Genomic DNA, 144,179 nt, shown 5'->3' on the forward strand with positions numbered 1-144,179 from the left:
ACTCATGCCTCGCTCTATCGTTGCCAAAAATGTATTTTTTTTTTCTAACACTTGGCCATCTGGAGTTCCCATTTCTGTCACTTTCATTTCTAGCTAAGCCCTGACTATTTCAAAAATTTGAACGAAAACGGTGATGAAAACTGGGCGCGGTCCCCTTTTTAGTTCTATAGCATGATTCTGAGTGCCCACTTGTAAAGCTGTTATGGGCTAATATTGGGGTTTTTTCATTGGTACCCACTTGTAATGTCATCTGGACTGAGTAAGATTACTCGTTAAGAATATTTGGATCTGTTTAGAACACGATTTTTATTATTATTTTGACGTGCATATTTTAAGTAGGAATTATTCCTGGGAAGAGTATCGTTAATTTCTTATTGTAACTGTTGAGATATTTCTGATCATGTTATTTGAGCTTCTGTGTTATAATACATGCTAGTATATAAAAGCTTATTTAAAAATTAAGACCCCGCTCTCACAATCTCCGGCCGAAACTTCACTCCACCCTAATCATGAGCTACAATGAAGATATGCTTCTCTCAAGATGAAATCACATTAGTATGGTGGAATCGTAGTTACTGATATAGTGGAATACAAGATGTATAAGGTTTGTAGAGTTAGTCATTGGCGGAGTAGGTGGGATGAAAGCTACCCTGCTTCGTGGAAACGTATAAATGTTGGTTTAAGTTTTTATTACTACTTAGGAAGAGGATAGATTGGAAGACCTTGTTGAGCATCTAGATTGGGCCGTAAGGCCAGTCTCTATTTTTCTCATCCCTCTTATCACATATGAGAATAGAGTGACATTATACTTTCTTATCGTTGAGGCTTTCTACTATCCGCTGTTTCTAACAAAAATGTCATATCAGAATGTTGACGTTATGAGACGCAGCGACGGAGCCAATGATTGTTTATGTCTGGATACATGTTTCAGTGGGAAGAGCCAGATGAGACGTATAAAGGCTCTGACTGCGTCAGTCTCGCTGGTCGTCTTGGGCTGTGTTCTATTGCTCGTCCTGTGGGCCAATTTGCCAGCCGACATGTTGAGACAGCGACATCTGCCTTCCGTCGTCTACACTCGTCGGCCAAGCAGGTAAGTCATCTGGGAGAACATTTGGCCTATATGGTTACTAGCGTAAGCTAAGTGTTCAGTAGATACTACGATAATGACTAGTAGTTGAGTTGAAGAGGAATGGTTATACCTAAAAAGGGCAACCACAGAAGTTGGAAAGAAAAACATAGGTACAAAGAAGGTAACTGCAAAGAAACCATGGGTAACGGAAGAAATACTTCAGTTGACCGACGAAAGAAGGAAGTGCAAAAATGTTCAGGGGAATTCAGGGGCCGGTCAGTGTGGCCGTGCGGTTGTAGGCGCTTCAGTCTGGAACCGCGTGACCGCTACGGTCGCAGGTTCGAATTCTGCCTCGGCCATGGATGTGTGTGATGTCCTTAGGTTAGTTAGGTTTAAGTAGTTCTAAGTTCTAGGGAACTGATGACCACAGATGTTAAGTCCCATGGTGCTCAGAGCCATTTGAACCATTTGGAATTCAGGAATAGAGAAATACAAGTCGCTGAGAAATCAAATAAATAGGAAATGCAGGGAAGCTAAGACGAAGTGACTGCATAAAAAATGTGAAGAAATCGAAAAAGAAATGATTGTCGGAAGGACTGACTCAGCATATAGGAAAGGCAAAACAACTTTCGGTGAAATTATAAGCAAGGGTGGTAACATTAAGAGTGCAACGGGAATTCCACTGTTAAATGCAGAGGAGAGAGTCGATAGGTGGGAAGAGTACACTGAAGGCCCCTATCAGAGGAAAGATTTGCCTGTTATGATGGAAGAAGAAACAGGAGTCGATTTAGAAGAGATGCAGGATCCAGTATTAGAAGCAGAATTTAAGAGAGCTTTGGAGGATTTAAGATCAAATACGGCAGAAGGGATAGATAACATTCCATCAGAATTTCTAGAATCATTGGGGGAAATGGCAACAAAACGACTATTCAAGTTGGTGTGCAGAATGTATGAGTCTGGCGACGTAACATGTGACTTTCGGAAAAATATCATCCGCACAATTCCGAAGACTGCAAGAGCTGACACGTGTGAGAATTATCGCACAATTAGCTTAATAGATTATGCATCCAAGTTTCTCATGAGAATAATATACAGAAGAATGGGAAAAAAATAGAGAATGTGTTAGATGACGATCAGTTTGGTTTTAGAAAAGGTAAAGGCATCAGAGATGCAATTCTAACAGTGCAGTTGATAATGCAAGCGAGACTAAAGAAAAATCAAGACACGTTCATAGGATCTGTCGATCTGGAAAATGGCGTTCGACAATGTAAAATAGTGCAAGATGTTCGAAATTCTGATAAAAATAGGTGTAATCGATAGGGAGAGACGGGTAATCTACAATATGTACAAGAGCCAAGAGGGAATAATAAGAGTGGACGACCAAGAACGAAGTGCTCGGATTAAAAAGGGTGTAAGACAGGGATGTAGTCTATCGCCGCTAATGTTCAGTCTGTAAATAGAAGAAGCAATGATGGAAATAACACAAAGATTCAGGAGTACAATTAAAATTCAAGGCGAAGGTATATCAATGATTAGATTCGATGATGACATTGCTATCCTGAGTGAAAGTGAAGAAAAATTACATGATCTGATGAATGGAATGAACAGTCGAATGAGTGCAGAGTATGGCTTGAGAATAAATTGAAGAAAGACGGAAGTAATGAGAAGTAGCAAATATGAGAACAGCGAGAAACTTAACATCAGGATTGATGGTCACGAAGTAGACGGAGTTAAGGAATTCTACTATCTAGGCAGCAAAATAACCAATGACGGACGGAGCAAGGAACACATCAGAAGCAGACTAGCACTGGCAGAAAGGGCATTCCTGGCCAAGAGGAGTCTACTAGTATCAAACATAGGCCTTAATTTATTGGAAGAAATTTCTGAAAATATACGTTTGGAGCACAGTATTGCATGGTAGTGAAACATGGACTGTGGGAAACCGGAACAGAAGAGAATAAAAGCATTTGTGGTGTGGTGCTACAAACGAATGTTGAAAATTAGGTGGACTAATAAGGTAAAGAATGAGGAGGTTCTGTGTAGAGTTGGAAAGGAAAGGAATATGTGGAAAACACTGACAAGGAGAGGAATTCGTGGATGGTCGCATCGAACCAGTCAGAATACTGATGAGTCAAAAAAAAAAAAAAAAAAAAAAAAAAAAAAAAAAAAAAAAAAAAAAAAAAAAAGGTGGGGGTGATAGGAAAAAAAGTTTGAGTCGATATGGAAGACATAGGGGATCCAGCTTTGGCAAACCTGTGATTAAACGAGGGAGAAGGAATGGATAACATTCTTTAGAATTTCTAAATTCGTTTGGGGAATGGACAACCAAACGACTATACAGGTTGGTGTGTAGTACCTATGAGACTGAAATATATCCTCAGACTTTTGAAAAAAACATCATTCTCACAATCTGGAAGAAAGCAAGGGCAGATAAGTGCGAGAATTATCGAATAACGGTCTTAACAGCTCATGCAAAGCAGCCACCGACGAGAATAACGTGCAGAAGAATGGAAAAGAAAATTGAGGATCTATTAGATGGCGATGAGTTTGACTTTGGGGAACGTAAAGACAACAGAGAGGCTGTTCTGACTTGGCGGTTAATAATGAAAGCAAAACTTATGAAAATCCAAGATATCTTCATAGGGTTTGTCACTTAGAAAAAGTGATCGGCACTGTAAGACGGTGCAAGATGTTGGAAATTCTATGAAAAGTTAGAGGGAAAGACGGATAGTGTACAATATGTACAGGAGAAGAGAGAGAGCAATAAAAATGGAAGACGAAATGCTCGAATTAAAAAGTGCGTAAGACAGGGATGCAGTGTTTCTCCCCTACTGTTGAACCTGTACATCGAAGAAGCAACGAAGGTAATGGAAGATAGTTTTAGAAATGGGATTAAATTTCAAAGAAATGTGTATCAATGATGAGATGACGTATTACCCTCAATGAAAGAGAGGAAGAATTACAAGTAGTACTGAATGGAATGAACAATGTAATGAGGACAAAATACGGGCTGAGAGTAAACCAAATAAGGACGATAATTGTGAGGAATGGTAGAAAAGAGATTAGCTATAAACATAACTTCGAAACTGGTGACCACGAAGCAGTCGAATCAAAAGAATTCTGCTATTTTGGAAACAAAATAACATGTGACGTCCAAATCAAGGACGTCACAAGCAGATTGGAACAGGCAAACAGGTAATTCATTTCTAAAAATTGTCTTCTACTCTGAAACATAGGCCTTAATATCAGGAGGAAATTTCTGAAAACGTACATTTGGAGCACTGCATTGTATGGTAGTGAATCACAGGTCATTGTAAAACCGAAGAATAAGGGAATCGAAGGGTTTGAGATCTAGTGTTACGGTATGATGTTGAAAAGTAGATGGACTGAAAAGAAAGGGAATGAGAAGTTTTTGTAAGGAATCGGAAAAGTAAGGAAGGAGAAAGAACAGGTTGAGGGACATGTTTTGAGATATTAGGTAATAATTTCCATGGTGCCAGAGGGAGCTATAGAAGAAAAAAAAACTGGTAGAGGAAGACAGAAATTGGATACATCCAGAATTCGTGGCGGGCCGTGTCAAATCATTCAGAAGACTAATGTTAAAAAAAAAATAGAGAGAGAGACAGAGAGATAGAAAGAGCTGCTGCAGAGAGCTATTTTAAAAGAAATTTTGAACCTCGTTACATAATATTCCTTTTCTAATTACTAGTTTTCTTATCAGTATAGGTGGTTGGGTAATGACGTATTTACCCGTTTATGTTTGTGAAACGTGTCTAAGGTCGAAGAATAGTAATCTGTGTGAAATTGTTAAGACACATTCGACAATAGAGTGCGGTGGTTCCTGATTCTGAGGTAGCCAGTTCTAACTCTGCTGGTGGTACAAGTTTTCCCCATCAGTATTTGGCCGACAAGGGGAGGAAAGACAGTAGAGTGAAGTTACTAATCACCAAACTTCGCGCCAAAGTCCCGGATTAAATTCGAAACCTCTTCGCAATACATTGTGAAGTGAGGGCATGTGTTATTTTTGATGGTGATCTTTCTCTTCAGAAAGGGACAGTAAGCCCCTAGTAGAGTAGGCTATGCGCCTTCCTTGTCTTATGAAGTGAGGGCATGTGACACTGTTCAAAAAATGTTCAAATGTGTGTGAAATCTCATGGGACTTGACTACTAAGGTCATCAGTCCCTAAGGTTTCACACTACTTAACCTAAATTATCCTAAGGACAAACACATACATCCATGCCCGAGGGAGGACTCGAACCTCCGCCGGGATCAGCCGCACAGTCCATGACTGCGGTGTGACACTGTTGATGATCTGTCTTTCATATGGGGATGTTTAATTCAGCAGTCCTCCCCCACGGTGCTATTCAATAGGAGTAGGGTAAGTTCCAGAACGAGGTATCATCCTCTCCTTTCTCTCATCATCATGACACGACAGAATACACATGCCCATTACAGTCGCCTGCGCTCAACGGATACAACGACACAGCTATCCTAAAGGCCATTGTACACTGGGGAGGAACCCTTTCCGAGCTACCGTTCGAGGTCTTCAAACCAAAAAGACCATACGACACTTTTATTGTTTCCACATATCAGTTTACATCTGTACTCTGTAAACCACTGCGAAATGCATAGCAGCAGGGCTACTTCCCATTATACCTCACATTAGGGTGTCTTTCCGTTCTACTCGTGCTTGCAGGGCGGAAAAAATGATTGTTTAAATGTCTCTGCAGTCTCTACGCAGTCTTTATCCGCAATGCACCAAACCACTCTCGCTCAGGTTTGCGACTCTACAACGGCTCTCCGAACAATCACTGTGGTCGCGCGCTCTCGCTGCAAAATTAATGCAGTCGATATACCAGCGATACTAAACTTTGCTGATCACGCAGTGATCGCTGTGCTTTTTAAAATATCGAACGTAGGAGCGTAGAACTGGTCTTGAACCATTGGACTTCAACACGATTCCTATCGTTTGCATTATCCTCCATACTGCAGTCAGCGAACCATTCCGATAGGTCTTTGTTTGATTTAAGTGTAACTTACTTATTTCACGTTATAAACCTCAGGTCAGTGACTGTAGCTGCATCTGAAACAAGTAAATGTCATATAAGCATATTATTACAATACTTTATCAAAGGATCTTCCTGTAAGCATAGGTCTCAGCAGTGAGTGAGCAAGAGAAGGCACTTGTCCCTTCCTCCTGTTATCTGGAGTACACAGATTTTATCAATTACGGAATTCTCTTATACGTACAGAAGTGATTTCACGTGATTTCGCTAAGCATCACCTATAATACATACTACAACACAATTAAGGGGTTACTTTTTCGAATTCTCCCAGTGTGACGCAGAAGTTTGAAACTTTGCTCAAAGATGCCTACAGCCTGCCTCTGTGACGGTGCAAAAGTGTAGCCCCCTGCTACGTCACCCTCGGGCTCCACGATGCTTTTAACAGAAAGTTGTCCACACGTGCGAAAGAAACGCAAGAGCTCAGAAGTTAATGTGAGGTATAACGTGGGTTAATCATGTCACACTGGCAGCAAATTTCAAACGAATTCTACCCAACGCCACCGTGAACGTGTCACACGGTGGGAACGTTGTCACAGCCCCTCTTACTTCACGCCTTTCACGCCTTCTTTTAACGCCTCTGAGACGGAGGTCAGACCCACGACACCCAGCTTTTAAGTCACGTGATTTTTGCTGTTGTTGTGGGCGAGGAAAATATTTCAGATACACCACCGCTCAGAATCGACACGAAAAGGCCTCAGGATGTGACGTAAAGGTCGTCAAAGAAACTAGCCCTTCTCTTGGGTCGTTGGTTTCCACACATTTCGCGATCGAAAACGACAGTTCGCAATGGGATGAGTAACAGGACGACGTTCTCGACAACTGTTGACACTGACGATACTCCGCGGATGATCCAACCATAGATGAGCACAATATCGTTAATCGTTAATTACTAACGAAGTTAACTTTTAGAGCAACGGATTAACTTTTTAGTTAATTTAAAGTTAATGGACTGTTTAACTCCCGCTAACTTTTTTTGAGCCCTTTAATCGATAATTGGGTACCTCGTATTTATCATAAAAAGGACACTGTGCCGCCCACGGAATCGTATTCTGACAAGTTCGGATCATGTAGGTGTGTGAATCGAGTGCAAGAGAGAATAACTAGTTTGTTTGCAGAGTTTGCGTGAAGTACTACTTTTTGTTAGTGCAATGAGTGTGGGAACTAAATCATGGAATTGTATCTAGCTCTATAACTAATGAAAATCAGTGGCCGCACTTAAATGATTACGTAACTTTTGTATTCAGATCGGGAGAAGAAATACTTTTCGGTTGTAAACTGTACTTGACTAAAATATCAATTAGTGCTCACACATCCAGCCTTAACAATTTGAAGCAACACAAAGGAGAGGGCCGGCCACTGTGGCCCAGGGGTTCTTGGCACTTCAGTCCGGAACCGCGCTGCTGCTACGGTCGCAGGTTCGAATCCTGCCTCGGGCATGAATGTGTGTGATGTCCTTAAGTTAGTTAGTTTTAAGTAATTCTAAGTCTGGGGGCCTGATGACCTTAGATGTTAAGTCCCATAGTGCCCAGAGCCATTTGAATCATTTTGAACAAAGGAGAGGGAATGAATGGCGATGTGCATAGTTTGAAAAAACAGTGAAGGCAAGGTTCAGTCGAGGGACGCAAAAAAAAAGCAGAGCCAGTAGTAGTAATACGGTTAAAAGAATACAGGAGAGAAGCTCTGGAGAATCTCCTCGCATTGCAGTAATTGGCTGCGGTGTGTCTCAAGCTAGTGTAGACCAGTGCATGGTAAACGAGTTAACGATTAACTGTTACCTTCAACTTCCGATAAATCTTCTGTAAACGTTTAAGGGGGGTAGGACGTCAAACGGGCCGACTTGGAGCAGGAGAGGCATCACAGGACATTTTAATTTCCAGTGTCTGTAACTTTACAAATAAATTCATAAAGCTTTGTCAGCAACACCAGGAAGGATTCAGGATTCACACTCATTGCAGTAGAAGTTCGAAAACATAACAAAATAATTTTTTTTTACGTGCGGAATTTCATCATTTTTTCACTTACTAATGGCTGCATTTGTTGCTATATGTACACTTTTCTTCATAAGTTATAGAGATTCTTCTATGAATTTTGCACAGCATACATACCATACTCACAGGTGTATGAAACTCTAGAATCTATTTAATTTATGAAAAAACGAATGAACTGTTATATTTTAAACTTCATGTTTAGAAAAAACACAAATTTTAATTACCTCAATTTTTACCACAATTTTTAATAGATTTGGAAAATTCCAGGGTTTCATACACCTTTAAGTATGGTTTGTACGCTGTCCAAAATTCGTGGAATAATCTCTCTTACTTATGAAGAAAAGTGTACCTATAGCAACAAATACTGCCATTAGTAAGTGAAAAAATTATGAAATTTCACATGTAAAAAAAATCATTTCGTTATGTTTTCGAACTTCCACTCCTATGAGTGTGAATTCTGAATCCTTCCTGGTCAGGCTGACAAAGCTTTATGAATTTATTTGTAAAAGTATAGACAGTGGAAATTAAAATGTCCTGTGGTGCCTCTCCTGCTCCAAGTCGGCCCGTTTGACGTCCTACCCCCCTTAACGAAGTTAACTTTATTTTCAACGGATTAACGATTAGCGAAGTTATGTTTTTGATTAACGTTGCCCAGCTACGGATGCAATCCTTCAACCCCACTGAACGCGATTGCATCCCTTTGGAGTGTAGCCCGATCGCAATTTTTGTTCTGGTGCACATGATGGAACCACTAGGGACCATTCAAAATAACTCGACGAAATTTGAACTTGATACAAAGCAGCAAAGGGTGTTTATGATCTTACAGCACTCCTATTTCGCGCCATTCTGTGGCATGGTCAGGGGGAGTCTGACACTGACACACGCGCGAATAAAACTGCAGAGTCCTTCTACAATCCTCCAATTCGGCAACACCGCAGTGCCACCCACCCACCTTTGTTAGGCAATTGTAAGCGTAACTTTATAAGAGACAAGCCATTCAGTGATACAAGAGCACTGGTTTATAGGGAACCATTTCGGCACACGTTACATTTCGCATGTGGGTAGCAAATACTAGTGAAGTGACGTTGCACTACTGAGTTGTTTTGATTTGATGGACAAGCAAATCATTCCGCAGACGGCGGTCGCAGGGTTCAGTGTGTTTCTTCTCCATGTTATCATCACTTTTCTTCAGTGCACAGTAAAGAATCTGTGAATGACAACATGTCCCTTAAACTCTGGATTATCTCAGAACAGTGGACTTTAATGTTTCTTTTGTTTTACAGAAATATGGTACAGAGCATCTCTCTTCTGCTGATGTTAGCCAAGCCATTGCTTTATTTGGAGATGCCAGGTCAAAGCATTATATTGCAGACGTGTTACGCATGTCATAAAGTGTGGTGTGAAGGGTGCGGTAACGACATCAGCCACGCGGTCTAGGGCGCCTTGTCACGGTCCGTGCGGCTTCCCACCGTCGGAGGTTCGAGTCCTCCCTCGGGCATGGGTGTGTGTGTTGTCCATAGAGTAAGTTACTTTAAATTAGATTAAGTAGTGTGTAGACGTTGGGATCGATGACCTCAGCAGTTTGGTCCCATAAGGCCTTACTACAAATTTAACGACATCAGGAGACAGCCCTACCCGCATAACACCCAGGCTAAGACCCTCGCTGTTGCACTATAGTCTGGAAGGATCGCGCTATTGCGCAGCAGGCAACCTGGGTCCGACGAGCAACAGCACAGACTCTTAATCACTCACCATGCTGCGGCTCCTGACAGAGTGGTGTCAGCACAAACAGTTTGTGAACGGCTACGGGAAGGACACAGTGATCTGCACATCTCAATGAAGCTGCCCACCTTGACACATGCACATTGTATTGCCAGGTTGCGGTTTGAGAGACAGCACATGCAATAGAGTATAGTGTTGGCACCGAGTATTCTTCATGTTATGAATCACGTTCCTCTATGGAGGACCATAATGGCAGGCCCCGTGTTTGGTGCTATGATGGGGATGCGGGGAATCATCCAGTCGTCATTTCCACTGAGACTGCATTTTGGGGCAGGTCTGTCATTGTTTGAGGAGGCATCAGATTCAAAGTGAAAATTCCTCACCTCATGGCACCAACTCTAGCGCTGAACGCCCAGCCGCACCAGGATGAGATGGTGGAACATACATCATCCTGGAGGCTGCAGCATTTGGATTGTGCTTCACACTGATGCAGAATAGCACTTGGCATCGCAGGCCGGAGTGGCCGAGCGGTTCCAGGAGCTACAGTCTAGAACCGCGCTGCTGCTACGGTCGCAGGTTCGAATCCTGCCTCGGGCACGGATGTGTGTGATGTCCTTAGGTTGGTTAGGTTTCAGCAGTTATAAGTTCTAGGGGACTGATGACCTCAGAAGTTAAGTCCCATAGTGCTCAGAGCCATTTGAACCACTTGGCATCACATCGCCCAGACCGTCCAAATCGTTTGAAAGCTGTCGACATCTTCTTGATGGAATGGCCTACCAACAGCCCAGACTTAAGTCCAATTGAAAATGTGTGTGATTACATAGGTCAACGGCTAAGGAACATACATCGTCAGTCAGGAACAGCTGGGGAATTTGCCTCTGGACCAACATACCCCTGGACTATGTCAATTCCGTAATCTTCGGCTATCGACTCCGATGTCAGGCAGTTATTACTGCTAGAGGGGGCGTCATCTGTTACTGAATATTTATTGTGATCAATAAATGAATCATTGAAATCAAAATATGTATCTTTCTCTGCCGTCAAAATGATTTTCTTGTCTGTCCAAACAAAACAGCTGAGTGGCGCTACGTCATTGCACTAGCGTTTGCTGCCTACATGCGAAGTGTAATGTGTGTCGTCCCTATACACCAATGACTAGGTATCAATGAATGATTTTTATCTGTACAGGTACATTGAAAGCGATCAACGAAGGTGCGTGGGCGGAACTAAAGGTGTTACCAAACGAGGGCGTCGTACAGGGACCATTTACCGTTTTATTCTCGCATGTGTCAACGTCACGCCTCTTATGATGATGCCAAACGAGGGCAACAAACAGAAGGGCCGAAAAATTATAAACACCCTTTACTGTTTCGAATCAAATTCAGATTTCGTCGAATGGTTTTGAACAGTCCCAAGTGGTTCCATCCTGTGCACCAGTTCAAAAATTGCGATCGCGCTGCACTCCAAGCGAGTGTGATCACATTCAATGGGGTCGCGGGTCCACGATTTTCTCAGAGCAGTGTTGAAGGTTTGAATGGTTCGGGCAGTGTTAGCAGCGTCAAAGGTCGCCGTCCTGTCGCTCATCGCACTGCGAACTGTCGCTTTCGACCGCATAGTGCGTGGAAATCAACGCACCAAGGGAAGGGGTGGTTCCTTTGTCGCCTTTTATGCCGTCCTCTGAAGCCCTTATCTTCATGGCTATGTACAGTAATATGGTAATCTTATTGGGCGCAGACGGAAAGTTGACTATAGATTGGTAGAGACAAATGTAGACTGACCAATCGGAGATCTGTACACTCTTTATAATACCTCGCGCGTACATGTATCACTGCGCGAGTGTGATCCGCGAGGAGAAAAGGTTCTACGTTAGCAGCAATCTCATTGGCTGCGTTACATACACTCCTGGAAATGGAAAAAAGAACACATTGACACCGGTGTGTCAGACCCACCATACTTGCTCCGGACACTGCGAGAGGGCTGTACAAGCAATGATCACACGCACGGCACAGCGGACACACCAGGAACCGCGGTGTTGGCCGTCGAATGGCGCTAGCTGCGCAGCATTTGTGCACCGCCGCCGTCAGTGTCAGCCAGTTTGCCGTGGCATACGGAGCTCCATCGCAGTCTTTAACACTGGTAGCATGCCGCGACAGCGTGGACGTGAACCGTATGTGCAGTTGACGGACTTTGAGCGAGGGCGTATAGTGGGCATGCGGGAGGCCGGGTGGACGTACCGCCGAATTGCTCAACACGTTGGGCGTGAGGTCTCCACAGTACATCGATGTTGTCGCCAGTGGTCGGCGGAAGGTGCACGTGCCCGTCGACCTGGGACCGGACCGCAGCGACGCACGGATGCACGCCAAGACCGTAGGATCCTACGCAGTGCCGTAGGGGACCGCACCGCCACTTCCCAGCAAATTAGGGACACTGTTGCTCCTGGGGTATCGGCGAGGACCATTCGCAACCGTCTCCATGAAGCTGGGCTACGGTCCCGCACACCGTTAGGCCGTCTTCCGCTCACGCCCCAACATCGTGCAGCCCGCCTCCAGTGGTGTCGCGACAGGCGTGAATGGAGGGACGAATGGAGACGTGTCGTCTTCAGCGATGAGAGTCGCTTCTGCCTTGGTGCCAATGATGGTCGTATGCGTGTTTGGCGCCGTGCAGGTGAGCGCCACAATCAGGACTGCATACGACCGAGGCACACAGGCCCAACACCCGGCATCATGGTGTGGGGAGCGATCTCCTACACTGGCCCTACACCACTGGTGATCGTCGAGGGGACACTGAATAGTGCACGGTACATCCAAACCGTCATCGAACCCATCGTTCTACCATTCCTAGACCGGCAAGGGAACTTGCTGTTCCAACAGGACAATGCACGTCCGCATGTATCCCGTGCCACCCAACGTGCTCTAGAAGGTGTAAGTCAACTACGCTGGCCAGCAAGATCTCCGGATCTGTCCCCCATTGAGCATGTTTGGGACTGGATGAAGCGTCGTCTCACGCGGTCTGCACGTCCAGCACGAACGCTGGTCCAACTGAGGCGCCAGGTGGAAATGGCATGGCAAGCCGTTCCACAGGACTACATCCAGCATCTCTACGATCGTCTTCATGGGAGAATAGCAGCCTGCATTGCTGCGAAAGGTGGATATACACTGTACTAGTGCCGACATTGTGCATGCTCTGTTGCCTGTGTCTATGTGCCTGTGGTTCTGTCAGTGTGATCATGTGATGTATCTGACCCCAGGAATGTGTCAATAAAGTTTCCCCTTCCTGGGACAATGAATTCACGGTGTTCTTATTTCAATTTCCAGAAGTGTATTAATACGCGGATCGGCGGAAGCAGAATTTGGTCCGTCTATGGGCAGCGCCATCTCGTAGTGTGGAGACAGACGAGCGCTGCGCCTGCGCTGTTGTGCTTAGCGGGGCGCGCTCTAGTGGGAAAGTTGTGTACGCGCTGACTACTCGGAACTATGTACATAACATGACCCTTTCACTCTTTTGTGCAGTTAATTTTGGTCTTGTGACATGTAATCTCAAAACTAACCATCTCAATAATATCAAAATCTGTATTTTTAGAGTCTTAACCCCTCCAACTCTCCTGACATAACTAGAAAAATTACTTCTATTGAAGAAGCACAGAATTTAGAAACACGTATTGTGATTATGTTCCTACATATAGTAACAGGATATTATGACTAATTTATGAAATTGTAATAGTGATATTGCATTCATTGTGTATATCCCGCAGAAATTCGCAATCATTCGCAACAATATTCCAGCCAGCTTGTACACATTTACGAGTTACCAAAGGAGACCGAATGTGGTAACCGCAAGTCAGAGGAGGAGATTAATGTTTAACGTACCGTCGTTAGAGACGGAACACAATCTCGGATTAGGAGAGGATGGAGGAGGAAAGCGGCCGTGCCCTTTCGTAGGATCCATCCCGGCATTTGCCTGAAACGATTTAGAGAAATCACGGAAAACCTAATCAGGATCACCGTCCTCCCGAATGTTGATAACAACTGCGCTACACCGCTCGGTGCCCCCAATTCATGAAATCTCAACATACGCTATGTGATCAAAAGTATCCGGACACCCCCACAACATACGTTTTTCATATTAGGTGCATTATGCTGCCACCTACTGCCAGGCATCCGATATCAGCGACCTCAGTAGTACTTAGACACCGTGAGAGAGCAGAACTGGGCGCTCCGCGAAACTCACGGACTTCGAACGTGGTCAAGTAGTTGGGTGTCACTTGTGTCATATGTCTGTACGCGAGATTTCCACGCTCCTAAACATCCCTAGATCCACTGTTTCCGATGTGACAGTGAAGTGGAAACATGAAGGGACACGTACAGCACAAAAAAAGGGTGCAGGCTGACCTCGTCTGTTGACTGATAGAGACGGCCGACAGCTGAAGAGGATCGTAATGTGTAATAGGTAGACATCTATCCAGACCATCACACAGGAATTCCGAACTGTATCAGGATTCACTGCGAAAAAACTTGAATTTCATGGTCGAGCGGCTGCTCATAAGCCACACATCATGTCGGCAAATGCCCAAAGACTTCTCGCTTGGTGTAAGGAGCGTAAACATTGGAAGATTGAACAGTGGAAAACGTTATGCGGAGTAACGAATCATGGTACACAATGTGGCGATCCGATGGCAGATTGTCGGTATGGCGAATGCGCGGTTAACGTCGTCTGCCAGCGTGTGTAGTGCCAACAGTAAAACTCGGAGGCGGTGCTGTTATGGTGTGCTCGTGTTTTTCATGGATGAGTCTTGCACCCCTTGTTGTTTTGCGTGGCACTGTCACAGCACAGGGCTACACTGATGTTTTAAACACCTTCTTGCTTCTCAATGCTGAAGAGCAATTCGGGGATGGCGATTGCATCTTTCAACACGATCGAGCACCTGATCATAATACACTTCGTGTGGTGGAGAGGTTACACGACAATAATTTCCCTGTGATGGACTGGCCTGCACAGATCCTGACCTGAATCCTATGGAACACCTTTGGGATGTTTTGGAAAGGCGACTTCGTGCCAGGCCTCATCGACCGATATCGATAACTCTCCTCAGCGCAGCACTCCGTGAAGAACGGGCTGCCATTCCCCAAGAAATCTTCCAGCACCTGATTGTACGTATGCCTGCGAGAATGGAAGCTGTCATCAAGGCTAAGGGTGGGCCAACACCACATTGAATTCCAGCGTTACCGATGGAGGACGCCACGAACTTGTAAGTCATTTCTAGCCAAGTGTCCGGATACTTTTGATCATATAGTGTATATTAGCCTTTTGAGAGTGCCACATTTGCAGAACGTGTCTCTATGACATCGATTGACAATGAAAATGCTGAAAGACAGTTTGGCACTTCAGATTCTAAATAGGTAAATATACATTTTGCTTTAGAGTGCAAAGTAGCTGACCTTCACTTGTTAATTTTTGGGGTGGGCGGTATTTAACGTAACTACTAAAAGATATTGTTACTGAATCCTTCCTTTAAAATGCGCAGTAGGTTCGATGCTGGACCCTACTAAATTTTTAATACAGTGGGATTCACCAACGCCGGCCGTAGTGGCCGAGTGTTTCTAGGTGTAACAGTCTGGAACCGCGAGACCGCTACGGTCGCAGGTTCGAATCCTGCCTCGGGCATGGATCTGTGTGATGTCCTTAGGTTAGTTAGGTTTACGTAGTACTAAGTTCTAGGGGACTGATGACCTCAGAAGTTAAGTCCCATAGCGCTCAGAGCCATTTGAGCCATTTGATTCAGCAACATAAAAGAGAGTTTACGCTATTCATCCCATTATTGGACAGAAATACAAATATTAACTTATTTTAATTACATCAATTTTCTCCTTTAAATTAAGTAACTTTAAGCATTTCAGTACCATTTGTGTCTTGTCAGAACAATTGACTGACAGAGTTTTGTATCACAACATATTACGTACAGGCAGCCCCGATTGGTGAGTGTGTTGCTAGTGCACCTGCAACGTATTCATTCCTTTGGAACTTTCCATGGTAACTGTTCTACACTGCAGGCTGTAGCCATGATTCACTAACAGCACTGCCCAAGCAGGGTGTAATTCACAGCTCGAAAGTATTCGTTCCTTCTGTAATTATTGAAAAGGGACAGACTATCAAGTGCAGAGTTACACATACCAAACACATACATACATAAGTATGCAAAATTTAAATTTTTGTCTGGGACAATAGCCAAAAGCCTTCCCACCTGATAGGAGTAGGGGAAAATAGGTATTTACTTATCACTTGAGACATTGTCTATTATTTTCGTATTTAATAATTTAATATCGATTTTCGTTTATGTTCCAGAGAATATTTTTACTGTCTTACTTTTGGTCTTTCTTGTGCTCCAAAAGCTGTTCACGATGAGCTAAATACTTTTCCACACTACACCAGTTTACAATTTTACATAAAGCTAATTTGTAAAATCACATGCATATGCCTACACTGGTCTCTGGTGGCAGTACTGTCTACTAGGTCCCGACCTCGTGGTTAACAAACTGTTTCCCGCCAAAATCCTCCATTTTGGATAATGTTACTTGCATCATCAGCTGACATCATGACCGCCATCTTGGATTCGTCACAGAATGGATGACAGCGCCCTCTGGTGGTGGTACTGTGTACTGGGTCAGTTGGACTCTGGACCCTATGGCGACTATACTGGATGGTGATGCTGCCTCTAATTGTTTAACTAAATAGTGCATGCAAGCTAAAAACTTACATCCAGCATAGGCCGAGTTCTCTCCCCGCCATTTCCTAGGATAAGGTGGTGGTTGGATGACTTAGGTTAGTGAAGGTAGCCCAAGTGCCCTTTCTTTCCTGCCATTTTCTTAGGTTAGTAGAGATAGCCCGATTGATCTATCTTTCCTCCAAAATTCAGACTTCCTACCAATCTATAGGGTGAGGTGGCGGTTGGATGATTTAGGTCAGTGGAGGTTGCTCAAGTGCCCATTCTTTCTCACCATTTTCTTAGGTTGGTAGAGACATATTGACATATGATAGATTGACATATCTTCCCTCCAAAATTCAGACTTCTTGCCAATCCCTAGGAAGAGGTGATGGTCAGACGACTTAGGTTAGTGAAGGTAGCCCAATTGATCTATCTTCCCGCCATTTCTTAGGTTATTAGAGGTGTGTTGGATTGTCCTGATGGAATTTGAACTTGTTGGCATTTTCTGGGGGAGGGGAGGGGAAGGGTGTTAGGTCAGTGGAGGTAGCGCAATTGACCTATCTTCCTGCCAAAATTCAAACTTCCTGCCAAAATGAACCATCCTGAATGACGTCATTGCCGCCATCTTGGGTGACATAAGGTGCTGTTGCCATCTTGGATGATGTCATCGCCGCCATCTTGGATACATCAGGCAACTGTGGAGAGTTGGGTGGTATGAACATATCCCCACTACTTTTGGGAACTAAGAAAAGTGAACTGATGTTTCCTCTCAAGTTTTTGGTGACATCAGGATCCAATTATCGTTTTATCCCCACCCCTGATACAGAGTTTTTCTCAAACAATCTCACATACAGCTTCAATTTCTACCTCTGCGGATTTGAGTTCCTTGTCTACTACCACTAATACACCACCTTCATTTTCCATTTCCCTGTCTTTTCGATATATGCTTAATTTTTCCCCAAAAATCTCACTGTTGTCAGTTTCTGTTTCAACCAGTTTTCTGTACCTAGTATTATGTGAGCCCTGCTGCTTTTCATGAGCGCTTCAAACTCTGGCACTTTGTTGTGAATGCTTTGGCAGTTTACCATTAAGATTTTAATACTCTCACCTGTGGGAGGCGTTTCTTTCGATTTTACACCGATATTTCTAGGTTTCCTACTGCTCGTTATCTTGGTTGAATGTAGAGTCGCCTAGTTTAAAAAAAACCGCACCTTGCTCTCCACGCAGAATTAGTTATCTGTGTAGCAGCGAATGATGTATAGTTCACACCTGATCCATTTAGGGAGCCCTACAGTTCCCAATCCTATGACGCAAGTCCAGGAAGTCCCAGCCTAGGAAGTCTCTGGTTGAGTGCTTCCACTCCACTCAGAACCAAAGGGCCATGATCAGTTCTGCGGACAATGCTGCAAATTGTGAGCTTCGTTGAAACCCCTTTGCGTATGACGACCAAATCGCTGGTTTGGCGCAGTCCATCCACCATACCAGTGTCGATCAGTAGCTGGGAATGTGTAGCTCGCAGGCTGCCCATGTCTCATTGACTTGCTGGCGACAAGTCGGATCGTGCAGATGAAAAATATTCAAATTCCATGGCGCACGGCCGTGCCATACAGATTGGGGTGGAATGAGGACCACGCAGATGTTAAGTGCAATGGTGAGAAGAGGCCAGTGGCCAGCATATGGCCTCCTGTGTTGCAAATATAGACTCCCGTGGGACACGTATCTTGTCTAGACAGGTTGCACAATAACTGGTAAGAAGATATGGTCAGAACAGTCGCCATGTTGGACTTCCCAGGTATCGTGAAGCAGGAAGCCCTGCACCACTAAACGTAGTTCCTGGCAAGTAGTATAGTGTGGAACCTGATCTTTCAGGTGCAGAACGCAGTTAAAATCACCTCCTAGCAGGTAGTGTTCATATCGTCCTAAGAACAGGGGGTGATGTCCTTAGAATGAAGCTAAGGCCATCCATGTCGTTGGTCAATGGCCGATATTGCGTAGAAATTAATGAAGTATTTCCCCATGGCAGTGAGTGCCATGGCCCGAGCTGATGGAAGGAAGGCGACATGGGTGACAGGAATCCCTTCGTGGGTGTACATGGCCATTCCACAGCCATGGGATCACCTGCGGAGGTGCGGACGCTATAGCCATTGATATCTGGGAGACTGGCCAAGTGAACTTCCTGCAGGAGGGCGAAATCAAAATAACAAGACTTCCTGCATATGGCGAATTTTCCACCTTGAATGGATGTTGTAAGTGCTGATTGTTGCTATTTGACAGGCCTGGTGGCGGTCTGCTGGAGAATGATCCACTGTGACGTGGACGTCACAGTGGAACTTCATCCTGCTCGCCCCAAGGGGGTTCTGGGGAGAGTATGATTACTTGAGCGGCGCTGATGATGCTGAGTCCTGTAACGAGTCCTGCTCTTCGACATCCTCTTCATGCCATTCCGTGAAGGTAGGCATCAGTATATCGTCCATTTTGTCCTCTGAAGATTAAGTCGTAGTGCATGGTGTAATTTCGGCAGTGCTGTGCCTGTTAAATAATTAGCAGGGACGGGCGCAGACAGACAGTGGATGTCGCCACGCTCAGATCTTTTTCTTCGGCGATGGTGGTGTCGTGGGCGTCGTGCGGGTCGATGGCGGCCTCGTGTTCAGTCTGCAATGTCTCCTCTTGGCTGGAGACGGTTCGCCGCCTTCTCTTACGATGTTTCGGAGAACGTAGTTTCGTTACGCGACCTTTCACGTCCGAGGATGGAAGGGAGTCACATCTGTCTGCAAGAAGGCCACCGTAATGAAAATGAGCGGGTTGATCTCCATATTATTGGCGATGGTTGGATCAGCATCTGGCAGAGTCGGCACCATTGAAGCCGGGTCGACGACCAACCGAGGCAGTGGGCCGTGCGTAGGCGCCCTCTGTTGGGGTTTGCTCTGGCTCAGTGGTCGCTTCCGGGCGTCGTTGTGACGTGGCAGAAGAAAGGAGAACAATGGCATAGGTCACCAGTAGCACCGTAGTTTGCAAAGCCGGTGGTCCGTCGGTGGCTGGAAGTTGTGTAATTCTCCATTATAAGCATTCGGATCTAAGACTGCCTTCTTCGTCCCACCCGGAACAGGTCCGAGGCTGTCCATCATACATAGTTATTGTATGGCATCCGTCAATCTGTAGGTAGGATGGGACGTGGTTTTGGAGATCAGTGGTGAATTGTCAGGAGTCGTATGACATGTCCGAAATTGCGTCCATTTCTCCGCAGTATGGCCGTGGACTGTGCTGTATCGTCAGTGTTCGAAAGGCATTCTGAAAGTGCGTATCCTACGCATGTTTAAACCTGCGTAGTCGACGGTCACCGCACCAGGATTGCCGTCAGCATGACCTCTTTGGTCTCGAGCAGAATGCACACTGCGTCGTTAACGATTTTAACATACACCGCACTGTTCACAATCGACAAGTGTATTGCTATGATGTCGCTCGTCGGGATCTTGACTTCATCTGACAGAAAACGCTCCACTTCGAGTGCTCTGGATCGGGAATAGCAGTTGCAGAAATTAAGTCGGAGGGTAGATTTACGATAACAGCTCGCCCTGTGTTGTAGACGCTAATCCGGCACGTAAGCAACAGCCATCAGCATGTAAACAAGGCAAGCTTTTGCTCCGCACACAGAAACACCAGCGTCTCCGCTCTGTTGCCGTGCCAGAGACTGACTAGGTCCGAGCTATCTAAGTACTACTCACGACTCGGCCTCAGAGCTTTACTTCTGCCTGTTCTTCTCTATGTTGTTGTTGTTGTTGTTGTTGTGGTCTTCAGTCCTGAGACTGGTTTGATGCAACTCTCCATGCTAATCTATCCTCTGCAAGCTTCTTCATCTCCCAGTACTTACTGCAACCTACGTCCTTCTGAATCTGCTTAGTGTATTCATCTCTTGGTCTCCCTCTATGATTTTTACCCTCCACACTGCCCTCCAACGCTAAATTTGTGATCCCTTGATGCCTCAGAACATGTCCTACCAACCGGTCCCTTCTTCTGGTCAAGTTGTGCCACAAACTCCTCTTCTCCCCAAGTCTATTCAATACCTCCTCATTAGTTATGTGATCTAACCATCTAATCTTCAGCATCCTTCTGTAGCACCACATTTCGAAAGCTTCTATTCTCTTCTTGTCCAAACTATTTATCGTCCATGTTTCACTTCCATACATGGCTACACTCCATACAAATACTTTCAGAAATGACTTCCTGACACTTAAATCTATACTCGATGTTAACTAATTTCTCTTCTTCAGAAACGCTTTTCTTGCCATTGCCAGTCTACATTTTATATCCTCTCTACTTCGACCATCATCAGTTATTTTGCTCCTCTTCTCTACTACTTTCTAAGCTTTACAGAAGTTATCCTGAATACCTTGGAGGACTAGCATTTCTGAAAGCAATGATAGTGCAAAGAAATGGCTTAGCCACAAAAAAATGGTTCAAATGGCTCTGAGCACTATGGGACTAAACATCTGTGGCCATCAGTCCCCTAGAACTTAGAACTACTAAAAACCTAACTAACCTAAGAACATCACACACATCCATGCCAGAGGCAGGATTAGAACCTGCGACCGTAGCGGTCACGCGGTTCCAGACTGAAGCGCCTAGAACCGCACGGCCACACCGGCCGGCGCTTAGGCACAGCCTGGGGGATTGTTTCCACAATAGATTCTCACTCTGCAATGGAGCGTTCATTCTTAAAATTGCTTCATTACTTCTATGAAAACGCAAATTTCCTCCTTTGTAGATATGCTGGTCTAGTTGTTCTGTGTGCAGTGCACATAAATCAACATTTTAGTATCCATGAAAACGATACAAGAGAAAAGGCAAAGTTACATGTTTAGTTAGAAACTCTACAGTCTGTCCGTGATGACCATGCGATAGTCGACCGACCGCTATATCATCCTCAGTATTCATCATCGGATGCGGTACGGATGGGCATGGGATCATCCCACTACACTCCTAGCCGTAGTCGGCGATTCGACTTTGGAGCTGCTAACTCTCAATCAGGTAGCTCCTCAGTGGGCGTCACAACTCTGAGTAAAAAACAGTTCAGTCCTCCCACCAAGGAAAAGTTCCTGGAAGTGCAGGGAATCGAACACAAGTCGCCCGCATTAGAACCTGTCTCACTCACAAGATTTTTTTCTTTTTCTTTTTTTTTAGGAATCTGAGTCGTGGCAGGGTGGATAAGAGGGTGAGACAGGCAAGGGGCGAAACTCGAGGCCAGGCCCAGGCATTCCCCCCTGCCCCTCATTACAAGGGATTTGTCAAGAAAGGGACTAGATCAAGGTAAATGACAATAAGGACTTTTTATACACTACTGGAAATGGAAAAAAGAACACATTGACACCGGTGTGTCAGACCCACCATACTTGCTCCGGACACTGCGAGAGGGCTGTACAAACAATGATCACACGCACGGCACAGCGGACACACCAGGAACCGCGGTGTTGGCCGTCGAATGGCGCTAGCTGCGCAGCATTTGTGCACCGCCGCCGTCAGTGTCAGCCACTTTGCCGTGGCATACGGAGCTCCATCGCAGTCTTTAACACTGGTAGCATGCCGCGACAGCGTGGACGTGAACCGTATGTGCAGTTGACGGACTTTGAGCGAGGGCGTATAGTGGGCATGCGGGAGGCCGGGTGGACGTACCGCCGAATTGTTCAACACGTGGGGCGTGAGGTCTCCACAGTACATCGATGTTGTCGCCAGTGGTCGGCGGAAGGTGCACGTGCCCGTCGACCTGGGACCGGACCGCAGCGACGCACGGATGCACGCCAAGACCGTAGGATCCTACGCAGTGCCGTAGGGGACCGCACCGCCACTTCCCAGCAAATTAGGGACACAGTTGCTCCTGGGGTATCGGCGAGAACCATTCGCAACCGTCTCCATGAAGCTGGGCTACGGTCCCGCACACCGTTAGGCCGTCTTCCGCTCACGCCCCAACATCGTGCAGCCCGCCTCCAGTGGTGTCGCGACAGGCGTGAATGGAGGGACGAATGGAGACGTGTCGTCTTCAACGATGAGAGTCGCTTCTGCCTTGGTGCCAATGATGGTCGTATGCGTGTTTGGCGCCGTGCAGGTGAGCGCCACAATCAGGACTGCATACGACCGAGGCACACAGGGCCAACACCCGGCATCATGGTGTGGGGAGCGATCTCCTACACTGGCCGTTCACCACTGGTGATCGTCGAGGGGACACTGAATAGTGCACGGTACATCCAAACCGTCATCGAACCCATCGTTCTACCATTCCTAGACCGGCAAGGGAACTTGCTGTTGCAACAGGACAATGCACGTCCGCATGTATCCCGTGCCACCCAACGTGCTCTAGAAGGTGTACGTCAACTACCCTGGCCAGCAAGATCTCCGGATCTGTCCCCCATTGAGCATGTTTGGGACTGGATGAAGCGTCGTCTCACGCGGTCTGCACGTCCAGCACGAACGCTGGTCCAACTGAGGCGCCAGGTGGAAATGGCATGGCAAGCCGTTCCACAGGACTACATCCAGCATCTCTACGATCGTCTCCATGGGAGAATAGTAGCCTGCATTGCTGCGAAAGGTGGATATACACTGTACTAGTGCCGACATTGTGCATGCTCTGTTGCCTGTGTCTATGTGCCTGTGGTTCTGTCAGTGTGATCATGTGATGTATCTGACCCCAGGAATGTGTCAATAAAGTTTCCCCTTCCTGGGACAATGAATTCACGGTGTTCTTATTTCAATTTCCAGGAGTGTATTTTTTATTTGTATTTGTATTTTAATTTGTATTATTTGTGGGACAGCATATCAGGCCTTTCCTGGCGGGGTGGGGGAGGGGGGGAAGTGGGGGAGAGGGGGAGCTGTATGGGGGGACGCCCGTAACTTCATGGCAGACAAACGTAAGAACTAAAATTCAAACTGAGAAAAAAAGTCAGTCGACCATGCAATTCCCTTCACACATTCAAGTCGCCAGACTGGACATGTTGGTAATGTACACCATTTCAGAAATGATCGTTCACATGTCAATAATGTAGGAGGTTAGGTACTCCCAAACTAAGGGGACTGGATTGTGATCGCGCTGTGAAACTAGCTGGCAAAGGTCCGTGATATGTGGGTGAACATTCGAGCATACTGTGAGGTTCCAGTATATACCACCAAAAATCAAGTGTGGAGTTTGGGGGATCGCGGAAAAGGTAGGCGATCATGCCAACTTGCAATCGCGTAATAGCATGGTGCTTAACCGGGGGAAGGTGAGAAGTGTGTGCAAGGAGTTGCAGAAAGGGATGGACGATTGCTGGCGAGGTGCAGAGGTAGCGGGCCAATATACATAGTGTTAGGAACCAGACCTTATATTTCGTAGCGCACGTAAGGTGGTGCTTGTCAGTGTCCTTGCACGGGAAACTTGTGCAAATTGGCGATGCAGCCAGACTGATACGGTATAGTCACTGGTTGTAGGGAAACTAACCATTGACAATGTAGTACCAAAACGCCCTGATATCCCACAGAAGGAATGGAGCGTGGATAGTCTTCAACATTGTCGACCATTGGACGTCTGGGCATTGTGTTACCAACGTGTTTCGGAGGGGTGTGCATCGATGACAACTTACAAAAATCTGCATTGGGCGTGTTGTCAAAAATGTTCAAATGTCTGTGAATTCCCAAGGGACCAAATTGCTGAGGTCATCGGTCCCTAGACTTACACACTACTTAAATTAACTTATGCTAAGAACAGCACATACAGCCATGCCCAAGGGAAGACTCGAACCTCTGGCGGGAGGGGCTGCGCAATCCGTAACTCGCCACTTCAAACCGCGTGGCCATTCCACGCGGCGGGTGTGTTGTCGGAAGAGCATCATGTACAAAACTAAGTTCGATAAAATAGGTATGAATGTGAGACAGCACCAGAGCAATGTGCTCTATGATGCAATGTGCAATGCGATTGGCAGTTCAGGTGAGTCCGGCACAAGGATTACCAGGGTGCAATGAGTAAGGGATGTTAAAGGTTCCCACCAACGTCTCAATATTGTATGAACATATAATGCAGTGCCTCTGGCCCAAACATGGACAAGACCAAGACCATCTTTTGTAACACAGAGGGTAAGGGTCTCATATCTGATTTTGAAGACGGTGCCAGCGAAAACGAAGTAGAGCCCGCACAGGATGTGGTGGCCGATGCGCAGTGACAATTTTCTTCCAAAGAGCTGGGCGAGTTCATTCGTTTATCCGCCGATAAGTGTTTGCCTCTCTTCGGCCTTTTGGTGAAGACAGAATCGATGCGCATACCCTGTAGTCTGCCTCAGACGATATTACAGAAACTGTTCGGTAAAAAACATTTCATTTTTGCTTTACTTACAGCTTTATGTGTCAGGTTCATGATGATGTGCTAATCATTTCGTTAATGACCATAGTTATTGTGATGTTTACTTGGAAGTAAGACACTGCGCAAAATTCGGAAAAGTTCACAATGAAAAATAGATGGCCGCTATGATTTTGCGTTTGGTGCATGTTACATAATGTGTTGCTGTATATGATATTTAGCTAACATATTGAATTTTTCTTTAGACTTGGGTAGAGGTGTTTATCTGTCACTATTGTCGAGAAAATTGATCTGACGTTGCACATTCAATTGCGATCGCACCGAGCCAGCCTGAAAGCCAGAGTGAAATAACCTTAACATTCCTCGTATTTCATAAACGGTTTCAGGTACCGAAACAAGATTTTAACAAATGACAGCACGCAAAGAGGAGAGTATTTTGCCATATCGTTATTATGTAAAACTTCATTATCCACCGTAATATTCCACTAACTACAGACTTGTTCGATGAAAGAAGTAATTTTTGAAGGCCATTGACAGCTGGTGAAACAAGAAATAGTATAGGTTTTGGAACAACATCGGTGAAGATATTACATGTTTATTTTTGTACCTAGGATGTGTTTTATCACAAGCTGCTGACCTTACTTTTCCTCAGTTCCCCAATTACTAGACTTAATATACCACTGTTTCAGAATTCTCCCTTAATTGGGGCTGCACAGCATGTTAGTGAGGTGAGACTGTGTAAACTCCGCTGTGTTTTGGCGAAAGAAGCAAATTTTAACATGACAGCTCGAGAAATGTGTAGGTCTTATTCAAAATTCGTCTCTCATGACGCTATTCCGAATGTTACAAATGGCTAAGAAGCCAGGCGAAAATAAATCTCTGTATTTTCGGTGGAATTCTTTTTAGATATTAATGGACAGTGTCTTGAAAGGAGAATATAAGATGAACAACAACAAAAGCAAAACGAGGATAATGGAATGCAGTCAAATTAAATCGGGCGATGCTAAGGGAATTAGATTAGGAAATGAGACGCTTAAAGTAGAAAATGAGTTTTGCTATTTGGGGAGCAAAATAACTGATGATGGTCGAAGTAGAGAAGATATAAAATGTAGACTGACACTGGCAAGGAAAGCGTTTCTGAAGAAGAGAAATTTGTTAACATCGAATATAGTGTCGGACGTTCCATGCGGCTTTTCGCGGATGATGCTGTAGTATACAGAGAAATTGCAGCATTAGAAAATTGTAGCGAAATGCAGGAAGATCTGCAGCGGATTGGCACTTGGTGCAGGGAGTGGCAACTGACCCTTAACATAGACAAATGTAATGTATTGCGAATACATAGGAAGAAGGATCCTTTATTGTATGATTATATGATAGCGGAACAAACACTGGTAGCAGTTACTTCTATAAAATATCTGGGAGTATGCGGGCGGAACGATTTGAAGTGGAATGATCATATAAAATTAATTGTTGGTAAGGCGGGTGCCAGGTCGAGATTCATTGGGAGAGTCCTTAGAAAATGTAGTCCATCAACAAAGGAGGTGGCTTACAAAACACTCGTTCGACCTATACTTGAGTATTGCTCATCAGTGTGGCATCTGTACCAGGTCGGATTGACGGAGGAGATAGAGAATATCCCATGAAGAGCGGCGTGTTTCGTCACAGGGTTACTTGGTAAGCGTGATAGCGTTACGGAGATGTTTAGCAAACTCTAGTGGCAGACTATGCAAGAGAGGCGCTCTGCATCGCTGTGTAGCTTGCTGTCCAGGTTTCGGGAGGGTGCGAATCTGTATGAAGTATCGAATATATTGCTTCCCCCTACTTATACCTCCCGAGGAGATCACGAATGTAAAATTAGAGAGATTCGAGCGCGCACGAAGGCTTTCCGGCAGTCGTTCTTACCTCGAATCATACGCGACTGGAACAGAAAAGGGAGGTAATGACAGTGGCACGTAAAGTGCCCTCCCCCACACACCGTTGGGTGGCTTGCGGAGTATAAATGTAGATGTAGATTTAAGTGTCAGGAAGACGTTTCTGGAAGTATTTGTAGGGAGTGTAGCCATGTATGGAAGTGAAACATGGACAATAAATAGTTTGGTAAGAAGAGAATAGAAGTTTTCGAAATGTGGTGCTACAGAAGAATGCTGAAGATTAGATGGGTAGATCACATAACTAATGAGGCGGTATTGAACAGAATTGGGGAGAAGATGAGTTTGTGGCACAACTTGACTAGAAGAAGGGATCGGTTGGTAGGGCATGTTCTGAGGCATCAAGGGATCACCAATTCAGTATTGGAGGGCAGTGTGGAGGGTAAAAATCATAGAGGGAGACCAAGAGATGAATACACTAAGCAGATTCAGAAGGCTGTGGGTTGCAGTAGGTACTGGGAGATGAAGAAGCTTGCACAGGATAGAGTAGCATGGAGAGCTACATCAAACCAGTCTCAGGACTGAAAACAACAACAAAAACAACAACAACCAAAGCAGAGGTGACAGATCTTTTTGAATGGTCGCTTTACAAGTGTGGGCATGGAGGGGCCCCACTGAATATTTACCAAAAATGTGAGTGTTGGCTTCACTTTGGAGTAGCACTCCCCCTCCAGTGCTCGGCATTTCCCCTCTAACACCTGCCCGTAACCCTCATGACTGCTGCTCTCCTCATACATGTCTAGTCTTCTGCGCATGTACCAGCCACGGTATTGTGTGCGGACTCTACGCAAGGGCCTGTTGGAGTTGACATCGCAGTATCAATAGTAGAGGGAGTAATTGGGCAGCTTGGACCAATTTAGATGCCACTTATTTGTTGACATAATTCACTCTCTGTAGTGGGTTCAGGCTGTGCAGGAGGATGTGGTAAACATGGTAAGGGATCGACTGCAGCAACTGACGTTACGTTTTTGCCACAGTATGCTGGTTGGAACTGGTAAAGTCGATGCCCAGGTAATTGAGCATTGTCACTATGGGAAATGGGAGTGGTTCCTTGTCCTGGAGTCCACGTCAGATATTCATGATTATCGATTTGGCAATACTGATGTGGCAACCCACTGATTGTCCATAAGTTGGATCCATACTATGGCGTTGTGTATTTCGCAGGTGAGTGTGTGAGAATGAGGAGGTCGTCTGCATAGGCCCAGCAGTGGAATGTGTGGCCACACAATGTAAGTCCTGTAAGACGATGTAGGAAGCCTTTGATGAGAGGCTCAACGGTGATCGCGTTACAACATAGTGGACAAAGGGCATACCTGCCTGAACGAAAGCTGGACAGGGATCGGTCCAGCCAATTGTCCATTTACCAGGACTATGGATATTGCATTGCAAAGTAAGTGGCCAATGGCAGTTATGATTGTTGGTGGTGGTGGGTGGACCCCATGCATTCTGCCACTGAGAGGAGACAACAGTGGAGGACTCATTTGAAGGCACTACTGAAATCTATCGACACCAGTGCCGCAAGGAGGCTGCAGGACACGGCAAGCGCATTAAAAATCCTGATATTCATCCTTGGCTGTGCGAAGGGTGGCCCCAAGCCTAGCTATGTTTGTTCCCTAGAATATACTGCAGGTAACACCTCACACATGCGTGCTGCCAAGAGATGCACGTAGTTTTTATAATTCACATTTAGTAATGTGAGGAATGGAAGTGGGTGATGTGCATTCGCCCTGTTGGTTTGGGCACCAGTGTGTGAATGCCATTGACAAAGTCTGGTGTTAGGGGAAAGGAATGCCTCAACTACTCTTGGAACATCTCTGTCCAATGTAGAAGCATCATTGCGTTGAAGGTCCAATAAAATTCACTCGGAAGGCTGCTGGGGCCTAGGGAGTTGTTCTTCGCTCCTTTGATGATTTGTGGGTGACGTGCGGGCTCGTCCTCAACGTCGTCGGCCTATGCCTCCAAATGGGGGGACTATGCTGTATCTATATGGTCTTCTGTAAAGAGGGGAGGGACGTGTGACGACGGTCTTAGCTTAAGAACCGAGAGCAACCACGTTTGCTTAGTGTTCTCAGTGCTAAGAGAGAAGCAACACTGCGTGAAATAACCGCACAAACAAATGTGGGACTACGACGAATATATCCGTTAGGACAGTGCGGCGAAATTTGGCTTTAACAGGCTATGGTAGCAGACGACTGACGCGAGTGCATTTGCTAACAGCACGACATCGCCTGCAGCGCCTCTCCTAGGCTCGTGACCAAATTGGTTGGGCCCTAGACGACAGTAAAGCAAAAGTCTGGTCAGATGAGTACCATTTCCAGTTGGTAAGAGCTAACGGTAGGGTTCAAGTCATGGGACACCTCCTAATAGCGTGCCCTCCTTTTGCATGACATAGTGCAGCCACTCCGCGTGTCATTGACTCAAGAAGCCGTTGGGAGTACCGTGCAGAAATATTGAGCCGTTGTGCCTCTAAAGCCGTCCATAATTGCGGAAGTGTTGCTGGTGCTTGATTTAGTACACCAACTGACCTCTTGATTATGTCCCACAGATGTTCGACTGGTGGCCAAATCATTCGCTCGAACTGTACAGAATGTTCTTCAATCCAACCGGGAACAGTTGTCGTCTGGTGACTTGGCGCATTGTCATCCAGAAAAATTACATTTTTGTTTGAGAACATGAAGTCCATGAATGGCTGCAAATGGTCTCCACGTAGCCATACATAATCATTTCCAGTCAGTTCATTTTGACCAGAGAACCCAGTTCATTCCATTTAAACACAGTCCATTTCATTATGGAGACACCACCAGCTTGCACAGTGCTTTGTCAGCGATGTGAGTTCACGACTTCTCGGGCTTTGATCCAAGCTCGAACGCTACCGTCAGCTCTTACCAAGTGAAATCAGACCTCATCTGACCAGACCTCGATTTTCCAGTCGCCTAGGGTGGACAGAGAGTATAACACATATTAATAATAAAATTCTAGAATCTAGTAGAAAACGTGCAGATGAATTGTCGTGACCGTAGAAAATCAATCACGCTGCAAAGAGAAAACGTTCAACCAAAACCTCTGTGCAGGGACTTCTGCATGTACTACTTACAGACACGCAGACGGATAGAACATTCAAAGGACGTGTGATGCCGGAGGCCAACTGTCGCACTGGGGTAAACACCATGGGGAGTGAAGGTCTGGGCCTTCGATTACTCGACTTGGAACTCTGCCTACTAGTAGAAAGTCAACACGAACACGCAGAGACTGAATATTCCGGAAACAGAAAAATAAGTTGATACTTTATGAAACCCTGGATACAAGGCACTGTACGCGAGTCAGAAGGGCCTTCGAAAGCGTTTAAAAGGGTAGTAGTAACAGGCAGTCCGCATCAAGTAATCATCGACAGATATATTTTCATATTTAGTGGCGAACAAGGACGGTTGATCCTTGACTGAAGCAGTTAGTGCTCAGCATTCATTTGTTAGTAGGAACAAGTAGTTGTATATGTCTCTGGTGAATTAGGTCAGAGAGATGGTTGATTTAATACAAGACAGAAAGAGTGGCAGTAATTGCACTTGTCTCTGAGTTAAGCACTGAGGAGTGAAACCCAATGCTTATGGCCTGCTCCTCTCGAACAGCCAAGCTTAACATCCGCATCCGACAGACAGATCACTGTCACAGTTTCACATGGCTTCACTTCCTGAGACGCTTTGAAGAGATCTGGAATTTAACCAAGAGCTTCGGAACAAAGATTTGTGATCTGGAACTTTACACTACCACTTTTTCTCCTCTCGCCAGCTACATAACTGACTGTGAAAATTTTCCACCAGCAGAATATGAACCGAAAGAACTCCGATGCGAGCGCACCACACAAATATGTGTTAGTGAGCTCGGCTGCAGTAGTTGGTGATATGAAATTCACTAACATTTATTTGCAACAAATCGTATCTGTCGCAGAAGCCCATAGCTGACGACAGCAAAAGCGACCACCCGGCAGGTAGAAAGACGCACTGTTATTCCGCGTGGATAGTTGACCCGCGCGGGCGACGACTCGGCGGTGCGGACTCAGCGGGGACGGACACATGCTTTCCGCGCTGGAAGCTGAACGATCGCTTGCCTACTTCCCCGTTCCCTTACAGAGCATATATTCGTAGGATGTAAGTTATAATCCAAAACCCACTAAATAAGGCAAATAAGGCTGCAACTGAAAATGACGATATCCAATATGACGTCTTGCAAGTTCTGCTTTTGACGTAGAACGTTATCTTGCTTCTGATTGGTCACGTTCTTCTCCACGAAACTGAAACCTGACTTGTATAATTCATTCTTTCATTCATACAATGAAGGCAAGATTCAGCACAACCAGGACCACCTCCAAAGAAGTCCAACGTAGCCTCGGACGAAACGTCAGGGATTGAGAGTTCCATGGACCACGGCCATACAACCCGGAAAAATTCTCAGCAGCTCAATGTTTTATTCTTAGGAATGCAATGGAACGTGAAATTCCACAGTGTAACGTCACAAAATTCGACCAGATCCTCGTCCAGGGGCGCTTTCACACCATGAGTGGAGACAGTTTTAGCCATAGCCAAAGGGTTTGTTTCCGGGATGTATTTTTCCCTCTGCAGCGGAGTGTGCTCTGATTTGACACTTGCTGACAGAATAAAACTGCGATCTAGGCTGGAACTCGAACCCAGAACCTTATCTTATCCAGTCGTAACGTATCTGGAAAGGAGAACTTCTATGAAGTAGGGAAAAAGTGCTGACAGGAGCAAAGTTGTGAGGACGAGTCGTGTCTGGTTAGCTCGGCCAGTAAAAGCATGCAAGATTCCAGGTTCGAGGCCCAATCCAGAACACAATTCGAATTTGCCACGAAGTTTCAAAACAGCGCACATTCCACTGCAGAGCGAAAGATTCAGCCTAAATGCGAGAACCTTTCCAGGAATGCAGGCTTTCTCGGCGAGGCTCGATGATGATGTCTTTTTGGGTTATCAAGCGAGTCAAGGCGTCATTCTGCGGTAACCTTTCGACAAGTCTCCTGCTCGTCATCTTCAGGCTAAGCGTCCGGTTCATGTCCAGTTCGTGTCTTTCCTACGCCTCTTTTGTAATGGCTGGGCCAGTCGCACGCATAGGGAAGGGGTGTCGCAGACGGTGGTGGAGAGAAATCGCTGCCAGACTCAACGGTGTATTTAGCAGCGCCTCTTACAACATGTGAGAAGCGTTCGGCCAAACGAACGAATCTGCAGTGGCATAGCGCAACCTCGACGAATGTCTTACGTTTGAATTTGAACAGAGGCGATGTGCCAGACGGACGGACTCTTAGGACTCGATTGTCAAAGAGGCAGTGGTCCCCCTCATCACCGTGTGTGACATCTCTTCCGAAGGTGCGCGACTGGCCCAGCCGTTGCACACGAGGCAGAAGAGTCTGTGGTCCAGAGTCTACAAAAAAAAAAAAAAAACGAACTGCACATGAACCTGACGCTTCATCTGAAGATGATAAGTAGGGAACTTGTCGAAACGTTGCCCCAGAACGACGCCTTGACTCGGCCGATAACCAGGAAGGGTCTTTCTCCGGCACGCTGAGGCAGCAGCAGTTGAGGCTAGTGATAGCACGCCGCTTGTGCTGCAGGCCGTGGTTCTTATCCGGCGGCTGGGAGTGGCCACAGCCCGGTGACGGCACGGCTCCACGCCGTGTCTGGCCTGGGGAGGCGCCTGCCACCTCCGACCGCATCGTCGAGCAGCTCATGTTCTCGCCGCTGCGCCGCCGCCCTCGCCGCAAGGTGCATCCGTCTCTTCACTCGTAGCCGGTAACCTCTGCCTCACGTGGCGCAATGCATGCAGTGCTTGCAAAGGAAGCATACACCTATCGGATCACCTATTTAGCTATGTCGCACGATAATAGTAAGCTAGTCACACAATCTTAATTATTACCTCCAAAAATACACTACTGGCCATTAAAATTGCTACACCACGAAGATGATGTGCTACAGACGCGAAATTTAACCGACGGGAAGAAGATGCTGTGATATGCAAATGATTAGCTTTTCAGAGCATTCACACAAGGTTGGCGCCGGTGGCGACACCTACAACGTGCTGACATGAGGAAAGTTTCCAGCCGATTTCCCATACACAAACAGCAACTGACTGGCGTTGCCTGGTGAAACGTTGTTGTGATGCCTCGTGTAAGGAGGAGAAATATATACCATCACGTTTCCAACTTTGATAAAGCTCCGATTGTAGCCTATCGCGACAGCGGTTTATCGTATCGCGACATTGCTGCTCGCGTTGGTCGAGATCCAATGACTGTTAGCAGAATATGGAATCGGTGGGTTCAGGAGGGTAAAACGGAACGCCGTGCTGGATCCCAACGGCCTCGTATCACTAGAAGTCGAGATGACAGGCATCTTATCCGCATGACTGTAACGGATCGTGCAGCTACGTCTCGATCCCTGAGTCAACAGATGGGGACGTTTGCAAAACAACAACCTTTTGCACGAACATTTCGACAACGTTTGCAACAGAATGCACTATCAGCTCGGAGACCATGGCTGAGGTTACCCTTGACGCTGCGTCACAGACAGGAGCGCCTGCGATGGTGTACTCAACGTCGAACCTGGGTGCACGAATGGCAAAACGTCATTTTTTCGGATGAATCCAGGTTCTGTTTACAGCATCATCATGGTCGCATCCGTTTCTGGCGACATCGCGGTGAACGCACATTGGAGGCGTGTATTCGTCATCGACATACTGGCGTATCACCCGGCGTGATGGTATGGGGTGCCATTGGTTACACGTCTCGCTCATCTCTTGTTCGCATTGACGGCACTTTGAACAGTGGATGTTACATTTCAGATGTATTATGACCCGTGGCTCTACCCTTCATTGGATCCCTGGGAAACCCTACATTTCAGCAGGATAATGCACGACCGCATGTTGCAGGTCCTGTACGGGCCTTTCTGGATACAGAAAATGTTCGACTGCTGCCGTGGCCAGCACATGCTCCAGATCTCTCACCAATTGAAAACGTCTGGTCAATAGTGGCCGAGCAACTGGCTCGTCACAATACGCCAGTCGCTACTCTTGATGAACTGTAGTATCGTGTTGAAGCTGCATGGGCAGCTGTACCTGTACACGCCATCCAAGCTCTGTTTGACTCAATGCCCAGGCGTATCAAGGCCGTTATTACGGCTAGAGGTAGTTGTTCTGGGTACTGATTTCTCAGGATCTATGCACCCAAATTGCATGAAAATGTAATCACATGTCAGCTCTAGTATAATATATTTGCCCAATGAATACTCTTTTATCATCAGCATTTCATCTTGGTGTAACAATTTTAATGGCCAGTAGTGTGGTAAGCTAGTCATACAGTCTTAATTATTACCTCCAAGAATATAAAGTTACGTAATTAACCTCTTGTGTGTTTGCAGGTACAAGGGACGTTCAATAAGTAATGAAACACTTTTTTCTGAAACCAAGCCATATTTTTCCGCACTCTTTTGGCTACAAAACCTTATTTTTCAACACGTTTTGTGTTCAATGTGTCAACTTTACGTTACCTTATTGGGAGAGGCTGTATGCCCGAATGGTATCACTCCACCCGTTGACGTCGAAGTAAACGTCTCGCCGCATCTCTAACCTCTCCCTCATCGACGTACTGCTTCCCGCGGAGTCCATCCTTCATTGGGCCAAGCAATTAGGAGCTGGAAGCTTCGAGGTCCAGGCTGTAGGGTGGATGAGGAAGAACAGTCCAGCGAAGTTCGTGAGCTCGTCTCGGATGCTCAGACTTGTGTGAGACCTTGCGTTGTCATGGAGAAGAAGTTCGTCTGTATTTTTGTGGCGACGAACACCCTGAAATATTTTCTTCGATTTCTCGAGGCTAGTACAGTACACTTCAGAGTAATAATAATCATGTCGTGTGACGAGGGCCTCCCGTCTGGTAGACCGCTCGCCGGGTGCAAGTCTTTCGATTTGATGCCATGTCGGCGACTTGCGCGTCGATGGGGATGAAATGATGATTAGGGCAACTCAATACCCAGTCCCTGAGCGGAGGAAATCTCCGACCCAGCCGGGAATCGAACCTGGGCCCTTAGGATTGACAGTCTGTTGCGCTGACCACTCAGCTACCGGGGGCGGACACTTCAGAGTAGATCGTTGCACTATGAGGGAGGACGAAAACGAAATAATCACTTCACAGTCCCAGAAAACTGCCGTCCTTTCTTTACCAACTGAGGGTGCGGCTTTGGATCTTTTCTTCGGATGCTGTGGTTTCACTACATGGAGTACCGTTTTGTTTCAGGTTCCAAGTGATGATCCCATATTTCATCGCCTGTGACGATGTTCGACAAAAAATTTTCAAATCAGCCCCGTAACGCTCAAGCAATTCCACACAGATGGTCCTTCGTTGCTGTTTATCGCCTTCCATTAAGTGGCGAGGAACCCAGCTGCCACACACCTTTGATTACCTCAACTGGCGGACAAGCGTGTCAGCACAGCCGACAGAGACGTCCAGTTGAATAGTGAAGTACTTGGATTGTGATTCGTCGATCACCTCTGTTGAGAGCGTCCGCACGTTCCAACACTGTGTGCGGCCGGCGGGCACGCGGGACTTCGGACAGTTGCGCGCGACTTCTTTGTTGCAATGGTGACAGACACCTCGTCCAACGACTCAACATGGTTTTGTTTATTGCTAGGTCTCAGTAGACATTCTGCAAGCGCCGATGAATATCTGCGATGGTCTGGGTTTCCACCAAAAGAAACTCAGTGACAGCTCTCTGCTTGAAACGCACCTTCGTTACAGGTCCCATTTTGAAGATTACGTATAGTGCTTTCACCTATGGGAACAACATGAAAGTATAGGAGCTGAAACAGGAATATTCCAGAACGTCTCACGAAAAATTCCGAATTTCTTACCCGAGAAAAAAATCTGTTGCTTTACTTATTGCACGTCCCTGGTACATACGGAAGGTAGTCATACAGTCTTAATTACCTCGAAAAATATGAAGTTACGTAATTAATTTTTGTGCGTTTGCAGGTACATGTCTGCAGTTCTGGTACAAATTGAAACCCCTGCGTTACAGTAATATACACCAAATAAACAAAAACAGTCCGAACGGGGCTTGCAGGATCAACGGTATCGACCGGCCGCCGTTTCATCCTCAGCCTTTAGGTGTCACCGGATGCAGATATGGAGGGGCATGTGGTCAGCACAGCGCTCTCCGACATGTTGTCAGCTTTCGTGACCGGTGCCGCTACTTCTCAATCAAGTAGCTCCTCAATTGGCCTCTCAAGCGCTGAGTGCACCCCGCTTGCCAACAGCACTCGGCAAACCCGGACGCTGGCCCACCAAGTGTTAGGCAAGCCCGACACCGCTTAACTTCGATCTGACGGGAACCAGTGTTACCACTGCGACCATGCCGCAGCCGAAACAAAACGACGCAGCCCATTTATAAAGTGGGTTATCGTGCTGTAGTTCGTTTTCAGCATTTGAAGGAGAAAAACGCTACAACAATCCTTGGTGAGTTGGTGATAGTGTACGTCAACAATGCATAAACGTATGACACAATGTTTAGGCGGCATGGACGCTTCCGATGTGGGGAAACAGGTCTGAAAGAGGAAGAATGGAGTGGCAGACTTTTCTCTCTTTGAAGAACCTGGAATAATAAGAGACGTGGAGATCCTGGCGCTCCAAGCCCGCCGTATCGCGATCGAGGCGATAGTGCAAAAACTGATAATCAGTCATGGATCCGTTTTCAAAATCTGCATCATGTTCCGCAAGTCACCTAACGATATGTGGGGAAGGGTACTTCTGGTACCACTTACAGATTTCCCCCCCCTCCCCCTCACCACCACCACCACGTTCCACTCGCGAATGGCGCGTGGGAAGAATGGCAGTAGTTAAGCCTCTGTATTACCCCTATTTTCTCGAATTTTCTCTTCGTGGTCATTTCGCGAGATGTGTGTGGTGGGAAGTAATATTTTGCCCGACTCTTCATGGGAAGCGCTCTCTTCAAATTTCAAAAGTTAACCACTTCGCGGTGCACAACGCCTCTCTTGTAGCGCCTGCCACTAGAGTTTGTTGACCATCCCTGTAGCGCTCTCGCACGAACTAAACCATCTTGTGACGAAACCCGCCGCTCTTCTTTGGATCTTTTCTATCTCGTCTATCAGTCCTACCTTGTTGTAATCAAGAATCGGTCGGACAAGCACCTTGTAAGCCACTTCCCTCAGGGATGAGTTACATTTCCTTAAGATTCTTCATATGAATCTGGTGATTCCACTTAAGGTGGCTCTGGATAGTTAGTCCTAGATTTTATACGGTAGATACTGTTTCAAGCAGTTTGTCATCAACACCGCAGTTGTACAGTAGTGGATTTATTTCCCTTTGTATCACAATGTACTACATTTATTTACATTCAGGGACAACTTCCAGAGCCTACACCATTCGGCAATCCTCAGAAGGTCATTCTGCAAATCGATTCTGTCTTCTGGCGTTGCTAGTTGCAGCCGGCCGAAGTGGCCGAGCTGTTCTAGGCGCTTCAGTCTGGAACCGCGCGACCGCTACGGTCGCAGGTTCGAATCCTGCCTAGGGATGTAATTAGGTTAGTTAGGTTTAAGTAGTTCTAAGTCTAGGGGACTGATGATCTCAGATGTTAAGTCCCATAGTGCTTAGAGCCATTTGAACCATTTTTTTGCTAGTTGCAAATTATCATCCGCGTACAGTCTTAAAGAGCTTCCGAGACTTTCTACTAGATCATTTATATACACAGAAAACAGTCACTGTGCTATTACACTTCCTTAGGTTACTCGGGGAATAGCTTTTACATCTGACGATTTTGTCTCGTCATTAGGGGCATGTTGAGTTCTTTCCGTAACGAAATCTTGAATCAAGTCGCAAATCTGGTGCGATACTCGGTAAGCTCGTTTTCTTTTTTTTGTACTAAACTGAAGTGTAGGAGATGTCGAATGCCTTCCTGAAGTCAATCAACACGACATCAACTTGATCGCCGTTGTCTTTGGCGCTACAGACTTCATGGAGGAACGGAGCGAGCTGAGTTTCACAGATCTGTGTTTGCAAAACCATGTTGATTTTCATGGAGGAGATTTTCGTTCTTCAAAAACGTGATAATATACGAGCACAAAACTTATTACATAATTCTACAACAGACTATAATTATGTACACTTTCCCTCGACCCTTCTTTGAAACGGTGATGACTTGTGCTTCTTTCCACTCGCTAGAAACCCTTTGTTGCTGCAGCAATGTACGATAAACTGCTGCTAGTCTTGCATGACATTTCAACATGACAAAGTTCGCCGCCCTCTGCGGTCCACGACTGCTCGAACCTATTAAAATACCCGCACTGCCGAGATGTCACTGGAAATGTTGCAGCTGTGTCAGACGAATCCAGATGACTTCTTTAGCTGCCGAATCACCATGGACGAATGACGAGTTATCAACATTACCCCGAAACAAAGGAGCAGAGCAAGCAATGGATGCATGTGGATTCACGACGGGCGGAAGAGGCGTAACCACCATCGTAGAGCAAGATGATGCTGAGTGTGGTTTTAAGACTACCATGGTGTGGTGGTTATAGAATATGTTCCTAAGAGGCGAATTGTCAAAGGAGGAAACTACCGAAATGTCCTGACGATTGTACAGGAGGCTGTCAAGACGGTGCATAGCACCATAGCGGGAAACTGTCCGATGTGGGAGTTCCCATACTGTGCAGGACACAGTCATATACGTTGTCGCTTTTGGCTATCGTATTTTGCCTCACACCCCCGCCCCCTCCTTCCCCCGCCATACTTTCCTGACCTGGCACCCAGCGACTACTTCCTCATTCCTCATGTCAAGAAACCATTGTATCGCAGGCGCATCCAGAATGTCGCAGAATTGTTTTTCGAGGTGGAACGTTTCCTGAACAGTCAAAATACAGAATTTTACAAACGAGGTCTCCTATATGTCATTCATCGTTGGGGAAAACGTGTTGCAGTGCAGGGTGCGTATGTAGATAACAGATGACACCGTGGTAGCAGCTTGATTTTATTCGAGGAGACAATTATAACTTTATGACAAGTCCTCGTACTTTCATTTTGACTTTAACAAATATTGCTCTAATGAGCTCCTCAACATTGTCCAGAAATCAGATTAAAAGTATTATGAGCCAGTTAAGCTGTACGGTGAATGTTAAAAATGTCCCAAGGCTGCAAGAGCGCCAGCCGTTGAACACAGCGTTAGCTTAGCCAGTCATAAATCTCCTGCTGCTAGGCTGTTCGATTGCTTCTCGTATGGTATTCAACAGGGTCGCAAAACTTTAAATTTTGATTTTTCGAAAACACTAGGGCAACTTTTGCTACACTTAACTATGTAGCACAGTCACGCAAATGATGAACGGAGTCACTAAACAATTGGGTGTATGCTTCCTTTGTTAGAATTTCTCGTAGTAATTGTGGAAGAATTTGCTTGTAACGTAATGCTGTATGAGTGATTTTGATTTCACCCAGCAGATACCAAAATTTATTTATAAGCGTTCCTTTATTATAAATTCATGTTCAGTGCAACCATTCATTTCATTTCACAATGTGGAAAAGCCCTGCTACAATGACTACACCCACGTACGTTTCGCACTTTGTTCTTCTAGATACACTCACATCTATAACTCTGCAGGATTGCACCATTCGGTGGGAATTATTTATTAAGATGTCAAAAGTTATGGAATAGCGATATGCACATATACAGATGGCGGTAACATCACGCACACAAGGTATAAAAGGGCAGTGTATTGGCAGAGCTGTCGTTTCTAACCAGGTGAATCATTTGAACAGGTTTCATATGTGATTATGGCCGTATGACGGGAATAAACAGGCTTAGAACATGAAATGGTTGCCACAGCTAGGCAAATGGAATATTCTATTTCGAAAATCGTTAGGGAATTCAGTATTCCGCAATCTATAGTGTCAAGAGTGTGCCGAGAATACCAAATTTCAGGCATTGTCTCTTACCACGGACATCGCAGTGTCCGATGGCCTTCACTTAACGACCGAGAGTAGCGGGGTTTGCATACAGTTGTCAGTGCTAGCAGACGAGCAACTCTGCGTGAAATAACCGCGGAAATCAATGTGGGACGTACGACGAACGTATCCTTTTCGAGAGTGCCGCGAAATCTGTCATTAATGGGCTGCGGCAGCAGGCGACCGACGCGAGTGTCTTTGATAACTGGCACAATATCGCCTGCAGCGCCTCTCCTGGGCCCGTGAACATATCTGTTGGACATTAGACGACTGGAAAAGCTTGCCCTGGTCAGATGAGCCCCGATTTCAGTTGTTAAGAACTGATGGTAGGTTTCGAGTATGGCTCAGACTCCACGAAGCCATGACCTCAGTTCTGAAAAAGGCACTGCGCAAGCTGGTGGTGGCTCTGCAATGTTGTGGGTCCTGCTTACAAAGAATGGACTGGATCATGTGGTCCAACTGAGTCGATCATTGACTGGAAATGATTATGTTCGGCTACTTGGAGAACATTTGAAGCCATTCGCGGACTTCATGTTCCCAAACAATGGTGGACTTTTTATAGATGGTAATGCGCCGTGTCACCGGACCACAGTTGTAAAAGATTAGTTTGAAGAACATTCTGGACAATTCGAGCGAGTAATTTGGCACCCAGCTCGCCCTACATGAATCCCATCGAACTTGTCTGAGCCATAATCGAGAGATCAGTTCATGCACAAATCCTGCACCGGCAACACTTTCGCAGTTATGGACTGCTATAGAGGCAGAATGGCTGAGTGTTTCTGCAGGGAAATTCCAACGACTTTTTGCGTCCATGCCGTGTCGAGTTGTTGCCCTACACCGGGCAAAAGGAAGTCCGACACAGTATTAAGAGATATCCCATAACTTTTGCCACCTCAGCGTACGTCGCAATATTTGACTGTGCGGTAATTTCTAAGACTGATTGCCTATCGAAGTCGCGGGGTCCGAATGATACATATAGAACACGCGATTGTAAATCGATCATGCGACTCTGGTGGCGGGCGTTATGAGTATGTTTACAGTGGTCACTACAGCAACGACAAAAGAAGAGCGTTACAAAAATACTCATTAATTTGTTACAGGCGGCACTTAAATTTAAGTATTTGGCTCTCAGTGATAAATTTTCGTGCAATCATATGGCCTTGCTGGAATCCTAACTGACATTTTCGGTAATTCTCTGAAAAGCGCTTTCCCAACTCCAACTCAGATTTACAAAAGAAAATATGAGTTTATGCTGGTTATGTAGACGATATAATTATTGCCTTTGACGACTGACCAAGAATTAGAACAGTTGTTCAGCACGTTCAGTAGTGTCCATGAGAAAATATGCTTCACAAAAGACATTCAGAATGAAAACGCGGAATTAAACTTCGTCGATCTTAAAATATGTATAGTAAATAACAACCTCAGCTTTAATGTTTTCCGCATGGCAACTTATTCGTAAAATTTTATCCTAGATAATTCTTCTTATCCACGATTACGGAAATCAGCATTTTTTCATTCCGGTATCAATCGTGCCATATCGACGCCCCTGTCTCCTAGTAACCTACAAAATGAAATCAGTGTAATAAAATGCATTGCTGCAAATAATGGTTATAAGCAAGATGTAACAGATCGTATCCTCAGTAACAAAACTACCAAAACATTTTCAACAAGGTAACAAATTCGCTTACAATAAAGAGGACAATAATAAATTAATTTCCATCCAGTTTCTAGGCAACGTGTTGTACGGGATTGAAGCCTTTTGGTAAATACACTCCTGGAAATTGAAATAAGAACACCGTGAATTCATTGTCCCAGGAAGGGGAAACTTTATTGACACATTCCTGGGGTCAGATACATCACATGATCACACTGACAGAACCACAGGCACATAGACACAGGCAACAGAGCATGCACAATGTCGGCACTAGTACAGTGTATATCCACCTTTCGCTGCAATGCAGGCTGCTATTCTCCCATGGAGACGATCGTAGAGATGCTGGATGTAGTCCTGTGGAACGGCTTGCCATGCCATTTCCACCTGGCGCCTCAGTTGGACCAGCGTTCGTGCTGGACGTGCAGACCGCGTGAGACGACGCTTCATCCAGTCCCAAACATGCTCAATGGGGGACAGATCCGGAGATCTTGCTGGCCAGGGTAGTTGACTTACACCTTCTAGAGCACGTTGGGTGGCACGGGATACATGCGGACGTGCATTGTCCTGTTGGAACAGCAAGTTCCCTTGCCGGTCTAGGAATGGTAGAACGATGGGTTCGATGACGGTTTGGATGTACCGTGCACTATTCAGTGTCCCCTCGACGATCATCAGTGGTGTACGGCCAGTGTAGGAGATCGCTCCCCACACCATGATGCCGGGTGTTGGCCCTGTGTGCCTCGGTCGTATGCAGTCCTGATTGTGGCGCTCACCTGCACGGCGCCAAACACGCATACGACCATCATTGGCACCAAGGCAGAAGCGACTCTCATCGCTGAAGACGACACGTCTCCATTCGTCCCTCCATTCACGCCTGTCGCGACACCACTGGAGGCGGGCTGCACGATGTTGGGGCGTGAGCGGAAGACGGCCTAACGGTGTGCGGGACCGTAGCCCAGCTTCATGGAGACGGTTGCGAATGGTCCTCGCCGATACCCCAGGAGCAACAGTGTCCCTAATTTGCTGGGAAGTGGCGGTGCGGTCCCCTACGGCACTGCGTAGGATCCTACGGTCTTGGGGTGTATCCGTGCGTCGCTGCGGTCCGGTCCCAGGTCGACGGGCACATGCACCTTCCGCCGACCACTGGCGACAACATCGATGTACTGTGGAGACCTCACGCCCCACGTGTTGAGCAATTCGGCGGTACGTCCACCCGGCCTCCCGCATGCCCACGATATGCCCTCGCTCAAAGTCCGTCAACTGCACATACGGTTCACGTCCACGCTGTCGCGGCATGCTACCAGTGTTAAAGACTGCGATGGAGCTCCGTATGCCACGGCAAACTGGCTGACACTGACGGCGGCGGTGCACAAATGCTGCGCAGCTAGCGCCATTCGACGGCCAACACCGCGGTTCCTGGTGTGTCCGCTGTGCCATGCGTGTGATCATTGCTTGTACAGCCCTCTCGCAGTGTCCGGAGCAAGTATGGTGGGTCTGACACACCGGTGTCAATGTGTTCTTTTTTCCATTTCCAGGAGTGTAAATATAAATGGAAGGTAACTTTTTCTATTAATAGTAGCCTAAATATACATCTTGTGTATATTGTCAAAAATGCTGTGGATCATTTCTCAAATTCTGTTACGAGTATTCACAAAATGATCTGCAATGATTTTCCCAGTTACTGTATCGGACAAAGTGGTAGAACAATCAAGATGTGGTATAAAGAATATCTATTGGGAAACAAAGGTAGTAATCTACTGAATTCCACATTTATTTATTTATTGCTTGTCATACTCAAGGGATTTAGAGGATACCGTAATCTTACGCAAAGAAGTAAAAGGGCGTAGATTAGATTTATGGAGAAGAGCTTGAAATTTTCAGACACTTAAAGAAAAACTATGGCTACATTTTAAACGAACAGTTTCAACTTGCATGTAGATATTTCTGGGGAGGCTTTAAGCTTCCACTTCTGGCCTAGCAGCCAAGCTGACTGGTCGGTACTGGCCTTGGCGTAGTATTTCTTTTCTTCAAAAATTCTGTTCAGTAAGAATACGTCTCTTGTTATTTACAATTTGCTTTGTCATCCACGCTTGGTTGCTGTTGAACAGTTTAGTAATGCACCCGCTTTTTATTTTTTTAGTGTGTTTTTATTCTACCGACAAGATCGTGAGTTTTTGTTTAGTGAGGCCTCGTCCATTTTTTCTGGTTATTTTATAACACCCCCTCCTCGTACTGTTCTTATAACATGCCCTATTAGTGCGACCACTCCCATTAGCATGATACTTTTATGGTTGCGTATTCACACACAAGTGCTTCTCGTGCGGTTTATACATTTTGTATGTTTATACATTTTTTATGTTTACCAGAGTCTGTAGGCTTCTTATAAGGCATATAATTTGAGTGATACTCTTTCCTTCTCCACTTGCTCTGTTCAACTATTTGGTTAATATGTTAATTCTGTTAAAATACGTGGTAGTGAAATTACACACGTTGCTCATGCAGCTACGCGCAGGAGCACCACCTATCAGAGGTAACTCAAACTCAAGGATAGTGCCTTCACTCTTGTACCAGTCGGCGCATGCCACTGGCTCTGAACGTGACATATTGACGTTCTATGGGATCTGATGCCACGTTTTATATTTGTCATTTTTATACAAATCTTTCAGGTGGCATACTATATATTGTTGTATTCTGCGTCGGATATGAGATATTTTCAAATAACTGAAAGTTTTAATATAAAACCCTAAAGTAAACGGCTACTACATTTTTGTATAATATATTTACATGGTGATTAAGTTGATGACATTACTAGGCGGAGTCAACGACTCCCACTTTGACTATAGATAATGTGACTTTACGTGAATATGCTTCTCTAAAATTCTTTTGTAAAATTTTCTGTAATTTTGTTCGTTGTAATGTTACTATCTCTGTTCCATACACAATGTCGTAATCTTGTTAATAGTTTCTACATCTTCTGAAGAAGACGGTTTTAAAAACCGTCCAAACCACTTTCAAGGTCTAATAAACCTGTATTTTGCAACTGGTTGGCTGTCATATATAATGCTTTGAAATTTCTTGTAGGTACTTGAAGGTTACGGCTTCCAGCATGGTGTGTGGAGTTTTGAGGTATCAAGTCCCCCTTGCCCCCTCCCCCCCTCCCCCCCCCCCCCATACCCCCCGCCGTGTACAGTATGGGTGTGCTGTTGGACAATCGCCAAACTGTGATGTGGACATGAAAGAAGTAGAAATGCTGTGCGTCTCGAAGACAGCAGATTTTTTTTTTTTTTAATGACGAGAATATTGCGAAAGGCAGATTAATAGTTCAATAGAGCAATGATCAAGTAAGCCTCGCTGCTGCACCTTTGATTGTACATTGATTACTTTCCTTTCGCTGTCACACATTCTCCTTCCCAAGTTGGAGAACTGGCTATTTTTACCGAAAAGTCGTATTTTGAAGAGATGAATCAAACAACTGCATTGGTTTTAAGAACTGACACTATCTTTACTGCAAAGTCGTATTTCGAAGAGACGAGACAGATAATTCCATTTGAGTTTAAAAACTGACACTCACTACTGTGGAACGTCACGTTCCAAAAGGTATATGTTGATCTTTATAAGAAGGAGACCTTTTAGAATTTTTTCTTCTGGCGGGGTAACGGATAAGAAATCAAATATCTGGTTGTCTAGCAGACAACCCCTAACAGTCTTGCCATCAGACAACAATATCAACACTGCCCGCTTCCTCCGCTGAAGTCGTGTGCCCATTCTTTTCTGTACGTGGTTGACACACCGTAACGTTTCTGGTATCTTATCACTGTAAGATCTGCTATCAACAAAAGAGTTGAATGAACTAGAGTCACCATCTCCGACGAACTGCAAATTGCGGACACCTTGTTGTTGTAGACAGCGATGAGAATGTTTACGGCTGACGTAGTTTCCATTCTTCCAGTGGAATCCACATAGTTCTCGGTGCTCTCTGCTTCGTGCTGCATCTTTTTTCCTGCATCTGACTTACAAATTTTACTGCATCCTTGACAACGCTTGAATATATAATTTCTACATCTGGGACCTTACCTGTATCAACACTTGTGGCAGCTGTAGAGGAGTTCAAAGACTGATGGCCCCTCTTCTGCCAGGTACCATCAAATGCAGTTGTTATGTTGTAGCGTCTCGCCGTCTCTATTTTCCTCAACTGCCTCTGGTGTTGCAGTTTTCAGATTCTTCTTCTATGTTTTTACATTGTCTAGTAAAATGTCTCTATGCTTTCATACATTTGTAGTGGGGCGTGGGAGACATATTTTACTACATTAATATTTCTCCAGTAGTAGACCATTTCCCAAAGCACCTCAGTCCATAAAATATCTTAGCTTGACTCAAATAGTTTATTAACTTTACAATTATCTGAGATAAAAATTGATTCTGGATTTTACAATTTTCACATGAAACTGTCAGACTACAACCTAATCCTTTACATTTTAGAAGCATCTGCGGCGATATTTATTCTTCCCTGCCCCCCTACACACACAAATTTACTGAACACGGACCACCCGGCCGCTGTGGAAGAGCGGTTGTAGGCGCTTCAGTCCGGAACCGCGCTGCTGTTACGGTCGCAGGTTCGAATCCTGCTTCGGGCATGGATGTGTGTGATGTTCTTAGGTTAGTTAGGCTTAAGTAGTTCTAAGTCCAGGGAACTGTTGACCTCAGATGTTAAGTCCCATAGAGCTCAGAGCCATATCTGAACACGGACTTGAGAATACTCAAATCTATAATGATATTAATGTCTTTATTACTCGCATTTCTCTTATTTCAATGCAGTTCATCACATTTATTTCTGGAGGAGGAGCTTGAAGGTGTAGCAGTGGATGGAGCTGAGGTTCTGGGTGAACGTTCATTCCTGACCTCACTCGCATCACTTGAAGCGCCAAATTAAGTTCTGTAGTACCGATTTCCTTTGTTTTTTGCTTTCTTGAACATTTCTTTTGCTCTTGTTGTGATCAAATGTAATAATTAATACACAAGATCAATAGAAGACCAACAAAACAACACAAAGAATGAAGTACTTAAACACGTTATACTAAGAATATGGCATGCACAAATCACTTATGCAGCAAGGTCTCCACTAGAAATTAAGTCGAACCACTGCGTTCTAGACCTTGTGGTTAGATATTACATATACTTTTTAATAAATGAAATGAAATCCTAAAAACGTCCGATGCATCTATTTAAGCTAAACTGAATGTACTTCCAGTCAGCCAAATTTAATAAATCGTACACATCAAATTAATTAGGAAATTCAAAGTACGAGGGCAGTTCAATAAGTAATGCAACACATTTTTTTTCTGAAGCAGGGGTTGTTTTATTCAGCATTGAAATACACCAGGTTATTCCCCAATCTTTAAGCTACACAACACTATTTTTCAACGTAATCTCCATTCAATGCTACGGCCTTACGCCACCTTGAAATGAGGGCCTGTATGCCTGCACGGTACCATTCCACTGGTCGATGTCGGAGCCAACGTCGTACTGCATCAATAACTTCTTCATCATTCGCGTAGTGCCTCCCACGGATTGCGCCCTTCATTGGGCCAAACATACGGAAATTCGACGGTGCGAGATCGGGCCTGTAGGGTGCATGAGGAAGAACAGTCCACTGAAGTTTTGTGAGCTCCTCTCGGGTGCGAAGACTTGTGTGAGGTCTTGCGTTGTCATGAAGAAGGAGAAGTTCGTTCAGATTTTTGTGCCTACGAACACGCTGAAGTCGTTTCTTCAATTTCTGAAGAGTAGCACAATACACTTCAGAGTTGATCGTTTGACCATGGGGAAGGACATCGAACAGAATAACCCCTTCAGCGTCCCAGAAGACTGTAACCATGACTTTACCAGCTGAGGGTATGGCTTTGAACTTTTTCTTGGTAGGGGAGTGGGTGTGGCGCCAATCCATTGATTGCTGTTTTGTTTCAGGTTCGAAGTGATGAACCCATGTTTCATCGCCTGTAACAATCTTTGACAAGAAATTGTCACCCTCAGCCACATGACGAGCAAGCAATTCCGCACAGATGGTTCTCCTTTGCTCTTTATGGTGTTCGGTTCGACAACGAGGGACCCAGCGGGAACAAACCTTTGAATATCCCAACTGGTGAACAATTGTGACAGCACTACCAACAGAGATGTCAAGTTGAGCACTGAGTTGTTTGATGGTGATCCGTCGATCATCTCGAACGAGTGTGTTCGCACGCTCCGCCATTGCAGGAGTCACAGCTGTGCACGGCCGGCCCGCACGCGGGAGATCAGACAGTCTTGCTTGACCTTGCGGCGATGATGACACACGCTTTGCCCAACGACTCACCGTGCTTTTGTCCACTGCCAGATCACCGTAGACATTCTGCAAGCGCCTATGAATATCTGAGATGCCCTGGTTTTCCGCCAAAAGAAACTCGATCACTGCCCGTTGTTTGCAACGCACATCCGTTACAGACGCCATTTTAACAGTTCTGTACAGCGCTGCCACCTGTCGGAAGTCAATGAAACTATACGAGTCGAAGCGGGAATGTTTGAAAATATTCCACAAGAAATTTCCGGTTTTTTCAACCAAAATTGGCAGAGAAAAAAAATGTGTTGCATTACTTATTGAACTGCCCTCGTATGTTTCTGCATTAAAAAAAAATTTTCAACAAAATGACCATTACACTCCCCTCATACGCCTACATTTACAACGGTACTCCGAGATCCACCTTACGACGCGTGGCAGAGGGTACCCCATATCACTATTGGTTATTTCCTTCCCTGTACCACTCGCAAATAGAACGAAGGAAAAATGGCTATCTATACGTCTCCATGGTCCTTACGCGCAATGTATTTTCGAGGCTACGGATTTGTTCTGCAGTCATCTTCAAATGCTGGTTCTCTAAATTTTGTAAGTAGTGTTCCCCGGAAAGAACGTCGCCTTCCATACAAGGATTCTCATTTGAAGTCCCAAAGCATCTCCATATAACTTGCAACTTGTTCGAAGCTACCAGTAACAAATCTAGCCGCCCGTCTCTGCATTGCTCCGATGTCTCCGCATTGCTCCGATGTCTCCCTTTAGCCGGCCGAAGTGGCCGTGCGGTTAAAGGCGCTGCAGTCTGGAACCGCAAGACCGCTACGGTCGCAGGTTCGAATCCTGCCTCGGGCATGGACGTTTGTGATGTCCTTAGGTTAGTTAGGTTTAACTAGTTCTAAGTTCTAGGGGACTAATGACCTCAGCAGTTGAGTCCCATAGTGCTCAGAGCCATTTGTCTCCCTTTACTCTGACCTGATATGGATCAAAAACACTCGGGCAGTACTCTAGAATAGGTCGTACTAGCGTCGTATATGCAGTCTCCATTACAGATGAATCGCATTTTTCTAGAATTCTTTCAATGAACCGAGGTCTGCCATTCGCCTTTCCTACCACAGTCCTCACATGCTCATTCCATTTCATATGACTTTGCAACGTCAGACCCAGATATTTGAACGACGTGACTGTGTCAAGCAGGACGCTACTAATACTGTATCCGGACATTACGGATCTGGTCTTCTTACTCACTCGCATTAACTTACATTTTTTTTACATTTATTCTGTCATTCATCACAGCAACTCGAAATTTTGTCTAGGTCATCTTTTATCCTCCTACAGTCACTCAACTTCGACTCCTTACTGTGCACCACGGCATATCAGCAAACAATTGTAGATTGCTGCCCACGCTGTCCGACAAATCATTTATGTACATAGACGGTAATAGCGGTTCTGTCTCATTTCCCTGGGGCACTCGTGAAGATGCCCATGTCTCTGATGAACAAATGATCCAAATGGCTCTAAGCACTATGGGACTTAACATCTGAGGTCATCAGTCCCCTAGACTTACAACTACTTAAACCTAACTAACCTAAGGACATCACACACATCCATACCCGAGGCAGGATTCGAACCTGCGACCGTAACAGCAGCGCGGTTCCGGACTGAAGCGCCTACAACCGCTTGGCCACAACGGCCGGCTCTGATGAACACACGCCCTCGAGGGCAACATACTGGGTTCTACAACTTAAGAGGTCTACTAGCCGCTCAGATATCTGTGAACCTCTTCCATACGCTCGTACCTTCTTTAACTACCTGCGATGGAACACAGTGTCAAATGCTTTCCGGAAATATAGTAATACGAATTCTGCCTGTTGCACTACAACCATAACTCGCAGTACATCATGTGAGAAAATGGCAGCAGAGTGTCGCACGAGTAATGCTTTCTAAGATTCTCGGTCTCAAGAAAATATATTAAATTCGAACTGAGAATATGTTCAAGAATTCTGCAGCAAAATGAAGTTAGGGGTATTGATCTGTAATTTTGTGAGTCCGTTCTTTTGTCCTTCTTATATACAGGAGTCACCTGCGCTTTTTTCCAGTAGCTTGGGACTTTGCTCTGGGCGAGAGATTTGCGATAAATGCTCCTAAAAATGGTTCAAATGGCTCTGAGCACTATGGGACTAAACAGCTGAGGTCATCAGTCCCCTAGACTAACTAACCTAATGAAATCACACACATCCATGCCCGAGGCAGGATTCGAACCTGCGATCGTAGCGGTCGCATGGTTCCAGACTGAAGCGCCTAGAACTGCTCGGCCACTGCGGACGGCAAATCACCTAGATAAGGGCGAGTACCGTAGAGTACTCTTTGGGAAACCGCATTGGGATTGTGGTTGTGGTGGTAAGTTCCTACGGGACCAAACTGCTGAGGTCATCGGTTCCTAGGCTTACACACTACTTAATCTAACTTACGCTAAGGACAACACAAACACCTGTGCCCGAGGGACTACTCGAACCTCCGACGGGGGGAAGCCGCGTGAGTCGTGGCAAGACGCCTCAGACCGCATTTGGATTCCATCTGGATTTACTTGTTTTCAACTCCTGTACTTGTTTCCCTACGCCACTATAGCCTTGATGTTAACCGCTCATAACGACAACCATAACTGTGCTCCGAGATAGTAGTGAAGTCATCTGAAGTTCTGGTGGACGTTGCCGATGACAGTTAACCATTCTCGCATTGGATTAAATTTCAGGCCTACAGTTAACCTACCATAACGAAAACATTAAATGTGTGCCACGTTGTGTTCGGTCTGAAGTCCTAGGATAACGTCCACGACGGCGAGAAACCATTTGTGCAATGGATTAAATTACATGTGTAGAGTTAAGCAGTCCTAACAACAACGACAACAACTTTTCCCCCAGGTTGTGGTGTACAATGGCTTGGCGTCCTGGGGGGACGTCCCTGCCGGCGAGGAGCCGTTCGCCCACTGCCCCGTCAGCGAGTGCTCGCTTAGCGATCGACGGCTCGAGGCCTGGGACGCCGACGCCATCATCTTCAGGGATTTCATCCCGCGCACGCCATTCCCGCGCCGCCCCGAGCAGATATGGATACTTTACATGCTGGAGCCTCCCGCCTACAGCAAGAGATTTAGGTGATGTTCACACTTTCTTCATGCCCTTAAGCACTTGTACTTCAGATGTAAATGAAAAACATAATATTGTGTATGTTGTACAGTATCAGTTTGTTTCGTCAAACGGTTACCAAACCATCATCAGACTTTAACTGTCTGTCGTCGTCCACGGACAACACTGAAAAAGATGTGACACATCGAGAGAGAAGTACAAACACAAAGTAAAAGTAATCTTCGACAGTGCTGTGGTAATGCAATTAAAAACATTAAAGTTATACAGTGAATACACTGATGAGCCAAAACATTATGACCACCTGCTTAATAGTTTGTTTGTCCGTCTTTGGAACGAAATACATCACTGATTCTGCGTATCAGGGATCCGACAGTTTGGTTTGTAGAGGTAAGTGGCAATAGATATGTACAAACAGATTATGTAATTCTCGTAAATAATAAACCACGCCGTCTACAGGCCACAAGTGGCCCATCGGGACCATCCGACCGCCGTGTCATCCACAGAGGAGTCCGCAGCTCGTGGTCGTGCGGTAGCGTTCTCGCTTCCCGCACCCGGGTTCCCGGGTTCGATTCCCGACGAGGTCAGGGATTTTCTCTGCCTCGTGATGACTGGGTGTTGTGTGATGTCCTTAGGTTAGTTAGGTTTAAGTAGTTCTAAGTTCTAGGGGACTGATGACCATAGATGTTAAGTCCCATGGTGCTCAGAGCCATCCTCAGAGGAGGATGCGGATTGGAGGGGCGTTGGGTCAGCACACCGCTCTCCCGGTCGTTATGATGATAGTCTTGACCGAAGCCGCTACTATTCGGTCGCGTAGCTCCTCAAACGGCATCACGATGCTGAGTGCACCCCGAAAAATGGCAACAGCGCATGGCGGCCTGGATGGAAACCCATCCAAAAGCCGACCACCCCCGACAGCGCTCACAGGATCCACTGCGGCAAGGCCGTTGCCTCTCGTAAATAATGGGTTGCTGATTTGCATAAGCTGTGATGGCGCCCATAGTGACCCGAATGTATTCCATAGGATTTACATCGTGTGAATGTGGTCGTCGAGACATCAACGTGAGTTCATTATTTAGGTTTTCTTATTGGTAACGCCACGTAGCGCTCTGTATGGAAATCACTGGCTGTGCTGTGTGCAGTCTGTGGCTAGTTTGCATTGTTGTCTACCATTGTAGTGTTGCACAGCTGGATGTTAACAGCGCGTAGCATTCCACAGTTGGAGGTGAGCCGCCAGCAGTGGTGGATGTGGGGAGAGAGATGGCGGAGTTTTGAAATTTGTAAGACTGGATGTCATGAACTGCTATATATATTATGACTATTAAGGTAAATACATCATTTGTTCTCTATCAAAATCTTTCATTTGCTAACTATGCCTATCAGTAGTTAGTGCCTTCAGTAGTTTGAATCTTTTATTTAGCTGGCAGTAGTGGCGCTCGCTGTATTGCAGTAGTGCGAGTAACGAAGACTTTTGGTGAGGTAAGTGATTTGTGAAAGGTATAGGTTAATGTTAGTCAGGGCCATTCTTTTGTAGAGATATTTGAAAGATTGCGTTGCGCTAAAAAAATATTGTGTGTCAGTTTAAGCACAGTCTTGTACAATTTTTCTAAGGGGACGTTTTGTATGTCGACCCTTGGCCGAGGATACCTCACTGGAATCTTCTGATCTTTTCTTGTAGTTTGTGTAATTAGTGTAGCTATTGTTTATTGCCAGCGCGTAATTGTAGAGAGAATCTCCTTTGTAGTTGCAGTCTTTCATTGTTGTTGTGGCATGCATGTAGATTTGCACCAAGTATTTCGCAGCTATTTTCAGTGCTATGTTAATGTGTTCTCTTATTTTTGCTCTTCAAATTGTGCTTTTCTGTGTTATTGTGTGAAATATTGTGACAATAATGGCGTGTGAAAAACGTAACACTAGGCTCCAAAGTAAACTGAGAAATAATAGTGACGACGAGCGTAGCTTATTAGCACCACTGTGTAATGAATTAACAGACATTCAAAGTACTAATTTCGTAATTGTGCATAGGGAAATGGAGTGGGCTGCAAATAATGGTGTTGACAGTGAAACAATTAGTGAACAGGGAAGCATTATCGATCGATCGGTCGGCAACAGCTCGCCTCAGGATTCCGAAATGACAGGACACAATCTTGCAAATACTGTAGATTCAGGTTTTGCGTCCTCACCGTTTTCTCAAATAAATCAAGACACATTTTCTGCTTTTCAAAATGCGAATATTGCCGTTTCAAATGCACTGCCGAATAGCACTGAGGAACAAGTTTCAGACACCAGTGCATTGTTATTACAGTTAATGCAACAAATGGGACAAAGGCTACAAAAGTTAGACACAATGGAACAAAATCTTCAAAAGTTAGACACAACGCTTGAACAAAATCAAAAACAAATGGGACAAAATCTTCAAAAGTTAGACACAATGGAACAAAATCTTCAAAAGTTAGACACAATGGAACAACACCAGAGACAAACACAGCAACAGCTAGACGCAGTGGAACAAAATCTTCACACCACACTTGAACAAACACGTGAAGATTTAACTACTGAGTTACATAAAATCGAATCGAAATGTCAAAAAGTCTGTAACGACGTAAAAACACAAATTTGTGAGCATTTCCAACCTATTTTTTCGCGTCATGAAAATGCATTACAGAATCACGAAGCAGCCATAAAAGAACTGCAAACTATTGTTCATGAAAATCACGACACCTTGCAAGCTAAAATTGACTCAGTTGCATCTACCGATTCGGTTACGCAACTTGCAAAAACTCAGGAAAACTTAAAGGACACAGTAGATACGATTTCAACACAAATGGACACTCTGAAACTTGGTTCAGAAAAACACAGGGAGGAAATAATTTCACTAACGGATAAAGTAGCCAAACTTTCAGATCAGTTCACTAACTTATCTACAAAGGTAGATGATGATCTGAATGACACAAGACCTGTAGCCTTCACGGACACTGAAGAGTATGAACAAATTAGAAAATTCAAACAAAATCAAAATCAAATCAATACACAGTACAAAAGAGAAATCCTGGAAGTACAAGATCAGTTGGCACAAGTAATACAAGAATTACATATTTAAGAGGACACTCACACTCCAGTACGGGAAGAGGGACATAGAAATACGGAACAACCACAAAATAATAACACAGGACACTTCGGAAATTATGAAAGAAATTGGCAAGGCACATTGGATTTTGAGATGGAACCAACGAAACGAAGTAACAATGAGCGATGTGCGACTCGCCGACACGATGTTTTTGACTATAAGCTGTTCATTACTACGCGTAAATTCAAAACATTTAAGAATTCTGATAACGACATTCATCCACAAGCATGGCTTCATCAATTCTCTCATTGTTTTCCTCCCAACTGGTCATTGGAGCACAGGTTTGAATTTATGTGTGGCTATTTAGAGAATGAACCAGCTGTAAGAATGCGATCGGTGATTCACAATTGCCACAGTGAAGGAGAATTTTATCATGCCTTCCTCTCAATATATTGGTCTCAAGCCACACAAGACCGAGTAAAACATAGCACCATAATGATGAAACATTTCGAATAATCTGAATTTTCCAGTGTTGTGAAATATTTTGAAGACATGTTGCAAAAGAATCAGTACCTTTCAAACCCATACAGCCCCTCAGAACTCATCCACATTTGCTTAATCAAATTACCTGAACATTTACGACATATTATTTTGGCAGGACGTTGCAAAGACGACATTGAAGCTTTTCAGGGACTCTTACAAGAATTAGAAATTGACACTGACAATCGCGGAACGCGAAAATAGCAACACAACAATTACAGGTCACATCCGTCGCAATTCCGCATGAAAGAAATAATAACTGGACACGACAAGGCTATTCTCACAACACAAATCGTGACCAAAACAGACACCACCCGTATGACACCCGTTGGCAGAATAATAGTAACAAAGAAAGATCGCACTTCTGTAGTAATGAATATTACAGAGATAACCGTAGAAACAGACAATATGTGAACCAAAACAATTATTATCAGGGGAGACAGAATAACTTCAGACGCAACAGTTCAGCGCACAATTACGATTCAGGGAGAAATTCTCCACCACGTGACCAACAAGAAATTAATTACAGAAATTACCGACATGACGACAGACGATATAATCGTAACGACAGACCTGAATTTCATCAGAACTGGCGAGATTCAAACAGGGTAGGGCCTTCTCGTCAAGGTGAATTTGTAGAAGTTAGATCTCCTAATCCCAATAACGACGCGCGCCAACAAAGAGACAGACAATGACTCGCACCGCAGGCAGCCACGTGCGCCGGCTGGCTCAGAGAAAAATAACGTAGACACTAACCTTGAGGAAAATTTTAGCATTCCTCACCGTCGTATACAACGTGATAATTGCGTTGAAATTGAAACTCTGCGTACTGGGAAGGGTAAAGGATTACACCACATTTCACATGTAAAACCGTTTATTGAAAGATAATCTGCTTTTTAACTTTGTCTTTGCCTAAAACTTTTCACTTCACGTTACTAGTATGCTTTGTCAGACTTAGAAACTGTTAACATGCAACAATGTTTGAAGTTAAATATCCAGTCAAGAACCAAGAGAACTTATTTAAACAGAAATTACGAATGCATTGTTATAGTGAACAGACGACAGAGTATTGTTATTTGTACATTCTTGCTTGTTAGTTGCACGACCAGGTAACAACTATAAGGGTCACATACTTAGAACATATACCGGCACTGTTAATGAGATTTTAATGCAAGATTTTGGTTTACTTATAAAGACATTCTTTATTTGAAGTACTTTTTGTGGGATTAAAGATGACTTAGCACTTGGTTTCTTTGACAGCTACACGATTATAACATGATGCTACTAATGTGTGACACAGTTTACATTGTTACTTTTGTGGTGTATCTGTTTTATATCTGCACAGTTTTTCTGTATTATTCTGGAAAGTAAAACATGTTTTAGTAGTAACTTTTGTGGTATAGCTACAATGAGACAGCCTTTTTCGTAGCACAACAATACGTTACATTATAGTACTTTCTTGATCACGGTAAGGTACGTAATAACTACGATATCTATATGCAAAGCATTTCACTTTTGGTTATCGTGAGGTAAGTACATTGACTTCTGCAGAACTTAGCTTTTGGAGGACGATAACTATGACACTTCCACAGAGATTATCATACAACAAGACGCACAGTTTAGAGCTACAGTACACGTATTTGAGTGATTAATTTTGTACTTAAAACATTTATTTTTAAAGATTTTTGAATTACAAAGAAAGTTTTCCGTGATACATTTCATTCCATTTCTGTATTCTGTAACACCTGAGGGTTTAATTACATTAATCCTCAAAGGGTACACGCTTACTTTGTGTACCATGTGTGTGGCAAGCACAAGGAGCCCTAGCTAATATGGCATTTGCTTATACAACTTTACACATCGGTACCATATTCCTCTAATACAGAATTACACAGCTATATGATTATTTAACAGAGAAACAAACTTTCTTTTACTACGTCAGTGACAAATATTTACGCAATTACACAGTTGGATAACTTCATACTTGTGAAATTGTGTTTTGTCTGTACTCAGTAACTGTTCATATTTTTTCGGAACCATTGTGATACTATGAGAGCTTTGAATTATGTATTTGGTATGGGATCATGATTTTAAAGTACGTTTGAGGTAGATGACACTATTGAAATGAGCAGAGAATTTTTTTTAGGTTTTGAAATTATTGGAGGAAACTACATCAATTTTGAAAATTGACTGAGATGTTATGATATTATTACGACGACGATGTGTATTATGCTGTTGAGGTATGTTTATGATCAATAAGATGATGCTACCGTATATGAGGAATTTGATTATGCTATGTATTTCTTATGATGAAATATTGAAGAAGTCTCGACGAATATGTATATGTATAATAAGGAAAGGAATAATGAGTAGTGGTTAGGGACTCTGATTTGTGGAAAAGAATGTTGAAAACCAAGAATCGTATTTTAAGAATTATGAAATGTGTGTACGTGGGTGAATGTATTACAATGCTGTCGAAAATTTTTTGGACACTGTTATATTTATAGGATTTTGTTTCTACACATTTGTAATGCAAATTCTCGACCTGTGAAATTTTTATATGAGACTGCCACTGTAGCAGAAACTGCTGCCGTAAATATTTCGGTAAGAAAGGTAAGTGGCCTTGACGTAATGCGTTTTGGGCGCCGAGCTGAGAGATAGTTGTCTGACAAAAGAAAGCCATTAGGTGGAGAAAAAAAGAGGCCATTATCCTCACTATTGACATTCCTTTGTAGAAAGCATCGCAAATATGACACGCTCATTACTTGGAAAGATACTTACATCTGCACACCTGATTATGACAAGCGTCTTTCTACGAGAGTTGAGAGAATTTCTACTAACTTTTGAAATGTCACACGACTATTGAATGATATTTTTATGCTTTGCTTTAGATAGTTGCTTATTTCATTTGATATCTTGTTTCCAGCTGTGTTACAGCATTGGTTTTATAAAATAAAATTAAATGCGTTTGCTAATATGAAAACTTTCTGTCAACAGATCTATTAAATAATAATTTTATGATCCACATTCTTCGAAAATGAAGCACTTGGAAAGGAAAGAACAATAAGAAGGGATTAATAACAGTTACTGCATACATAATTTTCTTTTTAACTACTTGCTAATTTTTTTGGTAGAATAACTTCTTGTGGTGCACCACTTTAATTACATAGACATTAAGATGTGAATATACATTTCCCTTATCTGCATTGTTGCCTTTAGTTATTCTGCTTGTGGGTTTGTCATGTTTAGATATAAGCTATTACATTTGCTGCTGCTGTTGGCCAAGCATAGTGCTACTAAATTTCACTTTGTATTACTCTGTTAAGCCAGTTTTACTACTGATTTATTTTTCTTGTTGCTGTACATTGGCTCATATTCGTTGTAATGTTGCATTTGGTCTGCTAATTTAGATATACTGCTGCTTGCTTTGCCAATTTGCATTTTTTTGTCATTGCTGTTTGTGTTAATTGTTTTGTGCTGTTGCATTGCCTCGTCCCTTAGTTTAGCATCTGAGCTCAGTAGATTTAAGTTAGCTTAAGAGAGGGTAGACTATGTAAGAAACTAACTATGATGAATTGGAAGAAATACATTGAGAAGCTATAAGAAAATGGTTTGGCCAAAAAAGTTGTGTACAGTGGAGAAAAACTATTTTTGAAAGAGGATGTGAACAGAATACAGAAAGCAAGCTTAGATAGGACTTTTTGAGAATAATGATGAACGAAGGGAGATCTCCATGCAAAATACTGCAGTAAAACAAACCCTGTCCTTTCCTTTTGTCTTATCCCTCTATGTGTTTATGTACCCTTGTGTATTTGTCTTTTTCCTGTCTTTATGTAATTAGCTAATAAGATTTCTCATCATCATCATCATCATCATCATCAGCATTTAAGACTGATTATGCCTTTCAGCGTTCAGTCTGGAGCATAGCCCCCCTTATACAGTTCCTCCATGATCCCCTATTCAGTGCTAACATTGGTGCCTCTTCTGATGTTAAACCTATTACTTCAAAATCATTCTTAACCAAATCCAGGTACCTTCTCCTCGGTCTGCCCCGACTCCTCCTAACCTCTACTGCTGAATCCATGAGTCTCTTGGGTAACCTTGCTTCTCCCATGCGTGTAACATGACCCCACCATCTAAGCCTGTTCGCCCTGACTGCTACATCTATAGAGTTCATTCCCAGTTTTTCTTTGATTTCCTCATTGTGGACACCGTCCTGCCATTGTTCCCATCTACTAGTAGCCGCAATCATCCTAGCTACTTTCATATCCGTAACCTCAACCTTGTTGATAAGGTAACCTGAATCCATCCAGCTTTCGCTCCCATACAACAAAGTTGGTCGAAAGATTGAATGGTGCACAGATAACTTAGTCTTGGTACTGACTTCCTTCTTGCAGAAGAGAGTAGACCGTAGCTGAGCGCTCACTGCATTAGCTTTGCTACACCTCGCTTCCAGTTCTTTCACTATGTTGCCATCCTGTGAGAATATGCATCCTAAGTACTTGAAACCGTCCACCTGTTCTAACTTTGATCCTCCTATTTGGCACTCAATCCGCGTATATTTCTTTCTCACTGACATTACTTTCGTTTTGGAGATGCTAATCTTCATACCATAGTCCTTACATTTCTGATCTAGCTCTGAAATATTACTTTGCAAACTTTGAATCGAATCTGCCATCACAAATAAGTCATCCGCATATGCAAGACTGCTTATTTTGTGTTCACATATCTTAATCTCACCCAGCCAGTCTATTGTTTTCAACATATGATCCATAAATAATATGAACAAGAGGGGAGACAGGTTGCAGCCTTGTCTTACCCCTGAAACTACTCTGAACCATGAACTCAATTTACCGTCAACTCTAACTGCTGCCTGACTATCCATGTAAAGACCTTTAATTGCTTGCAAAAGTTTGCCTCCTATTCCATAATCTTGTAGAACAGACAATAACTTCCTCCTAGGAATCCGGTCATATGCCTTTGCTAGATCTATAAAGCATAGATACAATTCCCTGTTCCACTCATAACACTTCTCCATTGTTTGCCGTAAGCTAAAGATCTGGTCCTGACAACCTCTAAGAGGCCTAAACCCACACTGATTTTCATCCAGTTGGTCCTCAACTAATACTCGCACTTTCCTTTCAACAATACCTGAGAAGATTTTACCCACAACGCTGATTAAAGAGATACCTCTGTAGTTGTTACAATCTTTTCTGTTTCCATGTTTAAAGATTGGTGTGATTACTGCTTTTGTCCAGTCTGATGGAACCTGTCCCGACTCCCAGGCCATTTCAATTATCCTGTGTAGCCATTTAAGACCTGACATTCCACTGTATTTGATGAGTTCTGACTTAATTTCATCCACCCCAGCCGCTTTATTGCACTGCAATCTATTGACCAGTTTTTCCACTTCCTCAAATGTGATCCTATTTCCATCATCATTCCTATCCCATTCTACCTCGAAATCTGAAACATTACTGATCGCATTTTCACCTACATTGAGCAACTCTTCAAAATATTCCCTCCATCTGCCCAAGGCATCCACAGGATTCACCAGCAGTTTTCCTGACCTGTCCAAAATACTTGTCATTTCCTTCTTACCTCCCTTTCGAAGACTGCTAATTACACTCCAGAATGGTTTTCCAGCAGCTTGACCCATAGTCTCCAACCTGTTTCCAAAGTCTTACCACGATTTCTTCTTGGATGCTGCAATTATTTGTTTGGCTTTGTTTTTTTCTTCAACATAATTTTCTCTGTCTACCTGGCTTCTGGTTTGTAGCCATTTTTGATACGCCTTCTTTTTCCTTTTACAGGCTGCCTTGACTGTATCATTCCACCAAGCTGTTTGCTTCATCCTACTTTTACACACTACTGTTCCAAGACATTCTTTAGCCACTTCTAGTACTGTGTCCCTGTACCTTGTCCATTCCTTTTCCAATGACTGTAATTGACTACATTCAACTAACTGGTACCTTTCTGAGATCGCTGTTATGTACTTGTGCCTGATCTCCCTATCCTGAAGTTTCTCCACTCTTATCCTCCTACATATGGACCTGACCTCCTGCACTTTCGGCCTCACAGTCACAATTTCACTGCAGATTAAATAATGATCAGTGTCATCAGTGAATCCCCTGAATACAAGTGTGTCTCTCACAGCCTTCCTGAATTCCTGATCTGTTATTATATAGTCAATGACAGATCTGGTTCCCCTGCCTTCCCAAGTATACCGGTGAATGTTCTTATGTTTAAAAAAGGAGTTTGTGATTACTAAGCCCGTACTGGAACAGAAATCCAAGAGTTGTTTCCCGTTCCTGTTGGCCTCCGTATCCTCTCCAAATTTACCCATAACCTTTTCATACCCTTCCGTTCGATTTCCAATCCTGGCGTTAAAATCACCCATGAGCAGAACACTGTCCTTGTCCTTTACTCTAACAACTACATCACTGAGTGCCTCATAAAAACTATCCATCTTATCTTGATCTGTCCCTTCACAATGCGAATATACTGACACAATCCTAATTTTCTTGCTAGACACTGTCAAATCTATCCACATCAGTCGTTCGTTTACATACCTTACTGCAACTACGCTGGGTTCCATTTCTTTCCTGATGTAAAGCCCTACACCCCATTGTGCTATTCCTGCTTTGACTCCTGACAGCTAGAACTTGTATTCTCCCACTACCTCTTCTTTCTCACCCCTTACCCGAATGTCACTAACAGCTAAAACGTCCAGCCCATCTTACTTGCAGCCTCTGCCAGTTCTACCTTCTTCCCAGAGTAGCCCCCATTGATATTAATAGCTCCCCATCTCATTACCATTTGTTTGCCAAGCCGTATCTTAGGAGTCCCTGGTTTGTCAGTTAGAGGTGGGACTCCGTCACCTCCAAAGGTCCGAGGCATTTTGCTCTGATTGTTGCCAGCATCATATTTAAAGTACCAGGGAAGCAGGTTGCTAGCCTTACTTGCCCCGAGTCCCATTGGGTTTTACCCCTAATGGCTGAGGGATTAACCTGTGGATTTGGTAGTCTTTGCCGTATGAGCACAAAGGTGACCATGACTCAGAATATGTCCGAGATGCCAAGCCTTATTCCAAAGTAACTGGTATCCCGACTGTCGGGCCCACTTACTTGGCCACTCATACGTTGCCCATGGTTCATGAACTAGGACATGACTACAGGAACCCACACCATGAACCACAATAAGATTTATGTTGTAGAATTTTTATAATACTCAGCTACATTCACTATGATGAGGAATACCGTTATCTTCAAATATAATTTGCATTAATAGTATGTTATTTACTTTGTAAAGATGTTTAGACATTATTTATTCAGTTTTGTTTTTATGCTCACATGTGAAGTTGATGTTTCGAAAGTGATTCTGACCTTTTATGTATTTACATATGTCATAATTCCTGTAACACTGATTTATATGTTATTTCGATTCTTTTGTAAGGCCTTTATTACTACAAATGTTATCTGAATTTTTATGTTTTTTAATGATGTTTTCTGTACTTTGTAATTGTATTCTCCTGTTATAAAATTGTAACTGACACCAGTTCATCAAATTAAGTAACTTGTAAGCATACATTTCACTGCACACATTTCTGTTTATCATAGTATATGCACAATATGTGAGAAGTTGGGACTGTTAGTGTTTCCACGTGTGTTAATAATTCAGCAAGGGACTGGATAACAGCATTGCTGGTTCTAAGGACAATTCCAAAACTTTGTGAGTGCACAAGTGGTGGTTATGGGCTTGCTATATTGTCCGCAAGACCCTTCGATGGTGATTGTGCACCTGCACAGTCGCAGCAGATGGCTGCTGGCCATCTCTACAAGGACTACAGTGGGTCTACACCTTTGATGATCCATCAATGCCATTATATCTACAAGGACTACAGTGGGTCTGCACCTTTGGTGGCCCACCAATACCATACTCTCTACCAAGACTATAGTGGGTCTGCTCTGTGATGACCTACCTACCAATATTCTTCAAAATGTCGAATGACTCTGCTGTGGGTTTCCTCTGTTGTGGCCCATTACCTGTCTGCATGTCGAGAGTCAGCACTGTCTTTCCGTTGGAAGGACAACACTACTTCTTCAAGACTGCATGGAAATCCACTACTTCCATGTGCATTTTCTTTTACTGCTCAGACTTTGAGAAAAACACTGCAATTTTACTGTGATGAATGATCAGGACTGTCTTTATGGACTGTGAGAAAATTTTAGCTTTTGACCAACATTGTATCAATAAGTGTGTGCATTTGGTTTCTTTGTTATTGTAATTTTGAAAAATTTTTAACAAATATGTATTGGCCAGTGCCCAAAACAATTTGTAAAATTTTTTGTGGGGAGCATGAGGGCTGTTTAGGTTTTCTTATTGGTAACGCCACGTAGCGCTCTGTATGGAAATCGCTGGCTATGCTGTGTGCAGTCTGTGGCTAGTTTGCATTGTTGTCTGCCATTGTAGTGTTGTGCAGCTGGATGTTAACAGCGCGTAGCGTTCCGTAGTTGGAGGTGAGCCGCCAGCAGTGGTGGATGTGGGGAGAGAGATGGCGGAGTTTTGAAATTTGTAAGACTGGATGTCATGAACTGCTGTACATATTATGACTATTAAGGTAAATACATCATTTATTCTCTATCAAAATCTTTCATTTGCTAACTATGCCTATCAGTAGTCAGTGCCTTCAGTAGTTTGAATCTTTTATTTAGCTGGCAGTAGTGGCGCTCGCTGTATTGCAGTAGTGCGAGTAACGAAGGTTTTTGGTGAGGTAAGTGATTTGTGAAAGGTATAGGTTAATGTTAGTCAGGGCCATTCTTTTGCAGAGATTTTTGAAAGTCACATTGCGTTGCGCTAAAAAAATATTGTGTGTCAGTTTAAGCACAGTCTTGTATAATTGATCAAAGCGGATGTTTCAATTATAATGCTCCTCAATGCACTGTAGCACGGTTCTGGCTCCGCTACACAGAAATTGTACTGCTGAATGATCACATGGCCTTCGGGGAAGACATCAATCATGAAGGGATGCAAATGGTTCGCAGCTGTCAGCGTGTCTTCGACGGCTACCAAAGGTCCCAGAAGAATCTCCCTCATAGCTTAATACTGCCCCCACCAGTCTGCGTCCGTAGCGTGCTGCACGTTTCGAGCCGCCGTTCACTTCGATGACGGCGTTTGTGGACACGACCATCGACCTAGTGTAGCATAAATGTGATTCACCCGAAGAGCCGACACACTTGCATTGATCGACGGTCGAATCCCGATGGTCCACGTCCACAGCAATCGTAATTGACGATGTCGTTGGGTAAATATATTATACTAGAACTGACATGTGATTACATTTTCACGCAATTTGGGTCCATAGATCCCGGGAAATCAGTACCCAGAACAACCACCTCTGGCCATAATAACGGCCTTCATACGCCTGGGCATTGAGTCAAACACAGCTTGGATGGCGTGTACAGGAACAGCTGCCCATGCAGCTTCAACACGATACCACAGTTCATCAAGAGTAATGACTGGCGTATTATGACGAGCCAGTTGCTCGGCCACCAGTAACCAGACGTTTTCAATTGGTGAGAGATCTGAATAATGTGCTGGCCAGGGCAGCAGTCAAACATTTTCTGTATCCAGAAAGACCCATACAGGACCTGCGACATGCGGTTGTGCATTATCCTGCTGAAATGTAGGGTTTCGCAGGGATCGAATGAAGGGTAGGGCCACAGGCTGTACGGATGGTCTGCCGTGGAGCTCCATGTTCAACAATGTACCATGAACGGTGTGCTCCAAAACACTTTGGCCTACACCAAGATTGTGCTCTTTCGGCAGAGAGCCACAGAATCTATCCTACTTTACAAAGCAGGCAAATCCCGAATCCCTCGTTCTGTGAAACTCGCTGACGTCCAGCCATTTAGCTCCTAGTGGTAGTTACACTGTCTTTCTTCCTCTTTCAGTACATGGTTACGACAGTAGCACGTGGACATTCGACCAGCTTTGACGTTTTCGAGATCGTCGTTCACAGGCTCCGCTAATAATAATCTGCCCTTTGTCAAACTTGCTTATCCCAATGGATTTCCCTATTTGTAGTCCATATCTGCCCTGGGCTAATCCCCGTCCATGTCTGCTCCAATTACATACTTTTGTTTCCGCATTACGTGCCCGCAACGTCAGCAGGCGGCAGGGCAGTGGTCGTAGCGTTTTGGTTTATCAGTGTGCATATAAAGGGAACAAACCAGTAGTAGTTAACGCTAAACTCGAAAAACAAGTGCCTATAGACCAATTTAAATTACATTAACTAACTCCATAAAATAAAATTAGTAAGTAACAAGACTGCTGAAGAATGGCTGGAGGAGTTATTACACGTGAAATATTTTGAGTGGTATTAGATTAACAATCGCATTAAAATAAAATTAGTACGTGACAAGACTACTGAAGACTACTTGAAGAGGTATTACAGATCTAGTATGTCTTCAGGCTGTTACCTCTTCAAGCTATTTTTTCAGCACTCTTGTCATGTACTAATTTGATTTTATTGAGATTGTTGTTTTAATTTAAACTGTGAAATAGGCACTGATTTTGTAAGTTTAGAGTTAATGTTATTCTGATTTGTTCTCTTTATATATATTTATTGTTTAACATCTTTTATTGCGTTACTACTACACTGTCATAGATGACATTTACGCTGGGTTCGTAGCTTACTCTCGATGTGGGACTTCTGTTTGAATGTTTTGCTTTTTGTTTATAATTATAAAACTGTTCTACCAAGAAGTGACAGAAGGATTAGTTAATTTTGCTTTAGTTACAACACTGATTGTAAATCCATTAAACTAACAAAAAAATGTTTTGGGCGCATTTTGGTATCTAACATGACAATTTAAACTTGTTGGTTCATTATATGCAATGCATCAACTGTTGATATAAACACATGCAGCAAATATTTTGTCACCCCCAGGAGACATGAAGCTACCACCATGTAACGCCGCCTCTAGTCTTGAGAATGGAGTCAGCTCGGTGAAGAAGAGAGTCTACAGATTTCTTCAGATATTCCTTAAACAACTGGAGCTTGATGATTAGATCCCATAGAGGTGCCAGCTAGCGGGGGTGTTCGTTGTTACATTACATGCAGTGTTCAAAATTATCCCAGACATTTTCTATTCAGTTGAGATCGAGTGATGTGCGAGGGTTATTCGAAAAGTAAGATCCGGTTTCTTATAATACATAAACTATCAAAGACTTTTTTTCAAAAAATTCTTTTTGTTTAATACTTTTCATGTTTCCATATTTTTTTCAAAAATTTGTCACAACGTTCTTCACGTCGTCATCTGCTGCGAAGCGCTTGCCACCAAGAAACTCCTTTAGGTAGTGGACCAAGTGAAAATCACTGGGCGCCGAGATCTAATCAAATTTTGGGTGTGGATGGCAGAATCGGGTCTGGCATTGTCAAGCAGCAACAAAACCCCAGACGTTAAAAGGGCACATCGCTTATTCAGTATTGCATGTCGAAATTTGTTCAATGTAGCGCAGTAAGCGATTGCGGTTATTAGTGTGCCTTGCTGCGTAAGCTCAACTAACAAGACATGGTTGCCTAAAGCTTGCGTATTGAGATTGTTTGCTTGGTCTTCACTTTGACTGGTGACACCAATCAACTGAATGACGTTAAGGGTGCGTTTATGCTGCTACCTCGCTCCTCGCTGGTATCAGACGGCATTGATGAATTAAGCTCACTGCGTCTTACCAGCCCATTTAACTTGAACCATCGCTGCTCGCTCTGCTGCTCATTACGATCCTCGCCATGTGATGATGTCTAGCTGGTTTGTGTTCCGTGCTGCGACCACTGCTCTATGTCTTCCAACTTGACCCATGACTGGCTGCTTCAAGGTCACTCCAGCAGTGCCGCGTTTGGTGCTGTTAGCACTCTGTTCGATATCTGAACAGTTGCAGGATAATTATTCCTGGCGGACAACGTGCAATGAGGTTGTAGAATAAATGAACAATGCTCCATGCTAACAGCGAGCTGTGATTTGCCAGCAGGAAGCAGCGAGGTACCTGCAGAAAGGATGCTGTGTAAGCGTACCCTTAGACTGTGGGAGTCATGTGAGAAACCCACGTCTAGTCCCCTCTGATGTTTTCTAAAAATTGATCACCTTCTTTATGATATCAATCCAAAAAACCAAGAGCACAATCAATTTTTGTTTCTCAGTAAGCAGCCTCGGAAACCAAAGTGTACACAATTTTCTAAACTGCGACTTTTCAGAGACAATTTTATCCAAAGTTGATCTACCACATTCGGAAATTCCAACTCTAAAGGTGAAATTGTGAATCGCCAGTCTTTACCAGTCTTTTTGTCTTTGCCATTGACCAAATCTTCTAAAATCACTGATGGTCGGTCTTGATACTACTGTTACTCTTCGCTTTGGAGCCATACACCTCACTTGTTTGTCGGTTAATTTGCAACGTTCTTTACCGACAAAAAACGAATCACTGACCGGATTTCACAGTCGGTAGGTTGATCAATTGTTTTAAACTTTCTGAGTAAAACTTTAAACAGCACACCGCCATAATACCAATGCAAATCTCGTCGTTTGATGAGCAAGGCATGCCGGGAGTTGTGCGCGTGCGCGTTTTATTGATCGCGCAACATTCGACTAATCATGGCGATTCGAACATTACTTCCGGAATAACCATCGTAGTACGTCGACATGCAATAGGGCGCTTGAGTGCACCTTTGGGACATCTGTTTTTGTTTTGGAAGAAGTTATTTTGCACAGTGGTCACAGCTTCACAGCTGTAGAAGAAAGGCTATACTACTGGGCAATTTTAGAGTTGTTTAGTCTTTTGAAGACGTGCAATATTAATCGTAGCTGTGAGAAACGATGTTTTGAGAGAGACCCGATAGCAAATGTTCACTGTATGCAAATCACTTCACAATATTCCCTCGGAAATTGATTATCATGGACCGGCGTTCACTGGCAATAGCAATCCCCTGCCAGGTTGAAACTGATTGTCATTGACAAGATGAGACACCAGTTTCTGGTTTTTGTCAATTACGATCTTTTTACGAGCACTGTTCTTAGGCCGTGTTACATGGCTGTGATTAGCACACCATTTCTTGTGGGCGCGGTGGACAGTCCATGTTGACAGAACTACAGATCCGGCAACTTCATTGGCGATCTAGTCAGGGGCACGTCGAAACACGATAGCTCCTTTGTCATTCTGTCACGTCTCAAAATCGACTCATGTCCCTTCGTGAAGTCCAGATAACTGACTGGCACACACGTAACACTTGACTGGCACGACTTACATCGGCGATGGAGGGTAACGTGACTGACTGACTCCAACTTTACACCAACTACAATGAACCAGAGCCCAGTATGTCATTTTAACGCTTAACATGTTAAGTCTTAAGTCATCAACAATGGTTTGCCAGGCTGAAGTCTTCTGCAGACCTTACCCATTTTTTTAAATTTCTTAACATAATAACTTAGGAAATAAAGTTTTTGGGATGACTAAAAGTGCATTTAAATTAAATAAGCGTTATTAACATCAAGTATCACGTTCATTTTAACTATTCAGTGTTTGACCCAACTCTATACAAGGGACGTAGGTGACCACTGCTACCCAGTCTGAGAATAGGAATGTTCTTGAAAGAAATGTTCTGCCTTTTTTATTCTCAAAATTTCTGTCATAGTAACCTTCATCGCAAAAATTTTGTAGTTAAGGCAGCTGTAACAAAATTGTGGTCACACCTCTTCGAGACACAAACAGTGTTTCCATCAAGTCACATACTAAGCAGTTTCGCAAATTTTTCTCTCGCCAACTCCCTGGAAGCTTCCCATTGGAGAATTGAGTGTTCAACAAATATGACATCTTCACCTCTGCAGCTGCCCAGACCTCGATTCCATATTTTGCTGGATTTGATTTCTTGTAGTGTTACACTGGGCACGAGCCCCGAAATGCGACAGGTTGCTCATTTACTTAAATTTCTTCAATTGGTCGGAAAATCATTTTCCAATGCCCTACAAACTGATTCCAAAAGTTATGTATAACTACAAATTCATCCTTTCTTTTTGTAGAGCACGTGTTATCTTACCATTAAACCTAATAAACTGAAGGATATGCGCAAACTGATTCCGTGCCACAGTAGCTGCAAAAACTCGTCTGTTATCGAGTTTCAGAAATTGAATCATAAAAATTACTCTTTGGGATCCTTGGAGGACGCCGCTTGGTATGTTAGGGGGTAAGGGAGTGACTAATATTTCGTTTGGTGAACTTATTAAGTGGGTGTCCGCCTCAATAGCTGAACGGTAGGCGCGTTGGAATGCCACACACGGGGGCCCGGATTCGATTCCCGACTGGGGTGGGAGATTTTCTCCCCTCAGGGACTGGGTGTCGTGCTGTCCTCATCATCGTTTTATCCGCACTGTCGACGCGCAAATCGCCCAATGTGGCGTCGCACTCAATAAGACTTGCACTTGGCGGCCGAACTTACCGCCTGGGAACTGCCGTGCACTGCCGCCATTTTTCCATTATGTGGGTGGGACAGGTAGACCTAAGGTGAGCGCCAAAGAGAAGAAAGACAGTAAGAGAAAAGACAGGAAAATTACGTGGATCCTGTCGAGCTAAAGGAGCACTTTGTGTTGCAGCCGCCATGACGTCATCAACTGGACGGCGACGTATCGTCGCGACAGCGACCTGGTGACGCCGTACGAGAAATGGGTGTACTACGGTGACGCAGAGGGCGCAGCGTACAGGGGCCGACAGCCGCCTAACGTCGCTGCGAACAAGACACGGAAGGTCGCCTGGTTCGTCTCCAACTGCGCCACAGTCAATGATAGGATGGGGTATGCCAAGGAGCTGCAGAAGCACATTCAGGTCCGATCTTATTTCCTCTCTGTAATCATATCGCTAATCCAACTTATCTTAATATTTTAGTTTTGTGGATACACGATTAATAGAAAATAAGTAAGTCTAGACTTTCACTCTTCCTATGTCCTAGGGATTTTTCTGGAACTCTAAGTGAAGTAAGTGGCATGTACTGTAGTAGTATTAGTATGATAGTTCTGGACCAAATAGAACATTTTTTGAAACTTTCTTGATATGAAACAAAGATTTTAGTTATGCTGATTCCCCTATTCAAAAACTTGCTTACATCGACAAACCAAATTTTCATTTATTTAAAAAATAAAAATGTAATAAATTTTTTCTTTATAAATAAGCCCTCCAAGAACATGTTTATCCATATCCACAAATCATAATTTCATTTATTTAAAAAATAAAGCTGTAATAAATTTTTCTCTTAATAAATAAGCTCTGTCAAACCTCGTCTATCTGTATCCTCAATTGAAATTTTTATTAAGAACTCAAAGGTGGTTTTCAGCTATAAATGTTTCAATATATTAAAAAAGTTAAATTTTTTCTATTAAATGAAAGTGAAACAAAATGTACTCCAAAGCTGAGCTATTTGAAAACATAGAGGATTAATTTAAAGAAATACTTGGATTAGCTTATGCTGATTTAGAAAATTATTGTGAAGAAAAAGGTTATTCAAATCTAACTAGACAAGATCTTGGGGAATTTATGGATTATTTTAATATGAAACAAATGAGGAAGAAAGAACTAAGATGTATATAAAAGAATTTCAAACAATTTGTAAAACAAAAAAATAAAAAAATTATTCTAAAGTTCACAAAGAAAAATTAATTGCTCTTATTCTAAATCCTGTTGAGAATATTAATAATAATAATAATAACTAACTGAAAAAATTTAAATGAATTTCATGAAACATGTAAAACAAAAAATTTAAGAAAGTATTCCCAACTTAACAAACATCAATTAATCGATCTTGTCAAAAATCTGAGGACAATGTTAATATTAATGATAAAGAATTTAATAAAAAATCTTTAAAATAAATTCATCAAATCTGTAAAACAAAAAATTTAAAAAAGTATCCTAGGCTTAGTAAAAACAATTAATCGATCTTATAAATAGATCTGAGGGTAATAGGAATAATATCGATAATATGAATTTTTTCAAAATCCTCTAGCGGCTAACTATCAAGAAATTATACAAAAAATATCAGAATATTTACCTGGTTTCAATTTTATAAATGATGAAGATTTTTAAAATCACCTAAACAAATTAACAGGAAAGCTTCTGCTTGTAGATCAAGAACAATAACTACCGAAATTAATAATGTCATTAATATTGTGGAACCACAAATTTTTTTAACCAAATTAAAGAAGAAATCGCCTAAGAATATTTTAATACAATAAACAGTGGTCACAGTTAATATGAAATTTTATTGTTATTTTAAAAAGACGAAACATAACAATTTAATTTTAAAACAAGTAATAAAGTTTCATTAGAACAACTGACTTAGAAGAATATTATCAAAAATTGACAAATGAACAATTAACTGCAATGTAAGAAATGCAAAGAAAAAAACCTGGTTGTTCTTTGTTTTATAAAAAATTGTTTGGAATTAAATGTTAATGGACGCAATTCAATTCTGGATTCTTCTTATATCGATTTACCAAAGAAATTAAAGATAAAAAGCTAATTACTGTAAAAAACACAGATCAAAAATGTTTCCTTTATTCAGTAAAATCAGCTGTATATCTAAGAAATGATCACATTCAAAGAGTTAAAAATTATAAAAATATTGTATTAAAATTAGATGAACTTCTAGAAAAAGAAAAAATAATATTCCTGTTCTATCAGCAGATATTTCAAAATTTGAAAATCAGTCAAATATTTCAATTAATATTTAGGCTTATGATGGAAAATTGATAATATGTCCTCTTTACCACACAAAAAATAAACAATAAAGACATTAATTTTCATTTAATTCTAAATAAAAATAACTGATATTATTTATTCTGATCAACTAGTTCTCAAACAAGCAAACACAATGGAAAAATTTAATCTAGTGATAGAGGCTTGAGATATATATATTGTCAAGAAAAGTTGTACAATGATGAAAACGATTGCAAAGAACACAAGGAAATAAAAATAGATATGCCTGCAGAAGATGAAATACTTAAATTTAAAAATTATAATAATTAGTTAAAAGTACCTTTTGCAATTTATGCAGATTTCAAATGTCCTTCAAAAGATGATAAAATTGGCAACAAAACCCTGAAAAATCTTATATTAATAAATAACAGAAACATTTACCAATTTCATTTAGTTATTATGTTAAATTTTCTAACAATGATTATAAAAAGCCTGTAACATTTACTGGTAAAGGTGTAGCAAAAAAATTCGTTGGAATGTTAAAACATAGAGAATTTGCTGAAATATATAAGCAAAATATTCCAAAGGTAATGACAAATGAGCATAAAATAAACTTTATAAATTCAAAAACTATATTTGTGAATAGAAATTTACTAAAGGAGAAAAAAGTAAAAGTTCATTGTCATTTAACAGGAAAATATCGAGGAGCAGCGCATGAAGATTGTTATTTTAAGTATCAAAATCCTTATTTTATTCCAATTTATATTCATAATTTAGCAAATAACGACGTTCATTTGCTTAATGAAGAATCAGCAATAGATTATAAAGATACTTATTCTATTAGAAATAATGAACAAGAGGTTGCAAATGTATTAACATTAAGCTTTTTGGATAAATTTAATTTCATGGCTTCAAATATTCATTTTTTTAACCTTACGAAAGAACAATTTAGAAAAACAGAAAAATATTTTAAAGGTGAACAAGTAGATGGAACAATTAAAAAAGTAATTTATCTTTACAAACATACGAAATCTGAAGAAGAATTGCAAGAAACACAATTATCTAAAAACGAATGTTTTTATTTGAGACTTAATAAAGAAAATGGTTTTGACAAAGATTATAAATGTGTAAAAACAGTTTGGAAAAAATTCGATATTTATAGTTTAGATGAACATAATAACTGTAATGATTAATTTCAGCAAATTTTCTGAAAATTTTAGAGATCCTTGTATTAAATCTTATACCAAACATTTATTTTGGGATTATTTGTTCAGCATAAAAAAACTGAATGAAATTTATTAAATGATTAACGTATGATTTTGTTTCATGGGAAAGGAATTTGAAGCAGAATTTCCCAAAGTATTAAAAGATTGTAATAGATATCCAGTTTTCCAACTAAGAATGTTATCATACTACTTGGAGACTTCAATACTCAGTTGCAGAAAGAGAGAAAGTTCAGAAACATCAGAAACATAATTGGGAACTATCCAGCTCACAACAGGACTAATTGGAATGGCGAACGACAAGTCGAAATTTGTAAGATCTTTGGCCTGATCATGGAATCAACGGCATTTAAACGTCTTCCAACAGAAAATATGGGTATCTCGCAATCCATTACTAGTTGAGTTTAAGCTTGACCAAGTTGTGATATCAAGACATGCAGAGAAGGAAATTCAAAATGTCAAAGTCCTCAGGGTCGAAAATTTAGACTCAGATTATTTTCTATCCAAAATAAAAATAAAAATTCTACCAATAGCCCATCAGACTAAAAACACTACCTGTATTGCGAACTACGATGAGTGAAACTTAGAACTAGTAAATATTTTAAGGTGAGCTTGAATCAGAAGAACTATCAAGGTTTGGAACAGTTGAAATTTACACTGATTGACAGTACAAAGGAAACAATTCGCCTGGAGAAGAGGAAGAAACATGCATGGCGGTAGGTAGAAGGAAATAAAGCAAGTGTCAAAAAGGATGGGTTGATTGGTGCTCTCATAAAACACCAGGAAATCTAAAGAAATTCAAGAAGTAAGGAAAACCACTGCTACAACTTTCAGGAATCTCAAGAGGATATATTTTGCAAGAATATGTAAATCAAAGAGAAGAAGACTTCTGGAAGAACAACATATGAAATTTCTATAGAACAGTTAAGACCAACTTCAGTAGATATGTTACTCCAAACGCCAGCTGTAAGAATAGAGGAGGAAAGACCATGTATGGAAACATGGAAAACAGTCAGATTTTGGAGGAATACGTTGAAGACCTCCTGAATTGTGAAACGCCATGAAGAGACATTCAGTTACAATGAGAAAGAACCAAACCCAACTTGGAACCACCAAATATAGAAGAGGTAAAGAACATTACAAGAACCCTGGAAAATAATGAAGCACCTGGGGAAGACGGGATCAACGCAGAACTATGCAAACAAGAATGTGATCATAGAACTAACACAAATTATATGAAAAATCTGGGAAGAAGAGCAGCTTCCAGAAGGTTGGACATCGGCACTAATACATCTTATACACAAGAAAGGTGATGAGATTGAACCTGGGAACTACAGCGGAATTTCTTTAATACCTGTGACCTATAAGGTATTCTTGAAAGCGCTGCTAAATAGAGTGGAAGAACAACTAAATCCACAAATGGACGAGTACCAAGGAGGCTTCAGGAAGGAGAGATCGGGCTTAGAAGAGATCCTGAATCTAAAACTGATAATCGCTTATCAAAAACAGAGGAGCAAAAAGTTTGTTCTTACATTCATAGACTTCAAGAAAGCCTATGATTCTGTAAACAAACACACACAGTTCCAAATTTTAGGGGAGATTAGTTTGTATGGAATATCCAGTGAACTGGTTAAACAGACCCTAAGCAACACAACATCCAAGGTCAAGTTAAGAGGAAAGCTGTCGGAGGCCTTCAAGATTAAAACTGGGGTGATACAGGAAGACAGACTCTCCCCTTTGCTGTTAACTGTGTCCTTGATAAAGTGATCAGAGAGTGGCAACAAGGAATGAAAGGACTGGGTGGAATGCAACTGGGGTGTAAGAATAAAGTAGTGCAGGTAGATTATGTAGCATTCGCAGATGACACTGTGATCTTGTCCAAATCACTAGCAGAGGCAGTTAACCAAACCACAGAACTGCAGAGACAGGTAGCTAAAGCAGACCTACAGATCTCTATTGAGAAGACAGAATATATGACAAATATCATGACAGCTCCTAGATGGATGTCAATAGAAGGAGGTAAAATTTCAGAAGGTGGAGTGATTCAAATACCTTGGATAATATATAGACATTAGACTGGCCGAAAAAGAAGCAATGGGAGCATGAATGAACAAAATGAACTTAGCATATAAACTATCAGTATTTACAATAAGAAGAATATTTTGATGAATGCTAAATTGAAAAAATACGAAACTATAACACGCCCTCAAGCTTTATATGCAGCAGAAACTCTCAACTTAGCAAGAACCAGAGTGATCAAGAGGCTAGAAACGATAGAATGCAAGATTCTCAGTAGAATATTACGACCTCCAAGATCAGAAGATGGTCAATTTAGAAACCGAGCCAACCAGGAATGGTACACCAAGATAGAAGAAATTTCTGACAACATAAAGAAAAGAAGGAGTGTGTTCTTTGGACACATCCTCAGTTTGGATCTATTGTTGATTGAGTATTTTCAATTTTTGATTGAAAACTGTGGTTTTTGATTGAAAACTGTGGTTTTTGATTGAAAATCTTCAAATTATGAAACAAGTTCACTATAAATTTTTGCTTCTAATATCTCAATATCTTTTATTTTTTCTAAATCGGTATTGAGTTTAGCATGTAACACATTCCCAAAAATATTCATTTATTAGATTTAAAATTTCATTAAACGTATGAGTCATATATCATAGTTTTAAAATAAATAAAAAGCAAATGACTGCAAATAAATTCGTTAAACTTTTGTATCCTTTCAGTGTTAGAATATAAACCATTTCCCCTTCATAATTTAGTAGTTTTTTGGAATATTTCCTCCAATATGAATCAAAAACCAATTTCGTATTTTTATTCTTATAATAACAAATCCAGAGAGTACCAACATGATCAGATGTATCTAAATTCATTATTTCACATTCTAAATTTTTGATTTATGAGCAAAATCATCAATCATAAAAATGCCACAAAAACATTTAATTTTCAGTTGTTAACTAATACTTCTGTGTCAAAATTAGATAAAGTATTAGTAAAATTTTAAGTATTTCTTTGAATTTTTTCTACATCGAATTGATTTATACCCATTGCTAAATTATGTCTTTTTTGTTCTAATTCTTTATTGGCTTTTGTCTTGATTATAACTGCATTCCAGTTGCTGCAGATCCACCAGCAAGTGAACCAATAGTGGCTCAATATGGTAATGTAATCAATAGTAATGTTAAAAAAATCCACCTTCATGTGTTGTTCCTTTTTACTTCATTAAATATTCAATAATTTTTCAAAAAGTAATAACAAATACAATATCCAAATTTCCTCAAGTTTTTTATCTTTTTTGTTTTTTATACAACTGTTAAAAATGCATCAATACTGTACAGTTGTTCATTATTCAATTTAACTTTAATTCATTTTGGTTTTATTTTCCCAATTTGATGTTTAGTGTTATTAATACTAAAGTTTTTCAGTTACATTGATCAAAAATTAAGAAAGAATTTTTTATAATACTATCCATTTTCATCAACATTTCTTCCAAGGCCTAATTTCCACTTTCCATAGATTATTCTTCTAACTGGAGTTGGTATTAATTTTTCACCAACTGAAGCATCTCAAACATACATTCTTCCTTTTGCAACTAACTGAATTTTCTTAACAGCTTTATGTCTTTTTGCAATTCTTTATTATGTCTATAAATATCATTTCCTTACATTTTTGATCTAATGGATTTATTCCCTTATCTTCAAGTGCTAATCTTTCATTTACTTTAGTCCCAGAGCCACACCAATTGCAGCTCAAGTATACACATTTCAAATGGTAAATTACTAATTTCTTCGTTAACTAAACCTTTTCCATATTCACTTTCCCACAATGTATGTGATAATTATTCAAAATTACAATAAAATATGTAATTCCATTTACATTGTTAATTATAAAATCATTAAATTTAATACCAAACATTTTCATTATTTTAAGTTTTCATTATGATAATTTTTATTTTCAGCTAATTCTTCTCTATGGATTACTGTTAATGTATCTATTAACCAATCAACATCATTCATGAAATATATTCAATTGGTTTTTCTGAATATTTTTTTTACTAACCTTTCATCAACATTTTGAATGAATCATTAAGTATCTTCATATTATTTTTCACCAATTTTTAATTTATCACCATTGAAGTCAAGTGGATATTTTCTAATATATTTAAAATTACCAACAGGTCTTAATACAAAAATACTAGGCTCACTATGATTGATAAGTTTTAAAATTCTTTCACTTATATTTATATTTTCAGCATCTTTCTCTTTTGATTTTTTCTATTCTTAAATTCTTCATATTTATTCAGTAAATCATGTATTTCCGATTCATTTAATGTATAGTATATTTTATCACTATCATACTGTTGAATTGTTAGAATATTGTTAATTCTTCTAAATAATGTCGTTTATAAGGAATCATTTGTTTTCAGCTTCTATATTTTCTTCAGTAGCTTTCAAAACTGTATCGCCTAAACCTTCAATTCCTTCTTTAATTGTTGTGTCATTATCTGGTTGATATCCTTTTTAAAATTTTTCATAATCTGTTCTCATTTCTTTTCATTCTTTAAACTCTTAATTTAATTGTTCTTTTACTTTTGTATACCATTTACCTTCTGAACAACTTGTGGGCCACATTTTGAAAAGATTTTGTAAGATTAAAAAGACAATAAAAATTTCTTTATTTTACACTCATCATTTACATTGAACATTTCAATGTTCAAAACTTTTATGTTTAACTTTCATGTTCATCGTTTTTATATGCAATGTTTTTATGTATAACATTTATCTTAAACGTTTTTATGTTTAACATTTTCATGTTTAATGTGTAATGTTTAAAAAAATCTTAATATATTCTCTATATATAGTATCATTAATTTTTCTTTTCATATCTACTGTTATAAAACCAAATTCATCTTTAATCCATCATTTAGTTTGAAAATTTTTAAAATCGTCTATTTTTAAATCCCCCTCAAAAAATTCATGATAAAAATGATGTAAGTTTGTGTCACCTTGACTGAAAACGTTTAAAAATTAAGATTATCTCTAACTAATTGTTTTGGTATATTTGAATAAGTCGAAGGCAAGTAAAAACAATCTGTTCCTTTATGTCTGCCTCTAGCAAAATATTCTCTAACTATATATTGATTTTCAAGAATGAAATCAATAAAACCTGCAACTGAATTTTTTCACAGTCCTCTAACAGAACAATTTCATCATTATTTTCAATAAAAGTAGCAATTTTTCATTAATTTTGTCTTCAATCTTTTCACACCTTCTTATAGATTCTTGATATTTTGATTGATCTAAACTTTTAGAATACATGTACAACAGATTAATTTTTTCAATTTTAACCTTCTTGGAGCTAGACTATAATTATCAATGATTAATATTGATTTCCACAACCACTTGGTCCTATTACTGAACACTGAATAGAATTTCATAAATGTTTACCATGTATATTTGTTAATTTTTTATTTTTGCTTTCCAATCTGTTATTTATTTCGACAATTTTATTAATAGAAATGAGTAGATTATTTCAACTGAATGATAATTAATCTGTTCCAATAAAAGAAACTTATAAAAATGTTTCAATGTTTTTATTCAACTTCTTTATAAGGCACTAGTACTTCTGGAAGAAAGGGTACCACTCACAAATAGGTAGGGTCTATGGTATATTTAATCCTCTCATGGTTAAAATTTGTTTGCCTTGTAAATATATATAAAAACAAAATGTCAAAAACTATCTATCTTTGAATAAATAAATCATTTTCACTAGTAAAAAGTTTATGCTGATCGATTTTCAAAACATGTGAAGTGCGACACATGTGTACCTCAAATCTAACTAGATTCATGTTTCCATGTGTACCTAGGAATTTCAGACGTAATTTATTAACTTTAGAACGATTTTTCACTATGAAAATTATGGATAAAGTGTAACAATCAGTACCATAATACATTTACTCTCCTGACAATGAGAAACATAAAATATCGCACAAAAGTTTTCAACATAACACTTGAAGACAGCTTTGATGTACCACACAGTAATGTTTTCTTCTTGGGTAACACAAGATGTATAGAATATAATTGATGAAAGTAGAAAATATAGAAATGCAGTAAATGAAGCAGGCAAAAAGGAATCCAAATGTCTCAAAAATGAGATTGAAAGAAAGTGCAAAATGTCTAAGCAGGGATGGCTAGAGGACAAATGTAAGGATGTAGAGGCTTATCCCACTAGGGGTAAGATAGAAACCGCATACAGGAAAATTAAAGAGACCTTTGGAGAAAAGAGAACCACTTGCATGAATATCAAGAGCTCAGATGGAAACCCAATTCTAAGGAAAGAAGGGAAAGCAGAAAGGTGGAAGGAGTATATAGAAGCGTTTGACAGAGTACTGAAACACCCAAGTCGAAACAAGGCCCCAGAAGTAGACAACATTCCATTAGACCTACTGACAGCCTTGGGAGAGCTCCTCCTGACAAACCTCTACCATCTGGTAAGCAAGATGTATGAGACAGACAAAATACCCTCAGACTTCAAGAAGAATATAATAATTCCAATGCCAAAGAAAGCAGGTGTTGAAAGATGTGAAAATTACTGAACTATCAGTTTAATAGGTCATGGCTGCAAAATGCTAACGCGAATTCTTTACAGATGACTGGAAAAACTGGTAGAAGCGACGTTGGGGAAGATCAGTTTGTATTCCTTAGAAATATTGGAACATGTGAGGCAATACTGACCCTACAACGTATCTTAGAAGATAGATCAAGGAAAGTCAAGCCTACATTTCTATCATTTGTAGACTTAGAGAAAGCTTTTGACAATTATGACTGGAATACTCTCAAATTCTGAAGATGGCAGGGGTAAAATACAGGGAGCGAAAGGCTATTTACAATCTGTACAGAAACCAGATGGCAGTTATAAGAGTCGAGGGAAATATAAGGCAAGCGGTGGTTGGGAAGGGAGTGAGACAGGGTTGTAGCCTCTCCCTGATGTTATTCAATCTGTATATTGAGCAAGCAGTAAAGGAAACAAAAGAAAAATTCGGAGTAGGTATTAAAATCCATGGAGAAGAAATAAAAACTTTGAATTTCGCCGATGACATTGTAATTCTGTCAGAGACAACAAAGGACTTGGAAGAGCAGTTGAACGGAATGGACAGTGTTTTGAAAGGAAGATATAAGATGAACATCAACAAAAGCAAAACGAGGGTAATGGAATGTAGTCGATTTAAATCGGGTGATGCTGAGGGAATTAGAGTAGAAAATGAGACACTTAAAGTAGTAAAGGACTTTTGCTATTTGGGGAGCAAAATAACTGATGACGGCCGAAGTAGGAAGGATATAAAATGTAGACTGGCAATGGCAAGGAAAGCGTTTCTGAAAAAGAGAAATTTGTTAACATCGAGTATAGATTTAAGTGTTAGGATGTCGTTCCTGAAAGTATTTGTACGAAGTGTAGCCATGTATGGAAGTGAAACATGGACAATAAATACGAGGGGCGTTCAGAAAGTAAGCTCCGATCGGTCGCGAAATGGAAACGACTATGAAAATCCGATAAAGCTTTGCACAGATGTGTTGGGTAGTGTCTCTAGTATAACCCCAGTTAGCATCACGTCGCTCTTCTCATTTCTGAGCTCGCAGTGAGTGCGTAAAGATGTCTAGAAAATAGTGTCTGCCGCCAAGTACGAGGGCCTGGTGAGAAATTTCGCCTGAAGCTATGCAGCTAACATTACATAACTGTCGTGCTGTTTCGTCTTCACGACAATTCTCAGCCGCATTCTGCAGGGGCAATGAAGATGCTCCTGCATCGTTTTCAAATGGAAATGTTAGATTACCCACAATACAGTCCGCAATTGTCTCCCCCTGAGTTTCATCTCTGGTAACATGAACCGCTGTCTTTGAAGACAACATTTTGACACAGACAACGAGGTGTAGGCCAGCGTGGAGAATTGGCAGAAAGCACTGGCGGCTGCCTTCTATGATGAGGCTATTGAAAAGTTGGTACAACGCTATGACAAAAGTCTAAGTCAGAACGGCGACTACGTAGAGAAGTAGCTGAAAGGTGTAGCTAATTGTTACAAGTAAAACATTTCTGATGTTCACTGTGGTTTCAATTTGGCAATCAATCGGAGCTTACTTTCTGAACAGGCCTCGTAGTTTGGAAAAGAAGAGAATAGAAGCTTTCGAAATGTGGTGCTAGAGAAGAATGCTGAAGATTAGATGGGTAGATCACATAACTAATGAGGAGGTATTGAACAGAATTGAGGAGAAGAGGAGTTTGTGACACAACTTGACTAGAAGAAGGGATCAGTTGGTAGGACATGTTCTGATGCATCAAGGGATCACCAATTTAGTATTGGACGGCAGCCTGGAGGGTAAAAATCGTAGAGGGAGACCAAGAGATGAATACACTGAGCAGATTCAAAAAGATGTAGGTTGCAGTAAGTACTGGTAGATGAAGAAGCTTGCACAGGATAGAGTAGCATGGGGAGCTGCACCAAACCAGTCTCAGGACTGAAGACTACAGCAACAATGGACTCAACAAGTGTTTCGAAGTACCCCATAGAAATATTGATCCATGCTGTCTCTATAGCCGTCCATAACTGCGAAAGTGTTTCCGGTGCAGGATGTGGAGCACGAACTCTCAATTATGTTCCATGAATGTTGGATGGGATTCATGTCGGGCGATCTGGGTGTCCAGATCACTCATCACTCACCTGAACTGTCCAGATCGTTCTTCAGACCAATCGCTAAAATAGTGGCCCAGTAACATGGCGCATTGTCATCCATGAACATTCCATCTTTGCTTAGGAACATGAAGTACATGAATGGCTGCAAATGGCCTGCAAACAGCGAAACATAACCATTTCCAATTAATGATCGTTATAATTGGACAAGAAGACCCAGTACATTCCATGTAAACACAGCCCACACCACTATGGGGCTACCACCAAGTTACACAGTGTCTTGTTCACAACTTGTGCCCATTGCTTTGTGGGGTGTGCACCACGCTCGAAACCTACCATCAGCTCTTACTAACATAAATCGGGACTCATTTGACTAGGTCCCAGTTTTTCAGTCGTCTAAGGTACAAGCAATATGGCCACGAACTGAGAAGAGACGCTGCTGACTATGTGGTGCTGTTAGCAAAGGCACTCGTGTAAGTCGTTTGCTGCGTTAGCCCTTTAACGCCAGATTTTGCTGCACTGTGCTAACGGATAAGTTAGTTGGTCCCACATTGATTTGTGCAGTTACTTCACGCAGTGTTGCTACGCAAACGCTGCTGCTCTCGGCCGTTAAGTGATGGCCGTCGGTCACTTCGTTGTACGTGGTGAGTGGTAATGCCTGAAATGTGGTATTCTCGGCACACTCTTGACACTGTAGATCTCGGAATATTGAATTTTCTAAGATTTCCGAAATGGAATGTCCATTATATCTAGGTCCAACTACTACTCCGCGTTCGAAGTGTGTTAATTCCCGCCGTGCGGCCTTAATCACGTCGGAAACCTTTTCATTTGAAATACCTAAGTACAAATGACAGATTCGCCAATGGAATGTTCTTTTATCCCTTGTGTACGCATTATTACCGCCGTTTATATATATATGCATATATATATTTTTTTCTCCAAGTTTCGAAAGCACCTGACCACATGTTAGCATTAGACAGATGTGAGATACAGATGTCCTAACGCTCACAACTGCATATTGCTTTTGTGGTAACCTTTGTAGTATCGACCACGACAGGGTTAAGCTATCCAGACACTAGGTTTCAATGTAAGAAATAAATTTTCAGGTCGACATATACGGGATGTGTGGTAAGCTGGAGTGTCCGAGGGAGGACCCCAGGTGCCCCGAGATGGTGGACAGGGACTACAAGTTCTACCTGTCGTTCGAGAACTGCAACTGCCGCGACTACATCACGGAGAAGCTGTTCGTGAACGGGCTGTCGCGGCAGGTGCTGCCCGTGGCGCTGGGCGCGCGACCGGCGGACTACGCGCTGAGCGCGCCGCGCGGCTCCTACCTGCTGGCCGAGCTCTTCGGATCCCCGGAGGAGCTGGCCCGCTACCTCCACTTCCTGGACGCCCACGACGACCAGTACAACGCCTACTTCGCATGGAAGGGCACCGGCGAGTTCATCAACACGCACTTCTTCTGCCGGCTGTGTGCGCTCCTGCACGACGAATACCCCACCAAGTGGTACCCCGACATAAACGAGTGGTGGGACGGGCCCGGCACCTGCGCCGAAAGCCTCTGGACGGACGGCTGAAGTGAGACAGGAATAAAGTTCTGATTATCATCCCGAAAAAATGAAATTACTTAACTAATTTTTTTTTCGTTTCCAGGTACATCTCTGCAACATCTGTACATGTTGAAATCCCTGCACCACGGAAGTACCGTCGTGTGACGCTAGAGGACGCAAAACAACATGATGAAGTGTCGTATCGTGCGGTAATTCGTTTCCTGGATCAACGGAAATGTTGCAGATTTTTCAGGCCAATTCAGACGATGCCTTTAGGTGCTCGTGCAGGCCTGACACAGCCGCAGCATTTCCGCTGTTGCAGAAGACGATTTACCGCACGATATGACACTTTTATAACTTTGTCGTGTTATTTTGCAAGCTCTAGTATCACATGTGTTGCTTCTGTCGCCCGGTGATTTTACTGTGTAGTACGACTGCCGACATGCACCTTCGAAAACGTATAAAAATTAATTTAGTAACTTTATTTTTTCGAGGGGGTAATTAGACTTGATTTCGTAATGTTGTGTCGTACTGTTTGTGGATGGTTATTGTGAAACTTTCCCTCGAACTGCTGTTACCTACTGTTAAAAAATGGTGAAAAATGCATTTCACGATTCTATAGCTATTCTTGAGATGATGTAAAAACCTCCTCCTCATTAACTGATGTACTCAACGTATATCCTCACACTGAGAAAATAAGTTTTTATACTGTGCCGTGTTCTAACAGAAACAATGTATGTACCATAAATCAGTATTTTGCAATATCACTATTCATTTTAATATAAGTCGTGATAAATCTACACAAAAGTATTTTCTTCTTATTTACACCTGCCGCCGTTACTGCTGAAGTCATGAGTGATTTGCATTTGTAAAATGAGAGCACTGGACATAAAATAATCACTCCTAGGAAACTTGTAATACACTCTAAGACAATAAAAAAACAACAACGGCGCACTACGAAGGAATTATCCGAATGGGGCGAAAATCGGTAGATGTGGTTTAAACGTGCAAACAAGCAAATTATTAAAAAATTTCAGACCAGTTGGACGATTCAATCACGACAAAGTGCATCACAAAGTGAGCAAATCAATGACGCGTAGATCGACTTCTGTCCCTTATGCAATAAGTTACTGGGTTTCGCACTGATTGATAGAACTGTTCTATGTCCTCCTGAGGGATATGGCACCACATTCCGTGCAAGTGGCGCGTTAGATCGTCAGAATTCCGAGATGATTGAAGTGCCCTGCCCATAATGCTCCAAACGTTCTCAACTGGGAGGAGATATGGCAACCATGCTGGCCAAAGTGCGGTTTGGCAAGCACGAAGCCAAGCAGTGTAAACTCTCGCTGTATGCGTGCGGGCATTATCTCGCTGAAATATGAGTCCAGGATGGATTGCCGTGGAGGACATGAAACCGGCGACGTATCGCTGTGCTATTAGGATGCCCCGTATAACAACCAAAGGGGTTCTACTATGGAAAGAAATGGAACCCCAGATCAACACTCCCGGTTGCTAGGCCGTACAGCGGGTGACTGTCAGATTGGTATCTCACCGCCGCGCCGCTCGAGGCGTCTCGCTGGTCATCGGGGTTCAGTTCGAAGGGCGACTCATCACTGAAGAAAATTATGCTCCAGTCAGTGAGACTCCAGGCTTGCGTAAGGGACAGAGGTAGATCGCTTCATTACTGAGTAGCTCCATTTGTCAAGATCTTTATCTAGAATGACCCATCCAGTTTCTCCGAAATCGTAATCATTTGTTTGTCTCTACATGTACGTCACGTCTACCGACTTCCGTCCCATTCCGATAATTCTTTTGCGGTTCTTCGTTTATTTTTTATTTTTTAAAATTTGACGCTTATAAACAACATAGTAAGTTACAATAAATGACACTTCTCACCTTAAAAATGTGCTGGGATTAACAAACACGATGGATTTTAGTAAGTAATGTCCGCGATCATTTTCCCTAGCACAACTGGAGGCAACCTGCTTATCTCACGCCTTCTAAAGACGTCTCATAGCTGATGTCCCGATCGGCTTCTTCTCCAGTGGCCCCATCCTTCGACATGCAGGTAGGAAACAGTGCTTAACGAAATAGTGAATGGGAAAGAATTCGGTGCTATAAAAATAACATCGTGAAATATAGGGATGTCCCTTGATTTTATGTGTATTCATGAAACCAAAAATCAGAAAACGGTTCTGGGAATCAGTCTACCATTATTAATCACGGCGAGTTTTGTGGACTCGGCCCATTTAAGTATGTGTTGCCTCCTGGGAATCCTCGCCCACGATTCGCCCGTGACTTTCAACAATAACAGCTTAGTAACATCACAATATTAATACGTGGACACGAAAACTACAGTATCGATTCTTAATATCAATTATGTAAGAAGACCAGTGGAACTTAGGTAATTCGAAAGGTACTTTCCCATAGGTGGCTGGCTCTGAGCACTATGGGACTTAACATCTGAGGTCATCAGTCCCCTAGAACGTAGAACTACTTAAACCCAACTAACCTAAGGACATCACACACATCCATGCCCGAGGCAGCATTCGAACCTGCGACCGTAGCGGTCGCGCGGTTCCAGACTGAAGCGCCTAGAACGACTCGGCGACATCGACCGGCTTTTCCCATAGGTACGCACAAAGAAAAAATTATGTGCGTTCGTAGCTGTTGAGAGTGGTAGAAGGAAGCAGATGATTTCGTATGTAAAATCTGCAATACGTGAACATTGAAAATTGAAGTTCTACCAACTTCTGTCCTACTTACCGATCAGATGCTGTGGTAGAAATGACACACGAAAATAACAACGTTTGGTGAACATGCATTCTAGAGAAGTTCATGTTTACATGGTTCATTTGCAGTAACACACACATACCAAGCAGATACAATGCGACAACAGCTAGTTCGATGACGTTGTCAACAGTGGAAATCAAAAATCGTAGTATCGAAGTCTGTAATTAACGTTGTACATTGGCGTCGTTATTTCGCTTTCTTTCCTGTAAGAATAACTTTTTGGTCATTTGCCACTCTTGCCAGAAAATTTGAAGCAAGCTCCTAATTCTTCATTTCTTCATTTGAACAACTACGACATCCAAGTTCCCTCATTGTAGGGAAATTATATTTGTTTTAGGCTATACCTAGGAAGAGAACGCTAACGGGTCAGAGTGAAAGACGCAGAGTTAGACAAACGCAATCTTTGTGTAAAGAAAATAGCGGAAATGTAGAGATTCATAATGATAGCGCAACTATTTTATAGAACAATACATTTAAATGCGCTCTTTAGATAATTCCACATAACTTTGACAGCTACAATTGCGGTTTGATGAATTTATACTGCAGATTTTGTAATGCAAAACATTTTGCATTAGAGGTTTTTGTACATGATACATGCCATCCACATAGAAAAAATTAATTTGCCAGCATTAACACAAAATTTGTTTTTCAACGCACTTTATCAAGGATGCATTTCAAATGACCTGAGAATTCAAGAGAATTCAAATAATTATATCTATAATATACAAATGTTTCAATAACATAGAAATGACAGAAGAAAGTAACAACATTCCGTGAATTCTCATTTTCGGTTGGGTTGCCTTTTTTTTTTGGGGGAAGGAGACCAGACAGCGAGGTCATCGGTCTCATCGGATTAGGGAAGAACACGGAATGAAGTCGGCCGTGCCCTTTCAAAGGCACCGTCTCGGCATCTGCCTGGAGCGATTTAGGGAAATCACGGAAAACCTAAATCAGGATGGCCGGACGCAGGATTGAATCGTCGTCCGCCCCAATGCGAATCCAGTGTGCTAGCCACTGCGCAACCTCACTCGGTTCTCATTTTGGGCACATCCATGTTTAAATGTTGCAAGTCGTTTATTTGCAGTAACTTATGCATACCGAGTAACTTCAGTGCTACAACTGCTAGGTCGGTGACGCTGTCAGCAGTGGAAAACAAAACGTCGTAGTAGCAAAGCTATTGGGGCCAACAGAGAGTGTATAAACACTGTTTATTGGCGTGGTTCTTTCGCTTAGTTTTGTCTAAGTGTAAACGGCGAGAGATTCTAGAGCACTCTCACTTCTGATATGGTGTTATACTTCGTAATGTTCTTAGGGAAGTTGATTTTTCTTACTTGGTTGCTATCCATGGATATGATCTGACTTCATTCATATGATGAAATGGCTGGCAGTAAATAACAAAAAAATGTTCAAATGTGTGTGAAATCTTATGGGACTTAACTGCTAAGGTCATCAGTTCCTAAGCTTACACTCTACTTAACCTAAATTATCCTAAGGGCAAACACATACACCCATGCCCGAATGAGGACTCGAACCTCCGCTGGGACCAGCCGCACATTCCATGACTGCAGCGCCCTAGACCGCTCGGCTAATCCCGCGCGGCAGTAGTTAACACTCTTGCTTGTGTGCTCTAGTGAAGGAATAGCGGTAGGTTTACCTGTGTTCAAAGGAAGAGGGTGCCGATTTAAACGACTGCAGTAAAAGTGTACGGCGCCTGAGGGCCGAGGGGACAGTTTTTTTGCAGAACCTAGGTGAAAACTTTGCGGACTGCGGAGTTCCTCGGTCTCATTGTGCAGACACGTTGGATGGTGCCGGTCGGTCTGCGGCCGCGTCCAGGTAGGCTGACTACCGCTGAGAAGTCGCCACTGCTATGGACAGAGCATTGATGACCGGCAATAAAGCAGAGTATGGGCCCTTGTTAAGCAGGAAGCCGATGAGATGTCTGTGCGTTTCAGCGAATTTCCATGGGACATGTCAGTGGCGCCCAGACGTCCAGACTCTGCTACAAAACATATTTGAGAAGGCACGAGGCTTTTAGGGAGTTTATGGCCGTTGTTTGTAAAGTTCGAAATGGATGCAACAGGGCAGATAAGGATCTTTTTATAGAGGGCTGTGGTTCCATCCAGGTCATGCTACTATTAGCAAAAGACATAGCATAAACATGTGGGAAAGAGGCCGTGAAGTTGAATCTTTTTTCCTTTTTTTGCCCAATTAATTTTTAAAGTCGCTGATTGATCAAATCTGTTTGTGCAGAGCAAGGGGCAGTCTCCCTGCTTCGAGTGCCGTGCTCCAGCTCGTGATTGGCTTGGCTAAAGTGGAAGTAGTCTAAGATGTAAGTGTGCTAGGCTACCGAGCTGGCGAGGAAAGTGGAGAGAAAGAGAAGATGACACTCTTGCACTGGCACTTCGCTAGTAAGGAACTGCAGGTCTTTACCTAAAAGGTGAGACCTGTGTCAGTCACCATCTGAACCATGAGAGGTACTGCTTCTAGCATCATGCACACAACAAGTGATGCGTGGGTTTACTTACAGGGTTATTACAAATGATTGAAGCGATTTTACAGCTCTACAATAACTTTATTATTTGAGATATTTTCACAATGCTTTCCACACACATACAAAAACTCAAAAAGTTTTTTTAGGCATTCACAAATGTTCGATATGTGCCCCTTTAGTGATTCGGCAGACATCAAGCCGATAATCAAGTTCCTCCCACACTCGGCGCAGCATGTCCCCATCAATGAGTTCGAAAGCATCGTTGATGCGAGCTCGCAGTTCTGGCACGTTTCTTGGTAGAGGAGGTTTAAACACTGAATCTTTCACATAACCCCACAGAAAGAAATCGCATGGGGTTAAGTCGGGAGAGCGTGGAGGCCATCACATGAATTGCTGATCATGACCTACACCACGACCGATCCATCGGTTTTCCAATCTCCTGTTTAAGAAATGCCGAACATCATGATGGAAGTGCGGTGGAGCACCATCCTGTTGAAAGATGAAGTCGGCGCTGTCGGTCTCCAGTTGTGGCATGAGCCAATTTTCCAGCATGTCCAGATACACGTGTCCTGTAACGTTTTTTTTCGCAGAAGAAAAAGGGGCCGTAAACTTTAAACCGTGAGATTGCACAAAACACGTTAACTTTTGGTGAATTGCGAATTTGCTGCACGAATGCGTGAGGATTCTCTACCGCCCAGATTCGCACATTGTGTCTGTTCGCTTCACCATTAAGAAAAAATGTTGCTTCATCACTGAAAACAAGTTTCGCATTGAACGCATCCTCTTCCATGAGCTGTTGCAACCGCGCCGAAAATTCAAAGCGTTTGACTTTGTCATCGGGTGTCAGGGCTTGTGGCAATTGTAAACGGTAAGGCTTCTGCTTTAGCCTTTTCCGTAAGATTTTCCAAACTGTTGGCTGTGGTACGTTTAGCTCCCTGCTTGCTTTATTCGTCGACTTCCGCGGGCTACGCGTGAAACTTGCCCGCACGCGTTCAACCGTTTCTTCGCTCACTGCAGGCCGACCCGTTGATTTCCCCTTACAGAAGCATCCAGAAGCTTTAAACTGCGCATACCATCGCCGAATGGAGTTAGCAGTTGGTGGATCTTTGTTGAACTTCGTCCTGAAGTGTCGTTGCACTGTTATGACTGACTGATGTGAGTGCATTTCAAGCACGACATACGCTTTCTCAGCTCCTGTCGCCATTTTGTCTCACTGCGCTCTCGAGCGCTCTGGCGGCAGAAATCTGAAGTGCGGCTTCAGCCGAACAAAACTTTATGAGTTTTTCTACGTATCTGTAGTGTGTCGTGACCATATGTCAATGAATGGAGCTACAGTGAATTTATGAAATCGCTTCAATCATTTGTAATAGTCCTGTATTTGTTCTGAGTCGGCCATCTAAACATTTGACATACTCCATCACGCATAGTCATGGCACGGAGTCAAATTGGTTTGGCAGACCAGCAAACGGGTCCACGTGCACACTGGAATCCACCGGGGTTTCAGAGGCTCATAGGGAAGTACCTACGTCCGAATTAGCCGTACGCGAGACCGCGTACATGCATTTTTCGGTCGTGCACCATTAATAACAGATTGCTGCCGACCATGACTTCAGCCGCTGAGCGCATCGTGGTGTGACGCCCTGACCAGCAGGAGGGTAAAGTAATCGCTGCTACGGCGTAGGGCTCCAATATATGCTTCTCAGCACCCTACTCTTCGGAGCCATATTTTTCTTTTTGGAATACTTGAGTATAGATGCTTGATAGTAGCGTAGTTTTTGGACCATACCACGGATTCACGTGTATGAAGTCAGGTAAAGCGATTAGTTCTGCTTAGGGTCGCGTGATGATCCCCAGCTGATCACTTTGTTCACTATAGACCGCATATTAGTGAAAGCGTTTGTCAAATAAAAATGTTTGTATGACGTTTCATTAGCCATTATTTTGTCTTGTGATATTAAGTATGAATAAATCTATTGTTATTTAGGCCACAACTCCTCGCAGTGTTCTGATTAGCATTACCTTTGCCACTTTCATTAAAGTCATGACTTCAATTGAAAGAAGTTTGCAATGGAATTACCTTTGTTCTCATTGCCGCCGTTACGATAAAAACTGAAGTAAGCTCTTAATTTTCAGTTTCATCATTTTGAATAGCTACGACTTCCCTTATTATATTTTAGGCTATGTCTTGAAGAAGAACACTAAACGGTCAGACTGAAAGACCACGAACTAGGTAGATACAATTTTTATGTTGACAGAGTAATAGGAATAATGTGGACATCGATGACGAAAAGTCTATTGTTGTTTTGAAAGGCAGTGTTCAGTTAATAACGAGGAATATGCTTACAAAAAAATTCAATTAATTATATAATACAATGGGCTTTCCCTACTTTATGAACACAGTATGTCGATACTAGTTAATTTAAATCTGTCTTTAGTCTTTTACGTGTGGATTAAAATTGTTATTAACAACCTATCAGTGTAAATAACGTCGGAAGAACAGCTGGAGAAGCGCATTGATATTTAAAGAATAAATATGAATGATGAAAATTGTACTCCTTCGCCGCAAGTCACATATGTGAGGTCTGTGTTTGTTCCAGCACGGCAAGGTACTGTTCTTACTCCTTGAGACCATCTTTCTCGTGACGCAACGTGTACACTACTTGCCAACTTAGAGCGACGTGAATCTTCCAATAGTGATTGTTAAAACGTAGCAATCAAACGTAATAAATTGTAGCCGGAGATGTGACATAAACGTCACGTCACAATGACATAGTCTCTAGGGGTTGTTAAGCCGTCGACACACGGACTGTGCTGTTGAACGTCGACGTTGAGCGTGCCGAGTACAGCGTGATGGTGAACTCTCAGGAACGATGCGACTTGTGCTTACTGTGCGTGGGTGTCAACGTGGTGGGCGATCGCAACGAGCTCCAACGGCAGTTCTCCGTTGTATTTGGCTCGTAAATCTCACTTTTACTAAATGAACGGGAGCAAAATTCCTATATTAGCTCTATTAAAATGTACTTTTCTTCCTTGTCCGTGTGCTAGTCAGGTTGTTCTGCCTGAAGTATATATAAATAAAAACTTAAGCATCCTGAAAATATTATAAGACAAAAAGGAAAGTACCGTGTCCAGTTAGTAAGGACATCGGCTTATAAAAGTTTCATTACAAATAGTGCAATACAAATTTATAATAGTTCTCCATATACGATAAAAATTATTTCATCATTCTCACTTTTTAGTAAACCCGTAAGGTCATTCTTACTTGGTTAATCTTCCTTCACAGTAGCAGAATGGATCACAGAAGCTAAAAGAAAAAAAAAGGCAAACTTTCTCACTGCGCGTAGTGCAATTTGTCCTGTAAATTAAGCTAATCGAACAAACTCACCCCTCAAAAAAAGCACACTTACATTTATATAACATCGAATATTATAGTATATACTTATATTAAACTAATAAGAAAGAATCAGAACCTATTGCAAACATGAAGGCTAGAAAAAAAATTGAATGTATTAAGACACGAACTACCACTCTTCAAATCTTAGCCAGAAATCTGTGACGCCACTCAATGCACACTAGTTACCACGACTGTTTAGTGACCACATCTGGCTTGTTACGTCCGGAAAGCTTTGCTTGTAGCTACCTTACTAATTGAAATTTAATTTTAACAATTTGTACCAAGAACAATGTGTTTTTAATGGCTCCTCAACATGCCGTTGCTTTCAAATGGCATACTCTCACAATATATAAGTTACAATAATACTTTTACCACGAATATGACGTTTCTCGTCATTTTATTACAGCGAATCGTACGATTAATGACGGGTTTTCGAGAGCTCTACAGTTTGCTGGTGCTCAGAAACGGCATATATAAATATGGGCTTCAACTGCAAGCCATATGGCGCCTGACAACTGTGCACTGAAGGGATATAGCGTCCATGTGACGTAGGTGGCGTTCTGTCATCTCATCGGTCAACGTTCAGGATGTCTGACATTCCAGATATTTCTCTACACGTACGGAAAGACTCCCCAACTTGCTATTCCACGTTGTGACATCAGAAATTCGGCACGCTCATCGCTTAATGTTCGGATGTACGTTCCGTGTGCAGACGGCGTAATGGTCTCATTTCGACGAGGGAGAGAATCCACAAATCTATTAAGGTATGTCATATCCAACTGAAGCCACACATCGACAATTACATCCCCTTGTTGTTGTTGTGGTTTTCTGTCCAAAGACTGGATCGATGGAGCTCTCCTTGCTACTCTGTACTGTGCAAGTCTCTTCATCTCCGAATTACTACTGCAACCTACATCCTTCTGAATCTGCTTACTGTATTCATCTCTTGGTCTCCCTCTACGATTTTTACCTCCCCCCCTCCCCCCAATATACCTCCAGTACTAAGTTGATGATGTCTTAATGTCTGCCATTCGCGGTGGCCGAGCGGTTTTAGGCACTTCAGTCCGGAACCGCGCGACTGCTACGGTCGCAGGTTCGAATCCTGCCTCGGGCATGGATGAGTGTGATGTCCTTAGATTAGTTAGGTTTAAGTTGTTCTAAGTTCTAGGTGACTGATGACCTCCGATGTTAAGTCCCATAGTGCTCAGAACCATTTCAACCATTTTGAACCTTATTCTCTCAGAATGTGTCCTATCAAAGGATCCCTTCTTCTAATCAAGGTTTTTTTTTTTTTAGTTTAGTTTATATTTCTAGTTTCCCCAATTCTATTCAGTACCTCCTCATTAGTTACACGTTCTACCCATCTAATCTTCAGCATTCTTCTGTAGCACAGAATTTCAAAGCTTCTAGTCTATTCTTGTCTACGCTGTATGTCGTCCACTTTTCACCTCCATGCAAGGCTACACTCCAGACGTAAACCTTTAGAAAAGATTTACTATTACAAACAGTCTTGATCACGATTTATATTTATTAAGGTGACCGGTTTCGACCACTGCTGTGGTCATCTTCAGACCATTGAGTAGGAACCTCTTTCAGCTGGAGAATCACTACTCTTTAGAAAAGACTTCCTAACACTTAAGTCTACCTTAGATCTCAACAAATTCCTCCACTTCAGAAACGCCTTTATTGCCATTGCCAGTCTACATTTTACATCCTCTCTACCTCTGCCATCGTCTGTCATTATATTGCCCAAGTAAAAGATCTCGTCTACTAATTTTAGTGTCTCGTTTCCTAATCTAATTCCTTCAGGATCACCTGATTTAATTCAATTACATTTCATTATCCTTATTTTACTTTTGCTGGTGTTCATTTCGCGTCCTCTTTTCAAGACGCTTCCGTAGAACCACCAAATTGCGCAGATACTAACTGCTGCGATTCATCCGCTGCTTCAAATAGCGCCAGAGTTTTCTTTTTCAAAAAAATGGTTCAAATGGCTCTGAGCACTATGGGACTTAACATCTGTGGTCATCAGTCCCCTAGAACTTAGAACTACTTAAACCTAACTAACCGAAGGACATCACACATATCCATGCCCGAGGCAGGATTCGAACCTGCGACCGTAGCAGTCGCGCAGTTCCGGACTGAGCGCCGAGAACCGCGAGATCACCACGGCCGGCTTTTGTTTTTCATTAAGATCGTGTGATTTAGCGGGTTTGTCGAGATGCTGTAGAGTGACTGCGGTTTTGTCAAACCAGGCACCAAACCTTGTAACTCCAGTTGTAGTAATTTTAGAAGATCGCAGTGTCAACAGCATAGCTGCTTGTCGTGAAGAAAGATTTATACTTGGTCACTGTGAGCATTTGAGTAAACATCTTGGTTCATGTTCACCTTAACCACACTGAGTGGACCCTTGTCATGTTACAATTAATACGTCTCCCCAGGACACCACAGAACCACCTTTTGCTGGAACTACAACCTCCACATATTGCGGACGAAACGTCTCATTGAGCCGTAAATGTATTTCCCACCTTGTATGATTTTTAAAAGGGAGGATTCCGCGACTCCTTGGGCCATACTAAACGGCTTCATCAGCAATCGTGATTTTATCTTGTTTGGGGTCATGAAGACGTGCAGCTTTATGCGCCGCTCTGACCAATAGTCTTCTGGCGAAGTATGCGAATCACATGCAGTTCGCTTCGCAATGTCCGCTCACAAACATATTGAGTGGGCCTGCATTCACTAACAGCAGCAACTTCTGTCAGGTATGAAACCGACTGTGACTGACAAGACGTGACATTCGTCTTCAGTTCCTATCGATAGATTATGATATTTTTACGAGCACTGTTATTACGCCATGTTATATTGCTGTTTGGTACACCATTCTTTGCAGAGACGTTGGACAGTCCGCGTTGATGCAACAAATAGGACTAATTCATTCTCGGTAGAGTACGTCCAAACACTCTTTTACTGCCATTCTTTCTCATTTCCACGTTGACTCATGATTCCAGCCGGCCGGAGTGGCCGTGCGGTTCTAGGCGCTACAGTCTGGAACCGAACGACCGCTACGGTTGCAGGTTCGAATCCTGCCTCGGGCATGGATGTGTGTGATGTCCTTAGGTTAGTTAGGTTTAATTAGTTCTGAGTTAAGTCGCATAGTGCTCAGAGCCATTTGAACCATTTGAACTCATGATTCCACACGAACGACTGCCACATACCCACCATTCCATTACCACGAATTAAGTCAGCAGTATAGGGTCACATGACCACCTGTTAACAGTTATGGATATATTCGAACTCCCCAACTTTTAATGACCACAGGAAGGGTCCGTTAATCTCACACTCGAACTCGGCAACCTTTTACGTAGGTAGCAGGACGGCCTGACCCTAGGTATGAGTCTTCGGGGGCGGTATTCTGGTTCTAACCGAATCCGTCAGTCCTGTAAACAGCAGCATCTCGCTAACATCTGTGCAGAATTACCTAGTGTATCGCGGTGTGGCTCAGATTAGTCATAGAAGCGGAAATTATGGCCGAAAGCCGTGTTTTTTAGCCTGACACGGTTATAAATTCAAATCTTACATACGATTTCTAGGAACAGAAGAACGCTGATGACGATGCTATGGCGAAATTTCGCGGTGTTATGTTAAATTATTTGCAGTAGTCTGTGAAAACTTATTTTTGCGTTTGAATTGTACTCATAACTACACACCTGTAGTAGAACGCTTTTTAAACACGAGAATGTTATGGAATTCTGTTAAAACAAACGGCGAAGGTTTGATAAAAGACCAACAATCGTTATACGCAAAGACGTAGATGACAATCCGACAACCGTGAACACATTAACTAGGAAGGATATAAGGTATATTCGCAACAGTATTGCGTTCGTTTGAAAAGAATGGCGAAACTGTCAAAATCCGCGCTGAAAATTCCGAGTTGCCGTATCACAGACGGAGGTGACAACTACAATAATGATAATATGGATAATGGTCAGGTTGCCTTTCAACCGACTTCAGTCTACAATAACTGTGTCAACAGGAAACTATATTGTTGGATGATACTTCTCAATATGTAGCGAAACACTTTCTCCAATTGTTCACCACCGACGATCTCTCTGCAGGTCCTTACATACCATCAGTGTTCAGTCTGTGTTCAGTCTTATGAAAGATAGGAAGAAGCAAATCTATTAGAACATTAAGTCATGTGTTCAAAACAAATTTAGGAAGAGGCAACTGTCTTTAAACCAAAAACGGTGGTAACTGACTTCGAGCAGTCCATCCATGAGACTACCTAGGTTGCCTTCCCGTCGGTGAAGATTATTGGCTCTCGGTTTCACCTGGCTCAAGCTTGGTAGGCACAACTATAATTGTTATTTTAACGTACCCCTTATTACAGCTGAACGACAAACGACCTTAACTAGCATAGAATATTATTTGCCTTTTCTAAAAACACAGTAAAATACAGTTATTCCTAAAACTGTGTTAGTCTTTCATTCTATTCATCATTCGCCCTACTAAAGCTATCGCAGAACTTAAGAAAACTTACCGTTTAAATTTTAACAAACTTTTTTTTTTATTCGTGTGGTGAAAAATATAAACACTTGGTTTGACTTCGGTGTACACTTCTCAATATGTTATGTGCTGAAGTACGTTCTTATACGTCAGAAGAACGTTGATATATTTACTAATTTTACACTGACCATTAGGAAGGTCGTGTGAGATACAAAAACATGAGTCAGATCAAGAAGTCATGGTTACAACTGGGGAGCGTGCCTTCATGTCGATTTGTGACAGTTTAGGTAAACAAGTGGCCTTTGTTACGGTAAACGAAACAGACTTGAGGAAGCTTCTGGTACTATAGGAACAGGAGAGTTAGACTTATAAGGGAACGTCACCAATTCGACATCAAGCTCCCAGGAGACAAAAATACACTCGCAAGAGTTCAGCCCCAGCAACCGATCCCACGTGAAAATTTGGGCCTTAATGCTGATAATACGCAGTTATAAGCTACAGGTTTTTAACTTCCTTTTGCCGCGGTTGTTTGTGTGTCGCTCCACCCAAACAGAGACGCCTAATGCCCAAGCGCCAAGAGCTGCTGAGCGGAGCGACAACCCGAGCCCTCTGTTCTGGGAATGTTGAAAGCGTAGGAAGAGGAGGTGGGAGATGACACATCTGTCCAACGTATTTTTAAATCTTGTTCCACAACACAGTTATGGCCAGCCAGCGTGAGGTCACGATATGGCAATGTCACGTATATACGGGTTCAGTATGATTTAACAGTATTTTCGTATCGATATTCTGCAGTTTTACACACATGCCTCAAAAGCAAATTTAATAGACCTAAGCAAGTGAAGAATTATTACGAAATAAAGTTAGTTATTTTGGATTTACAATTTAACTATGCCAATCAATTTGGAGAACAACGCATCCCCTGCTAATGTAGCCTACTTCACTTTAACACTGTCAGCTTTAAAATCCAAAGAAACTAACTCACAACAGTGGCGTTAATAATGAAATAGAGCTTCGTTAATTTAATGAGACTCTCATTCTTTTCATTCAGTGACACCGCATTTGTGAATCGCAGCATAAGAATGTCAAAAGCAAAGAGATCTCTAGCACAAGCTAGAGGTTAGAAACCGCACTCTTCGACATTATGAACAAAGCATGTTAGCATTGTCACAATAGTATTTCACAAACCTTTTACTCACCCTGCTGTACAGTACTTCGCCCTCGGGCATTGAGTGACAGTGGGACGGAGCTACTAACAAACAACCGGTGCACGCGAAATTTAAAAGCTGTATATTCAAACATTCATAGCTGCGTACTATCAGAATTATGGTTCAACTCTTCGCTTTGGATTGATTAATAAGCCTGATATCCTGCAAGTATCCTTTTTTCCTTTAAAGTACGGGGTCAAGTTGGTGATATTTCCTTGTTAGACCTAGTTCCACCAAGGCCAGGTAGCGTATCGCGTGACAAGTTCCCTCCAGCAAACTCTATCAGCGGTCAGTTTTTCAGCTTCCTCCCAAGTCATGTAATATTTTACAAAAGTTCAAATGGCTCTGAGCACTATGGGACTTAACATCTAAGGTTATCAGTCCCCTAGAACTTAGAACTACTTAAACCTAACTAACCTAAGGATATCACACACATCCATGCCCGAGGCAGGATTCGAACCTGCGACCGTAGCAGTCCCGCGGTTCCGGACTGAAGCGCCTAGAACCGCACGGCCACCGCGGCCGGCTGCAAAAGTTCGTTTCCGGGTATTACGAGGTCTTGCTCTGCTTCTGTACTCCTCCGTTAGCTTCCAAAACAGAGCTGATTTGGGAATTCTTGCATCTTTCATGCGTAGAACATGCCCTGCAAGCTTTAATCTTCTAACAACGACGATTTTATGCAGGCTTCATGGACCAATTCTTCTTAGCATGTCATCATCTGAAACGCGGTCACGATAGCTGATCTTCAAAATACGCCTAAAGCATCGTCGGTGAGTTTGGTAGATATTCTGATACGTTAATGCGCAGCCGATTTACGCTGGAAAAGAAATAATTTCCGGTTTTTACCACCAGGTGTAAATCTGGCGCTTGAATGGTTTAAAGACCTATAGAAATGTTTCCTTATGTAATTATCAGACAAGTGAGAAAAGCATAATGTTGATTTTTTATTAACCGCCGCTTACACAGATTGTTCAGTGTGAGCACCGGAGACATCGACGAGATGGCGCATCCGTAAAACGACTTGATCAACAGTGGCTCGCAGCTGTTCAGATTGAATCTGAACAACGTGTTTCGTGTATAGTGGCCTTCAAATCAGGCAGAGACTGAACATGTCCTTTTCGGTATCCACAGAGGCAAAAGCCACATGGGTTCAGATCAAGTGATGCTACAGGCCACGTTTGTGGAAGGCTGCACTAAGCAGATCTTTCACCGGGCCAGCGTCGTGAGGTGTTGCTCCAGTTGCGCCCTTCGAAAGCAGGAATCACATGCTGTACAAGAAGTGCAGACGTCACGGTTCACTGATAGGCCCTATGGGTGCATTTTATTCAAAGAAGACCGAGAACAAAGGTGCCTGTGAATCCACACCACAGACAAATGGCGAGGGTAATAGCTCTTCGTGGACAACATGTGGGTTAATAGTAGCCCAAATTTGTGCAATCACTGTACCCTTTTTTTTTTTGTCATAAGTCTACTGACTGGTTTGATGCGGCCCGCCACGAATTCCTTTCCTGTGCTAACCTCTTCATCTCAGAGTAGCACTTGCAACCTACGTCCTCAATTATTTGCTTGACGTATTCCAATCTCTGTCTTCCTCTACAGTTTTTGCCCTCTACAGCTCCCTCTAGTACCATGGACGTCATTTCCTCACGTCTTAGCAGATGTCCTATCATCCTGTCCCTTCTCCTTATCAGTGTTTTCCACATATTCCTTTCCTCTCCGATTCTGCGTAGAACCTCCTCATTCCTTACCTTATCAGTCCACCTAATTTTCAACATTCGTCTGTAGCACCACATCTCAAATGCTTCGATTCTCTTCTGTTCCGGTTTTCCCACAGTCCATGTTTCACTACCATACAATGCTGTACTCCAGACGTACATCCTCAGAAATTTCTTCCTCAAATTAAGGCCGGTATTTGATATTAGTAGACTTCTCTTGGTCAGAAATGCCTTTTTTGCCATAGCGAGTCTGCTTTTGATGTCCTCCTTGCTCCGACCGTCATTGGTTATTTTACTGCCTACGTAGCAGTATTCCTTAACTTCATTGACTTCGTGACCGTCAATCCTGATGTTAAGTTTCTCGCTGTTCTCATTTCTACTACTTCTCATTACCTTCGTCTTTCTCCGATTTACTCTCAAACCATACTGTGTACTCATTAGACTGTTCATTCCGTTCAGCAGATCATTTAATTCTTCTTCACTTTTACTCAGGATAGCAATGTCATCAGCGAATCGTATCATTGATATCCTTTCACCTTGTATTTTAATTCCACGCCTGAACCTTTCTTTTATTTCCATCATTGCTTCCTCGATGTACAGATTGAAGAGTAGGGGCGAAAGGATACAGCCTTGTCTTACACCCTTCTTAATACGAGCACTTCGTTCTTGATCGTCCACCCTTATTATTCCCTCTTGGTTGTTGTACATATTGTATATGACCCGTCTCTCCCAATAGCTTACCCCTACTTTTTTCAGAATCTCGAACAGCTTGCACCATTTTATATTGTCGAACGCTTTTTCCAGGTCGACAAATCCTATGAAAGTGTCTTGATTTTTCTTTAGCCTTGCTTCCATTATTAGCCGTAACGTCAGAATTGCCTCTCTCGTCTCTTTACTTTTCCTAAAGCCAAACTGATCGTCACCTAGCGCATTCTCAATTTTCTTTTCCATTCTTCTGTATATTATTCTTGTAAGCAGCTTCGATGCATGAGCTGTTAAGCTGGTTGTGCGATAATTCTCGCACTTGTCAGCTCTTCCCGTCTTCAGAATTGTGTGGATGATGCTTTTCCGAAAGTCAGATGGTATATCGCCAGACTCATATATTCTACACGCCAACGTGAATAGTCGTTTTGTTGTCACTTCCCCCAATGATTTTAGAAATTCTGATGGAATTTAATCTATCCCTTCTGCCTTATTTGACCGTAAGTCCTCCAAAGCTCTTTTAAATTCCGATTCTAATACTGGATCCCCTATCTCTTCTAAATCGACTCCTGTTTCTTCTTCTATCACATCATACAAATCTTCACCCTCATAGAGGCTTTCAGTGTATTCTTTCCACCTATCTGCTCTCTCCTCTGCATTTAACAGTGTACCCTATAGAGTTAAAATGTGCCTCGTCACGCAATACAATATTGCCCGGCCACATGTCGTCAACTTCGATTTGTGACAGAAACCGAGGAGCAAATTCAGAACGTTGCTGAGAATCATGGTGTTCCAGTTGCTGTACCGTCAGGGTCTACAGCTGATGGTAGTCCTCAATTGCAATTGCGAATACGTTTAATGTATTTCATAAGGCCGTAGTCGCCGCAGTGCATGCATGTCCAAAGTAACTTCGCATCGTAATCAGAATAACACAGGCACTGCAATATCATACCAATATTTCGAAATCAGCAGTGTTAAGAGTGTGCCGAAAATAGAAATTTTTGGGCATCACCTCTGACCATAGACCACAGACAACGCAGTGGCTGATAGCCTTCACTTAACGACCTAGAGCAGCGGCTTTTGCGTAGAGTTGTTAACAGATAAGTAGCACTGCATGAAATAACCACAGAAATCAATGTGAGACGTATGATGAAAGTATCCGTGAGGACAGCGCAGCAGAAAAATGGCTCTAAGCACTATGGGACTTTACATCTGAGGTCATCAGTCCCCGAGTCTTAGAACTAATTAAACCTAACTAACATAAGGACATCACACACATCCATGCCCGAGGCAGGATTCGAACCTGCGACCGTAGCAGCAGCGCGGTGCCGGACTGAAGCGTCTAGAACCGCTCGGCACAGCGCAGCAGAATTTGACGTTAATGGGATATGGTGGCATTCGACCGACGCGAGTGCGTTTGCTAACAGCACATCGCCTGCAGCGTCTCTCTTGGACTCGTGACCATATCGGTTGGACCTCGCGATTGCAGTTAGAACATTCTAGACCAGTGGTTCGCAACAGGTGGTCCGCGGACCCCCAGGGGTCCGCGAGCTATGGCAGAGAGGTCCGCAAGACGCCATTAGAATAAAAAAAATATTAAATACATTTCTTATGATAACAGATTTTTTGTTTCGGCCGCTTCCTGCATGAGCAGAGCTTTAGCGAACGCTAACTTCTGCGTCTAGCGTCTTCCTAGAGTAAACTGACACTAGTACACTCCAGCGCAAAACTAGAATTAGACAGAGGCAAATAGTTCTGCTGTATGCCGTTAGACTGCGCGCGCTGCCTCTTTGCAGCTGACAACTGACAGTCACTTTACACAGAAACTCGCATTTCAAACGACAATCGGCCATTGTTAATTTATTGCCAGTGCTTTCACATACCGTGTTGTTTACATATTCAATATTCTGTATTAAAACAGTAGTGTTTGTAAAGCGTTGTTTTTCGCGGAAGCTACAGTTCGCGTAGTTAAAAATGAACCGTTGTTTAAAAAGTGGTTCGTTTAAACGAGAAAGGTCTACAGATGAAGACAATGCATTTGATGTGCAGGCAAGAAAGTCAGTGACTCTCGAACCGAAGTTGTCAGTGTCCATTGAACCTAAATTGTCGGCGTCCTTTGAACCTAACCCTTCCAGGATCAGTGTTAAGCTTACTAGAAAAATTAGAAAATGTAACTCTGATTATTTGGAAATCGGTTTTACGTTCACTGGACCTGAGCAACAACCTAAACCTCAATGTATAATTGGCAATGAAAGCCTTTCGAATGAATGTATGAAACCAGGAAAACTCCGGCGCCATCTTGAAACAAAGCACCCAGAGTACAAAAGTAAGTCATTAGATTTATTTCAAAAATAAATTAGGATAGTTGAAAACATCTCGTAAAACAATTAACAAAAACACTGTTGTGCAAATGTAAATGAAAATGCAACCTTGCGTCTTACGAGGTGGTTCAGCTTGTTGCTAAATGTGGGAAAAACCACACAATTGCTGAAGAACGTACACTGTCATCAGCAATAATACTTGGCGAGAGAATGTTAGGTGATGCAGCTGCTAAGGTAATAGGAACTGTCCCGCTCTCAAATAATACTATTCAAAGACGAATTACTGATATGGCAGTTAACGTCGAAGAAACATTGCTGGCTAGACTTTGCATGAGTGACATGTATGCTCTACAATTGGATGAAAGCACAGACATATCAAAAAAAGCTATAATGTTGGCTTTCGCAAGATTCTTATGGGAGGACCAAGTGTTCGAAGATTTTCTTTTTTCATGCGAACTACTGCAGACAGCAGCAGATGATATTTTTACTGCATTAAGTAATTATCTCAATGTCACGATGTTACCTCGAAAAAATGTGTAGGCTCGTCGACAGATGGAGCAAAGTGAATGGCTGGCAAAAAAACAGGACTTTTAGCTCGTATCAAAGCAGTAGCCCCTGAGGTGAAATGGACTCACTGTTGTATCCATCGTGAAGCCTTAGTAGCCAAAAGATTGCCTGAACCATTGCAAAAGATACTGAACGAAGAAGTTCAAATCATCAACTACATTAAAACTCGACATTTGCAATCCAGATTATTTTCTTTGTTTTGTAAAGAGATCGGCATTGAGCATGAGCAACTATACACCCAGATTTGAAGACAAAGATTTTGAGCAATAATCAAAAATTTAACAATAACAATGAGGGTTAAATTGAAGAAGTTTTAAGCTCAATAATTTTTCAATAATGAATATGTCAATGTTTTTTCTAAGTACCAAAAATAGAAAATGTATAAAAAGACTCTTAATTTGGCTTTTTTAGGTACTTGACACTGTGATATGACAAGGTACCAATCATGCTCGATGAGGGGGTCCTCGAGAAAATTTTGTTGGGAACCCCTGTTCTAGACGGTTCGAGCGAACGATTTGGTCACTCATATCGGCAGATATAAATCCCATCGAACATTTATAAGACGTGATCCAGAAATCAACTCACGCACAAAATCCTGCACTTTCGCAATTATGGATCGCTTTAGAGGTAGCATGGCTCAATATTTCTGCAGGGGACTTTCAACGATTTGTTGAGTCCATGCCGCGTCGAGCTGCTGCACTACGCCGGCAAAAGAAGGTCCGACACGATGTTAGGAGGTATGACAGAGTTTTGTCACATTAGAGTATTATTATTACAAAAGCTTGTAAAGTAAATAAACGAACATCGAAATGTAGGTACTGCTCTTTGACTTTCACCCACCACGTAACTGAATGGGTTAATGGAGGAAATTTCCAATCCTCAATTTAGTAATGATTAATCTGATCCCATAATCTGTTGTGTTTACAAACACATTGCCAACGGCCTGGCCGCAGTGGATGCAGCGGTTCCCGTGAGATCACCGAAGTTAAGCGCTGTCGGGCGTGGCCGGCACCTGTTGCCATTTTTCGGGGTGCACTCAGCCTCGTGATGCCAATTGAGGAGGTACTCGACCGAATAGTAGCGGCTCCGGTCAAAGAAAACCATCACAACGACCGGGAGAGCGGTGTGCTGAGCATACGACCCTCCTATCCGCATCCTCTCTCAGGATGACACGGCGGTCGGATGGTCCCGATGGGCCACTTGTGGCCTGAAGATGGAGTGCTTACAAACACATTACTCTCTGGTAGCAAATTTTATCTATATGAACTGCTAGAAACAGCTGTCTACTACAGTATTTGATTTTTTTCTTATTGCATTTGGGTTCTTATCTATAAATCGAACAAAAAATACAACAAGCATCGACTGAAAATACACTGAGGTGACAAAAGTCGTGGGATAGCGAAATGCACGTATACCTGTGGCGGTAGTATCGCGTACACAATGTATCAGTGGGCAGTGCATTTGTGGAGCTGTCAGTTGTATGCAGTGGAGTAAGTTGTCAACAAGGCAGTGAGCAAGCTGGTGGTGTGTCCATAATGGTGTGGGCTATGTTTACATGAAATGGACCGGGTAATGGTTATATTAGATTATTTGGAGACCATTTGCAGCCGCCATTCATGGAGTTCATGATCCCAGAAGACGATAAATTTTTATGAATGGTGACGCGCCATGTCGGTGGGCCACAATTCTTCGCGACTTGTTTGAAGAACATTCTAGGCAATGCGTGATTCGTCCACCTATATCACTAGATATAAATCCCATCGAACATTTACGGGACATAATCGAGAAGTCAATTGGTGCACAAAATCCTGCACTGACGATACATTCGCAATAATGAACAGCTATACAGACAGCATGGCTCATTGTTTCTGCAGGGGACTTCCAACAACATGTTGAGTCGACGCTACGTCGACCTGCTGCACTACACCTTGAAAAAAGAGACCCGACACGATATTACACTACTGGTCATTAAAATTGCTACGCGAAGAAGAAATGCAGATGATAAACGGGTATTCATTGGACAAATATATTATACTAGAACAGACTTGTGATTATATATTCACGCAGTTTGGGTGCATAGATCCTGAGAAATCAGTACGCAGAACAACCACCTCTGGCCGTAAAAACTGCCTTGATACGCCTGGGTATTGAGTCAAACAGAGCTTGGATGGCGTGTACAGGAACAGCTGCCCATGCAGCTTCAACACCATACCACTGTTCATCAAGTGTAGTGACTGGAGCATTGTGACGAGCCAGTTGCTCGGCCACCATTGACCAGACGTTTTCAGTTGGTGAGAGATCTGGAGAATGTGCTGGCCATGGCAGCAGTCAGGTGATACGCCAATATGGCGATGACGAATACACAGTTCCAATGTGCGTTCACCGCGATGTCGCCAAACACGGATGCGACCATCATGATGCTGTAAACAGGACCTGGATTCATCCGCAAAAATGACGTTTTGCCATTCGTGCACCCAGGTTCGTCGTGAGTACACCATCGCAGGCGCTCCTGTCTGTGATGCAGCGTCAAGGGTAACCGCAGCCATGATCTCCGATTGACAGTCCATGCTACTGCAAACGTCGTCGAACTGTTCGTGCAGATGGTTGTTGTCTTGCAAACGACCGCATCTGTTGACTCAGGGATCGAGACGTGGCTGCACGATCCGTTTCAGCCATGCGCATAAGATGCCTGTCATCTCGACTGCTAGTGATACGAGGCCGTTGGGATCCAGCACGGCGTTCCGTATTACCCTCCTGAACCCACCGATTCCATATTCTGCTAACAGTCACTGGATATCGACCAATGCGAGCAGCAATGTCGCGATACGATAAACCGCAATCGCGATAGGCTACAATCCGACCTTTATCATAATCGGAAACGTGATGGTACGCGTTTCTCCTCCTTACGCGAGGCATCACAACAACGTTTCATCAGGCAACGCCGATCAACTGCTGTTTGTGTATGAGAAATCGGTTGATAACTTTCCGTACGTCAGCACGTTGTAGGTGTCGCTAACGGTGCCAGCCTTGTGTAAATGCTCTGAAAAGCTGATCATTTGCATATCACAGCATCTTCTTCCTGTCGGTTAAATTTCTCGTCTGTAGCACGTCTGCAGCAATTTTAATGGCCAGTAGTGTAGTAGGTACCTCATGACTTTTGTCACCGCGATCGCATGTATAAACTCATCGCTGCCGGTGGCATCCCGTCATTTATGCGCATCAATATGCATTGTCTCTTTCCTTCGAGACTGATGTGCTTGCTTTTGCTACTGGAACAAGGTGTAGTTTGGGAAACACTGAGCTATACTGGTATTTATGTTCTTACCCATAAATTTAACAAAAAAATGTTACAAGCAGCGACTTAAGATGCACTCTTGTGGGTCACCACTCTTTTCCACTGACTTCTTCAATCATTACCTGCACAGAAAGGAATGCTGCGGATATCCGCGAATATTGACATCCGCGAATACCTTTGGTACTGACAGTAAAGGGCTGGGGTGAGGGAAGAGTGAAAATGCTCCAACCCGGTCGAAAGGGACTTAAAAGCGGAGGGAATCAATAGGAAAATGCAGTATAACGCTGTTGACGAAAACAGGTTGTTTCTAAACCACTGATTAAGTGAGAGGGTTGTACGCACGTTTATGTGAACAGTAGCGCGGCGTCCCCTGGGGGCGGCTAAACGCCGGGCCTGGGGATGGGTTTGCGGGGGCGGGCGAGGCCAGCAAGGGTGCGCGCGGGTCGCCCCTCGGCAGGGCCGGCCAGATACGCATCTCCGCCGCTAATCATAATTGGAGCCCGGTGAAATGATCCGGAAAATTAAGGACGAGCTGCGGGGGCGGCGTTTCAACACCAGATGGCTCGACCGCCGTGATAGCATCTTTAATAAAGACAGGAAGTCAATAAGCAACGATAGGCGAGCGCGGCGCGGCCAGCATTGTCTAATAGCCGCCCGTCTCCGAGCCGCCCCAATAAACTTCCCTGTTTGTTAGTTTTGACAGATAATAACCTCCGTCCGGCGATTACCCCTTCCTTATAAATAATGTACGAGAAGGACGGGGTTCGTTGCAAATTAGCCCTGATCGCATGTATAAACTCACCGCTGCCCATGGCGTCCCGTCATTTGGACGCATCAGTATGCATTGTCTCTTTCCTTCGCGACCGATATGCTTCCTGTCGCTACTGGAGCACAGTGTAATTTGGGAAACACTGCGCTATACTGGCCGATGATTATTACGACACGAAAAACAAAAGGTATATCCTGTTGTCACAGAGTGGGCCTGCGAAAATTACCGATTTGAGACGAATCGCTAAGAATTATTTTCGAGTAGAGGCCACATCTCAAATTATCGCTCGTAGCGCCTAAGGCAGATGACTAGATCAGTCTACATCTTTTCACACACACACACACACACACACACACACACACAAAAAAAATTAATGAAAGGAAACGCCTAAGGGCTATACTGGATATTTCATTTGTTTATCGTGTAGTCTCTTTGCATGGAGAGAAATTTGAAATACATAACATAATAAGATGGGAACATAAAAACTGGGTTGATTAGTTCATACAGAGAAATGATGAAACAAGCATTTCATTTAATAAGGGGAGTTGTCATCACGTCACAGACATCCGCCACGTTAGGTACCCCAAACACTAACTTCTGGTGGGAGAGTGTAACCTCCCAACAGAAAATATAATTATAACATTCACATTCAGTGTAACCTCCCAACAGTTTACTTCCATAACCTCAGAATACTCGGAATAATAGTGGTGACTAATCTCTCAATGAAACTGTGACTCATATATAACCTTTCAGTAATTAACTGACTGTGAACCTAAACTGGTAAATCTGACGTCAGCAATGCTGCGTCATGGCGCTGAAAAATCATTCTGAATAAACTGAAAATTCATACCTCAGTGAAGTCGCCGGAGAACGCGTATATATCTGCTACTATAAGAAATTTTTACTGCCACAGCCCAGTGCAATGCTGGCCACTAGATTTGTTATGAATAAAAAGAAACAACTGATTTTTTCTTTACGATAATAGGGATGACCATGGACTGGAGAAATTAGTAAAATCTTTGAATTCAGATGAATGATTGTCAAAAGTTAGTTTTAAAAGAAAGATTATTATTAAAAGATTTTTTTAAAAAAACATTTACATGGGACTTGATATAACAATAATACAAAACCAGTTGTTACAAATTACATACGCGCGCGGCTGCTTTTACCTTATACTACATCCCTCAGGCACCGCCATCGCTCTCCACGACCGGCCCCAACAACTCCATATCTCCCACTGCCAGCTACTACTACTGTAACCGACACTGCTCCTACAGCAGCCGACACTGCTTTCTGGTCTGCGATTTATTGTAGCTAACTTATCGCAGGCAGCGAGTGAGCAATCCATCGATATTACATCTGCCCGAGTGCGCTAGCAATAATTTCCTTAGTCATGGACCTCTTACAAGAGTTTTGATCAAAAATGTCACATTGCGTCATTTACGAGCATATTAATCATTCTGAGCACAGTCGAAAGTGTAAAAAACCTTCGTTGAAGCGTCACATGCTTCAGTTCTTGGTTATCCGAAATGTATAACAAAAACGACGCGAAATGTGTGTTATTACTGAGTCAAATGTGTTATTCACGAAAGCACTGTGACATTTTCCATCCAAAAGAACTGTTGCGCACACACGACAGAAATTAAGAACAAGAAGCGATCGTCTGCTAATGGTTTGGGACATCTAACATGGCGGCGCCTGCTTCGGAGCAATTTATAGCGTAAGCTTGTAGCGCAGCAACTAATTACTATACTGCATTGTTTTATTTTGGGCACGTAAATTATCGGAGTTCCACACGTGCACTCATGTGCAATACTGAATAAGTTTCACTCTGGAATCTTTCTCCTCAGGTATTATTCGGATAATTATACCTCTTGTAATGGCGATTAATTACATCTGGCAGAGCTTGACAGGAAAGCACAGAATTCATTGAACCGATTACACCAAACTTATCTCTCTTGCATTATCCTCGTCTCCTTAGAGATGAAGACGACTGAACGCCCAAAAGAGTAAAAAAATATATACGAGGACTGTCCAGAAAGTAAATCCCGATTGATCGCGAAATGGAAACCACAGTGACAATCAGAAATGTTTTATTTGTAACAGTTAGCTATACCTTCCAGCTACTTCTCTACGTAGTCGCCGTTCTGACTTAGGCGTTAGTTGTAGCGTTGTACCAACTTTCCAGTACCCTCATTATAGAAGACAGCCACCAGCGCTTTCTGCCAATTCTCTACGCTGGCCTATAGCTCGTTTTCTGTGCCAAAATGTCTTCAAAGCCAGCAGTTCATGTGAGCAGAGATGAAACTCAGAGGGAGTCAATTACGGGCTGTATTGTGGGTAATCAAACATTTCCCATTGAAAACGATGCAGGAGCATCTTCACTGCCCCTGCGGAATGCGGCTGATAATTGTCTTGAAGAAGAAACCGCACGACAGTTATGTAATGTTGGCTGCATAGCTTCAGGCGAAATTTCTCACCAGGTCCTCGTACTTGGCGGGAGACACTATTTTCTAGACATCTTTACGCGCTCACTGTGAGCTTAGGAATGTGAAGAGAGACGTGATGCTATATAGGGTCATACTAGAGACACTGCCCAACACATCTGTGCAAAGCTTTATCGGATTATCATAGTCATTTCCATTTCGCAACCGATCGGAACTTACTTTCTGGACATCCCTCGTACATTGTCTTGCTATAGGTCACAGAGAGCAACATGTTTACATTGTAGCGTAATGAAATGAAGCTGGTACGCTGAAGCTGTAAAAATGAAACTTACACAGGACTTACCATTGGCCATTGCGTTCCATTCGCTTGTAGAGCGCGCGAAAAATGCCTTTGTGTGTGCGGTAGTTCAGACTAACCTTGACTTCGCCCTCCCTGAGGGAGCTGTACGTAGGAGGGTGTAATATTCCCATTGAATCTCTACTTACTATTGCTTCTTGAATCTTTGTAAGTACATTTTCGCCGGGTGGTTGGCATCTGGCCTCAAGTTTCTGTGCATTCAGGATTTTAGGCATTTCCGTGGCACTCTCCCGTGGATCAAACATACCTGTTATTCGTGCTGGTCTTCTTTGTAAACGTTCCGTTCCCACTCGTAAACCTATTTGTTGGTCTAAGTCCCACACACTTGAGCAATATTCTAGGATTGGATTACACGAGTGTTTCGAAAGAAATTTCGTATCTAGACTGACTGAATTACACCATTATCTTACGAATGAAGTGAGGTGTGTCATCTACTCTAGTTATGATTGAGCCTATGAGTACATTCCATTTCACATCACTACAAACTGTTACATCCAAGTATTTGGATGAGTTGGCTGATTTCAATTGCCTCTTTGATGCTGTAGTCACAAGACGTCATATTTTTGCGTTTTTTGAAGTGCTTACACTTCTGAACATTTCAAACAAACTGCCAATCTTTGAACCACTTTGAAATCTTATGAACGACTGCCTGAATATTTGTTCAGCGTTTTCAAACAGTACTTCGTTATAGACAACCGCATCTTTTGCAACCAATCTGAGGTTAGTACTGTCTGACGCGTCATAAATGTACAACACGAACTGCAAAGGCCCCAATACATTACTCTTGGGCTGGCATAGATTTACTTCTACGTCTGTCGATGGCTTTCCCTCGGAGATAACATTAAATCCCCAATCCAATTACAAAAGTCTTTTGGAAACAAGTTCCCTCGGGTAGCCGCCATTTTTTCATTACTTGGGAGAATCAGCCAAGACAAAACTATTCCACCTGGTGCACAAGATTCACTGACGGAAAAAATCGCAACTTAAAAAATTATTAATGTGGAGAAATGAAATTTCGCGAATACATTTGTCTATGTAACATATTTAAGTATTAACACTGCAAGATCACAGGACAATGTAAATACGAGATAAGACACTGACAATGTGAAATGCTGGTACTTTAATAACCGGTGTAGCCGGCAGAATATTGAATCAATGCTTGCAAACGTGCATGTATTGTGACGTACACGTGTAGGACGTCGATTTGTGAGATAAGAGTTCCATGCATGTTGCACTTGGTTGGTCAATACAGGGACAGTTAATACAGTTAATGCTGTTTGTGGATAACGCTGGAATTGTTGTCCGATGACGTCCTCTACATGCTCGACTGGAGACAGATCTGGTAATTGAGGAGGCCAATGAAACATGTCGACACTCTGTAGAGCATGTTGAGTTACAAGAGCGGCATGTGGGAGAGCGTTATCCTGTTAGAAAACACCCCCTGGAATGCCATTTGTGAATGAGAGCCCAACAGGTCGAATTATCTGAATGACGTCCATATTTGTAGTCAGGATATGTGGGATAACCACGAGAGTGTTCCTCGTGTAACACGAACTCACCCCAGACCACAACTCCAGGTGTCAGTTCAGTCTGTCTAGTTCAAATGGTTCAAATGGCTCTAAGCAGTTTGAGACTTAACATCTGAGGTCATCAGTACACTAAGAACTACTTAAACCTAACTAACCTAAGGGTATCACACACATCCATGCCCGAGGTAGGATTCGAACCTACGACAATAGCAGCCGCGTGGTTCTAGACTGAAGCGTCGCCACGGCGGCCGGCAGTGTGTCTAGCATGCAGACAAATTAGTTGCAGACCCTCAGCTGGTTTCCTTCTAACCAACACACGGTCATCGCTGGCACCGAGGCAGAAGCAAATTTCATCAGAAAACACAACAGACCTCCACCCTGCCCTTCAGTTAACTCCAGCTTGACACCACTGAAGTTTCAAATGGCGGTGGTTTGGGGTCAATGTTGGGGTCAATGTACAGCACGCTACAGGTTGTGTGGCTCGGAGCTGTCCTCTAAGTAATCGATTTGTAACAATTCGTTGTGTCACTGCGGTACCAACTGCTGCTTCACATGCAGCATGAGCCAGAACCATACGCTGAACACGGTGGCCTTCCCCCTTGATACTGCCACGTGGTCGTCCGGAGCCCAATGTTCTTGCAACCTTACATTCTCTTGACCACCGCTGCCAGCTATGATGTGCAGTGCCTACATTTCTGCTAAGTTTTTCTACAATATCGCAGAAGGAACATCCAGCTTCACGTAGCTCTATTACACGAATTGGTTCAAACTCCGAGAGGTGTTGCTAATGGTGCAGTTGTGGTTTTAAAGGCATTGTTAACTAACATTAACTCACCGTATCCAGTCTCAAAGGTGCCTAACGCTCACGCCCGTTACAGAATGTACTTAAAGGAAATCTGACATGCATCCTTATAATGGCGCTACTAGAACCATTCTTGTGCGAATGGCACGAAATTTGAATAGACATCGTTTTTCAGATATAGAAACATGCCTACCAACTTTTACTATGTCTCACAACTACTTTTTGGCGTTCCGACTGTCACTATTTCGTCAGTGTGTATGAGACAGGCGAAATACATTCAGTTGATGTAGAAAACAGCCAAAGTTGCGAAATTCAGGTCTTTTTAAGGGATAATTAATTGAAACCCTCAGCTGCCGACAGGTGTTGTTGTCAAACCTTGATGGGGACAGCTGAAAATGTGTGCCCCGACCGGGACTCGAACCCGGGATCTCCTGCTTACATGGCAGATGCTCTATCCATCTGAGCCACCGAGGACACAGATGAACAGCGTGACTGCAGGGACTTATCCCTTGCACTCTTCCCGTGGGACCCGCATTTCCAACTGTCCACAATCTACATACGTAATGTTCCTAATAGATACTTTGCCCATCCACTCGTTACTCGCGCCCACTTAAGTAAGCCATGTAAGCAGGAGATCCCGGGTTCGAGACCCGGTCGTGGCACACATTTTCAGCTGTCCCCATCAAGGTATGTCAACAACACCTGTCGGCAGCTGAGGTTTTCAATTAATTATCATTTATTCTAGAAAAGCTGCATTGTCATCAATGGTATCTGTTCTTTCGAGAACAGTTACTATCTTCATATCAGGTCTTTTTATTTACGTGATGAATAGGTTCGCTGTATGGTGGTACAACATGCAATGTGTTGTTTTCATGAGCAATAAAAAGATCGGAAATGATGTTTATGTTGATCTCTATTCCAATTTTCTGTACAGGTTCCGGAACTCTCGGAACCGAGGTGATGCGAAACTTTTATTGATGTGTGTATAATTTATCTGAAATCTTCCAGGGGCACTTGTGTCTTAGTCAAGTGACAGTTGGCAGGACAAACATACAACTGCATGCTGGAAATCCAGAAATAACTTCAGACTTCAATAAGAATGTAATAATTTCAATTCCAAAGAAAGCAGGTGTTGATAGGTGTGAATATTATCGAACTATCAGTTTAAAAACTAAAGGCTGAAAAGTACAGACAGTAATTACTTATAGAGAAATGGTAAAATCTGCATAAGCAGAACATCAATTTGGGTTCCACAGAAATGTAGGAACATGCGAGGCGTTACTGACCCTACGACTTAGGCCAGAAGATAAGTTAAACAAGTCAGACATACTTTTATAGCATTTGTAGATTTAGAGAAGCTTTTGACGGTGTTGACAGGTCTACATTCTTTGAAATTTTGAAAGCAGAAGGTACAAAATACAGGGAGCGAAAGACTGTGTTCAAGTTGTACAGAAACTAGACTGCAGTTATAAGAATTGTGGGACATGAAAGAGAAGCAGTGCTTGAGAAGACAGTGAAACAGAATTCTACCCTATCCCCGATGTTGTTCAGTCTATACACTGAAAAAGCAGTAAAGGAAACCAAAGAAAAATTTGAAGTAGGAATTAGAATTCAGGGAGAAGAAATTAAAACTTTGGGGTTTGTCGATGACATTGTAATTCTGTCAGAGACGGAAAAGGACTTGGAGGAGGAATTGTACGGAGTGGACAGTGTCTTGAGCGGTGTCCACACAAGATGAACATCAACAACAGCAAAACGAGGATGACGTAATGTAGTCGAAATAAATCAGGTGATGCTAAGAGAATTAGGTGAGGAAATGAGACCCTTGAAATAGTAGATGAGTTTTGCTATTTGGACAGCAAAATAAATGATGGCCGAAGAAGTGACGATATAAATTGTAGGCTGACAATGGCAAGAAAAGCGTTTCTGAAGAAAAGCGGCCTTGGCAAATTGGGAGTTTCCTTCCAATGTTGGCCACCACCCCAAGCATGCAGTTCCAGAGGCTGCTGTTGAATTATACCGTGGAATCTGCACAACGTACTAATATGAATATTTCAGCATTGGTCGATACCTGATACATTGGAACCGCTTGAGCTACTGATCTGTAAATGTAATCATTTCATGTACTCCTGCAACAATAAATCTTGTGTCAGTTGCATATCTCTGAGAGGGTATAGTAATTTTTTTTCCATGCAAGATTGCATGTGATTGCAGTCTGGGTATGTAAGATTTACTTTTGTGTTAAGATTTCTATCTGAATGGATGGCGATATGCAACCGTTATCCTACGAATGTAAGATATGTTCTTGAACATGAAGCTTGAGTAGTGCTTGCGCGTGCCGAGTTTTTGTTTTGAATTTTTGGTTTTGCCGCATTTTGTCCGCTGACACTAAGTTCCAAATACGCTTTTGGAATCTAATGGCATTTGTACTGTAACAAATGAAGATAGCTAGACCGAAGCTGAGTTTTTCAATAAAATGTTGTTTTGACAAGCTATTTTTAGCTTTAATTGCAAAATGTCATTAAAAAACAAAAACCAAAGAGGAATACAGTCTGCTTTCGAGCAAGAACTGTATACAGTATGTGAATGAACTCGTGTTACATTTTGTCGGGCTGGTAATATGTTGCAGGAATCGCCGAGGAGTGTTCATGCCACGCTGAAGTTTTGGGGGCGGAACGGGCGGGAAGCGGCACACTTGTAAATCGATGTTAGGACCTCGCCTGGCAGCCCGTCCGCGAGATGGCAGCACCGTTCACGCGGCGTTAATTGCGCTGTCCATCACGGTAATTCATTCGGCATCTGTTCTCTGCCTAAGTTTTTTCTCCACCGGCTGACAGCTAATCCTTCACAGTATTAATCTCGCCTGTGACGTTAGAAGCAAAAGAATTTCAGCGTTCTTGCTGTCTGGGAAATTTTAGCTTTTACTATTAGCGTAAGTTCCATCAGGAGGATTTCACAAACAAGGTTTTCGTTTTATTCGGAAATCGATACCACCAATAATTTTCTGGTTAAACTGACAAAAATAATTTCCTAGTTGAATAGATAACAGCTGTAATTTTTCTGTTACTGAAAATGCATGACGTTTCATCAACAGAAGAATCATGGGGCAAGAGGGCTACTCTCCGTTTGAAGCGAATTTTTGAGGGTAGCATCCTAAGTATTGCGGGAAGGACATAGTTTTCCGCGTGAACTATAACTGAAGCTGTGTTAATCGTAATGAGCTTCAGGCGATCGTCTGCGACGGATAATGTCAATCTTTTTTGTCTTTTTTTAAAATGTGTTTCTTCTGCTGTTTGGTTATTTGATCACGGTTTTGTTTGTGAAGAGATTTTGATATATGTCTGTATTGTGATATCAATGGTTACTTTCAGTTTTTCTTGACCTTATCAAGAGCTGAGCGAAGACAGTGATTAACGATCGTCCCTTGTCGTTCGTGTGATCTCGGTCGCTAACTTAGCTTGAGCATCGTATGAGAAATTTGGTTTCTCTACAAAACAACGTGAAACGGACATAGTCAGCTCTGTCCAAAAGCCAGGACAGTGGCAAAACGTACTTGTGCAATTCGTGATCTTGTCAAGGTTTTATAAAGATTAGTTGGACTCCTGTGATAACATTAGAAAGCTGAACTTTGATAGTTAAAAGAGAGTTGCGCCAGAAGTTCTAAAATAACTCATGATACTAGAGGCAAACATAAGTTAAACGGAAAAATAGATATCGAGAAAGACTACACTAGAGGCAACTGACGAACCTGAAAGAGACGCTAACTGTGCACTCATGGATGTACAGACATATTAAACATATGTGATGTCACTCGGTGCAGTAAAATGATCTGCCTGTTGCTTACGTATGGACCAAACACTAAATGAATGATAGCCAAATGAGGTTTTGCAGGGTATATCAGTGTATAATTAGTGTATATAAATGATAAACAGTGATTGTCATAAAACAGTGTTCAGAATTACACGGTGCTGCGCGGGGCAGCCGGGCGATCTGAGGCATCTTGTCACGGTCCGCGCGGCTCCCCCCCCGTCGGAGGTTCGAGTCCTCCCTCTGGCATGAGTTTGTGTGTCGTCCTTAGCGTAAGTTAGATTAAGTAGTGCGTAAGCCCAGGGACCGATGACGTCAGTAGTTTGGTCCCATATGACCTTACCACAAATTTCCAAATTTTCTGAGAATTACACGAAAAATATCAGTGATCTAATTCAACGTTAATCTTTTTCAATGGAACAAATCCCAGCAATAAATTCGACTGACACCACAACAGTGTTGGACAAGAACTGATTCGCAGTAATCATCAAGCTAGTGAGATGTAACAATCCTGTAGTCGAAAAGACCAGTAGCTATAGTACTAAATACTTGCTGCACAGTTTGACGGAATGCATCTTTGCCAACAAAAAGAAACTACAAATAAACATTATATTCGTGCGTTGTTGAGGCGCTTAGAAGTTGTTACGGCATTTGTTGGTGTCGCATCCACTCTTGTATCTGCCTTATGTCGAACATTTATAAACAGAACACTAATTAATGGATGAGTGAACGCTTTAGTGAGTTATTAAAAAGCTTATTTTAACAGAGATAAAAAAAAATTCGCAGTAAAAGTTTTATTAATACGAAAAATGTGGTCATAAATTGACCTACCTTCGTACAGTTTTCAAACAACACAATACGATACACACGTTTGTAAAGTAGACCTGCGTACAACACATTGTATCCGTATGTTATAAGAGAGGTATAAAACTGTTATGTCAAAGGGACACTCGCTTCCGGAAACCTGTGAAAGGTATTTGTTATTGTCGACAATTCAGAAACATAAATCTGTGAAAATTCAAAGGAGTTCATCATTTTCCGGCCGCTGTGGCCGAGCAGTTCTAGCCGCTACACTCCGGAAGCGCACGACTGCTACGGTCGCAGGCTCGAATCCTGCCTCGGGCATGGATGTGTGTGAACTCGTTAGGTTTAAGTAGTTCTAAGTCTAGGGGACTGATGACCTCAGATGTTTAAGTCCCATAGTGCTCAGAGCCATTTTTGAGTTCTTCATTTCTGTAAATGCTGGCACACATTGTGCTGCCAAACACAATGTTTGTTGACCACTATACGAGCGTAATTTCATGGATGGTCTTGAAGAAATGGCGGAAAAATTCGGCTTATATTTGGATTTGGGCGAAGGGTGGGGGAAGGGGGACTGGGAGAGGGGGGTGGGGGACACCAGCTCTCACAATACGCCCTTACCCTGGGGGTCTACGTTCACTGCGGCATCTCAGAATTTATAAATGACATGAAGATCTCTTCAAGGACCATCCTCATTTATTAGTACATAATTTTCCATTTTCGTTTCCTATGGCCTCGCTCATTGTAAAGGATACTTTAATTCCCTCCCCCATCTCGCCTTTAAAAAAGGAACAACACTTTTACTCTTTATTCTCATTCCAGTCACTAACTTTTATACTTGTATCCAATAGTTAATTTTATAACAACTCTCACATATTATTTCTTTGCATCTATTTGCGTAATATCTTCTGTCACGACGAACAAATACGAGCAGAGCCTGAATTATTCATACGCGGGTATCACAGATTGTTATACAAATTAAGTGAGTAATTTTCAGTACTTAACTATTGTCTTTATTCGATGAGTTTCGACGAGACTGTTGGCTCAGCAACTATTCGTGCTATTTGTGCTTGCAGGAAGATACAAAGGTTTTGGTTTAAAATATGTACGTTTAAATAACTTTTTGCACGTGCTTCATCCTTCACATAGAGCGTCATTACGAGACATCACAATATCAATATTCAAATGTGTCTAAAACTCAGAAGACGGCATGACACACACAGCACAATAACTTCTCGCGAATCACACACATCAGTAACTTCTCACACCGTCAAGAACAAAGATATTACACCTGTCAAAGAAATTATTTTACATAAAACATTAATTACTTATCGATATTTTCTTAAGTTTTCTAAAAGTTTATAACTAACCGTTTCAATACTAATGACTTCAAACAAAAATAAAACTGAATAAGTAAATTCCGAAATATATCGAATATATCAAAAATAATTAAAATTTTGGAATAATAATAAAAGTAGTGTTATTGATGTTAGATCCATGTTTGAACACATATTCTGTATGTACGGGCACAAAATTATTTTATTAATGTCACAAAAAGTGTACGGAAAGCAAAATTACAATTTCGAACTTGTCTGTATCCTACAGTAAATTTTCAGAGTAGGTTGAATTGTGATCCAATGCATCAATTTAAATGTTCAGTGCCATCATAATTGGCGGGGCGTGTTGTTACGATGTTCATTATTGCCCCAGAGGCTCTGCTATTGGTGCTGTTTCTGGTGGAGGTGTCCCAGGAGGAGTGGCCTATATTTGGGGACATACTGTTACGAGGAACACGATTTCAATTGGCTTACGGGCACTGAAATAAATCAGTGGTGAAGACTGAAAATTTGTGCCTGACTGGACTCTTCCACTTCTCTGAAAGTGTTGCCTTAACCGCCTCGGCCATGGTGGACCCAATCTCCAACCTGTCGCACACAATTAGCGCCCCCGCTCATTAGTCGTACTGCTCGTAGCACTCGCTAAGTCCCTTAGGGCTTCAGAAGATATGGTGCATCCGCACTGAAAGTACAGGGTGACTTTCAAACCGCTGTAGAAATAAGATCGCTGGTCAGAATGAAGTCAAATTGACCGGAATATTATCGGAGAAGGTGGAAAACGAATGGCAGAAGAAAACTAAATAGCTACAAATTGAAGCAATAGATGGCGCTGTAATCATCATAATTTAATAGTGGTCGACTACAAATGACAAATGAATCATACAACAGTGCCTAAGGTGCACGTTTGACGTTAAACAAACTATGCACTGGATGGGAATAATCGCTTTTTAATTTTAATAAAAAGCATCAATCACAGCAGTTTTTAATTTTCTTGAGGCCAAAAACCGCATAAAAAGCGTAAATCAGAATCCAATCGGATTAATAATATCCGCGTGACTGGCACAAAACATGTTCAATATACTGACCATCGTTTTCTGCAACAAGTTGAAATCGAGAAACAGCATGTTCCACAACTGATCGAAGTGTTTCCGGGGTCACGTCCAGGTGATCGAGACGGCCAGGCTGTAGGAAAATGGCGGCTGATAGTTCTAGCATTTCCGATATGGCACCTCAGCAGCTGCTTAACAAGATTTGGAATGTGCGGAGGTGCGCCATCTTGCATAAAAATGATCCCATCCACACATTCCCGCTGTTGTAGATCTGGAATGACGTGGCTGCGCCAAAAGACACTCATAGTGCTTATAATTGATGATACAAGTAACAGCACCTGTCTCTTCGAAAAAATATGGCCGTATGATAAATGATGCCATAAACCCGCACCACACAGTGGGCTTTTCAGGATGAAGTGGTACTGGTTGATTTGCATGAGGAGTTTCCGTTGCCCATATACAACTATTCTGAGTATTTAAGTGGGCTTCGTCTGTCCACAAAATCTTCCACGGCCAATCATTGTCCACTTCCATGCGAGAAAGAAATTCTAAAGCAAAGGTGTCGCCTGCTGGCAGGTCAGCAGGAAATAACTCGTGCACATGGGTAATTTTGAATAGATAGCAAAGAAGGATGTTTCTTAGGATTTTACGCACCGTGCTCACTGGTATGTCCAATGTTCGGGCAATTCTCCGTGCACTACACGTTTGCAAACCACCAGTCGTCTCCTCCTGCATTGCTGCGGTCACTGCTTCCACTGACGTCGAATCAATTCGTTTCCTCCCTCTACCACGTTGCACCCCAAAACACTCGTCTTTTCGAATTTCCGAATCTTTTTCCCAAACCCATGGCAGTCATCGGACCAACGCCTTTTTTCAAACCCATCAGTGTCCGGAACTTCTGCACAGTCATCACTCTTGTATACAGCTTTACAAGCAGAGCGCGATCCTGCATTGAGACAGTCAAGGCAAACGTCGCAGACGCGAAAGGAGGAAAAGAAGTGTACTCGGCGTGTTTATACCAACTTCAAAAAAATGGTTCAAATGGCTCTGAGCACTAAGGGGCTTAACTTCTGAGGTCATCAGTCCCCTAGAACTTAGAACTACTTAAACCTAACTAACCTAATTACATCACACACATCCATGCCCGAGGCAGGATTTGAACCTGCGACCGTACCGGGTTCGCGGTTCCAGACTGTAGCGCCTAGAACCGCTCGCCTACTCCGGCCGGCTATACCAACTTCAATGGGTCGTGCGCATGACAGGTATTTTCATTTATGTATTCTGACACATACAGCGCCATCTATTCATCAGTTTTCACACTATTTATTTCTTCTTCTGCCATACGTTTTCCCCCTTCTCCGATAATATTTGGTTGCAATTTGACGTCATTCTGACCAGCGGTGTTATTTGTACAGCGTTTGAACGTTTAATTATAATGACTCTGTACATACAGGCGTCCTTGACCATACATGCACAGACGCAAAAAAATCGCAACACCAAAAAAATAATTAATGTAGAGTAATGAAATCTGGTGAATATATTTGTCAAGGTAACATATTTAAGTGATTAACATTGCAAGATCACAAGTTAATGTTAGCAGGAGATATGCTATTGCAAGTGTGAACTTCTGGTACATTAGTGACCGCTGTAACCGCCAGAATATTGAATGCAAGCACGCAAACGTACATGCAGTATGTTGTACAGCTTCCAGATGTCGGTTTATGAGATGGAGGTCCATGCCTGTGGCACTTGGTCGGTCAATACTGCGACGGTTAATGCTGGTTGTGGATGGCGCCGGAGTTGCCGTCGGGTGATGTCCCATATGTGCTCGATGGAAGACGGATCTGGTGATCGACCAAGCTAAGGCAACATGGGGACACTACGTAGAGCACGTTGGGTTACAACAGTGGTACGTGAGCGAGCGTTATTCTGTTGGGAACTACTCCCTGGAATGCTGTTCATGAATGGCAGCAAAACTGGTCGAATCACCACACTCACGAACAAACTTGCCGTCAGGATGCGTGGGGTAACCCCGAGAGTGCTCCTGCTGTCATGCGAAATCGCTCCCCAGAGCAACACTCCGCCATCATTCTAGGTCAACAGGAAGTACTCTATAGGTTCTGATGAGTCAACTCGATACGTATATCCATTCCTGAGAAAAAGGGGTCTTAACAGACGGACAGACAGACAACAAATGGAAAAAAAATATCGTGTGCTGAAATTACAGATTTACGATATTCGGCCGGCCAAAGTGGCCGTGCGGTTAAAGGCGCTGCAGTCTGGAACCGTAAGACCGCTATGGTCGCAGGTTCGAATCCTGCCTCGGGCATGGATGTTTGTGATGTCCTTAGGTTAGTTAGGTTTAACTAGTTCTAAGTTCTAGGGGACTAATGACCTCAGCAGTTGAGTCCCATAGTGCTCAGAGCCATTTGAACCATTTACGATATTCGGATTTCTTCCTTCAGTTGTACTGTGAAACCTTGCTTCGCGCTAAATTTCATGGCTCTAGGTCAATTGTAAGTACATTATAGGTTCTAACGAGTGAGTTTGCGAGTATCAAAGTATGTGACAACTTTGACTGTCTTTACTTAGAAGCTTCAATTTCTTACACTGTAAGTAGGCTGTTTATGTTTTGTTATTGGCAACGTTACGTAGCGCTCTGTATGAAAATCACTGGCTGTGCTGTGTGCAGTCTGTGGCTAGTTTGCATTGTTGTCTGCCATTGTAGTGTTGTGCAGCAGGATGTGAACAGCGCGTAGCGTTGCGCAGTTGGAGGTGAGCCGCCAGCAGTGGTGGATATGGGGAGAGAAATGGCGGAGTTTTGAAATTTGTAAGACTGGATGTCATGAACTGCTATATACATTATGACTTTTGAATACTATTCAGGTAAATACATTGTTTGTTCTCTATTAAAATCTTTCATTTGCTAACTATGCCTATTATTAGTTAGTGCCTTCAGTAGTTTGAATCTTTTATTTAGCTGGAAGTAGTGGCGCTCGCTGTATTGCAGTAGTTCGAATATCGAAGATTTTTGCTGAGGTAAGTGATTTGTGAAAGGTATAGGTTGCTGTTAGTCACGGCCATTCTTTTGTAGAGATTTTTGAAAGTCAGATTCCGTTGCGCTAAAAAATATTGTGTGTCAGTTTAAGCACAGTCTTGTATAATTTTTCTAAGGGGACGTTTCATATGTCGACCCTTAGCCCAGGATACCTCACTGGAATCTTCTGATTTTTTCTTGTAGTTTGTGTAATTAGTGTAGCTATTGTTTATTGCTAGGGCGTAATTGTAGAGAGAATCTCCTTTGTAGTTGCAGTCTTTCATTGTTGTTGTGTCATGCATGCAGATTTGCACCAAGTATTTCGCAGCTGCGCTTGCAATTAACTAGATATTATTTTCAGTGCTATGTTAATGTATTTCTTATTTTGCTCTTCAAATTGTGCTTTTCTGTGTTGTCGTGTGAAATATTGTGACACTAATGGCGTGTGAAAAACGTAACACTAGGCTCCAAAGTAAACTGAGAAATAATAGTGACGACGAGCGTAGCTTATCAGCGCCGCCGAGTAATGAATTAACTAATGTTCAAAGTAGTAATTTGGTAATTGTGCATAGGGAAATGGAGCGGGCTACAAATAATGCTGTAGGCAGTGAAACAATTAGTGAACAGGGAAGCATTATCGATCGATCGGTCGGCAACAGCTCGCCTCAGGATTCCGAAATGACAGGACACAATATTGCAAATACTGTAGATTCAGGTTTTGGGTTCTCACCGTTTTCTCAAATGAGTCAAGACACATTTTCCGCTTGTCAAAATGTGAATGTTGCCGGTGCAAATTCACTGCCGAAAAGCACTGTAGAACATGTTTCAGACACCAGTGCATTGTTATTACAGTTAATGCAACAAATGGGACAATGGCTACAAAAGTTAGACACAATGGAACAAAATCTTCAAAAGTTAGACACAACGCTTCAACAAAATCAGAAACAAATGGGACAAAATCTTCAAAAGTTAGACGCAATGGAACAAAATCTTCACACCATGCTTGAACAAACACGTGAAGATTTAACTACTGAGTTACATAAAATCGAATCGAAATGTCAAAAAGTTTGTAATGATGTAAAAACACAAATTTGTGAGCATTTTCAACCTATTTTTTCGCGGCATGGAAATGCATTACAGAATCACGAAGCAGCCATAAAAGAACTGCAAACTATTGTTCATGAAAATCATGAGACCTTGCAAGCTAAAATTGACTCAGTTGCATCTACCAATTCGGTTACGCAACTTGCAAAAACTCAGGAAAACTTAAAGGACACAGTAGATACTCTGAAACTTGGTTCAGAAAAACACACCGAGGAAATAAGTACACTATCAGAGAAAGTAGTCGAACTTTCGGATCAGTTCACTAACTTATCTACAAAGGTAGATGATGATCTGAATGACACAAGACCTGTAGCCATCACTGACACAGAAGAGTATGAACAAATTAAGAAATTCAAACAAAATCAGAATCAAATTAATACGCAACACAAAAGAGAAATCCGGGAAGTACAAGATCAGTTGGCACAAGTAATACAAGAATTACATATTTCAGAGGACACTCACGCTCCGACACGGGAAGAGGGACGTAGAAATACGGAACAGCCACAAAATAATAACACAGCACATTTCGGAAATTATGAAAGAAATGGCAAGGTGCAACGGATTTTGAAATGGAACCGCCGAAACGACGTAACAATGACCGATATGCGACTCGCTGACATGATGATTTTGACTATAAGCTGTTCATTACTACACGTAAATTTAAAACATTTAAGAATTCTGGCAACGACATTCATCCACAAGCGTGGCTCCATCAATTCTCTCATTGTTTTCCTCCCAACTGGTCATTAGAGCACAGATTAGAATTTATGTGTGGCTATTTAGAGAATGAACCAGCTGTAAGAATGCGATCGGTCATTCACGATTGTCACAGTGAAGGAGAATTTTACCATGCCTTCCTCTCAGCATATTCGTCTCAAGCTACACAAGACCGAGTAAAACATAGCATCATAATGATGAAACATTTCGAACAATCTGAATTTTCCAGTCTTGTGAAATATTTTGAAGCATGTTGCACAAGAATCAGTACCTGTCAAACCCATACAGCCCCTCAGAACTCATCCGCATTTGCTTAATCAAATTACCTGAATATTTACGACATATTATTTTGGCAGGACGTTGCAAAGACGACATTGAAGCTTTTCAGGGACTGTTACAAGAATTAGAAATTGACACTGACAATCGCGGAATGCGAAAACAGGAACACAACAATTGCAGGTCACATCCGTCACAATTCCGTGATGAAAGAAATAATAACTGGACACAAGGCTATTCTTACAACGTAAATCGTGACCAAAACAGACACCACCCGTATGACAACCACTGGCAGAGTAATAGTTACAGAGAAAATTTGCATTTCCGTAGTAATGAATATAACAGAGACAATCATAGAAACAGACAATATGGCAACCAGAACTATTATTATCACGGGAGACAGAATAACTTAAGACGCAACGGACCACCGTGCAGTGATAATTCAGGGAGAAATTCTCCACCACTTAACCGACAAGAAAGAAACTACAGGAACTACCGACATGACGACAGACGGTATAATCGTAACGACAGACTTGAATTGCATCAGAACTGGCGAGATTCGAACAGAGCAGCGCTCTCTCGACAAGGTGAATTTTTAGAAGTTAGGTCTCCTAATCCCAGTAACGACGCGCGCCCACAAAGAAACAAACAGTGACTCGCACCGCAGGCAGCCATGTGCGCCAGCTGGCTCAGGGAAAAATAACATAGACACTAACCTTGAGGAAAATTCCAGTATTCTTTACTGACGTATACCACATGATAATTGCGTTAAAGTTGAAACTCTGCATACTAGGAAGAGCAAGGGGTTACACCACATTTCACATGTAAAACCATTTGTTGAGAGATAATCTGCTTTTTGACTTAGTCTTTGCTATAAGATTTTTCACTTCACGTTACTAGTACTCTTTTTCAATCTTAGATTCTGTTAATATGCAACAATGTTTGAAGATAAATATCCAATCAAGAACCAAGAGAACTTATTTAAACAGAAATTACGAATGCATTGTTATTGTGAACAGACGACACACTGTTATTGTGTGTGTACATTCTTGCTTGTTAGTTGCACGATTACGTAACAACTATAAGGCTAACATACTTAGAACATTTAGCAGTACTGCTAATGAGATTTTAATGCAACATTTTGGTTTACTTGAAAATACATTCTGGATTTAAAATACTTTCTGTGAGATACCAGATGACACAGTGGTTAGTTTATGTGACAGCTACACGATTTTATCACGACGCAACTAATGAGTGACACTTTACAATGTTGTTTTTGCGGTGTATCTGTTTTATATCTGCACAGGTTTTCTGAATTCTTCTGGAAAGTAAAACATGTTTTAGTAGTAACGTTTGTGGTATAGCTACAATGAGACAGCCTTTTTCGTAGCACAACAATACGTTACATTATAGTACTTTCTTCATCATGGCAATAAGCATAATAACTACGATATCAATACGCAAAGCATCTCACTTTTGTTTGTGATGAGGTGAGTACATTGACTTCAGCAGAACTTTGCTTACAGAGGACGATAACTATGACACTTCAACAGAATTATCTTACAGCAAGACACACATTTAGCGCTACAGGACACGCATTTCAGTGATTAATTTTGTACTTAAAACATTTATTTTTAAAGATTTTTGAATTACAAAGAAAGTTTTCCGTGATACATTTCATTCCATTGCTGTAATCTGTAACACCTGAGGGTATAATTACATTAATCCTCAGGGGGTTTACGCTTACTTTGTATACCATGTGTTTGGCAAGCACAAGGAGCCCTAGCTAATATGGTATTTGCTTATACAACTTTACACATCGGTACCATATTTCTCTAACACACAAATTACACAGCTATCTGATCATTTAACTGAGAGATAAACATTTTTTTACTACTTCAGTGACACATGTTTAAGCAATTAGACAGTTGGCTAACTTCACACTTATGAAATTGTATTTTGTCTGCACTTTATGAACTGTTCATATTTTTTGGAACCATTGTGGTACTATGAGAGCTTTGAATGATGTATTTGGTAAGGGAGCATGATTTTTAAAGTACATTTGAGGTAGATGACACTATTGAAATGAGCAGAGAATTTTTTTTGGGTTTTGACATTATTGCAGAAAGCTACGCCTTTTTTGGGATTTGGCTGAGGTTTTATGATGTTATGATGACGATGTGTATTATGCTGTTGAGGTATGTTTATGACCAATAAGCTGATGCTATATGAAGAATTTGATTATGCTATGTATTTATTACGATGAAATATTGAAGAAGTGTCGACGAATATGTATATATGTAATAAGGTAAGGAATAATGAATAGTGGTTAGGGACTCTGACTTGTGAAAAAGTATGTTGGAAACCAAGAATCGTACTTTAAGAGTTATGAAATGTGTCTAAATGCATGAATGTATCACAATTCCGACGAATATTTTTTGGACACTGTTATATTTATAGGATTTTGTTTCTACAGATTTGCAACGCAAATTCTCGAACCGTGAAATTTTTATATGAGACTGTCACAGTAGTGCAAACTGGTGTCGTAAATATTTCGGTAAGAAAGCCAAGTGACCTTGGTGTAATGCGTCTTGAGCGGCCAGCTGTGTCAGACGCCTGGAGAAAAAGCCATTAGTGTGTGCCTTTTCAGAGGCACAGGTAAAAAAAAAAAAAGAGGGAGGCCATTATCCTCGCTATTGACATTCCTTTGTAGAAAGCCTCATAAATACGACACCCTCAAACTTGAAAACATGATTACACTGTAGAGTTCTTTATTTATGATATTTACTGAAATGAAATGATGAGAAACATTTCATGTCTATTGTCTTGCTAGTTGAATGATGGTTTACTGCATTATGAAATGCTATATGGCTAGTGAATGACGTTTCCTGACTTGCTTTGCCTATTTTGTTTAATATCTAGTTCCTAGCTGCACTGCAGCATTGTTTAAAATAAAATTTTATAGATGTACTAATATAAATATTTTATGCTTACAGATCCAGTAAAAAATAACTTTATGATGGATGTACTCAAAAAATGAGGGAGCACAAAAAGACATTTCCACTTCACACGAATTGGATACATAATTTTTGTCAGTGACTTGCTAACTTGTCTGCTAGAGCAAATTACAGTGATGCAGCACTCTAGTGTTAAGATGTGACATAGGTATTAGACATGGCCATCTTTACTGTAATATTTTTTCTGCTTGAGCTTTTTCATGATTAGATATAAGTTATTGCATTTGCTGTTGCTGTTTGCCAGGCATAGTGTTATTAAATTTCACTTTGTATTACTCTGTTAATCTAGTTTTACTACTGATTTATTTTTCTTGTTTGCTGCGCATTGCCACATATTAGTTGTAATATTGCATTTGATTTGCTAATTTATGCTTCTTGCTTTGCCATTTGTATTTTTTATCATTGCTGTTTGTGTTAATTGTTTTGTGCTGCTGCATTGCCTCGTACCTTAGTTTAGCATCTGAGCTCAGTAGATTTAAGTTAGCTTAAGATGGGGTAGGCTATATGAGAGAACGAGTTGTGATGAACTGGAAGAAATGCATTGAGAAGCTATAAGAAAATGGTTTGGCCAAAAAAAAGTATTTTGAAAGAGGATATGAGCAAAAAAGTAGGGTTTAGGGACAACAGGTTTACGTAGGATTTTCTTGGAAACAAATGATGAGGTAAGATAATGGAAAATAAATAATGAGGTAAGAAATATGTGAACATATAAATACAGAAAGCAAGCTTGGATAGGATTTTTTTGGTGGAAACAAATGTTGAAATAAGACGAAAGATCTATGGAATGAAGTTTTAGGTTGGACTGCAGCACCAAATGTTACACTGAAAACAAAGCCTGCCCTTTCCTCTTGTGTTATTCTGCTATGTGTTTGTGTACTCTTGTATATTTGTGTTTTTCCTGTCTTTATGTGTTTAGCTGATATGAGTTACATTGTAGAATTTTTCTAATACTATGTTATTTACTTTGTAAAGATGTTTAGACATTATTTATCTGTTCTGTTTTGTTGCTCATATGTGAAGTTGATGTTTCAAAAGTTATTCTGATCTTTATGTATGTACTTATGTCATAATTCTTGTAACACTGATGTGCATGTTTATTTCTATTCTTTTGTAAAGCCTGTTTTACTACAAATGTTATCTGTACTATTATGTTCTTTAATGATGTATTTTGTACCTTTGTTATTGTATTCTTATGTTATAAAATTGTAATTGACACCAGTTCATCAAATTAAGTAACTTGTAAGTTACATTTCGCTGCACACATTTCTGTTGGTCATAGTATATGGACAATATGTGAGAAGTAGGGACTGTTAGTGTTTGCACGTATGTTAATAATTCAGCAAGGGACTGGATAACAGCATTGCTGGTTCTAAGGACAATTCCAAAAACTGTGTGAGTGCACTAGTGGTGGTTTATGGACTTGCGATATTCTCCACAAGACTCTTTGATGGTGATTGTGCACCTGCACAGTCGCAGCAGATGGCTGCTGGCCATCTCTACAAGGACTACAGTGGGTCTACTCTGTGATGACCTACCTACCAATATTCTTCAAAACTTCGACTGACTCTGCGGTGGGTTTGCTCTGTTGTGGCCCATTACCTGTCTGCATGTCAAGAGTCAGCACTGTCTTTTCGTTGGAAGGACAACACTACTTCTTCAAGACTGCTTGGAAATCCACTACTTCCGTGTGCATTTTCTTCTACTGCTCAGACTTTGAGAAAAACACTGCTATTTTACTGTGATGAACGATCAGGACTGTCTTTATGGACTGTGAGAAAATTTTAGCTTTTGACCAACATTGTATCAATAAGTGTGTACATTTGATTTCTTTGTTATTGTAATTATGAAAAAAATTTTCAAATCTGTATTGGCCACTGCCCAAAACAATTTGTAAAATTTTTTGTGGGGAGCATGTGGGCTATGTAAGTAGGCTGTTTATGTTTGCTTATTGGCAACGTTACATAGCGCTCTGTATGAAAATCACTGGCTGTGCTGTGTGCAGTCTGTGGCTAGTTTGCATTGTTGTCTGCCATTGTAGTGTTGGGCAGCAGGATGTGAACAGCACGTAGCATTGCGCAGTTGGAGGTGAGCCGCCAGCAGTGGTGAATGTGGGGAGAGAAATGGCGGAGTTTTGAAATTTGTAAGACTGGATGTCATGAACTGCTATATACATTATGACTTTTGAACACTATTCAGGTAAATACATTGTTTGTTCTCTATCAAAATCTTTCATTTGCTAACTATGCCTATTAGTAGTTAGTGCCTTCAGTAGTTTGAATCTTTTATTTAGCTGTCAGTAGTGGCGCTCGCTGTATTGCAGTAGTTCGAGTAACGAAGATTTTTGGTGAGGTAAGTGATTTGTGAAAGGTATAGGTTAATGTTAATCAGGGCCATTCTTTTGTAGAGATTTTTGAAAGTCAGATTGCGTTGCGCTAAAAAATATTGTGTGTCAGTTTAAGCACAGTCTTGTATAATTTTTCTAAAGGGACGTTTCAACACCACCAAGGAACCGTCGACATTAGTATATTAGATAAATGTCAATTTGATACGTCTATCCGCTCCTGAGAAAAATGGTTTTTAACAGTCGGACAAATAGACAAACAAACGAACAACAAGGAGATTCTGTAGGAATTCCTTTCTTATCGACAGAGGTACGGAGTGCTAAAAATTGCAAAGTTCTGAAAAAGAGGACTCAATACTAGACGGGGCAAGCACAACGGGAAAGTAGAAGGTTTAATTTTCTATTAAGAAGCATTTTAATTTAAATAATAGAAAGCTACAACTGATAAAAAAGGTTGCTGCCGAATAAAAGAAAGGTCGATACTTCCTTCAATTTCTCCCATCTTTCAGGAGAATTATGAGTATTATTATTTAACAATCAAGATAAAAGAAAAAAAAATGCTGTTACTTAACAAGAAGTATGAAATGACAGGCGCAGAAGCCAGGCCGAGAAGGCAACTAAAGGTGAGCGAATAGAAGGGCTATAAGGGGAAGGAAGGAGAGCCTTTGACTAATGGTCAAAAAGTCCTGGTCCCAGTTTCGAACCCAGCCACTGCTTAAATTTTTAATACAAATCATCGGTAATAGCTGTTCCTTTATGAGGACCATCATTCTGTAAACGGCTTTTCCAAAGAAGGCGGAGGAGCGGAATGAGGTTGTTAACGTCGTCGTATTTATTGGCGATGAGAAAGAGAAAGAAATGATACAGCAGACGGAACATGAGACAGAACAAAGTGGTCACGCTGAGAAAGTCGATGGGAGCAAATTAAACCAGGAGCAACACGGCGCTGAGGTGAGTGGAATTGAGTCGGAAAGTCTACACAATAAATATTCCATTGGCGTTACGGATAAATGTGTTTTTGGGCAGCAGTGTCGGGGACATTATGAACAATCGAAAGAAATGCCAACTTTGCGGTAACTTCACATGCTATCAGCACAGGCCTAGACTTCCAGGCTAGGAAAAGAAACTCTTACTGAGGCAGGGTGTGCGCCACATATGGGGATCAGAAAACGGACTGAATGATGATGTAGCTTAACGTGTCAGCTATCTCACTGTAAAGTTGGTCTTCCTGGCAAGTCTTCGCTCGCGAGATAACGTCCTCGGAATGCGAACAAGACTAGCACTAGACTTAAAACGGCCAGTGGTTTATTTAGACAAAGCCAGAATTCCTACATAATTGTAATGTGAATTATCAAACAAAGGTCTCATACACGTTTACTTGTTTTGCTATGCACGACATTGGTGCATAGAAATGTACCATGTGAAAGCGCTCTACTTGCTAGAATACTGGAGTGCATGCTTTTACTTACCGCCCCCGCCTCACGTTGCCGCTCCCACCCCCGTGTTGCATTGCTCGAACGTAAACACGATGGTGCTCCACCCTGGCTAGGTCTTCAGTTTCCTTTGCCGAGTAATAACAATGTGTACCAAGATTCACCACTCCTGGCGACCTTCCTGCCCGTATAGATCGTCCATTGTGATGGCTCTGCACCATTGTTTATGTCTGAATGCAGTAAGTAGATGTTCACGTTTATTTCATTCCTAGGAGACAGTACTGGATGGAAAGAATATTCACCAGTTGTTGTAGTCTAGCGTTAGAGCATAGCCCGCTTAACTGTAACACAGCTGTCTACTTGTACAGTGACTGTCAACGGCATCTGTCATCAACACAAGCTCAGTGCATGCACGACCTTGCAGGTCCAGTGTCTCCATGCTTTGGGCACCCGCTACCTGATGCTGTTGTGGTCTTTGGTCCAAAGACTGTTGTGTTCAAATTCTCCACGCTACTATCCTTCGTCATCTCTGCAAACTACTGCAACTTACATCGATTTGAACCTGCATGCTTCACTCCACTTCCAGATTGCAGATTTTTTTATGACTCAGCCGACCCCTTCTTCCAGCTAAGTCGTACCTGTTTTTTTCTTCCCCAATTCGATTCAGTAGTACCTGCTCATTAGTTATCCAGTCTACCCTTCATCTTCCATATTCATCTCGAAAGCTTCAACACTCTACGTGGGTGAACTGTTTATCGTTCAATCTCACTTCATTCAAGCCAACTCTCCTTACAAAAGTATTTAGAAAAGAATTCCTGACACTTAAGCTTCTATTAGATATTAACTAATGTCTCTTTTTCAGAAACGATTTTCTGCTGAAGGCAGTCTGTATTTAATATCCTCTCTTCTTCAGCAGTCCAGAGTTATTTTATTACCCAAACAGCAATACAGCCAAATTTGAAATTTGCTCTCCAATACGATTTTAGCTGGCGAAAAAATTCAAACTGTTAACGTTCGTTATAAAAAATTGGTGCTATTTACGGACCGAGTATTGTGACTGAAGGAGGCTTATATCAACGTTAGTTTTTGTTCAACAGTGGAATGACGAATGTTCACTATAACGACAGTATTGGCTGCTCGTTTGTGACGATTCGTTTAACGAGGCTTTAATCTGAAGACATCGGAAGGTCCTACCAGTCACTCTTTTGTTGAAAAGGGAATGTGGGAAGCCTGCTACCTTGGCCGCAAAGGCCCTGATCCAGACTCCCCACTTATGTAAAGGGTACGTATCAGACCTCAGTGTAATAGTTGATAAGCTGAATTACGCTAGAAATCTAAAAAACTTTCAGAACTTGCCTTTACAGTAAGGATGGAATCCATTGATCCTGATGGCGAACTTCTGTCCCAGTGTCTTAGTGACCATCAGTATGAAACAGCGTGGGGAAGGGAGCACGAGGTGAATTGTACTGGCCTCAACTTACCTTCCATACGAAGACGGTGCTCCTCCTTCACAGGAAGTAAGAAGACTGGTATACAGTTGTTTGCAGCTGAATGAACAACTGCTGGTAGGCTGCGATGCCAGCGCCGACAACTCTTGTGGGGAATCAGCGACACCAATAGCAGAGGTGTTTACCTACTTGAAAATCTGTTGGAGAGCAACATAAATATCTTGAATAGGAGTAAGGAACCCATCTTCAGGGATGGAACAAGGAAAGAATTAACTGACATAACTTTTGGATCTACACTCCTGGAAATTGAAATAAGAACACCGTGAATTCATTGTCCCAGGAAGGGGAAACTTTATTGACACATTCCTGGGGTCAGATACATCACATGATCACACTGACAGAACCACAGGCACATAGACACAGGCAACAGAGCATGCACAATGTCGGCACTAGTACAGTGTATATCCACCTTTCGCAGCAATGCAGGCTGCTATTCTCCCATGGAGACGATCGTAGAGATGCTGGATGTAGTCCTGTGGAACGGCTTGCCATGCCATTTCCACCTGGCGCCTCAGTTGGACCAGCGTTCGTGCTGGACGTGCAGACCGCGTGAGACGACGCTTCATCCAGTCCCAAACATGCTCAATGGGGGACAGATCCGGAGATCTTGTTGGCCAGAGTAGTTGACTTACACCTTCTAGAGCACGTTGGGTGGCACGGGATACATGCGGACGTGCATTGTCCTGTTGGAACAGCAAGTTCCCTTGCCGGTCTAGGAATGGTAGAACGATGGGTTCGATGACGGTTTGGATGTACCGTGCACTATTCCGTGTCCCCTCGACGATCACCAGTGGTGTACGGCCAGTGTAGGAGATCGCTCCCCACACCATGATGCCGGGTGTTGGCCCTGTGTGCCTCGGTCGTATGCAGTCCTGATTGTGGCGCTCACCTGCACGGCGCCAAACACGCGTACGACCATCATTGGCACCAAGGCAGAAGCGACTCTCATCGCTGAAGACGACACGTCTCCATTCGTCCCTCCATTCACGCCTGTCGCGACACCACTGGAGGCGGGCTGCACGATGTTGGGGCGTGAGCGGAAGACGGCCTAACGGCGTGCGGGACCGTAGCCCAGCTTCATGGAGACGGTTGCGAATGGTCCCCGCCGATACCCCAGGAGCAACAGTGTCCCTAATTTGCTGGGAAGTGGCGGTGCGGTCCCCTACGGCACTGCGTAGGATCCTACGGTCTTGGCGTGCATCCGTGCGTCACTGCGGTCCGGTCCCAGGTCGACGGGCACGTGCACCTTCCGCCGACCACAGGCGACAACATCGATGTACTGTGGAGACCTCACGCCCCACGTGTTGAGCAATTCGGCGGTACGTCCACCCGGCCTCCCGCATGCCCACTATACGCCCTCGCTCAAAGTCCGTCAACTGCACATATGGTTCACGTCCACGCTGTCGCGGCATGCTACCAGTGTTAAAGACTGCGATGGAGCTCCGTATGCCACGGCAAACTGGCTGACACTGACGGCGGCGGTGCACAAATGCTGCGCAGCTAGCGCCATTCGACGGCCAACACCGCTGTTCCTGGTGTGTCCGCTGTGCCGTGCGTGTGATCATTGCTTGTACAGCCCTCTCGCAGTGTCCAGAGCAAGTATGGTGGGTCTGACACACCGGTGTCAATGTGTTCTTTTTTCCATTTCCAGGAGTGTATCTTACTGGGAAGTTACGTGAAACAACGGCATATGGTGACAGAGCACTCTTTATCTGACAACATGGATATTAAGTTTGAGCTTGAAATTGGCGTTAAATCATGGTTTTCTTCTTCTTCTTCTTATTGTTATTATTATCAGTCTCCTGACCGGTTTGATGCGATCCGCCGTGCGTGACTTCCCTGTGCCAATCTCTTCATCTCAGATTCGAACTTACAACCTACGTCTTCAATTATTTGCTGGATGTATTCCAATCTCTGTTTGCCTTTACAATGTTTATCCTCTACAGCTCTCTCTAGTACCATGGAAGTTATTCTGCGATGTGTTAACAGATGTCTTACCATTCTGAAGCTTCTTCTTGGCAGTATTTTCCAAAAATTCCTTTCCTCGCCGATCCTCCAGATCCTTTTCATTCCTTACCAGTCTACATAATTTTTAACATTCTTTTGTTGCTTAAATGCTTCGATTCTATTCCGTTCCGGTCTTTCCACAGTCCAAGGTTCGCTACCATACAATTCTGTGCTCCAAACGTACAGTATCAGAAATTTCTTTTTCATGTTAGGACCTATGTTTGATGCTAGTAGACTTCTCTTGGAAAGGAACGCCCTTTCTGCCAGTGCTAGTCTGTTTTTTATGTTGTTTTTACTCTGTCCATTGTGGATTACATGGCTGCATAGCTAGCAGAATTCCTTAGCTTCATTTACTTCGTGATCACCAATCCTGATGTCAAGTTTCTCGCTGTTCTATGATGTGCTATTTCTGCTACTTCTTATTGCTTTAGTCTTTCTTAGGTTTACTCTCAATCCGTATTCTGTACTCATTAGACTGTTCAGGTCCCATAATTGTTCTTCATTTTCACTGAGGGTAGTAATGTCATCAGCAAATTTTAACATTGATATCCTTTCACCTTAAACCTTTCTTTTATTTCAGTCATTGCCTTTTCGTCGTATATACTGAACAACAGGGGCGAAAACCTACATCCGTCTTACACCGTTTTTAATCCGATATCTTCGTTCTTGGTCTTCCACTCTTGTTGTTCCCTCTCGGCTCTTGTTTATTTTTTATATTACCCGTCTTTCCCTGTAGCTTAGCCATATTTTTCTCAGAATTTTGAACATCTTGCACCATTTTTCATTGTCGAACGCTTTCTCCAGGTCGACAAATGCTATGAACGTCTCTTGATTTTCTTTCGGTCTGGCTTCCATTATCAACCGCAACGTCAGAACTGCCTCTTTGGTGCCTTGACCTTTCCAAAAGCAAACTGATCGTCATATAACACACCCTCACTTTTCTTTTCCATTCTTCTGTATTTTATTCTTCGGAGTAACTTGGATGCATGAGCTGTTTAGCTGATTGTGAGATAATTCTCGCACTTGTCGTCTCTCGGAATTGTGTGAATGGTGTATTCTCGAAAGTAAAATAGTATTCATCAGTCTGATACATTCTACAGACCAAAGTGAATAATCGTTTTGTTGCCACTTCCTCTCAATGATTTTAAAATTTCCGGTGAAATTTTACTACTCCCTTTTCTGCCTTATTCTAGCTTAATTCATCTATAGCTCTTTTAGATTCTAATACTGGATACCCTGTCTCTTCTATATCGACTCCTGGTTCTTCTTCTGTCACCTCATTCAGACAAGTCTTCCCCCTTACAGAGGCCTTCAATGTACTCTTTCCACCTATTAGCTCTCTGCTCTGCATTTAACAGTGGAATTTCCATTGCACTCTTCATATCACCTCCCTTGCTTTTAATGTCGCTGAAGGCTGTTTTGACATTTCTATACTCTGAGTCAGTCCTTTCGACAATCATTTCTTTTTTGCCTTAGTTTCCCTGCACTTCCTATTTATTTCATTCCTAAGTGACTTGTATTTCTGTATTCATGAATTTCTCTGAACACTTTTGTACTTCCCCTTTAACTGATGAAGTGAAACATACCATGCATACCATGTCCTTTAGAAATCGTAGGATAACAGACGGGGGTTCATGTGGGAAAGACTTAAACTCACGATTATCTGAAGTTAAAACTTCGGTAAGAAATAAGAATAATCTCTCTACTTATCTCTGTGCATTGATTAAAAATCATGATAAAAATATAATTTGATTCAGTTATGTCGTGAATTATCCTGTGTATTACAGGGCAATATCCGTTATGTCATTTCCTTCTGTACAGCGGAAGTAAATGTATCTGTGCATCAAAACTTCCCAAATTCTAGCTGCGTTAAATTTGTATTTACCAAGAAGATTGGGGATGGCTTTCATACAGTAGGTACTGGCGAATAGGTTGATTTTGTGTTATTTGTTATATATGCTATAGAGGGAGACAGGGGTATAAGTACAGATATTTTTATTGGTAACTGAGGAAAAAGTACTGAACAACATTTCATCAGTATTTACTTCATTTGCAGACTAATAATTATGTTTCTAGCTTCGTCAGTACCTCCAGTAGAAACAAGCAATTGATGCTTATTTACCCCAGGGCAGCAGGTCAAGTTTTGAAGTGTGGAGATATGGATGCAAAACGGTTGGTCTGTACCAACGGGAATAGGCCACTTAGTGATGCAGTGGTGCAGAAAACGTCAGACAGTAAGTTATGTGACGTGTTTGCAGGAAGACTGTTGGACATAGAGAAAAAACAACTAATACGCTGAACTGGGTACATATTAAGGTACCAACTATCACAGTATCTGCAATTGTACCCTTAACGCTTGTATATTCCTGCGATTAGATTTATCTGGGCGTTCCAATTTAAGTAACTGCGTGTGCGTAGTCCCGGGTGTGGCTGCTTCCAATAATTGTTCGACAATCGTGTAATCATACCTTAAAAGGGGTGGATCTGCACCTATTTAAGTGTCACACGAAACACTTGTTCATACTGAGAGTCAACTGCCAATTCCTGCACCAAGCGCCAATGGAATTGGCACTTGATCCTAAGCATAAGCAAATGTTACGGGTTGCACATAAATACGGTAGGTGAAAACCCATCGCTGTTATTATATGATTACACGATTGTTGAATAATTACTGGCGGCATTCACAGTTAGAGTATGCACATGGAACTATTTAAACTGGAACGCCAACATAAAATTAATAGCAGGAATGTCAGATACCAGACGGAGATTCATTGGAAAAATCCTGAGGAAGCATAGTCCACACACAGAGAAGATTAACTTACATAGGCCCCGTTCGACCGGCGCTTGAATATCGTTCCCAATCTGATACCTTATCAGATAGGATCGACAGAGGAAATATAAAGGATCCAAAGAAGAACAACTTGTCTTCTCGCTGGTTCGCTTTATAACAGGAGTCATGGAGATGATTAACCAACTCCAGTGGCAGATGCTGCCACGGTGTGGTTTACTGTAAATTTCCGAGCGCGTACATTCTTACAAGAATCAACCAACATATTATTTCCGCTTACTTGTCGAGTCTACAACTTTTCTTCCGCCATTTTTACTCCAGGTTCGAAATTTTATTGTGAAAAACTTACAAAAAATTTAAGGTTCAAAGTACTGGACATCGCTGGCCACTATTTTCTCATATCTTTCGGGCAACATATGAATTCCGTGGCGGAAGAACTGGAAGTCTTTTGATAAGTTCCACGAATCGATCCAAGTTTGCACTCGTTCATATAACGAGCGATGTTGGTCAGCCAGACTGTATGCCATTGGTCGAAAAAGGTCATAGACAGAGAGAGCAATGTCTTGAAGTATACGGCGGTTTGAGCAGTACTTCCCATTTCAGTGCTTCCCGGTATATTTTGATGGATTTTGTGACACAGAGTCGAGCATTTTCATGTTGAAAAATCACCTTTCATGTCTGTGTCTGTACTATGGTCGTTTGTCTTTCGTGCCCGGCTCAATCGCATCAACTACTTTCGATAACGTTCTCCTGTTTTGTTTCGGTTGGTTTCAGTAGCTTCGAAAACCTTCTGTCTTCCACCACCATGTCAGTCATCAACGTCAAAGTCACTGTTCTGGATTCGTTGAAACAATTCTCTGCACATTCTTAGACTAATAGCTGCCTCACCATAGGTGTTACAGTAGGTGTAGTATTTTATGAGCTACAGCGTCAGATTTTTTTACATTCACCGGTGGTAGAGTGGGAGGTCGCCCCGGGGCGTAGTAGGCGGCGGAAGACTTCGCAGGCGGCCGCACGTAAGGCCTCCCCCGTTTGTCTGACAAACAGGTTCCAGGTGCTGTCTGCGGCTGACACTGCGTAGGGAGAAACGATCACCACGATAAAGGAAATCAGAGTTCGTTCTTTCCGCGCGCTATACGAGATTGGAATAATAGAGAATTGTGAAAGTGGGTCGATGAACCCTCTGCCAGGCACTTAAATGTGATTTGCGGAGTAACCATGTAGATGTAGATGTTAAAGCAAAAAATTAAAACTTCCCGCGTATGGCGATAAAAGGACTCCTAGGTTGACATATTTACTCAAGAATAACTTTATAATGCAATCATAAACTTACAGCGTTATCTTTACGAATACCTAAGCTTTATGAATGACACCAATTTCGCTACTGCCATCTATGGTAAAACGGCGGAAGCAAAGTTGCAGATCTAATATGTTTTGCGAAAAGATAAATTTAGTTAAATTTAAAGGAATTCGTGCTCACACTGCGGCTTACCAAAGATCTTCTCGCGCACCATTTGCGAAGGGTACAGGAGAAGGGGGCAAGTAACAGTAGTGCATTATGGGATATAATCGAAAGATCAGTTCGTACACAAACTCCATCACCGGCAACACTTTTGCGTACGGTTGAAGTGGCAGCACGGCTCACTATTTCTACAGAGGACTTCCAGCGTCGGGCTGCTGCGCTGCGCTGGGCAGGAGGAGGATATTAGGAAGTGTTCCACGACGTTTGTCACCTCAGTGTGCTTTGCAACCTACTTTATGCTGTGTAGCGGAGGACACTTCGTGTACCACAGTCCCCTCCCTCCCCCCCCCCCTCCTCCCTCGACCTTTCCCTGTTCCATTCGCGGAAGGTGTGCGGGGAGTATGATCATTGGCATGTCTTCACCCGTGTTCCAGCCTCTCTAAAATTTGTGACTTCCCTTATTTATGATCGAATAGAATTTAATTTTGTTCTGACAGCAAGCACATGCATATGTGCTACATCCGCAGCTACACTCTGCAAGCCACCTCATGGTGTATGGTGGAACTAGGCGCATGAGACATTCACCTGTGTACAGCTGACGGCTCCGCTAAGGCACTGCTGTTTTATACCTTATGTACGCGATGTTACAGTCATATGTATATGTGTCTATGAGTATCCAATGAACTTTGTCACCTCAGTGTAAATTGTACATAAGAGATGACACAAAAATGAGAGAGTTTTGAGCTCACTCGGAGGTTTGCCAAGAATCCTTCTCCCCGAGGGCCCTTTTCCACTGGAATAGATAAAGGTGGGGAGGGGGGGGGGGAGGGGGGGTGATTGTGGTGCCCAGCTATTCTCCGGTACACACCATATTTACTCGCAAAGTGTAGCTGCATATGCAACAAATGTAGACACAGTCGGCATCAGGGCCAAATTAAAGCCTCGACGCAAGATACGTGATAGGTGTCCCCTAATCACGCAAGGAGTGGAATGGCGCGCTTTTTGTCCGCTACGCCCTCCAGTCTGCGGCAGCAGAGGCGGTGTTCGGAACGGTCGGGACGTGAGCGCTCTGGCATCGGAGCCGCCAGCCGGTCGCGCCATCAGCGCTCATTAAGATAATCGTGTTACATTTTAATTACAAGGCTAATCTGAAATGCATCTGCTGCCGGCTGCCGGCGGTCGATATTACAGATGCGTTGATAGCCGCGAAATGATGGTCCGGCGAGCTGCGCCGCCTAATCTGTGTGTTCTCACGGGCCGGCCGCCTATTACCAGCGTCAATATTTAGCCGCGTACACGGGGACGGGGCGCCGGACTCCGCCCACCGCCCGGCCGCGGGCGACTCGCCTCGCCACAGCTCGCCTCTAACTGCTGTCAGTCTCACACCTACTCCCGCCCACTCCCACTCGTTTTCTTCTTTGCACTCTTTGTACTCTTCAGAGTTTCCACGTGAGATGGCTACACCACGTTTTCGGTACAGGTCATTAGACATGGAGCACGAGCTCTGAATGCGGTCGGAAATCGGCCGTGACCTTTTAAAGGAACCATCCCGTCATTCATCTTTAGCGATTTACGAAAATGACGGAAATCCTAATTCAGGCTAGATTGACAGGGATTTGAACCGTGAATGTGGGTCTAATGTCTTACAATAGAGCCACTTCACTCGTTTTGAGAAGCAAAACAGACATAAAAATAAATACGGATGAAATTAGAAGACTAATGTTCGACGGCCACGTGCATAGAATGAGATTAGCAAAGTGACAAGAGAAACTCCATAACATTTAAAGAAAAACGAAAATGCCACATTATTTGTCTTGGAAAATTATATGGAGGTCTAAAAGAAGTTAGCAAGAATAAGAAAGAAATTTAAGGTTAAACCAAAATAAGAGATGAGAAGGCTCCCAAGACGAAATACTTCCAAGTGGCAGGGAATAATGAGCAGATTTAGAAAGAAGGAGAAGGATTAATTTTACTAACGATGAAAAGTGACTGCTGAAGAACTATTTTTAAACATTTTATAGCATATAAATTGAAATACAAGAATAGTCATCCACATCTGACTAATGTCCTCCATTCTAAGCAAGCTATTGATGGAGTCTGGGACGGAAATTTACCATGGGCTCTCGCAGCATCTTGACAGCTATTGGCGATATTTCTTCCACATTACGCTGTTGGAGAAATTAGATTGTTGTGTATGCATCTGCGTGAGAAGCTATTGGTTTGGGGTATCGCCATAAAAACATTTGCAGCCTAAATCGAGTGAGCAACAGGGCCAAGAAATGTCGGCATTAAGAGAAATGTCACGACCTCGGAACAAAGTTTCCTCAGCTTTCTTTGAGATTCTTACAGCATGACTTGTAGATCCGTCTCGTTTGAAGAGGGGGTGATCATTCACTGGATAGCCAGCAGGCTGTGGTACATTACGAATCTTTTCAATGTATCAACCAGAATTAATAGTTACTGCATTACCAGCTTCATTCTCGAATAAAAAGAAGAAAAGATTGGATCAATCATGCCACTTGCCAAAATTGCGCGACACACTGTGACTTTTTGAGCATGACGGGGTTACTAATGTGGTAAACGAGGGCATTCCCAGCCCAGTAATTAATAGACAGGAACCATGGCAGTGAAGTAAGCCTCGACACTCATCCATATGTTTTTCACTTGGGTGTCACGAATATCTATTAGCATATTCTCATAGAATTGGCTTCAATGCTGATAGTCGCCCGGAGTAAGACGCTGCACAGTGTGAAGGGTGTAAGGTGAAAAGTAAGGTCTTTATGGAGAATTTTTCTTTCCGATGTATCACTTATTTCAATGCGAAGAGCACGCTGTCTGGCTGATAGACATGGACATCAGACTGTCGCCGACGAACAGCTGTGATGTTTTCAGGGACACGAATGGTGTGTATACTCCACCCACTTTTTTGTATGTCGATCGATTTCACCTGATGTTACTTACCCAAGTTCTAATCGAATTGTCTGCTAGACCATGCTGCTTACACGGTATGTTAAAATAACGTCGGAAGCCATATCGCATTTTCACCAAACTCTTGCCATTTTGATAACATACTTTCACCGCGTAGCTACTTTGTACACCCGACAAACGATTCATTGCAACTAAATGGTAGGCCGTGCTGATGTTGGTGGCCAGGAACCTTCATCACCACCACCTCCCATTGCGCTCCACCGACACCTAAAATCTTCCTTTTTACTGACGACCCTGCTCAAAACACATTTAATGCATAGGGACGTAACTGACTCTGTGATCATATTCCTGGTATCACTACACTTTGGAACCAAAAGCTTTTGGTTCGGGTGATGATAGCGAAAACAACTATACATTTTCGAAAAAAAATCTGTACCTAAGTGGCCTTTACGGATTAATTGAAGAAGCTCTTGAACATTAATGTTGAAGTCCTTCCTATGTAGCAATTTACAGCGTTGCTACGAGTATTTGCACTTTACTAGACCGAATTTTGAGCTGCTATGAACAGCATAGTGAACACATTATCGTATCCAAGAGAGACACAAATATCCACCACAATAGTACAATTTTATATGTCTGTCAGATCCACAGATGATGCAGAAATTGAAACAATATTTGACGGTATGAAACAAATTATTCAGGTGGTTAAGGAAGAAGAAGATTTAATTGTAATGGTGAACTGGGAGTCGATACTAGGAAAGTAGGAAAATGAAGCGAAAGAAACATACTAGCAAACGTGGAACGGGAGAAAGGAATGAAATTCGAATTTCCATGGTAGAATTTTTCTTTGCCAACACTTGGTTTAAGAATCATTAAAGAAGGTTATTTCCGTGGAAGAGACATGAAGCAACGGCAAGGTTGAAATTGGTCATATGATGGTAAAACAGATATTCAGAAACCAGATTTAAACTGCAAAATCATTCCAGGGGCAGATCTGGCTTCCGAGCATAACGTGTTGATAACTAGCTGCAGATTAAAACTATTGGAACGTAGTAAATTAAGGAGATGAGACCTGGATGGACTCAAAGAATTTCTGATGGATGAGAGTTTCGAAAGGCAACATGAAGCGACGATTTATAGAAAGAGCGGCAAGATACACAATACAAGACCAATGACTTGCTTTGAGAAACCGAATAGTGAAGGCAGGAGGCGATCCAATAAAGAAAAAGACAAGGCCCATTGAAAATATTTGGATAAGATATGAGGCACTGAATTTAACTGACGAAAGGAGAAAATATAAAGATATAGCAGACGTCCAAAAGTGTTACTGACAGAAATATGAAAAACGAGGAACGACTATGGGAGAAACACAGATTTCTAGATACTTGCATGACTGTAGTAAATAGAAAAATTGAAAAGAAACATTTGGAGAAAAGAGAAGCACCTGTATGAATATAAATAGCTCAGATGAGAAGCCAATAGTAAGAAAAGGGGGGGGGGGGGGGAGTAATTGAAAGGTGAAAGAGTGTAATATGTGGTCTGTGGTCTATACGAGGTAAATGAACTAAAAGACAATATCATTGAAAGAAAAGAGAAAGTAGATGAATACGATGGGAAGAATTTAGCGAAGCGCTGAAATACTTAAGTATGAATACTGCCTCTGTAATGCAATACATTCCCTCGGAATTATTGTGATACCTGGGAGAAAAATAACAAAACTATTCCACTTCGTACGTAAGATGCATGAGAAAGACGAAATACCGTCCGAGTTAAAGAAAAATATAATAATTCCTGTTCCGAAGAAGCCATCTGCTAGCGGTTGTGAATATTATCGCGCTATCAGTATATTAAGTTATGGCTATAACATACTGACTAACATTATTTATTGAAGATAGGAGACATCCCCACCTTGCCTGTATTCGTCTGTTTCTTATATACTCCTTGCTTCCTCTGTCTTCCGTTATTTTGCTTCCAAGCTATCAGAATTTCATCGTGGTGTCTGATTCTACAGCACGTAATGTATGGAGGATGACCGGGGAGGTATATCACCCAGACCGTCTTCCTTCATCTGAGAAGTATGGTGCTGGTTTTTTTAATGATTTAACCATCTGCATCCTTGTTTTCCGTGTGAACCACGGTCTCACTGAAAGGAAAAGTAGGCCTACTATTTAGGACTTCAGTGTCATATTGGGTGACTACGTTCATTCAATGGTGCCGATAATGTTCCCAGCTGAGGTTGCATATTGCAAGATATGTAACGCGTGGCTAATGTCGAAGACTGTGTAGCGTATCCCCTACAGACTTTTAGGTGTGAGTATTTGGAGTAAGCGACCAGTTTTGATTTTGAATGGGCAGCGTTTTATGTTTATTTGAATCTGACACGATGGATCGCCTGATCACCTGATTTCCATATGACTGACCCATTGCACTCTCTACTTAAACAAGGCCCTACTTCAGTATATCTCAAGTATTTGAAAAAAGATAAATGAATCTAAGATGCAGTCATAGATATAACTGAGAATATCTGAAACATCTTTAAAAATAATTATGTAGGCATATTATGGATTCAGCGAAGGCTCTGACTGTGAACGTCATAAAATATTGGATGTGTAGGGTATTGCTATTTGACCCGATCTGCCAGTGGAGTAAGGGTCGACGGCAGACGGAGTTCCTGCGAGGCTCATAGGCTAGCCGTGCTCTCTATTGTGTGCAATGGAGAGATGACTGTGATTTTCACTAATTCGCTTAAATTTCGTTGACAGGGAGTTTCAGAGTGCATGCTACATATTGTTGCCTGAGTTTGCTGGGCTCATCGAAGTGTCGACGATTTTCTGGCAACAACACATATTCTCTCAGAAACTTTAAGTTGGAAGTAACACCCCGTTAAGTCCTGCAAGTAGGCAGAACTTTTCCGATTAGAGCTGTTACTGGGAGAGATGAGATGGGAAAGCTTGAGAGATTTGTTTGAA

General features: G+C 42.4%; 1 protein-coding gene and 1 non-coding gene across 2 annotated transcripts; one reads left to right on the forward strand and one right to left on the reverse strand.

The window, feature by feature from the left end:
- The first annotated feature begins 19,369 nt into the window (after nucleotides 1-19,369).
- Nucleotides 19,370-82,731, forward strand: LOC126419836 (glycoprotein 3-alpha-L-fucosyltransferase A-like). The gene is made up of 5 exons (XM_050087229.1): nucleotides 19,370-19,440; nucleotides 32,403-32,553; nucleotides 50,674-50,903; nucleotides 69,142-69,370; nucleotides 82,258-82,731. Exons 1-5 carry the CDS (start codon nucleotides 19,370-19,372, stop codon nucleotides 82,729-82,731), a joined length of 1,155 nt encoding a protein of 384 aa, XP_049943186.1.
- Nucleotides 82,732-111,998: 29,267 nt separating this feature from the next.
- On the reverse strand, nucleotides 111,999-112,072 carry Trnat-ugu (transfer RNA threonine (anticodon UGU)). Its single transcript has one exon. It is a non-coding gene; the product is annotated as a tRNA-Thr (tRNA).
- Between the last annotated feature and the right edge of the window lie 32,107 nt (nucleotides 112,073-144,179).

The sequence above is a fragment of the Schistocerca serialis genome, chromosome 1 (assembly GCF_023864345.2).
Source record: "Schistocerca serialis cubense isolate TAMUIC-IGC-003099 chromosome 1, iqSchSeri2.2, whole genome shotgun sequence".
Taxonomy (NCBI): Eukaryota; Metazoa; Arthropoda; class Insecta; order Orthoptera; family Acrididae; genus Schistocerca; species Schistocerca serialis.

Coding starts and splice junctions, on each gene's coding strand:
- LOC126419836 (XM_050087229.1), top strand. CDS start 19,370: ATGGTTGGATCAGCATCTGGCAGAGTCGGCACCATTGAAGCCGGGTCG. Junction 19,441..32,402: donor ACCAACCGAGGCAGTGGGCC/GTGCGTAGGCGC, acceptor CTTGTGCTGCAG/GCCGTGGTTCTTATCCGGCG. Junction 50,904..69,141: donor GCCTACAGCAAGAGATTTAG/GTGATGTTCACA, acceptor TTTGTGTTGCAG/CCGCCATGACGTCATCAACT.